At 41.4% G+C, this 128685-nt stretch overlaps 1 protein-coding gene across 1 annotated transcript; it reads right to left on the reverse strand.

Moving 5' to 3' along the window:
- Window positions 1–377: 377 nt before the first annotated feature.
- Window positions 378–61981, reverse strand: CLVS2 (clavesin 2). Its single transcript, XM_086632104.1, has 5 exons — window positions 61593–61981; window positions 48593–48767; window positions 12454–12564; window positions 8393–8613; window positions 378–465 (listed from the first exon to the last, which is right to left on the reverse strand). Exons 1-5 carry the CDS (start codon window positions 61979–61981, stop codon window positions 378–380), a joined length of 984 nt encoding a protein of 327 aa, XP_086488230.1.
- Between the last annotated feature and the right edge of the window lie 66704 nt (window positions 61982–128685).

A 128685-nucleotide genomic window follows, 5' to 3' on the forward strand; every position in this document is an offset into this window, starting at 1 on the left:
CGTTTTCTTCTCTTTTTTATGGTGCACTTCACTGACATATTTAATAGTCACTCATTTCCATAGCATTTGTTTACCATAACTTACAAAGTCAAATTGGAGGATTATATTGTATTTACAAACAAGTTGGCACTTACAGAATAAATTATTGATTCCTCTTTATTTTTTATTTCATTTTATTTTCCTTTTTTCTCTCCTCTTCTTTTTCACTCCAGGGCATCCAGAATTCAGGTAGAATAGTAAAACCTGCTACCTGCTGCCATTATGCTACATTAACACGAGTAAATAGGATTCCAGCCGGTACACTCTTTCCCAGTGGTCTGCTTCTTGCTGAGAGGCAGTGCCTTCCACCTCAGTTCATGTTTGATGCTCAGGAACTGCTAGTCAAGTGAAAGCAAAGGCTGCATGTTTTCTTCCTCGTTCTTATCCATGCGTTTCAGCACCCCAGGATCCACAACTGACTGAGACCTGCAGAGAGACAACAGGTTTATCTGACATTTCAAGATCAAGAAAAATGAGGGTAAAACTCAGCTTTCTTTTGTTTATTTTAATTTCTGCCAGGGCTTAAAAATAATGGTACAGCATTACCACAGCATCTGATAATTCTAAATGGTCAGAAAATACCCTCATGGAGTGATTACATTGCTTTAAAGGGCTCAGTGCTGGTTTGTGGATATATGAGCAAAAGGTGGAATAAAGCAGATCTGCTTTTTTCTGGTGAAACAGTGAAACAGGGTGCACCCTCAGCACACAACAGAAAGCAAACTAATCTGTCTTTTCTACTGACTTCAGTACTGACCCTCTCTACCAGAAGGTTATATGGCACTGGGCTGGTAAAGAAGGTACAGTTCAGTCACCCAGCTGACTAATGGCACACTGCAATTAGTGGCATGTGTTAGCTGGAAACATAAGTTGCTCCTTTTCTGAATAGCACTTAAATGCAACAGTACAAGCTCCTAAGCCAACCCTAGGGAATCCTGCCACGGCCAGCAGGATTTCTGGAGCAGTGGACACATCTGTCAAACTCACTTATCAGGTTAACTAAACAGAGCAGAGAAGGGTGGCAAGGGCAAATTCAATGGTGGTTGTAAAATTTCTCCAGATTCTCTGATTCAGCAAAGAAGCATAACACTGATACTGATATCCTGCAACAACCATGTGTGAGGGAAAAAGAGGAAACCCCAATCTCCAGCAAAATCAAAATGCTCCATTAGAAACGAAGCCCAAAGTGTTAAGATGGGATCTTACATCACCTGTGTCTCAAGAGTGTCAAAAAGCAGACACTTCCGGCACACAGTAAAAGCAACCCTTGTTACATGGTTCCTTTAGTGAGATGAATCTCATGCTAGAAATGCCTATTTCTCTTCCTTTCTGAAAAGATTTGAGATAGCTAGAACATAGAATCATAGAATCATAGAATGGTTAGGGCTGGAAGGGACCTTCAAAGGTCATCTAGTCCAACCCCCCTGCAAGGAACAGGGATATCTCCAACTAGATCAGGTTGCTCAGGGCCTTGTCCAACCTGGCCTTGAACGTCTCCAGGGATGGAGCATCCACCACCTCTCTGGGCAACCTGTTCCAGTGTTCTACAACTCTCATGGTAAAAAATTTTTTCCTAATATCCAACCTGAATCTACCTCCCTCTATTTTAAAACCATTACCCCTTGTCCTATCACAACAGGCCCTCCTGAACAGCCTCTCCCCATCTTTCCTGTAGGCCCCCTTGAGGTACTGGAAGACCGCTATAAGGTCACCCCGGAGCCTCCTCTTCTCCAGGCTGAACAGCCCCAACTCTTTCAGCCTGTCCTCATAGGAAAGGTGCTCCAGCCCTCTTATCATCTTCATGGCCCTCCTCTGGACCCTCTCCAACTGGTCCATGTCCTTCTTATGTTGGGGGCTCCAGAACTGGACGCAGTACTCCAGGTGAGGTCTCACGAGGGCAGAGTAGAGGGGAAGAATCACCTCTCTCGACCTGCTGGCCACGCTCCTCTTGATGCAGCCCAGGATGCGGTTGGCCTTCTGGGCCGCAAGAGCACATTGCCGGCTCATATTGAGCTTCTCGTCCACCAGTACTCCCAAGTCCTTCTCCTCAGGGCTGCTCTCGATCCATTCACCACCCAGTCTGTATTTGTGCCTGGGATTGCCACGACCCAGATGTAGGACCTTGCATTTGGCCTGGTTGATCTTCATGAGGTTGACACGGGCCCACCTCTCCAGCCTGTCGAGGTCCCTCTGGATGGCATCCCTCCCTTCCAGCGTGTCGACAGCACCACACAGCTTGGTGTCATCGGCGAACTTGCTGAGGGTGCACTCCATGCCACTGTCCACGTCACCGACAAGGATGTTGAAGAGGGCCGGGCCCAACACGGACCCCTGAGGGACACCACTCGTGACCGGTCTCCACATGGACATCGAGCCATTGACCACTACTCTCTGAGTGCGGCCATTGAGCCAATTCCTTATCCACTGAGTGGTCCATCCATCAAACCCATGCCTCTCTAGTTTAGAGAGAAGAATGTCGTGCGGGACAGTGTCAAAAGCTTTGCACAAGTCCAGGTAGATGATATCCATTGGTCGACCCTTGTCCACCGATGCTGTCACCCCCATCATAAAAGGCCACCAAGTTGGTCAGGCACGATCTGCCTTTGGTGAAGCCATGTTGGCTGTCACCCACCACCTCCTTGCTCTCCATGTGCCTTAGCATGGTTCCCAGGAGAATCTGCTCCATGACCTTGCCAGGCACAGAGGTGAGGCTGACCGGCCTGTAATTGCCCGGGTCCTCCTTGTTCCCCTTTTTAAATATGGGGGTTATGTTCCCTCTCTTCCAGTCATCGGGGACCTCGCCAGACCGCCACGACTTCTCAAATACAATGGCCAGTGGCTTGGCAACTTCATCCGCCAGTTCCTTCAGGACCCGCGGATGGATCTCATCAGGTCCCATGGACTTGTGCACCTTCAAGTTCCTCAGATGTTCTCGAACCTGCTCTAATGAATCTCATGCTAGAAATGCCTATTTCTCTTCCTTTCTGAAAAGATTTGAGATAGCTAGAACATTTGTACATCCTTACAATGTAGGCACCTATTTTTATCAGTGGAAGCACACTGTGCCTGCAGCATTGCTACAGACTTGCCCATTTGGAGGGCCACTGCACAGAGAAAAACCTTTATGAATTCTGTCCTCTCCTAAGATAAACATACAGAGTCAATCCTCTACTCTTACAAACTGGCATCATCCACTGAAACCAAGGATGGAGGCTGATAGCAGGAGACAATTTGGTCTTTCTCAAACAAATCTAAGGAAAACACAAGAAAAACCACTGAATTAAAGCCTAGGTGAAAACTTTAAACACAAGGCTATTTTCTAGTAATACTTGGCACATTCTCTTACCCATGCTAAAATCAAGAAAATTAGCTTTAAAAATCTGATGGTCTCTCTTGTGACAAATATAATTAAATTTTTTTAATTAAAACTGTACAGTAACCCTCATCTAGAATGCTGGTCAGTTCCTCAGGCAGAAAGCTAAACCATTGAATTAAAAATGTTTTTTTAAAGTCTTCACAGGGTACTGTGCCAGCGCAAAGCTGATTGAAAATTTGCTGGAGGTAAGCTGTACTCCTGGAAAATCCAGTTCATCAAGATAAAAACTGCTGTGGGAGCATACTAATTTCAAAGGATTCCCAGTTGAATGTAAGTACTGAGAGCAGACTGATCCTTTTCCTAGGCTGCCAATATCTGAGCAGTCAAGATTTCCAGTTCTCATTCAGGAAAGTGAAGGGCAGCCGGAAAGGCTGCAAACTTGGCCTCAAATTCCAAGGGAGGCAGTTCTGGCCATAAATTCCCAGGGCCTCCAAAATCCCTGATGCCAAGGCAGATGTGAAAATGAAACTGCACAAATCCTGGTCTATGGGTTGTAAACTCAGGAGCCTAAATGCCTTGAAGAAGAAGGAGAAATAGTTTTCATTCAGTTTTAAATCAACATTTACTGTCATGTTTCATTCCATTCAGCAGCAATTCATGAATGAAGGTATGTAAAAGGAAAAACGTTTGTGTAAGTCTATAGCACCTTCCATTTACATCTCCCAATTTTACAGACATTACTGAATAAATTCTCACAAAACACAGTAAAATAGAGTTGTACTATAAAGTCCCACTACAGAGGTAAGGAACCAAAGCCACACATAGATACTCCACACCAACATCTGCCCTGCAGGGTTAGGTGAGAAGAGGACAAAGGTCTCCAGCTGGGTGCCTCAGCCATGAGAGCCACAGGTGGACACAGCCACAGGCTAAACATGACTGCTGAGACAGCTGCAAAAGAGTCACGTGATGTGAACATGTTCTTCCCAGAAGTCTGTGCTACAGGTGGGATTAATTCCACCCTCCTCACAATCAGCTTTCCTTTCAAGTAGAAATCATCCAATTCACCAAAAGTTCAAGAAGAATTGGAGTAACCTCACTGGTTCATACAGGGACAAAAATGAGTAACAAAGAAATGAATTCTCATCAGGATTTTAGTTGAAGAAGGATAGTATTTCAGAGAAATAAACTCATTTTAAAATGGCAAGCCAAATTAAACAAGATAATTGTTGGAGACCTGCTAGACGCTTGTGAGATTTGTTCTATGAAATTAACCACTTTTCATTGATTTACTGTCTTGTTTTTTTGTATGTTAAAAATCTTCTTCTGCAGTAACGTACCACACTAAATGTGGTTTTAAATGAAGAGAAACAATGCATCAGGCCAAATTCAAGTTAAACTTACTTTTTAATGAAATAGAGTTTATCTGTTTTACCTTAACTTTTCTATTTCTGTTTTAACACAGTCTGTGCACTTAATACAGCAAAGTCCTGTGACTTTCTCTGCATCTTACTAACACTCCCTTCTACTTGGTACTAGCACAGTAAGTCTACTTAGTACTTTTTATATCCAACAGCAGGGAAGGAGGATTCCAGCAGGCACTGCAGACACGTTAACTGGAAAAGAATGTGAAGAAGGTGAGGAAATTTCAGCTCAATATTACGTAGATACAAATTTCAACATGCTTATTTTCTGCATTATGTCTCCTACTGTGTCAGCTAACCCAGACCAAAAGAATGTCAATTTGAAGTCTACACTGAAGTGTAATTCTGCCTTAAGTATTTTTCAAGCACGAGTGAAATGGGAATAAAATAGCTAAGCATGAGAAAGCATTCTTTGAGAAAGAATGAAGAATCTGGTCAATCCACTACTTTTCCATTTAATAACGTGCTTGCCCAGGATGTATGGGTGTACGCTTCGCTGGATCAAAAACTGGCTGGACGGCCGGGCCCAGAGAGTGGTGGTGAATGGAGTTAAATCCAGCTGGCGGCCGGTCACCAGTGGTGTTCCACAGGGCTCAGTGTTGGGGCCTGTTCTCTTTAACATCTTTATCAATGATCTGGATGAGGGGATCGAGTGCACCCTCAGCAAGATTGCAGATGACACTAAATTGGGACGTAGTGTTGATCTGCCTGAGGGTCGGGAGGCTCTCCAGAGGGACCTGGACAGACTGGATCAATGGGCCGAGGCCGACTGTATGAAATTCAACAAGACCAAGTGCCGGGTCCTGCACTTGGGCCACAACGACACCCTGCAGTGTTACAGGCTTGGGGAAGTGTGGCTGGAGAGCTGCACAGCAGAGAAGGACCTGGGGGTGCTGGTCAACAGCCGATTGAACATGAGCCAGCAGTGTGCCCAAGCAGCCAAGAAAGCCAATGGAATCCTGGCATGTATCAGAAACAGTGTGGCCAGCAGGAGCAGGGAAGTGATTGTCCTCCTATACTCAGCACTGGTGAGGCTACACCTTGAGTACTGTGTCCAGTTTTGGGTCCCTCACTTCAAGAAGGACGTTGAGGTGCTGGAGCAGCTTCAGAGAAGAGCAACAAAACTAGTGAAGGGTTTAGAGAACTTGTCCTGTGAGGAGTGGCTGAGGGAGCTGGGACTGTTTAGTCTGGAGGAGGCTCAGGGGGGACCTTATCGCTCTCTACAATTACCTGAAGGGAAGTTGTAGGGAGATGGGGGTCAGTCTCTTCTTCCAAGTTATGAATGACAGGACGAGAGGGAATGGCCTCAAGTTATGCCAGGGGAAATTTAGGTTAGATATGAGGAAAAATTTCTTTACAGAGAGGGTTGCATAGTATTGGAACGAGCTCCCCAGGGAGGTGGTGGAGTCCCCATGCCTAGAGGTGTTTAAAAACCATGTGAATTTGGTGTTGAGGAACACGGTTTAGAGACCCTGACAGTGCAGGGTGAATGGTTGGACTCGATGATCTTGAGGGTCTCTTCTAACTAGATGATTCTATGATTCTATGATAGTCTGAAAAAGTCTGCTCCAAACGGTCTTGTCACAAGCCTTCTCAAGTTTTTTTGTTGCATCCTTGGATGAAGCTATTTACTATCATGACTTCATTTTGCAATAATAAGACTTCTGCATTTCAGCTTCTAAAGCCCACTCTTCTCTCCACAACAGCTTCTCTATTGTGTCATTATTCTTGTATTACAGGCAAATCATATATAAATGTATTGCTCACTTTTCCCCTTAGCTTGGCTCTTTGCTGTCCCATTTTTTCCATTACATGTGTTCATTGCAACTCTGTCATAAGCCTTCAGGACCTTCTTTAACTTCTCCTTATCCTCATTCATTCCCATACAGCCTTTTGCTATTTCCCACTTTCAATGCACTGTAGGTTTTTTCAACATAAAATCCTTAAACTTCACTGCTTTTTTTTTCTTTTTTATTCCTATGGCAATCTTCTATTGTCTCCTTTATATTTCAAAAAAAAAAAATACCTCCCATTCAAACCGCACTGTCCTCCCCAATCTATACAACATTTTCCAGTTAAAATCATCTTCCTGAAAATATTTTATCCTGTTTGATCCGCTTCTAGAGTCTCTCTCCCTTTTGCATCAAACGCCATCTTCTGAAACTGAACTCTCAGCTTAGCATATTCTGACTTAATTTTAGTGATTTAATATATTGTTTTCTGCCCTGTTTGTTCTCTTCTGATTCATTGCCAGGACTATCCCTTATGAGCTGCACTCGGACTTTTGCTGCCTTTCTCAACCTTTTCTATCACCCTGCTGTAACATTTTCCCTTTCTATCCTACTACCCTGGCAAGGTTAGACCAGATTTACCCCTCCCAAGCAAATCACCTCACTGCTTCCATAGTTACTGGAGAGGTAACTAACCTCTCCCTGTACTTTACTTTGAATGGTAAAATGTAGCAAGAAATTATACTTTATCTTCTCAAAGAGAAGAATATCAAAACGTCAGGATGTTTACCAAACTCAAGTATAATGATCGTGTGTTGGTTTTGGCTGAGACAGAGTTATTTTTCTTCGTAGTAGCTACTATGGGGCTGTGTTTTGGATTTGTGCTGAAAACAGTGTTGATAACACAGGGAAGTTTTAGTTACTGCTGAGCAGTGCTTACACAGAGTCAAGGCCTTTTCTGTGTCTCACCCCACCCTACCAGAGAGTAGGCTGGGGGTGCACAAGGACTTGGGAGGAGACACAGCTGGGACAGCTGACCCCAACTGACCAAAGGAATGTTCCATACCGTATGACGTCATGCTCAGCATATAAAGCTGCAGGTAGAAGAAGGAAGCACGGAATGTTTGGAGCAATGGCATTTGTCTTCCCAAGTAACAGTTACGCAAGATGGAGCCCCACTCTCCTGGAGATGGCTGAACATCTGCCCATCAATGGGAAGTACTGAAGGAATTCCTTGTTTTGCTTTGCTTGTGCACGTGGCTTTTGCTTTCTCTATTAAACTTTATCTCAACCCTTGAGTTTTCTCACGTTTGCCCTTGTGATTCTCAAGGTGTGATTCTGAGTGAGCGAGCAGCTCAGTAGGGCTTAGCTGCCATCTAGGGTTAAACCACGAGAGATTGGCACTGATTCTTGTCCTGGTTCTCCTCACTATATTTTCTCATGTTGCGTGCAGTCACTGTGACTGACGGTTCAGATGCTGTAATGTCCTGGCACCTACAGGCACTGGGCTATGCGATGGAGGAAGGTAAGAGTTATCATCATCACCCAGCTGGATAATTGGCCTCAATTTACCCTCTGCACTGAGGCTCACTCCATCTAGCACTGTCTCTCTAATATGTACTGTAGGCTGGGGTTATTCCAAACACAGTACTGTATACACTACCTTTATGGCACCACGGAAATAATTAGCTGCACTGAGCTCCCAAGTCACACGGGTAATAATCAACACTATGGTCTATAATCAACAGTGATCTTCAGAAAGGAAAAAAAAACAGTCCTCGTGTATAATAAACTGAGTGAACTACCTGCAGCTTCATAAAAGAGGAGGAACGCAAATGTTAACCTCATGGCAATACTAGAAGACCATAGTACCTTTAACTCACCTTTTCATGGATTTGGGAGAGAGGTCCTTTTCTATATCCTTTGCAGGAGTGTTGTAGGAGTCCACATTGCATTCACTGTCATCATCGTATTCATGGTCAAGCAGTGTTCTTGCCCAAGTCCCCATGTCGTAGGGGGGCAACATTCCTCCAAATTCTGAAGGCAGGATCTCAGGGTGTATCAGCTGATGCAGGCTGTTGAGGTTATTACCATGCAGGAATATCTGTATGTACACATGTAGGTAAAAATAAAGCAGTATCACAAAAATCGTCAAAGCCCAAATTACATCATTATTATTAGAGGATATTGTACAGTTTCAATATTCTGGCTGTGTTGGGCTAACAGAGATGGGCAGCAAGGTACACATCACCTCTGCCTTAAGCATGGTCAAACTATGTTCATAAATCTGCAAAGTAATTAAAGCATAAATTACGTAAAACCTTTGCAGGACAAGGGGCCTGAGGAGGGTAAGAACTGATGTCTGGTAACTAGATGGACTGAAGATTAGACAGACAGATAGCCTATCTCTTGTTATTTGCTCTCTCTAATTCTGTGAATTAAATTAAGTGAATAAATTAAGAACATAAATAATAAATAAAACTAATATTTACCGTATACATTAAGGCATATATATTGTCTTTCTGCATCCAGCCATGAGTTCTATAAATAAGATAAATAATGCAGTGTAATGAAAACTCCACTGGAAATATTTTCTTCCTTAATATGACGGCACTAGTAACTACCATCCATACTTGGCAATATATGAAGTAAGTAATAACAGTAAAATCATGTCTGTGACAACAATAAGGGAATAGTTGATGGACTATTTGATATTTCCAATGTTTTTGGTAGACTGATTTTCACATGTGCTTTACATTTATATATATGTATATTAATATGACATATCTATGTATATGAATACTTGTATTTATGTTTATGTTTAACCTTATTGCTTCTCCTCAGAGATCTGGAATGTTTGGCCGATGAGCACTAGAAACAGAGTCCTTCTAGATTTGGACAGCCTTCCCCCACAGATGCTAGGGACCTGCAGACCTTCCACGGGGAGGCAACGCCCGCTCTTTGGAATGGCTACACAGCCAGCTCACAGCAGCTGTTTCTAGACCAGCCAGCAAGAAGGGCCAAGGTTCACTCTCTGGGACCAGGAGCAAGTGCCATAGCACAGTTCACACTCATATGGTTAAACTCCTTTCATCTTCAGAAGAAGCTCACCTCATCTGCAGTGCTCACTGGTCCACGCCATCCCTAAATTGCTCCTGGGCAACATCTAAGAAAGCACCTGCTGGCACTGGCCAGTGCCCGTACAATTAAACAGTAGGAATGCCAGTGTCCAACCATTTTTAATTGAAGAGCACAGAGGCAGCCAGGAAGGCAAGGTAGGATGTTGCCTTCAAAGAGCTGTGCGCTGCCTCTTGTAGCCCAGGGGATGGGCAGGGGGTTGTAGACAGACAGACATCGAGCGCTATGAATGCACATTCCCTTCACCTTGCAGGGACCTCTCTGGACAGCTATAACTCTAGCAAGATTTATTGAGAGTTAAAGTCAAAAGGTAGAAAGACAAAAAGACCAAATATATGCTTGTCTTGTATTGCTTATTTCAGCCCATCTTCCCATCAGCTGCAGAGACAGGAAGGTTAATATAACCATGGAAACCCAGTGCCCTGGTTTGGACTGGGACACAGCCAGTTCTTTTTAGCAGCTAGAAGAGCTCTGCGTTTTGGTTTTAGCCTGGGATTTGCTATGAGAAGAATGTTGATAGCGTACTGATGTTTATAGTTGGCACTGAGACCTCAAGGACTTTTCAGCTTCCCATGTTCTTGACAGTGTGCAGGAGCACAACAGGATAGGGGGGAGCATGGCCGGGACAAAGGACCCACAACTCCCCTTATGATTTGAACTTAAACTGAGGATTGAGGGCTAAATTGGCCAACGGAATATTCCATATCATGCAGCACCATGCTCAGTATATAGATGAGGATTGACAGGGAAGAAGGGCCTTTGCTCCTCCGGGGCTTTCTCTCCCCTAGACTCTCAGAGTGCTCGCTCTCTCTTTCATTCTCTTTTCGGGTTTCTCACTCATTCAGGATTGCGGTGTTGGGACTTATCTGTTTCAGGATCGTTTACTGGGATGAGACAGGCTTTGAGGTGAGGAGACAGGTGAGGAATTACACTGTGCATCACTTACTGGTACATATTATTATCAATATATATATTCATATATTGTTATTTTATCATTATTACTTTTAATTTTATATTGTTGTTATTATTATTATAGGGTTAATTGTTCTTATCTCAACCTACAGGTCTCCTTCCCTTTTCCCCTCTGTCCTGGTTTTGGCTTCTACCACCCGGACCTCCCCCCCCACTTCAAACCATGACACCCTCTAATTCTCTTCCCCATTGCCCGGGGATGGGGGAGGATAAGCGAGCAGCTGTGTGGTTAAACCACAACACCCAGTAATGTTCTTCCATCTCAGAAAGGAATTTATCCTTGTGTGAAAGAATAAATATTAACGGCGAAAGTAATTTGTTTTATGGTGCCTTTCCAATTGAATGTTTTCCTTCTTAGCAATTTTTCTTATACATGCCTAGTATTACATTTATCTGACTATAGCTATCAGTTGCAAATCTACCAGACATTAAAAAATACAAAATAATTCAGGATAAACACAACAGATAAATAATGAGCCTGATAAAATTTCTGAACAGAATTCTATTTGGGTTTGGGATTTTTTTCACGATCATTCATTCTGCCTCTTACGGCTTTTTTTAAAGCTGATTTTAAATTTTATGTGCTGGGCACAACTTTTACATTTTGACACTAAATGTTGGACTCTAAATCAGTATCTAACCACCTGACTATTTCCTATAGGTATTCAGTATTGACAAAACCAGTTGTAAAAAGCCATCGTTTCTGAAAATATACACCACTGATTCAGGTATCTAAATAAAATTTAGATGCGAACTGATAAGCACCCATGTGCTTGTCACTTATTTTTGATGTTGCAACATACCCATGAGCCGTACCTTACTCCCTGGTTATGCATACGCAGCATTTGACTTAAAAAGGCCTCAAACATATCTGGCACTATAATGTTCTTTGTTGAAGTTGTAGTCAAGAGAGTGCAACTGAATCCTGCAAAATGGGTTTTCATTTGCATATTTATAACAGATATTACATAAAAGGCTTTGTGATGTATAGTTCAAATTCTGTGAATACCAGAGGCCTCTCAAACGTAATCTGTCAGCAAAAACACAGCTAAACACCAAGGATCATTCTATGATTCTATGATCCTATGATTCTATGATCATTGTGGCCTTGTAGACTGTGTTCAAGAGAAAATACAGAGCTGTTTAGACAGCCGATCTCATTTAAAGGAAAAAAAAAAATCACCACGTTCTTTTCAGCAGCATTGTACATGATGCTAATTGTGTTTTCCTGAATGACAAATTTCCTGTTACAGAAATAATATCATTCTATGCGCTGTCACCACCAAACTCTAATTTAATTGCAGTGATGCAAATGCTGCAAATTCAGTAACATCTCAGAGACTGCTCATGCACAGATGCATGCACACAAATTTCCTTTCATTGGCTTTTATTCAATCAGTATTTGCAAACTACTATATACAAGTAGTGTATTTTAGTTCATGCTAATGTCAAGGAAATCACACTAGGAAAGTACTCTGTACTCACTACCTCTGTTCTTAAAAGAAAGACACAAATATTTTTAACAGAAATCGAATAGAATTGAATAGAATCTTAATAGAAACTGTAATGTTGGCAATATTTTTTATATAACCCAGGATATATGCTGGGTTATATAAAAAATATGCTTACATTTTAAAATACACTTCAGTGCACTGCTTGACTATGTCCTTAAAGGATAACGCTGTATAAATTTCTTAAGTTAGTTTCAGTTAAAGATGCTTTTTACAATGCAGATATATTTAAATACTTTCCACTAACAGCAAGCTGAGTTTTAAAGTATGATACATCTGCTGACTCCAGCTGCCAGGTAATGGACAATTAAACATAAGAATACCCTTTTTCGTGTCTTCTCCTTTAAAAAGGGCCGTATAACTGTGTAGAGGGCATGGATATACCACGGCTGATTGACGAAATGTATTCCTCCAAACCGAGCCGGAAAGCTGTCCTGTATATCACAAAAGAAATACATACAATGTGAGTTGACCCTTTACAGAAGTTGCACACGCATCAAATCATTTTTTTATGCTGAATGCTTTCATTTTAGAAATAAACTTTAAACAAGAAGAAACGTTCTTCAAAACTGTGTCCTCTCAGTTGAGTTCCAACCTTCCACACCAAGCAGCAACAAACCCTGGACAGAGCAGTGAGGAAGCGTGCTCAGACAGCTACGGTATTCAAATAAAAGCACGGCATTTCTGAACTCCAGAAATGCTTTAAGGATTTATGATTTGCCCATAATGCATTTACACAATATATTTTTCTCTTTTCCACTTCTATGGATTTTATTCATTTTTAATAGTGACCATCTCAGCCCCTCCAGTGTCAATGAAGAGCACTAGAAATGTCCCTCTTGCATCCACCTTAAAAGGAAAGCGTAAATCTAAACTACTATTAAAAATGTCTCCAATATTATTCGTATTTCATAAAACTGAGAATGCATTAAACATTATGCATAAGCTATTATGCAATATCATCCATGATAGTAATTCTTGTCACATAGTCAGTGGCCTTCTGGGAGCTTAAATGTAAAGATAGCATATCTGTATTGAAGCAATGACTTTTCTTTTTTCTTGCTGAAAAACACAAGCAGCGGACAACTCACTAGGAAAGATTCTGAGCTGCATTTTCAATTTCTAAGTCAAGAGAATATGCCAGAGGGTTTGGCAGTTTGAAAAAGGGGAACCACTCTGTCCTGCAATGCTGTTGCCAAATTCATTATGTTACTGATACTTAGAATTTTAGTAATTAGAATTTAATCAATAGTTTGTGATTAATATAGGTTGCAATTGATTTTAATAATATAAAGCTATAAGAAATATTTCAATGAAAAGTATGCTCGTACAGTAACCAGATGCTGCTATGAAAGCCTTTGTATAATCCTGTACCAAGACCAAAGGGATAAGTTAGAATCATGTAGAAAGCAGATAACGAGTACAAATTGACCTACCAATTGATTTATGATACTTACATAGAACTAGAAGAATGCATGTAGCTATCAAGGTTTGGGTTAATGAGAATGAAGAAAGCCAGCCTTAACGAGTTATGGGTACTTGCCAAGAAACCATGAGGTAATTACCAGAAACTGTGAACTTAAGCAAAATGTAATTCCGGCAGGGGGAGATCGCGACCACTGACTCATAGACCACCTACCCATATTATACCCCAGACTCATTTCCAGATGATTCTAAATTTTATTGCGCAGAATCGGAAATAGGAGAAGAATATGCTAATGATTTTCGGGAAATAATTTTTTTATGCATGTGTAAGCTCTATATAAGAAGTTTAATTTTGGTGCAAGGTGCGCACGCTAGGAGGAGATATCCCCCGTGCACCCGGCGCCGCAATAAAGAAGTGTCTGCTTATCTACATCCCATTGGTGTTGATAAGTTTCTTATTCCGGATTTTCGGTAACAATTACATGTCCTCATTTTGTCTTTCCCTGGATCATACGCTCCAACGATGTAATGAGCTGCTGCCGTCTCCTGCGTTGCCTAGCGTTGCAGTGCTGAGCAAGCAAGCAAGAGGTGCAAACACGCACATTTTGTTTTCACAGGTTATGTCAGAAAGTTCTCACTGTTTAGGTAGACAGATTTCTTAAATGAATGGCTTCCGTTTGAACCTTATTCAACAGGTGGTCCACTCTAGGCAGCCATGGTAGTCACTCAGATGAAAACCAGATTCCTCACAGCAGCAGCAAGTCCAGTCTCTGGCTTGACAATATAGGTACAAAGAAGGACATGGTTTCCAGCTATGCCTCCTCCTCCTGAGTGGATGCAGTAAAGGCAGCTTCAGGCATGTGTCAGTGGGATCAGAGGCTCACAAGGAGTCAGTCAAATGCTTAGACGAGGCAGTCTGTGCAAACAGACATATTTTGTCCCTTCTGGAGACAAGACAGCAGGCCATACAGAAACATCCAACAGTCAAGATATAAGCCACAAAGCACCATTCAAAGCATACTGATTTAAGGTCATACAGCACACACTAAAAAAATGGCCAAGAAAAAATCATGAGCTATATCAACCAAACAAGAACTGTCAGATAAAGAAGGTAGGAACTGTAGGAAGGAAATCTTTAATGAAATGTTTCCAGATAGAAATATCCTTTGAAAAAGTGCATGTGCCAAGCAATCTCAGTTCCATGAATGTATACACAGCTGTGGGAATAATGAAGCTGGAAGAAGTCACTTAATCCCCGCAAAAGTACCATTCAAATACTGGCAGACACTCCTAACCCAAAGGGTCTTTACATCAAGATGCCACCTGCCTCCAAATTGCAACAACTAGGTGGATTACCAGATGAAATATTTTCCATCAAGGAGGCAACGCCTTAAAAATAATCTACTGGGAGGATGACAACTATAACACACACCACTAACATCTGGCAGGCCACAGCACAACAGTCAATGCAATTAACAGTCTATTTTACAGATTTTCTCCAGAAACATTTGATTAACAACCGCCTTGAAATAAAACAATCCTATTGAAAGTGTGCTACAGAAGTCTCATCTTGCCAAATGCCTAGTTCCTGTCAGCACTGACTAAATGTCAAACAGGATGGTTGATAATTTGACATGTAATTCACCCTGTTCAATATCGTAAATCCTCAAACACCATTTAGAGAACACAATCTCTGATGTACAAAAGGTAGTAAATTACGTCCATCCCTATCACAGCAATGCAACGAATCCATTACAAGAGATAAATCATTGGATGACACCTTAACCTTTAGTTGCAGGAGACACCATTCATCTACAGAAGGTTGTGTTTATTTGCTTTATCGTGGCTGCTGCTCCAGCAAAGAAGTCTGGTGCAGCATGCTGTGTACCACATACAAAAGAGTATACACTAGAGCTGCAGAAGACATCTTTTGCTAGTTTCATTAAGATGTCTTTGAACATATCTTCAGAGTTAACTCTGGAATGGTAACTGTGGTAAGCCTCATGGGAGTCAAACGTTTTTTGGAATGTAGGCACTAGGGAAGACAGCAAAGCAAAACAGCCATTCCTGGCTGCATGCTTTCTTGTATGGTTTTATAAGCTTTTAAATTAATGTAAGTGCCCCAAAACTTACATGCACCTAGTTATGAAATGTTTGTTCTTTATTGCTCAAAAAATATCTCCCACAGAAACTGAGATCAATTTTTGAATGAGAAGATCTCAACAGGCAGAAATCCATGCACACACACAGATTCAGAGCAGAGAGGCAAGGGTATTTGTATTCTACAGCGGGCTCAGAATGGATGACTCGTCAATACTCAATTATTTATAAAGATATTAAATTTCTAGCAGATAAAAGGAGTATCTTTAAAAAGTACCACTTTTTTGACACTTCCACTATCTTTTCCTGCATTTTGGAATCCATCCACATGGAAGGTCATGAATATATGTGGAATGACCCTCAAATAGAAGACGCCACTTGACATTAAAAGCCAATTTGTTCCAGCGTTTCTCAGCAAGTCTAAAGGCATTTTCCAGAACTCACTAAAGAAGTTGGGTATTTAACAATTTCTATGAGTAAGCTGAGGTGCCCAAAGGAAGGAGCACTTCCTGGGATGTAAATAGGAACCCCCAAAATTTGGGCCTGGAAAGAGAAAGGGTGATTTGATCAGGATGATCCTGCATTGTACACAGTGCTGGGACTAGGATTAAAAAGCTACTGAATGCAGATCCAAAACCCAATCTCAGCAGCACCCGGTGAGAAAATAAAAATGTGGAATAAGCAACTACAGCTGCTGGAGAAACAGGTGTCAGAAGGTCGTCTGGCTCTTCTCAGACGTATCTGACTTCCACATGGGGAATTGCCAGACAGATGGCCATCCTACACAAACAGCAGGTAGGAATTTCTTCCAAATCACTGATTCTTGTAGGTTTTTACGTAAATTAAGTCACAAGTGTGGTGGCAGTCACAACTGCCTCTGTGGACATATTGCACTTCAACAGAAAAGCCTGAAACCTATGAATCACATGAATTCTAAGTAAAAAGAATTCCATGCCAGAAAACAGTAAGAAATGGAGATCAGCCACGAAGCGAGCTGTGCATTTGACTGGAAAAGTAATAAAGCTGATGGGGTATTACCAAACCACTAAAAAGAACTAATTACATGTACACAGTGTGTGGATTTTTTTAGCGTTCACGATAACCTGTTTATGCAGCAGAACACAACCTAAGCGTGCCTCTGATGAACACAGTTTGGGACACAGCCACGTCACAGATGCAGGCAAGCAGGTAGCTACTATTAAGGACCATAGTCCTTGTGATACAAGGCTCACAAGTGACAATTAATAGTGGGCTACCAAGGAAGAGGTAGACCCCTACACTACTGTTTGCAGGACAGGGTGACTGCCAGTGTACAGCAGTAGCTGACCTCTCCTCTAACATCTATGAGTCAACGATGAAGAATGACCCCAAGCAACTACCTCACCGGATTTCCATCTCTGATGACATGGTGCTGTTCACTCACAGATCAGCAGTTTTACCTGTCTGCTGCACATAATTTATACAACCTGTCCCCACCAGCTTCCTCTCCAAGGATCCAGTTGCTGTTGCCCACTACCGCCCTTGGCATATGCTAAGAAGCCAGGTTTCTACTTGCTGGGCACCACATCCCACCCTGTGCTGGGCTTGGTCATCACCTGAGCCAGCTCTCAGTGTTTCATAGAGGATCCTGCTCTCCACTGTGGCCAGCAGAAACTCTTACAGCACATGAAATAACAGCAAAACCAGTATATGACATTTTCAACAGTACCTAAGAGAGGAAAGTGCTAAATTCCTACTGAAAATCAGTGTGAGTCTTCTTAGTGGTGTCAGAATTGTTATCATAGAGATAATAAAAATTACCCACCTTTTTAATCGTTACCAAATGCAAAAAATTAAAGCAGCTTCTTAAAGCCCACAGCATTCCCCATTCCTTGTGTATCATGTCTACATTTAAACCTCTGAAGTCTAATTTCAAAGAATTAGCCACCCTGGCTGAAATCAGTAATGGAGTCAAATTTGTTTGCACAACTCTTAGAAGTGGTCTCAGCAGCTGCTGAGACCGCTGTATGCCCAGAGATGTCCTGGCAGCCCAGGACATCGCCTGCAAACAGCCTGTCTGGACACACTTTGCCACATACCCACACTGCAAGAGTGCTTGGGCACATACACTCTGGGGTCATGTTTGAGGGTTTGCTGTCTTTACGGCAAGTGGAAGTGTTTTTGCAGATAGTCTACAGGCATCCTTCAATGGACTGTCTAGACAAATGTAAGGAACACACTCATACACTTTACTCAAGGCTGCATTTCAGTGTTGTGATGAATTCAGGCTGTAGCATCTGCAGGCAATGAGAGGCTATGAAGTCAAAACTGTGAGAACTGTACATTCATAACAAAAATTACAAGTTCAAAGATAGCATACTATATTATGAATATCTTAAATGTCACTTAAGAGTTGTTCATGAAGATATCAAATTCAGATCTCCTCCAGCTATTCCAAAAAGTAAAGCACTTCAGTGAGGAAAAAAAAACAACATCATTATGCTGAACAAAAATAGTATCTTCATAATGGAAACCTCCACTAGAAAGTCAGTGAAACATTCTGGCTGATGCAAGACATAGTACGACTAAACTTCTAAACTAACTAAATTTTTAGCATGTCAAAGAGGAATCTGTGGAAAATCACTGAAAGAATAGGCTCTGATTGGAAGGAATATTTCACTTCCTTAGTACTCCAAGAGTTGAATTACCAGAGGAACCAAGAGCCACTGCCACCCAAATCAAGAAAGGAAACCCAAGCCTTGCTCCCAAACTGTAACTTTCTCTGAGGGTATGAAAGAACAAGGCATCCCTAATATCAAACTTCCTCAGGCATCCATCCATGACAAGGGTAATTGCAATATCTCAAAAGAAAATAACTTGTGTGTCAAGACTGTTCACGTGTGCTCAAGGCATGACCTTAGACTGGGACCGTATCCACTGGTATGGTAATATGATAAAGAGACTGAAGAGTTTATTTGTGGAGTCTAAAAAGAATTTGGATTGGTTTTTTTATGTTTAAATATATATGTACATATCTATGTGTTTAAATATATATGTATATATTATAAATGTATACTGGAAGGCAGATGCTACCTATAAACACACTAGGGAGAATAAAGCAGAGGTGAGGAAAGACCGTTTCAAAACAAAAGACAACACTGACATCCAAACAAATGAGAAAAAGCTCACCATGAACATAGCTAGACTGGAAAGTGGTAGACAGCTTTGAATCATCAAACATCCAACAAGTCTGGGGGTGGAATAAGCAACTGAACTCCTTTTCAGACAAAGATTACTAAATTATGAGGAAGCTAAGCTTCAGGTTGTCCATAACAACAGGAGACTTCACCTCTGTCCCTCCGTGTTAAAGCTCTTTAAAGTTCAGATCCAAAACAAATTCAGGTTTCAATGGTGGTGAAATTTTGCCTGATGCCTGTAATAGCTGTGTTAGTGATTTCCCTCTGAAAGACTACGTTGTTGTCTGCTCCTAGCTCGAGCTTTTTATTAAACAACGTTTAAAAAACTTTTTTTTTATTAAACAACGTTGAATCATTTCTAAGACAAAGAAAAAATGCCCAAATAAATTTTTGTTACTGTGTTCAACCAAAAGAGCACTACCTAAAGGCAAATTAACATCATTCAGTGACATTCCTACAAAATAAGATTTAATTATCTAGAACTGGATGTTGTCATTTCACTAAGAAGCTTCCAGTGAAGCAATTTGACTTTTGGCAGTCCTCCTTTTCATTTCTATTAGTCATTTTATCTTACAACTCATATAGAAAAATGTTAAATTGAATGACATGAGAAGAGAGAGAGATGGTATCCATCCAGTGAGAATACTGCTCTTTTTACTGAAGTATAGCTGTTTTAATTTCAAATAATCTTCCATCTTTCATTTCAATATGCTACTCATAAAAACTATATATTGGTTGAATTATTTAGGTGGATAGGGACTTAAAAGCCATCTGACCACATGCGTCTGCATGCTTTAATATCAATATAATAAAATTAAAATTCTAAACAGGCTTTGTGCTTCCGCTATTTGGATAAAGGGCTCAGATCGCTCTCATTTTTTTAATTAGATGGGCTTGATAAAGAAAATATTTTGTATAAAACCTCTCATTTTCACTTAAATTAGTTTATTTTTGCAAATTAACTTCAAGAGGTTTTGGTCTGGGGTTTTTTTTAGTTTTAATTAGAAATCGTGTGAAATTCTTTTAGTAATTTTTGCTTGTTTTGACAGAGGCTTGGGTTTGGGGTGTTTTTTTTTTTTTGCCTTGGCTCATTTGCTTAGTTTGAACCTGCAAAAATGAAGGCTTTAATTTTAAAGAGGAAATGAAAAATACTGTTTTCCAAGAACAATTTTGTCTTCAACTACCAACACAGTCTCTTTTTTAATTCTAAGTAACACCTCATTTGGAATGTGAGATATTAAAAAGGGGAGGAAAAAATAAAACTTTTTCAGAGCTTGATGCTATTTTCCAAATTGGCAAAGGCAGAAAAACGATAAGAAAGATGGCAGAAGTAGGTTCTTCAATACTGTTTTCTTTTCCTGTGATGAAAATCATTCTTTACAATAGGAAATTATCAGATGGTGATTTCTTCTATGGAAATTCCCATAGGCGGAAAAAAATCCATTTTCCAGGCAGCTTGTGAATGTCTTATTAGATTAAAATTACAGATAAATGGAAAAAAAAAAACCACTATTCTGCGAATTGCTGTGCATAAATATAGAAACAATACTTTCATAATGCTGATGGAATAAAAATAATGCTGGGAATTACTGTTCATAAAAATGCCATACTCACATTCCTGAAGGCAAAAGTCTTTGGCCAAGGACTGTATAAGAGGAGAGAAAATGCCACACCGGCATCTCAGCCTGTACCACCTTTGTCGTGAAGTCATCCTCCTTCAGTCAGGGAGGCTATCCTGATGCCCAAACAGCCTTTGGTCTCTGCCGGAACCACTGACCACAGGATTACTGACATGATGCTTTTCGTCATGCAGAAAGCCTCTCACAGCCCTGAGGCCATTTCAAAGAGGAGCATCAGTAGCTATCAGATAGCCCCCACCTTGTGCCTGACCACTTCCTAACATGAGTAGGCTAAATAGCACCTTATCTAGAATTGCCTTAGGAGACCTACACTTATTTGTTCTGGTTTATTCAACCAAAATGTGATATCTTGTGCTAGCTCACATTCCCTTCATAGCAGAAGGAAGGAAGGGAAACTTTAGGATAACGTTAAGGCAAGGACTGAAAGAAACAATGACAAAGCAGAAACCATAAAAATAAGGTAAAAGTGAGGAGCAAAGGAAAACAGCAGAGATTAAATTAATTCAGGGAGGAACACAGAGAAATTACTACGATGCAGAAGAGAAAAACATATTCAATATGTTCCTTTTCTAGCCCCTCTTCAAAACTTGCACAGAAAAGCAGGGAAAGATAAATTTAAAGTATTTCTATATGGAGGACCCATGTTTTACAGCACGTCAAGACTGATTTTGCAGACCTAAACTAAAATAGAGTAAGTAAATATCAAATCTTATGCCTTCCATATAATTTCTGCATATCATCCCGACTAACAATATGCCAGAAGAACCAAAGCCAGCTTATGCATTTTTAATTCTGCGTTGGCTTCAGCCAAAATTTGCAAGAAGCTACATCAAACCGACTATCCTTCACAGTGTATCAGTACATCTGTACAAGCAACGGGGTGCACAGGTCTGCAGATGGATAGGGAGAACAGAGATACTGCACAGAGGCAAAAATGCCAGTTTCCTTGTTGTGGCAGCTTTCAAACAATGTTGTGTACTTCTGCAGTGCCAACAAGTTGCTGAGTTAAAAGATACCAATTCTCCAACCAGAATATCCACTTTTTTCCTTGGAAACGGAGAACTTCTAAACTGTTGCCTACAACTTTATCGTGCAAAGCTCCTCCAAAAATGCAACTCTCGGTTTCAGACAGGTTGCATTAAAATCGGATTACTACCTTAACAGTTTCAATTTACAATTATACAATAGACTGAAAACTGTAGCGATTCAAGAGTTATTTCATGAGCCATATTTCCTCACACTATGAGGAATCAATCTCCATCACTGCAGTAGGCACTAAGAGCAGTAATCATTTTAGCCATCCAATTTTAATCTGTCACTCTATGCAAATGAGAGTCCCAAGAATTGAAATGAACTGTAAAATTGGAGGGATAGTGATTTAAGAAAAATCAGCTGAGGTCAGTCATTGAGATCTAGAATGCAGCATAATTAAGCTTTAAATTACTGGGCAAATTGAATAACTGACTTGAGATCCATTAATAAGTATCATATTTTATTAAAAGCAAAGGTATCGTGAACTGCACAGCACACAAATTTTCAAGAGGTCAGTTCCCGACAGTACAAAACTATTTCCAGTTCCAAAAAGTGTTCAAATGTCATTGTCATAGTACAGAATGGAGATTTATTTCAGCCTTTCAGCTTCAAGAAAGCCTCAGTCTGAACTGCTCGGCTACACTTTATCTTTACAAAGGCTCTTGAAAAGACACAGTTTCCTACGAGGTAACTCCACCTCAGCTTCCCTCTTCTGCACTCCTGAACGACTGCTGGTGGTACACACACGTAAAAATGCTCCTGGGAGCCCAGGGAATTTCAATACTGTTTGAGGGAGAACTGTCATTCCGGTTATTACTCTGGAGAATCGTAAATCACTGCTGTCGAATTCTAACTTCAAACATCAATCCCCTGTCTTTTTAAAGCCATATAAGCACGGCTGTTCTCTTTGTTCACCGCTACAGAGGAAACCCTGCCAGTAAAAAACAGATTCACAACAACTGGGCAAATAACAATTATTTGTTTATCATACATATCTAAGACAAAGCTAATAATGTTTATTGTGCTATCAGTATGTGCCAGTAATGAAGAAATGTGATGGTAGAGTCTACCCTAAAATCACACTTACAGAACTCTTGAAAATTCATATCCAAGGAGTTGGAAGATAAAAATCAGAAATGCAGACTTCTTAAGATAAAAGTGGAACCCATGTGAATCTCTTGTCAGCAAAAGAAATTATCAGTAGCCTCAGTCCCCATTACATGGATACTCACAGAGAAAAAGAACTGAACTCTGAAACCACCCAGAGCGTCAGGTCCAGTGCTGGGCTCCCCAGTACAAAGCAGACAGGGACATACTGGAACAAGTCCAGCAAAGGACCATAAAGATGACTAAGGGATTGGAGCATCTCTTATATGAGCAGAGGCTGAGAGAGCTGGGACTGTCTGGCACGAAGAAGAGAAAACTCAGGGGGATCTTATCAGTGTAGAAGGGAGGGTATAAGAAGCTGGAGTCAGGCTCTTTTCAGTGGTGCCCAGTGAGAGGACCAGAGGCAATGGACACAAATTGAAACACAGGAGGGTCCTTCTAAACATAAGGAAATCATGCAAGAGTTCACAGTTCTGAACAAGCCAGACACTGATGAAAAATATAAAATCACCGAGGTTACACGAGGCCCTTTTAGCTGATATTTTCCAAAAACATTTCGCTTCCCAAAGCTGTGCTATTTTTGAAGTTCATCATCAGCCAAAGCAACCAATGTATGACAGACCTCTCAAATTAAGTAAAAAACTGGTTTGCAGGTAGATGTTAATAGTTACCCTATGTGATGTACTCAAGCTGCTTGGCTTGCTTGAGATCACTCATCTTTTCTTCTCGAGCAACTGCCAAATACGTGCACGGCTTACTCCACCTAAACAATGGCTTACCTTACTTGAAGACACTGAAGCTCCACGTATCCCACTCTCCGAACCAGGATTTACAAAACGCAGACACTACCAAGCTGTCTGCACAACGCTGAACAGGCTCCGTTTCCAAAGGCTGGGAACGAGACGCTCCCCCAGTTCTGGCTCAACACCCACCTGCGAGCTCAGCTTTTTGGAACAGTCACAGAGGGCGTCGCAGGCAGCTCACAGACCAAAGAGAAGCCTGCAACACTATGATTAACTCTACTCATTAACAAAACCTCTAGGAAGGAAGTTCAATTTCTATTTTGAGACTGACTGTTTACTGCTAAGCTCTTAGCTCTGCCAACCTAATAAATGGCAGTTGCATCTGAAATTATGCTTTTTTCTCCAAATATAGCATTGTTTAACAAAACATATTGCTGTTCTATATGTAACATCTTCAAATGTTTGTAACTATAGTTGGTAAAATGTTTATTGATCTACTGTTAAAATGTTATTCAAATTGTAACATCTTAAATCTAAGGCAGTACACTAAAACAGTGTAAATTTTTCACAGACAGCTTAAGAACGCACAAAAAGATCCTACTTCCCTCTCCTTCCTTTCTGTTTTTCTGACCTGGCACCTTCTGATTTGCAGCCCTCTCCTACAGCACGGCTTAAATTTTCTGCTTTCTTATATTGCTGTTACTTCAATGTTAGTGGCGGATACAAACAGGAGAATTAAATCCCCAGTACAGGGGCAATGACATAAGGTGTGCCTGAACGGATTTAATGGGAGAGAGAGAGAGACACTCCATTGGCTGTTGCTTGCTTCCCACCCATCAGCAGCACATACTGCACCACGCCATGCCATCCAGCACGTGCATGCTGTTAGCCACACAACCATGCAACCATCGTCTGCTTGTCAGTCATGGTACAGCTGCAAATGCCCCTGCTGTGACTGCCATGTGTACCTCAAAAGGAGCCTGAAAATACAGAACTCCCCCCTTCAGTCAGAATATTATTAAATATTAAACCTTAAACAAGCTTATCTCGCCCTGCTTAAGTGAACAGTCAAAAGTCATCCCTCAGCAACTAAGAAAAGTGACATATGACAAGCTGAAGCAAAATCAGTCAATGTTAATGTAAGTAGACATGGTCTTTTCCAACCTGTCCATTCACAAAAGGATGCAGTTGTTGAGGGTATCTGGAGAGCATGTCACAAAGCTCTCACACCTCTCCAAAAAATAGTTTAAGCAAGCAAAATTGTCTGTTATGTATTAACAGGTGTGAGGGCACAGCAAGAGACAAATACAGACCCAAAGTGTACAACATTTGCTAAACATAAGGTATTTTCAACTGCCAATGAACAGAACCACATCGAAATCTAAAAAGAATGTGTCAAATAGAGCATGTGTATGTCTGCGTCTGCATCTAAAAATCATTACGCTTCAAACATCAAATTAATCTCTTAAATTAGTTATTACCATGGATAATTTGTCAGTTTTCAGTAGCCTACTCGCTTTAATTTAAAACAGATTTAAGAGCTCAGACTACCAGCGTAGGACAAAAAAAAAAGAAGGCATTTCCTATCTAGGAACCAGAATCAGTTCTTTGTGTCCTACTGGTAGATCAATTATGTATTAGAGCTGCTGCTGCTTGACTTTTAATCCACATTAGTTCACAGACCTTCAGCAAATTTGATGTTACCATATTAAATAGGGAAAGCACTAGAACAAGCTATACAGAAAAAAAAGAGGAAAACAGATCAAGCAAGGGGCCAATTAATCAGCTGAATGCCAGCAATGCAGAGACAGGCTGCCTACTGCCAGCACACAGGGAAATAAGAAATGCACAGATAATTCATTTAAATTTCCTTAAATGTAATAAATCCCACTTAGAATAACCATAAGATCATTTTTAATATGTTGCATTGTTACTCTTCTTTTTGGCAATTCAGGCAAAGAAATCTGCTGATGTGTATGTACGTGTACATTGTAGTACTATAGATCTATGATACCTGTTCTCATCCTGAATTAACAACATTTCGAGCCACATTCTGGATACCAGACACCAGCTGTATGCTTAGCCATTTAAAGATCCTGGTTGTGCATTTACTGAAATAGACACTTTAAAGCAGTACTCCAGTCAGCTTTGCTCATTTTGGAGCCCAGCTGATAAATCTTCACACATAGTCAAAGCATTAAAAAGTCTTCCATTTTCTGAACCCAGACTCCTGCATCATCATATCCACTACAGCCTTTCAGCACTAAAATTAAAAGCAGCATGAATATTTAAGTGTTCTGTGATAAGAATGCAGCAGCTAAATCTGCCAGTATACAAAAGGCAAAGGCAACCTTAGCATTTGAGTTCACTGAAGTACAGGATGGAGGAGAGGACGGTAGATGTTAAAAAAAGGGGGGAAATTATCTCGCAATTCTTGCTGGCTCTTACTATTGCCCTAGGAGCTGTTTTTTGAGTGCTCTATGCTCCCATTTCCTTACAAAGACAATGTTATGTGATGGAAATATTTTTCCTACAATGCACAGTAGTCTCTCCTGGAGACAGGAACAGATACAGCCTGGAGGTAAATGGGGACGTGAGGTGTCTGAATGCTCCACTCTGTACTGGCAGCCTTCCCAAACTGAAATATTTCATTTTTGACCCATTTGATATTTGTCTACTGAAAGAAAAAATCTCTAGAAGGGAGACACTTTACATAAACATTTTCACTTAGTCTTGATGGAAAACTTGTGACTCTTATTAGAAAGGCTGTACTGCCAAAAGTTATGTTTCTGTTTAAATTTTTAAAAGAACTACAGTGCCCTTGGTTTTATGCATATGAATGCAGCACCTTGGAGCTATACTAAGAGATTCTGCTCAGTTATTTGCCGTGATCATACGAAATGCAAGCTCATGCCAGGATCAGAAATTGAATTTCATGCAGATCTGATATGGAGAGTTACATGATGAAATAAATTACACTATCCCCGTGTCCCAAGACATCCTCAGTGTTCAAACAGATTGCTTTGTTATTTTGAGCTGTTACACTGCTGAAAACTTCATCGCCCAGTTCTGTGACTCTGACAGACCTTACCTGCAAAGTGAGGCCATGCAGGTTAATCTTCAGGTGGAAGCCACAGTGCTGCACGACGGCAGTTGACACTTCAGTAACAGGTTCCTCTGCTTTAAACTAAACTCTGCCCCAAAGCTCCAGCACAATTGAACAGGTTTAGTGCGCTCGCTGGAGCTGCCAGCTTTCAGCAGAAAAAAAAGCAACTGAGGTCTTGACCACTTCTGGTTGTATAAAGTCCCATCGTGCCATTGTAGAAGTAGAAGTATTAACCCCAATGTCTTCATCAAATAACAACTCGAGTAATCTCCTTCTGCCTATCTAAATTCTCTCTATACTTTCAGCAGACTCCAGCATTTTTACTGCAGCATTCAGCTGCCTCAAAGTGTCACCAAGCATTGAAAAACACCAGACATGACAATTTATTCAATGCAAGATGTGATCATGTCATCACTACAAACACTTAACGCTGAGCAGATCCATAAAAGTTAACAAAACCCAAGCAGCATCTATACTGTGCATTTAACAGTATCCAGAAGCATTCATGGAGGAGAAACTCAATTATCTGTTCTGTGAAACTGTTAGAGCAAAGTCCAAGCCACCTAGCACTGTCTAAACAATTTGGAAGGTAAGCAGAAATCAGGCACCGTTTCCAAAATGCTCTTTGGATGTAGCTACCTGTTTAAGTTAACAAAAACATTAATAGCCAGGACATAGCCACACCAGCTGCAGGGAGCAGCTATAGGCATGTCTAGTTTATTGGTACAGACATAGTTACACTCTCTTAGAGACATTCTCCACTGGCAGCTGCCCATTACAAAACAGGAAGAAACTCATGAAAATATGAAGTTAAAATCATTATGTCTCATACAAAGCAAACATGTTCACTTTCAAATGCAAGCTATAGACCTTTAAAATTCTATTGATTACACAGATTAAACCTTTTAAATATCACTAATTAAACAGAGTGGCTACTCAAGCACTATGAGGTCTACTGTGTAAATATGTATTAAGGAGTCCTGGGAGCTGTTTTCATCCACTGTAGTGACCTCTACTGAATAGCTTTTTTTTAAGAAAATTAGTGTCACACAAATGCTTCTGTTAATTTTGTCTGTTGTTTAAACTTCTGTTGTCCACATTCTGTATAGTCTGAAATGGAGACTAAAAAGGGCTGCAAGATATAAACAGTTCTCCAAGCAAAATACTTTAGAATTATTACTCTCTTACCCATCAGGTCTTCACATCACAGTTCCTTTCCTATAGGACTGAGCCATGTACTTGTGTATTTAAGATGTGTTAAGTAAGTTCTGACCATATTCCCATTAACTCAGCAGGTAATTCAAAGGTTTCAACCTCAAAAGACTGGGGTCAATAATGAAATTAGTACTTGGGGAAAGTGAGGGAGCAGACAGAGCCCAGCTCTGAGCATCAGCCACAAGTGAGGGACACCGGTGCTTTCTGACCAGCAGATCTGGTGTGAGCACGCAGGGGCTTTGGAGAACCCCAGCTACAGGAACAACTCCTTCAGAGGTGCTAGACTCTGCATCAGATGAGAATTGAGTCTGATTACACAATTAACAAATCCAAAGTAAACAATAGTCCACATGTAGGGTTGTAAATGTTGACACCAATAGTTATTTCTGATGGTTTTAAAGAGTAGCTACCTGGGCTGTTAAGATCCTCCTTTTTCAAAACAACGTACCTGTCTGGAAACAGTTCTCCACTATTGAGTGTCTACTGAATGCTTTTTCTGTATAAGAGGCTTCATAAGCATAATAATAAAAACAATTTATCCCCTATCATCAGCAGGGTGAACAGCACAGCCCCAATGCAAATAGGAGCTAGGCTAACAGAGAAACTGAATTCATAATAAATAAATAATGTGATCAAGACCTTTTCATGTTTTTGTATCGCACAGAAGAAAAATCAATTTACAGGTATTTTATTTTTTTGGAATAAAGCTCTCTCTCATTGTGTTTTTTGACACATAAGTAAATACAGATGTAGATGCATTCACAAAAAAAATTAAGTTATCTTTTCTAAAGTGCTATTGTTAAGCAAGCGGTGACAGATTAATATAAGCCAGCATCAATGCAAAAAGTTTGCAATGTACATTGCACTAGAGCACCCAGTTTATAAAATAAAACCATTGTGGCACGATTAGCAGGCTATATATAGTTTTATACAGTCCACATAAAACATGATTCTTCCCTCATCCGTATCTATCATATTGGGCTGTGCTTTTCAGTACTACAGAAAGCAGTAAAAATTACAGATGCTATTTACCATCAAAGCATGTGGACAAGTAAGCACATCATCTACCATCGCTGCAGATGAAAAGTATTTCCAGTGAAGATCATACTGCGTTGCCCAAGACGTGGCTTCCAGCCAGGTAGAGAAGATATTTTTTCTTCAGACGTGGGATCTGAAGTAATGCCTGAAGCAAGAATCAAACCAGGAGCCAAAATTTTGAAATTCAAGCAAGTAACTCTCTGTCCGACCTGGCACGCCTCACTTTGTTTAAATCCGCATTAAGGCGACGCTAGCTCTGGTGATCTTGGTGGACAGGCGACCGCCGCCAGCTCTCCGAAACGGCAGGGCTCCAGGAGCGCAGGAGGCTGCGCCGGAGCTCGCAGGAGGCTGCAGATGGGCGCAGGGGAAGAGAGTGCGTAAAGGCACAGCGAGACACCAGCATTAGAGACAAGAAAGTCTGGACCTCCTGCCCTGGAGCATCTTGTCTCGCTTAACAGGACAGAAAAAGGTAGCAGATGTTTGGACCAGTTTTGGTGAAATGCACTCACAGGGCTCGCCGCTGGTAATCTTCGAGCTTTTTCGGCAAGGATGGAGAGCAGCATTCATTACACTAAATGCATTAACTAGAAATGTGATTGTTAAAACTAATTAGAGATGTTTAAAAGCTGAGTTTGACTCACTGTTACGTAATACCAAGGGAAGCGAGATCTATTTAAGGACTCTGAAAATGAGGGCAAAACAAATGGCACACACAAACATGGACCTCCACCCCTGAGTCACACTCCACGGCCTTGGCCTCACCTGCCCTCAACATGCTCACCTATTACATGGGAAACAACGCAGAGATTTGACTTTTCAGCACCAATTCCTCGAATTGTACTTCTAATGACATTTTCTTGCAGCAACATCTCCTATTTTCACCCCTCCTTCTCCTTTTCTTTAGCATATAAACGCACTGCAGTATCTTTCACTGTAAAATAACTCACTGTTCATCCTCTATTTTATTGTTAATGCTCCAGAAATGAGATGCTCTCACTTGCTGCATTACCCTTTTTCTCTGCCTCCTCCCCAGTCTCCCTGCTCTGTGCAAACTGTCCTTCCCAGGTTTCAATGCTGTATGTCACCTTTCACCACCCCAAAAAACTCAGCCCTTATTTCCACTGTTCTTCTCCCACTGAACATCATCCCTGGAGAGCTTCTTTCACTTACGTGTGTTTTGAAAACTGTCATCCCCTGTGTTGAAATGCACACCCCTCCATTTGTTCTGTCTTCCGCAGCCAAGCCTCACTCATCGAACTACTTGGCTGAAAGCTCACTAACAGCACTGAGCTCAAATTCTCTCAGTTTTTATTTCCTGTAGTGTTACAGCGATCTCCACAAAGCACTCAGCTAGTAAACTCACATCCTTGAGAATATCTGTAAAGTCCTGTTGTCTTTAACACCATGGCTCTCACTGCAAGATCAACACTTAGAACGTCTTCCCATGCACAGTGTTACAGAGAACCTGATCCCTTTACCTTTACTAGTCTACTGCCACACTGCCAAAAAATTATTCAATTTAAGGGCTGGGTTTTTTTGATCAATTTGCTTTTGATGAGTCCAGGGCTGTGGACTCAACAACACTCTGTGTTGAAAGGATCAAACCCAAGACAGAAAGCACAAGAACATGTCTTCCACCACTAAATGCAGAGAAGGAAAACGGGCCGACGTTATCCGTGTGACCAGAATCACAGTCTATGTGAATTCTGACTGGATCTGACAATCCTCTTTTAAGTTTTTATTGTGTGTTCAAAAAAAAAAATCAACCTTCTGAACAAGGAGCAGTGAGAAGCAAGCAACATCTAGCCCAATGTGATGCACTAATAGCAAAAACAATCATTTTGAAACCATCTGCTTTGCAGCAAGACATGTCTCGTGCAATACAATACGTGAATCAAAGGAGATATGCCTGGGATTTGCTGCAGAACACAGAACAAAACAAGTTCTCCTAAATCAACCTCCCCATCCGCCCGCTCCTGATGCAAGCTCAGGAGTGCCAAATAAAAAGCCGAACCGCATGCCAGGGCTCCACTCGCTCCATCCAGCCTTACCTCAGGAAGAGAGACAGATGGTGCCAGTGACTCAGAAGAACTCCAAAAGGCTCCCATTTCCCAGCAATAACCTATGTCCCAGCCCTGTGACAGTTTGTCATCCATGCAAATGGTATTTTTCAAGGGCATATGTGTGAACTTGGTGCTGGTAGGAAAACACGACAGAGCGCTCTCATGGACAACTTCTCATTTTGCGACCTGGGCAAAGATAATTCTATTCTGCAGTTTCTTCCATGTGCTCCTACGTGTGAGAAGGCAGGGCCTTGGGAAATAATGCTTGGCAACATAAATTAGAGCATAGTGTAGTACTTTTAACTAAGTTAAAATTGTCAAAAACCTTTCCAGGAAGGAAAAGCCTCAGGGAAAGCATAAAAGCTTTGTGAGCAAGACTTCATGGCTTTAAAGAAAATCAATCCCAACTTTAAAACCTGTTAAAAAAAAACAAAACCCAAACCCTCCAGATTCTGCTTTTCTATTTTCTGTTTGTTTCAATGAATGTATTTGCAAAATAAAAGAAAGCAGTTGTAGCTCTGTTCCCTACTGTCTCTTTAAAAATCCTTTCCATTTCCAAAGCGTAAAATTATGGCTTTCCCATTTCTAGTGTAGGAAAACAAATACGAAATTGCAATTCTACCTCTTCCCAAAAAGTAGCCATGCTATAGAGTGAACAAACACAGGGAAGCACTGGCTCAATATCTGGTCTCAGTCAGGGGCCAGGACTGACTGAGAACGGGAAAACGAGGGACAAGTCTTTGCACTGGTAGACCAAGACCTGCGCAGAAACAAACTGCTGAGAAGACCTGTGCCAATAACAGCTACGGTGATGGTATTCTTAGAGTCATAATGCTGTAATGACCTAAGCATGTTAAGGCTCTTGAGGAAGAATAATTTTCTCTTAGTAGACCAAATACCACGGAATGAGACAGTTACATATTGATCCAAACTGCTATTCTGGGAGGTTGCTCCAAAATGAAAGCTTTAGATGGCACCTTTATGCCCCTCAATAGTGACACAGATACTTCCACCCTTCCAATCTCAGCTCAGCGCACCAAATATTCGGGGGCTTGTCAGTCACAGCCCGGTTTCCATTTGCCCTCCCAAATCTGAGTTGTTTCTCAAAAGACACCTCTAATCCACCCTGCCTCACATGGGCCCCAAAGCACTCTGCGCCCTGCCCCTTTCTCTTCTCCTCCTGTGTCCAGCCTGGACACCCACTCTGGCAAGAGTGAGTTCAAACATCATTTCTGTGCTGGTAGCTCACAGAGAGATCGCTCTACTCCAGCCCCCTTCCACACAATAACTTAAAACACAGCCTGTTCTCTGAAAAGTGTCTACCTTTTAAGTCCAACCTAGCTAGAAGAAGAGCTGCTAAAGTTGGCATTCTCAAACACTGTGCATAACAGAGACGAATCATTCATCATATTCAGACCCTGGTGCCAGATTTGATTTTGACCTCTCTCAAGCCCCACACATCTCACCTCTGTTTACAACTTGCAAATTCTTCTTTCATGATGTTGCTTAGATGATATATATAGCTGAGAGAGTGTGCTCACCAATGCAGGAAATTATCTTTTTCCCAAACACACAGAGGCATGTCTTTCTTTTTTCAGAGAAGACATCAATGCTGCAAATGCATGTTTTTTTCATCTCCGTCCTCATGTCTGCTTTCCTAGCCTGTGGTTTAATGAAAGATTAAAGAGTAGCTTATGAAAGTTCACCACGGCAACTGCTGATGTCATTGGGAACTGGATTCCCAATTGAGGCTTAAAGAAAGATGGAGACCATATTGATAATTGACAGCATTTCTGACATTATTCATCTAGCTAATTAAGCCACAACTCCACACCACTACATATGCTCAAAACTGAATGAACAAAAAATGTAGCACTATTAATATGCTTAGCTATTAGTGCTATGTAAATTTAGCCCACAGAAGTTAACTGTTCATGGAAGGTACAGATTATTTACTCCTCTCCCATTCAGCAGCAGAAAAACAGAATTATTCATGCAGCTACTTCATGATGCCATGCCTTTGATTATCCTACTGAAAAAAAATATGTGCATTCTTCCTCAGAAAATGAACCTAAGCGCTGTATCCCACATACCACAGAATGAAGCATGGTGTTTATCCATTTAAGCATTGAAGGAAAGGAGACACATGTTACTTGCTTGGACAGCTTTGCAAATAAGGCACAAGTAGCGATTCTCCCCCCTCACTGTGTTTGCCATCTTTTTTAGAAGAGGTGAAAGTTTTGTGCATGACAAGAACAAAAAGCACATTTAAAGTCAGCAAAGCATACACGCATTCCCCTTTCGACTCTTTCTGAGGCACATTACTGCTAAAATGCCTTTATGGTAGTTTGTTGCTTGCTCCATCCTCCTATAGCAACCCAAAATCAGTGTACTGAATGGCAATCAGCCCTATGGCATGGAGATACACCCAGTAAAGGAGAATACCTGCCACGAAACCAAAATTCTCGGGGATGGAGCATAGAGGGTTGTTCAGGACTTTAGCAGATATCATGAGGAAAAAGTGCAGTTAGAGGAGGAAACAAAGATCCTTACACAGCTTTAAGAAACACTAGCAACAAGTACAAATAGTTATGCTTTGTGTTTCTACTATGATCACAAGTACTTGGATGACAGGAATGAGAACGGAGGTAGACAGACCACCTTCTCCCTGCATTTAAGTGAAAGCCCTGAGAACCGGGACTGTGCCTGAGTCCTGGACACACAGCCAAGAGGCTGCACAGCTCTGCTGCACAGTGTGGCCGCTGTCCTCAGGGCGGGACATCAGAGCTCATTACGAAAAAGCATAAGGTTGTCAAAGGTGAGCTCTTAAAAGAAGACATTCAGAGTCGCCATATGAAAGTGAAACAATTCATCAAAAAGATTTAATGGGATGGAATATCAACAGGATGAGGAAGAAAATATATAGCAGGGCTCATCTTGCAATTAAGATGCTGCTCAGTGTGATTTCTCTCCTACAACTTAAAGTGAGAACACACATGGTCCAAGCTGTTCCCATGGATCATCAAATGGATACATTCTTAATTGGCTTACCATGCACCTCTCTTTAAAGGCTTGAGTGTTACTTTCATTTGATACCGCATTGATTTTTTCTGAAGTTTCCTCCTATCATGGCTGCCTTGATCAATTAGTGCGCTATAAATAGAGCGGTCAGATTCCTTTCACTGGTCTCATTAAATTGCACCCCTGCTGAATGTATGTGGAGAACAGAATTGGATCATACTGATAGTAATAGTATGAAGATGCCCTCAGGTTTTCCAGTGAAAATCAATGGCTCAATATTCCTAACAAAAAGCTTTGAAAAGCATGACCCAATGAAGCTCAGCTAATACCCAAAACATATGTCAAACCTTGCTTGCAGTTCTGCATCTCTAAAACCCCTAAAGATGAAGGATAGGAAAATCAGTGGTTAAGGGGCTCAGCCAGTTCCTCACTGATATATAATCCCTCATCAATCGTAACTATTTAACTGCGTCCCCTTATAATGGAAATAAGTTGCTGGAGACATACAACTAACCCATAGAATTCTCCTGGAAAGTGGAGTAAGGATCCAAGGAGGAACACAGTTGCAAGGCACTTTGGTCTGTCAAAGTCACCATGCAATAGTGGTGTGCTTACCAGCTAAAACTAGAGGAGACTGATAATATTTGGCAGTATGATATAGGCTGGTGTCCGTCAGCTATGACTTTTAAAATGTTAATCTTTATTTTGTAATGGTATAGCAGCATAGCTTTTAAAAATTCATTTTAGAAATGATATTTTACTCAGTGTGATTGGAGACAGCCATAAAATAGGAAATGGAATCGTCTACTTTCAAACGTTTCAAAATCTAATCTGAAGTGCAGCTTTTAGGTCTCCCTGCCCTGCCCTTTCCTTTCATAACTATCGTGTCTTATCCTAACATACTTTCTGTCTTCTTTTCTCCTCTGCTAAGTACTACCCTTCAAAATCTTTTCCATCTTCCCCTCAAAATGAAGATACATTTTCACCATAGACTCTCCTGCAAGTTGAAAATCCCTACTGCAGAGGCTGGGGTTTTAGTTACTGCACTTGAATTACTGAATATATCCACTGTCTCTATATGTACTCACTGGTCTCTGGAGTATACTGCATGTTTTTTTCTTACAAAGGTCTGAAGGAGTCATTGCAGACCTCAAAGGACTGGCTGTACCTTGCAAAGAATTTGCGAGAAGAATGCTGGAGAACTACCAATACTTGATGATTTATCCTAGATCCTTCATACTTAGCATGGTGGCTTTCAGCCAGAAGAGGCAGTGCTCTAAATGATACCTTCAGTCAAGTAGCTTAGTGCAGGATGAAGGCACCTCCCAACAAACTCAGAAGATTTTGTGGTAATAAGGCACATTCAGTGTGATATCAGGTAAGAATTAATGACAACTGCAGTTTAAACCTACCTTTAGGGAGACCCTCTCCTGAATCACAGCAGAATCACTTTCTCCTTCCAGAAATTGTTTTCAATGGGGGAAGTGTAAAGGGTTGAAATCCAGTTCTTCTCAGACATAAAGCCCTCCCAAAATTATTCTAACAGATATAACAGATTCTTAAGAATCAACTTAAAAGAGCAAGAAATTAACACATACATTTGAAAATACAATCTTTAATCACTGATTAGAGTGCATTTTCCAATGCCCTTGTGTGGTGCTGGAGTCAGTCCCATGAAATAAGAGGCTGAATATATATTTTACAGCCAGAACTCAAGCCTATACTGTGAGGGACAACATAAAATGTAACCCATGAGAACCAGCAAGCACCCCGACAGCCAGAACTGTTCTGGGTGAGATCCTGATGTGACACTTTCTCAGTGTCAGGCGCTGGAGTTATATTCAGTTTTTTTCATTGAATGTACACCCAAATTTCCACACATAGGATGATATGTGCAGCCATCTCAGATTTCAGCCCATGTCCTTGCTCGGGTGTTCATTACATATAAAAAAAATATGAGTACTCTATGCTTTTTATTATAGAAGACACTAAAAAAGCTTACAAGCACTATTTCTCTTCCACATAATAAGAGGTTAGAAATGTTTTTTAAGAATTTATCCTGATCTTTGCAAAATATGCAGGAAATGACTGGAGAAATGTATTTTGCCTGGGGTTTTGGGGTGGGTTTTTTTGAAAAAAAAAATATATTATCCAAGTTGGAGTACGATGTTTTAGAAAGAATTCGCACTTAATTTTTCCTTCAGAAATATAATTTTCTTTATGTGTTACAAATCTAAACTTTCAGGTTTTGATCTACTTTAAATCACTAGAGTAGCACCTACTTAAACAGTTATGCCTATTAAAATATGTGAATTGAATTGTCTTAATTTTTTTATTATTATGAAATATGAGATGAGAGAAACCATCACCAGCCATATAATTTCACATTTTTATGGCACTTCCCCTTAGAGAAGTTTTTCACATTTGTTTTTCAACATTAGTGCAATATCACAGCAGTGTTTTTCCTGCAAGGCAATCACTTACAACCAAAGTCAAAATCTTGCTTATAGCCAAAGTCAAATCAGGTTAATAAAAATTATTGTCATAGGAGCTGAACACTTGTTAAGGAATATAAGCAAAAATCACAAAAAATTACACTCTATTGTTCTAGGGAACAGGCACTGAAGGCTCAGCTGATATCACAGGGACTGTGCAAAGGCAGTATGTACTGAAGACAACAACATAAAGCCTAATAAGATCACAGAAGATTTATGAGCATCCCAGAAAACAAAGGTTAGACTGATTTCAGAAGATCATTCCAAAAATGATCCAGCATATACTTATGAGATAAACCCAAAAGATGTGTATATAAAATGGATTGATAACACAGGCAATTTGGACAATATCAAAAAAAGTAAATTTAAGCTCCCCAAATAAAGAGGATCCCACTGATTTTCACATCGCACCATTTCCAGTGGCAAACGTGACAGGAAGAACATCTCCAGGTTCTGATTCCAGCTTATTGCTGTTGCAGACAGATATTTCATCAAAAATTCCCGTTTTGGTCACTGAAAGTCACACACCAATTCCTGATTTAGACCCAACAGCACATGGTGAAATAGCAAAAGGTTTTACAGGAGGTGATATTTTGAAATAGAAAAATGAGAATTAGTGCCGAGAGGAAATCCAAAGAGCAAGCAGCCATAGAAAGGTTTCCAAAGAATGTGCCAGACCTGCCTTTGAGGCTTTAAATTAAACTGTGTGAAGTACTAGAAAATATAATGCATGAGATAATCTTGCCTCAGCAGGAAGGTGAACTATGATCTTAAAATATGTCTTCTGCCTCTGACGTTACAATTTAGAACAAATTAGTTTTATTTCTGAGTGACCTCAGGAGGAAGGATACTATTCTACTAATACTAAGGCCTTTCATGGCCTTAAGATACTGAAGCAAAGAGAAATATTTAGACCTTCACTGAGAAAAATCACTTTCAAAAACTGTAATATATTTTGAAGCTGAGGAATGGTCATAACCGTATAGTTGTTGAACTGTGGCCCACCAGAGACAACAGGAAGTCAATCACAGTGCCAAGAGTTAAATCCCTACACTAAGTTTGTCCTACAAGCCCTTATTTTCTCATGCTGGTGCCACTCACCGTAGTATAATATTAGTTCTTCAGCTTAATTAGAGCAATTTAGTCACTATCTTTATTTAATACAGATAGTTTCAGTTTCCTGATAAAAAGGAATTTAACAGAAAAGTGGTTAGCAGTTAGCAAAAGCTCATGAAAGAGGCAGTCTGCACGTACATGAAGAATCTCTTCTATTTTCTTTCTCTCTAGCTGCAATAATTTTAATTGGATGATTTTCTCTACTGACAGAAGTGATGGAAAATTCAAGGCCAGTTTGGATGAGGCTTTGGGCAACCTGGTGTAATGGAAGGTTTCCCTGCCCATGGCAAGGGGGTTGGAACTAGATGATCTTTGAGGTCCCTTCCAACTCTAACCATTCTATGATTCTATGATTCTATGAAAAACATCAACTATGAGCATTTGCATTGGCTTCTACACTAGCCATGGCTACTTCGCTGAAGTAGAAGAAAATTTCAGATGCAAAAAGTCTTCTTTTCCCAGATCATGCCATGTCATTCCATTATATCCCCAGAAGCTCCCAACATCTCTAGCCCGGCCCCATGAGCACTGAGTCATACATACCAAGCAGACCAGCTTCAGTCTGAAGAGCTATGAGGACTGTTTCCTTAGCAGCCTGGTGGCTAGAGGACTCACTTGATATGAGAACAGACCAGGACTCATTCTCTAGTGCTGCTTTCCAGAGTGGTACGAAGAGTGATGGGAACGCTGATTTAGAGGAGATTTGAAGGTGGGAGATTTAGAATCATAGAATCATAGAATGGTTAGGGCTGGAAGGGACCTTCAAAGGTCATCTAGTCCAACCCCCCTGCAAGGAACAGGGATATCTCGAACTAGATCAGGTTGCTCAGGGCCTCGTCCAACCTGGCCTTGAATGTCTCCAGGGATGGAGTAAGATTTGAAGCAGATTAAATGCCAGATGTGGCATTTGGCAGGGCAAAGCTCATTGGCAGGGCTTTAAACTAGATTTGAAGGGGGAGGGGGGAATATCAAGAATGATAAAGATATGCTGGAAGTACCTGTAGAACAGAAGAAGGGAATTCCAGCCGCTCCAGCCAAGAAGTCAGATTTATACCGCTGTCAGCATGGCACCAGTGCCAGCACCGAGGGTCCAGAGGCTGAGGAAGGATCGCAGGTATGTTCAAACGAACTTACACTGCCGTCCAAGAGAACCCCTGTCGCTCCAGCCAGCGAGTCGGCTTTGTCGGAGGCCCAGCTGAAGTGTATGTACACCAACGCACGCAGCATGGGAAATAAACAGGATGAGCTAGAGATGCGTGCACATGAGCAGGGCTACGACCTTATTGGCATCACGGAGACGTGGTGGGACGACTCCTATGACTGGAGTGTCAACATGGAGGGGTATAAGCTTTTTAGAAAGGATAGGAAGGGGAGACGAGGAGGGGGTGTCGCTCTCTACGTCAGCAACCGGCTGGAGTGCGTGGAGCTTCGCCTGGGGTCGGAGGAGGAGCTGACAGAGAGCTTATGGGTCAAGATTAGAGGACGGGGACGGATAGGGGATGTTACGGTAGGGGTCTGTTACAGGCCACCTGGCCAGGAAGACAGAGCAGATGAGGCGCTTTATAGCCAGATAGGAGCAGCCTTGCGGTCACAAGCCCTGGTCCTCATGGGGGACTTCAACCACCCTGACATCTGTTGGAGAGACAATACGGCAGGGCACAGGCAGTCCAGGAGGTTCCTGGAATGCGTGGATGACAACTTCCTCCTGCAGGTGATAGAGGAGCCGACAAGGAGGGGTGCCATGCTCGACCTTGTGCTCACCAACAGGGAGGGACTGGTGGGTGATGTGAAACTTAAGGACAGCCTTGGCTGCAGTGACCACGACACGGTGGAGTTCAAGATCCATGGGGCAGCAAGGAAACCATTCAGCAAACTCTGTACCCTAGACTTCAAGAAGGCGGACTTCGGCCTCTTCAAGGACTTGATGGGCAAAGTGCCGTGGGAGGCGGCCCTGGAGGGACGAGGGGCCCAGGAAAGTTGGTCCACATTCAAGGAGCACCTCCTCCAAGCTCAGCAGAGGTGCATCCCAATGAAGAACAAGTCGGGCAAAAAGACCAGGAGGCCGGCGTGGATGAGCAAGGAGCTCCTGGACCAACTGAAAATGAAGAGGTTAGCCTACAGAGGGTGGAAGCGGAGACAGATAGCCTGGGAGGAATACAGAGAAGCTGTACGAGTGACCAGGGATCAAGTGAGGAAGGCTAAAGCCCTGAAGGAATTGAATTTGGCAAGGGATATAAAAAGCAATAAGAAAAGCTTCTATAGGTATGTAGGGACAAAAGGAAGTCCAAGGAGAACGTAGGCCCCCTCCGGAAGGATACTGGTGCTCTGGTCACCCGCGACATAGAGAAGGCTGAGGTACTCAATGAATTTTTTGCCTCAGTCTTCACTGATAAAGCCTCTTGTCTTACCACCCAAGCTGTGGAAAGAACTAGCAGGGACTGTGACCATGAACCACCGCCCACTGTACTTGAAGAGCAGGTTCGGGAACATCTGAGGAACTTGAAGGTGCACAAGTCCATAGGACCTGATGAGATCCATCCGCGGGTCCTGAAGGAACTGGCGGATGAAGTTGCCAAGCCACTGGCCATTGTATTTGAGAAGTCGTGGCGGTCTGGCGAGGTCCCTGATGACTGGAAGAGAGGGAACATAACCCCCATTTTTAAAAAGAGGAACAAGGAGGACCCGGGCAACTACAGGCCGGTCAGCCTCACCTCTGTGCCTGGCAAGGTCATGGAGCAGATTCTCCTGGGAACCATGCTAAGGCACATGGAGAGCAAGGAGGTGGTGGGTGACAGCCAACATGGCTTCACCAAAGGCAGATCGTGCCTGACCAACTTGGTGGCCTTTATGATGGGGTGACAACATCGGTGGACAAGGGTCGACCAATGGATGTCATCTACCTGGACTTGTGCAAAGCTTTTGACACTGTCCCGCACGACATTCTTCTCTCTAAACTAGAGAGGCATGGGTTTGATGGATGGACCACTCGGTGGATAAGGAATTGGCTCAATGGCCGTACTCAGAGAGTAGTGGTCAACGGCTCGATGTCCATGTGGAGACCGGTCATGAGTGGCGTCCCTCAGGGGTCCGTGTTGGGCCCGGCCCTCTTCAACATCTTTGTCGGTGACGTGGACAGTGGCATGGAGTGCACCCTCAGCAAGTTCGCTGATGACACCAAGCTGTGTGGTGCCGTCGACACGCTGGAAGGGAGGGATGCCATCCAGAGGGACCTCGACAGGCTGGAGAGGTGGGCCCGTACCAACCTCATGAAGTTTAACCAGGCCAAGTGCAAGGTCCTACATCTGGGTCATGGCAATCCCAGGCACAAATACAGACTGGGTGGTGAATGGATCGTGAGCAGCCCTGAGGAGAAGGACTTGGGAGTACTGGTGGACAAGAAGCTCAATATGAGCCGGCAATGTGCTCTTGCGGCCCAGAAGGCCAACCGCGTCCTGGGCTGCATCAAGAGGAGCGTGGCCAGCAGGTCGAGGGAGGTGATTCTCCCCCTCTACTCTGCCCTCGTGAGACCTCACTTGGAGTATTGCGTCCAGTTCTGGAGTCCCCAACATAAGAAGGACATGGACCAGTTGGAGAGGGTCCAGACGAGGGCCACGAAGATGATAAGAGGGCTGGAGCACCTTTCCTATGAGGACAGGCTGAAAGAGTTGGGGCTCTTCAGCCTGGAGAAGAGGAGGCTCCGGGGCGACCTTATAGCGGTCTTCCAGTACCTCAAGGGGGCCTACAGGAAAGATGGGGAGAGGCTGTTCAGGAGGGCCAGTTGTGATAGGACAAGGGGTAATGGTTTTAAAATAGAGGGAGGTAGATTCAGGTTGGATATTAGGAAAAAATTTTTTACCATGAGAGTTGTAGAACACTGGAACAGGTTGCCCAGAGAGGTGGTGGATGCTCCATCCCTGGAGACATTCAAGGCCCGGTTGGATGAGGCCCTGAGCAACCTGATCTAGTTGGAGATATCCCTGTTCCTTGCAGGGGGGTTGGACTAGATGACCTTTGAAGGTCCCTTCCAGCCCTAACGATTCTATGATTCTATGATTCTATGATTTGAACAGTGAGATCACAAAAGGCTGAGATCTCCTAAGGAATCTAAAATGAACTTAACACACAATACAATCACTCACGGTGACTGAGGCTTTAGAGCACGACACCAGGACACCGACACAAAAAAAAAAACCAACACATCAGTGAAGACCAGTACAAATAAGGCAATGTCAACAAGAGTGGGAAGAGGAACTGGGGAAGTGGTAGGACTGGGTCAAAGGCTGCTCAGAGGGAAAAGGGCAGGAGGAACCGGCAAAAAAGTCTGTGCCAGTTAGATCAAAGCACCTGAACGAAAGCCAAGATCCCCACAACTAATCACGCCTCGCTTACAGCAAATATCTGCTACGCGCTGGCAAAGTGCCCGCTTTCTTTCTCGTGTGGGTTCACATAGAGGATGACAACCTACCACAGGCAGTTACTCCGCTAGCCCCAGTGGCAGTGTTTAGGTGGTGGATATTTAACTCCTCTAAGCATCCTTGCAGTTTTCAGTAAGATGACACATGGCAGAGTTTCGGGGGGTGAAAGGAGAGTTCAATTTACTGCTTCTTACCATTTGTTTCAAATAGGCAGCAGCCCACACGGCGTTACAAGCATTCAAAGAGCATCTAATAAGGAGCTTTAAATTTAGGCTAGAATTCAGGCTCCTGGCTTGGGAATTCAGGATCAAGACTTTAGAAGTCTTGAATCCTTCTGATCAAAAACAAATTGCAGCTGGACTCCAAACATATAAAAGGTGACTGAAAATCACACCATGGCCTGTCACAGTGGGCAACCCAAATTAGCAGGCACTTCTAATAGTAACTTTTCAGCAGAATAGCTCTTGGTTGGAAAAAAAGAAGAGATAACAGTATCTCCTCATCTTAAAAGTGCGTTTGTGAGAATAAATGAAAATGAATTACTATTTGAAAGCCATTCAATGATGTTTTTATTGATGAGCATCATAAAAGAATCTGGCAAGGAAATTAATCATTCTGTCTTCAGATATGAGGTTAACAGCTGAGACCACACTGAATAATGGCTATGGCTATGTAGACATGCCTGTAAGCAACTGAACTGAGCTCCCGCCATCAAGTCCTTTCTCACCTGGCAGGTTAAGCCCATCCAGACAGTAGCTGAGGAGCTAGAACTAACAATCACTTCCAGTCCACCCATTTCCACAGTAAATTGCTGACAAGCCTTTTTGATGGCCTTTTTATAAGTAGAGAAGATCAAATACATGCAAACTCTTGTAAAATAACAAGCTCTTAGGAAAAATATCCCATTCTTCTTCTGCTGCTACAGAACATGAGTTGAACCGGTACAAAATTGTGCTGTTTACAAACACATTCCTCCACTCTTTGGGCTGGTCCTGGGCTCAGGGGACTCCAGCATTTAAAAACAGCTTAATTCTTTGACAAAAAAAAAAAAAACTGAATGAAAGCAGATACATGTTTTACCAGCCCTCCTGAAAGCAGAAGATACTCCCATTAAAAGCTTGAGCCTGCTACTTTTTAATATCCTCCCAAGCACTATGCGAAGTGTCAGGACTCTATTCTCAAGAACCAGTGGAAAACGAGCACTGAATGAGTGTTTTTTATGTTTTTAAGTTTGAATACACAGACATATAAAGCTCTTTTTTTGTGTTTTGCAGCTCACTGATAATCATTGCTAGTACTGCGCAACTGTTCCTTAAGCTCATTATTAACGATCTTATGCACTGCACAGAGCATGTGACTATGTAATTATACAACATCAAAATACTGGTTTCAGAGGCATCCTTAGTTCTGGAAGTTCCCAACTTAAATTCTTGACACTGCAACCAGCTGGTTGTACAGATGTAGTCTAGAACTAAGTGGTAAAATTTAAGCACTGTCTGTGGATATCTAAATAGAAAGGTGAACCAACCATGATGTTCAGATAAGATTCCCTGTAAGATACTGATGAAATTCATGCTTAAAGAAAATGGAAGAAGGAAGTTCTGTCCCTTTCATCACCAGACTGTATGTGCTCTGGTCTCTGTTACTTCCACCTCACACTGCTGCAGCAAATCCGATCGGGGGAATTGTCCCTACAACTCACAAGAACAGCTGTTTGAAAGATGTTTTGGATAGCAATAGTAGCTGCAAGCATACTGTCTTTGTGTTCTCTCTGGTTTGCTTTCATGTTCACAGTAAGGAGTTTGTTTTAGCTTATGAAGCCTCCCTTTGTTACAAAAAAAAAAAGCCACAGTCAGTTGAAAGACCTGCCTTGTCCCCCACAACACTATCGCTCGCTCTCTGTAAACATCCTCAACCCGAAAGCAAGAGTCTTCTGCCTTCAGCAACAATGCTGACAGTCCACATATGTTCAGCTCCCACTCTAAATGTGCATCATCTCTTTTTCCCCAGCTTTTTACCTAGAGGAAAAGCATTAATATTCAGCCACCAATAACTAAACAGTTTTGCAAAGCATTTGGAGGTACAGCCTGCCTGAGTGACAACATGTAAAACAAATCTGTCATGTGTGCAACTACTATCATGAGCTAAATAGAAATCAAGTATTTAAGAAAGATTTAGTGTTCCAGGTTTTATAATCCTAAATATCAGTTAATCATTTGAAGTGTCTTGTGCATACCCACAACTTTCTATTTTGCAAAGCTCACTTATAATTACTCCAAAGCTGTCTGTTGGAGTTAATAATAAACCCCAACTTTCAATATAATTTTCAAACTGTATTTTCAGTCTTTGACACTGTTTTTACCTGCTTTGTGAAAACAATTCTCTCTTGATACTTAATAAAAGCCCATATAGGTAGTTACAAAAGGACTACTACAAAGAAAAGAATCCTCCCAGACCTCCTCTCTCCTTTTGCCTAAGTGTTCCCAGCATGGTGTTCAGGCAGAAGGGGCCATGGGAACGGCAGGAGTAGTAAAATAAAAGAAAGCTTATTAAAAAGGAGGGAAAGGTGAGTGGAATATAAACTTGACTTTACTATGTCCCTTCCAAAAGTCCATCTAACTTCATATTCTTCCTTAACAGAGGCCAAAATGAGAGCCTAGAGCAGATACATGCAGACAGCATATGTGATATTTCCACTCAGCATTCACCTCATCTCCAACTATGTGCAGACCAAGGAATTCTGAACTTTGATGTAGTTTTTACATATTTAGTAATCCTCAGTTTCTTTCTCTTTCACAAACTTATCTGTTTTCCCTGAACACAACTAAACTTTTGGCAGCCAGAATCTCCCATGGCAAGGAGTTCCACAGATTACCTGGATATTGCACAAAAATCACCATGTCATATAAAGAGTCAGGCCTCTTGCTAGTATCCTCTGATGATGCCCATTTCTTACAATGGAGGTAACAAAGAACATCTGCAGCTTGTCCACTCTTTCCAGCCACCCATGACATTGTTTGTGTCTTGGTCTGACCTCATAAGGCACTCTGCTTTAAGCAGGAGGTTGAACTTGCTGATCTCCTGAGGTGTCTTCCAGCCTGAATTACCCTGTGATCCTATGGTTTTATAGATACCTTTAGTTTCCCTCCACAGTTTTTCTTCTTCCATCCAGAAGGATCCCAGCCAACTTAGTTGTTCCTTATACAGAAACCAGCCCATACCTTCTGGGTTTTTTTGCCCTTCTCCAGTCCTACAACAGTCTTTCTGAGATAAAAAAACAGAAGCATCCAGAACATTCAAGATGAAAGTCACGGCACAGATTTTTGCAGTGGCTTCATCACTTCCTTACAATTCCTAGCATTTAATTTGCTTTTTCAACCAGCATTATATATTGAGATGATACTTGCATAGAGCTGTTTATCAGATCATAAAATCAAGGTATCATTCTTGTGTGGTAAGAGCTCAGAGTTAATCACTGTCCATGGAAAATTATGACTGGTTTTCTTTTGAGCTCTCAAGTGTTGTTCCCCTTTCTATGGGAAAAGCAGCTGAAGCACACAGATTGTAATCTCCTCCTGGTGAAAGAGGCAAAATTTTGTGAAGTTTTTGAAAGGGACTTATTCAAGGCACTCGGGTATTGCAGCACACAATGCTGACAGACCCTTCTCAGAAAATAAAAAGTATTACATGTTGCATTTGCTTATGTTCTTACGCTTCACTATGGAAGGTGTAGGTGCTCTAAGTGCAAATCCTCCTTCTCACTGATGAGGAGCAACACAATTGCTGTAGCTACCAGCATCCACAGGGAAAAGTATTGCTCCTTTTTTCCAAAAGCACAAGGCCAGTGTATGAGCAAGAACTGGAGCATCAAGAGATCCAGCCGAGTGTCCTAATCTCCACAGGAGGTTTTTGATTGGCTAGCAAAACCATTTGATCTAAAAATCAACACTGATCTACACTGCACCCATTGGTTGGTACAGCACTGTTGGGATGGATATGCTAGAAATTCACATTAGTTTATAGACAATCACTGTCCTTTAACACTAAAAGTTCCATAGCGAAAAGGCTCTTTTCCCAAAATTAACTACCTAGGAGGTTTTTCTAATGTATACAAGTCAGTTAGGGGTATGATTCTTTTCATATTCCCATTTAACATATATATATATGCAAAGTGTATAGTAGTAGAAAACTCTATATATTTACTTATCTTACTTTCAAAAGCAATTTCCTAAAAAAAACAAGCAGTTATGAAGAGCCCAGAAATGCCACAGCTTGTAATCAACTCTCTTTGGTACGTACCATATCAAATATTCTGCTCACTATGGAAGCTAAGCAAATATAATGCAAATTTAGTAGATTTCATTCAGAAGGCAAAAGGATTTGGTTAACATCAAATTCAGTGGTCACTAATCCCACTTTCCCTGTCCCTTTCAACCCAAGTAACACAAATATTTAAATTCCCCAAATGGTAAAGTTCAGCATCTTGAGCCCTGTTAAATCTTATAAGCCAAAGTAAATTCCATTTCTCTGATTAAACAGAGAGTATTTACAAAGATCATAAATACACAGTGTGTGTGAGTTGTTCTTGTTCTTTTTCATACCACCTAAGTACTTTACTTCGACATCATTCAGAATTATGTTTCCACTACTCGTTTTTGTCCAAAATAAAAGAGAAGGCAGTCCCTGTTAAGGGTAAGGGAATGTAACATTTCAGGTATGAAATCTTGCAAGAAGGTACAAATAAACCTGTGTCTTGCCCAAGGTCTCTCTGTTCCACCTCTCCACCATGTTTTCCTCTTATTTCCTTCCTGATCACGACTGTTTTTTAAGTGAGGTTCTCCCTCCAAGATGCTCAGTACAGTTGTCTTTAGTTCTTCCCATTGATTCTAACATATCTTTACATAGAAAAATGTCTAAGTAAAATACAAAAATTAAAAAAAGAAATTAAATATAAACAAACCCCCAAGTAGTATAACTACTGGGAGAATATCACTAGAGAGTCAGTCAATTTTGCTAGTATAAGAATTTTAGCCCTCATTCCCTCAGTGGTTCTCCACAGAAAATTAAACGCTGTACTATGAGAGCCCAACTAATTGATTTCTTCAAAAGACTTGCGGTAAAAGGCCTTGTAAAAGTTGCTGCTTGCAGATAACAATACCCGTCACAGATAGGACAGATTCCTTGAGCATTGGGAGAGTTTTATCGCACACTTGTCATTTCAGTGCTTTCTCATTCCCTCTTCTGGAGTATTTCATGCTCAGTTTTACATCTCTGGAGTCAACAGGACTGAAGACAATGGACAAAAAATGATGTCCTGGGTGCTGGCCACCATCAGACTGAGGATATTTGAACATTCAAAGCTGGGGGCATGAGTAAGTTAAACCAATGGACATCACCTCAACTCAGTAATGAACCAACCGATGGCAGGAGAACACAGAGTCTCAGATCCCAGTCATCCATCATATTTTCAGATGATATTATCCACAGCAGGTCTCAAAACAACCATCTTTAGTTAATGTCCAAAAGGAAACACTACCATTTAAAAACAAAGACTACTAAAGTATTTATTCATGTTCTAAACAAGAAAACTATGGCTGACTTTGAAAAACAGCATAAAAAAGAAAACAACTTTCAAAGTAATCAAGGGAAATGCAGTACTATTAGAGTACAGATCTCACTGCTGCCTTCTGATGTAGTTCTCAAGACCATGGAATCACATCGTAGCATAAGGAAACACAACAAAATGAAAACTGAGATCTTTGTCTCATGACTATCACTACCCTTCTGCGTGCAACAGCAGGCTGAATACTGGTTAAGCCATTTCAAGATTTAGATCAAAACTCTATACCACTGCTATACAAGCCTCTTCAAAAACAGCAATATCAAAGTGAAGAAAGTTCAAAGATAAGGCTGTTATTTTGTTTTATGAGTAATAAAAATGTAAAAATGATAAAAACATCCCAGAAAAGGAATATATGTCCTTGTAAAACCAAGGCACACTGCCGAAGGAGTGAATTACTGGTATTTTTAACATAGCAATTCAAGCTTGCACAGCAAACAACTACTTTACAGATTCTAGTTTTTCATTTTAATAAGCATTAAAGATCATAGGAGACAGCCAAGAGTTATGCAGTATGCTTTCCACCAATGCGCCTGTGCCATGCAAAGTGCATTTGCAATGAGCAGAAAGAAATCTAAATCACTGTATACTCGGTCTCAGAATCTGCTGCTCACGTTAATCCTGACCCAGCAAAAGAGCCAAGCACATGCTGAACCGTGAGTAAGTAAATAGTTCCAGCTAACTATCTAATCACAGTGCCCCACACTGTTCAGGAAAAATTATGTAGAGCCTGTCTCCAATGGAAACAACAACAACAACAAAAAAAAAAAAACCACAAGCTGGTGTGGCAGAAGCAACCCATATTTCACTAGCCCTGTGCAAAATGACAAGATAAACTGATTACTTCTAACTTGCTGCTGCAGAAGCTAGTCTGAATTTACAGGAAGCCAGACACTTTGGAATAAAGACAGAAAAGTTACCTCTTATTTTTGGCAAAGAAAGAGCCTACACACCAGGAGTCACTGCCGTTAGCTGACAGAGTCAGGCATTAGCTTATGCCCCTGTAGCTTGCCTCTTCACCCATACCTTAAGACGTTAATAGCCTTGCTATTCAGAAGTTCTTGGATTTTTGTTTTGTTCCAAGTTTTTTTAGATTTGTAATGAACTGCAAAATGGATAATTAGGAAAAGAAAGAAATGAAGAATGTTACCTGAAGGCCCTCTATGGCTAATCTAAGCATGCTTGGTGTGAGCTTGGAGGCCTGCTTGAAGGTGAAGTTGCTCCAGTCTATAATCAAAACAAATCCGTTCACTTGAAGCTCGGGGTCTTCTATCATGGCTTCTAAAGAAAGAAGTATGGCGCGCAAAATATCCACCAGTGTGTACCTGTGAACATTAAGGGGAGATTCAGTTAGGAAAGGAGCAACGACCACGGACATGGAGAAGTTCTGAGTGCTCTTCCTTTGTACTGCTTGTCAAAAGTTTAAATCAAAGGAGTGCAAATGTATCCTCAGAAGTGATGGGTACGTAAAGCTGGGAAAGTCTCAAAAGCTCAGTTAGTTGAACTCGTTCTCTGGAGCAGGATTACATACATCTGGACCATCAGACAGTCAGAACAAACTACAAGAATATAACACACCAAAAGCAAATTTGAACTTTTCTGTAGTCTCCTAATCTGCTCTAATATCTATGCATTTTATTAAACATCTGTATAAACATATCTATGCAAATCGTATTTTTCTAAAATCATAATGATACCAGAACCTGAGTTTAACACCAGAAGCCTAGACCCAAAGTTTCCTCCTATATATTTTCAAGGGATTGAAAAACAGCTTCTACAAAATTATCAGCTAAAAAAAGGATTTCCATATGCTCCCCTTGTCCCTCTCTCTGGGTAATGTTTTCTCTTACATCTACAAAGGGTGTTACAGAAGGCTGATTACTCAAGGATCTTGAAAGCAGAAAGTAACTCACACTAGGCCTCAGAGGTGTTACTGGTTAAGAGCAATAGCAACCTTTTAAGTGTCACTTAACTACCTTCTGAGTACTGAGTACTTAGTATATCCAAATTATGTGTTTTCAGAAGTAAGTTTGTAACATGGTATTCATCAGTCTTCGAATTTTCTGTGTTAAATTCGGGTTCACAAAGATGCCACCTACAATATGTAATTATGTGTTCTACATATATGCACATAATCTTTTCTTAGATAGATGATCTTGTAAAAGAAGACATAATTCCATATTGCCAAGCCCCGTTGAGTATAATCTTTCTTTTTTGAAGCTAAAGCACCTAATACAGCAGCTGAATAGCTTAAATATATACAGCAATGTCATCTTTAGTCTGCCATATAATAGAGTTATTTATCAAGTTGCAGTTTAGCTTATTGGGTTTTTTTTTTTTTAAAAAAGCAAAACACATGAATTATCTGGGGTTTTTTAAAGAGATATGAAAGTAGTAGTTTATTTTTTTTCCAGACTATGTTTTATATCTAAAAATCTTTTTTGAAAGTAAGATAAATAGTTACTGAAATAGATGTAAATTTGCCAGTCTGCATCACAGTATCAAATGGAGCATTAGAAAACTAAACCAGAAAAATATCAGATAAGCAAATATTCCAGGAACAAAAGAAAGAGTTAAATCTTCAGGTTTTGTACAGATATTTTTAAATAAGGCCCTTTAACAGTCTCCTATGATGGCATCAAACATACAAGTTCTCAAAATTATGAGTCCCCAGAGAAATTTTCACCATACTGCATATGTAGCAAAGTGCATGTGTGCCTATTTAGAAATTACATTAAATTACACTGAATTCTACTTGCTTTAATATAGTGAGTGCACTGTTCTATTGTATACATAACTGTATTTTGAAAGTATCTGAAAAAGGAAATATGCAAATGAAATTAATCTGTTCTAGCTGACTCCTCGCATCTTTCCATCTTTTTTTTTTTTAGCCAACTAGACTCAGTGAACTTCTCATCTATTCATTCCTAGCAAAGGGACTAGAAAAGGACTCTCTTAATGTCAGCCTAACAAGTGAACAAGAGAAAGTGTGTTTCCCTCAGAAAACAGTAGGGAAAAAACTGTTTTACATGATTCTTCTCTTCATTTTGAAGACCCTTAGTTTGCTTTAAATTTAGTTTGGTTGACTGGGATAAAAGTTTTCATATTCACTCCTCTCCTTTTCACTTTTCTGAGATTTAACTTTTTTCTAAGGCTTTACTTTTCTAAGACCTAAGGTTTACAGGAAGTTTGGCATGCTCCCTCTTTTTTGTTCAAGTTTTTTCAACTGGGAGAGAAAATAGCACAGGAAAAATTCGTCTCTGTAATTTCCCTATGGAAATCTTAAAAACACCAGAATTCTCTATTCCTTTTTGGCAGAAAAAATAAGAGCACTTCTATAAATAGAATTCGGTCCAGGGTTGAAAAATGACATGCCTTAAAACCTCTTTTGAAGGAAAACATTCAAAACCCAGATCTTTACAATTGTTAGAGCAATATGATCATAGAATCATAGAATGGTTTAGGTTGGAAAGGACCTTAAAGATCATCTGTTCCAACGCCCCTGCCACAGGCAGGGACACCTTCCACTAGACCAGGTTGCTCAAAGCCTTATCCAGCTTGGTCTTGAACACGTCCAGGGATGAGGCATCCACAAGTCCTCTGGGCAGCTTTCCAGTGTTCAACCAAAGAACTGTAGGCACGAGGAAGCAAACCTGGAGCACCTTGCCTGCTCTGAGCAAACCTGCCGGGGGGCACAGGGGCGGCCGCAGCAGCGCCAACGCCTCGCGCATGGCACAGCTGGTGCTCCCCCTCTCCCCAGGCGGAGCCACTGCCCCAAGCCTGGCTGCTGGACGTGTGGGGAAGATGCCACCGTTGCTGCCAAGGCCTCCAAACAAGCAAACAAACAAACACCCCCAGCACTGCAGTGCAAAAAGCAACCTGAGGAAAAACGAAATCATTCATCGGCTCTTTCCCAAACAAGCTTGTGCTTGCAAAGCGGGACATGCAGGGAGCGTCTGGCAGCATGAAGACTATATATGGTTTTACTGGCACTAAAAAGGTCTTGGTTGGCCTAGCATATCTGCAGAACAGTCTATCTATCCAATACAACATGGGTGGACAGGCAGTAGAGGGCATCTAATCAACATGGGAACTAAAAATCCCCTATATGACATGCATTTCGTACAACTGCCAGCAATCAGGATTAAAACACACGCTTAGCCTGAGGGAAGGAAGCTTACAGAGTCATGTTCAGGGTTGGGGCTGGGCTCAGAGCGACTGCCTTCAAACCCCTGGTTACCTCCACAAGGTGGTGGAGGTCTCAGAAATACTACTTTTTTTAATCGCTCCGTGATATTAGATAGAGATACACTCTGTAAGAGGCCTTCCCAGGGGAAACGTTGCACTGGGAAGAAAGTTACATTAGGTGAGACATTGGGAGAGCACCTAACGCCTCAGTCTGAGGAAGATTATTTATCAAAGCTCATACAAGAAACAGGCATTAGAAAACTCCAATCCTAAAATTAGCCTCAACTCCACTTGATATTGATGCTGCCCCATTCAGAGAATCTTACTCTTCAGGAGAAGAGCTCCATGAAGCAGAAGGCTGCAGCAAGCACCCTACATCCAGTCCAAGAAGATGAGTCCCAAGTTCCTGATACAGATCTCTAATGTCCTCCTTAGGGAGTTCAAGACATCACATGCCTTGGATCAACGGCTCCCTAGTGGCACAAGGATGCTAGAAATCTGGTGCATTAGAGATAAAGTTCCTTTGTTTATGAGGCTAATCAAGTCTCTAAGACCAGCCATAAAATGCTTTTATACATATGCCTAAGTAATAAATATATAGATGTATACATGTAAACATAAATACACCTAATTATGTCCTGAATTCATTCAAGTCATAGGAAGGTGCACAAGTCCATGGAACCTGATGAGATACATCCACGGTTCCTGAAGGAACTGGCGGATGAAGTTGCAAGGCCACTAGCCATCATATTTGAGAGGTCCTGGCAGTCTGGTGAGGTTCCTACAGATTGGAAAAGGGCAAACATAATCCCCATCTTTAAAAAAGGGACCAAGGACAACCCGGAAACTACAGACCAGTCAGCCTTACCTCTGTGCCAGGTAAAATCATGGAACAGATTCTCCTGGTAGCTGTACTAAGGCACATAAAAAATAACCAAGTGGCTGGTGACGGCCAACATGGCTTCACTAGGGGCAAGCCGTGCCTGACTAATTTAGTGGCCTTCTACGACAAAGCTACAGTGCTGGTTGACATGGGTAAAGCAACGGATGTCATTTTCCTGGACTTGTGCAAGGCATTTGGCACTGTCTCACATGACATCCTTGTCTCTAAAATGGAGAGACATGGATTTGACAGATGGACCACTCGGTGGATAAAGAACTGGCTGGATGGTCACACTCAAAGAGTTGTGGTCAATGGTGCGATGTCTACATGGAGACCAGTGACAAGCGGTGTCCCTCAGGGATGTGTTCTGTGTCCAGCGCTGTTCAACATCTTTGTCAGCGACATGGATGATGGCACTGAGTGCACCCTCAGTAAGTCTGCCGATGACACCAAGTTGTGTGGTGCCGTGGACTCACTTGAGGGAAGAGATGCCATCCACAGGGACCTTGATAGGCTTGAGAAATGGGCCAATGCTAACCTTGGTCAGACCAATCCTAGGCACAAATACAAACTGGGCACAGAGTGGGTTGAGAGTAGCCCTGAAGAGAAGGATTTGGGGGTGTTTATAGATGAGAAGCTCAACATGAGCTAGCAGTGTGCTCATGCGGCCCAGAAGGCCAACCGCATCCTGGGATGTATCAAGAGAAGCGTGGTCAGCAGGTCAAGAGAGGTGATTCTCCCCCTCTACTCTGCTCTTGTGAGACCCCACCTCGAATACTGCATCCAGTTCTGGTGTCCCCACCATAAGAGAGACATAGATCTGTTGGAGTGTGTTCAGAGGAGGGCCACAAAGATGATCCAGGGGCTGGAGCACCTCTGCTATGAGGACAGGTTGCGGGAGCTGGGATTGTTCAGCCTTGAAAAGAGAAGACTTCGGGGGGACCTAACAGCTGCCTTCCAATACCTGAAGGGAACCTACAGAAAGGCTGGGGAGGGACTTTTTACAAGAATGTCCACTGATAGGACAAGGGTAAATGAGTTTAAGTTGAAGGAGAACAGATTTAGATTAGATCTTAGGAAGAAATCCTTCAGTACAAGGGTGGTAAGACTTTGGAATAAATTGCCCAGAGAAGTTGTGAATGCCCCCTCCCTGGAGGTGTTCAAGGCCAAGCTGGACAGAGCCTTGAGTAGCCTGATCTAGTTGAGAGGCGTCCCTGCCCATGACAGGGAGGTTGGATTAGATGACTTCTGAGGTCCCTTCCAGCCTATGGCATTCTATGATTCTATAATTCTATGAATCATAGAATCATAGAATGGTTAGGGTTGGAAGGGACCTTAAAGATCATCTAGTTCCAACCCCCCTGCCATGGGCAGGGAAACCCTCCACTACACCAGGTTGCCCAAAGCCTCATCCAACCCGGCCTTGAACACCTCCAGGGATGGGGCATCTACAACTTCTCTGGGAAACCTGTTCCAGTACCTCACCACCCTCTGAGTGAAAAATTTCTTCCTTATATCTAATCTAAATCTGCCCTCTTTCAATTTAAAGCCATTGCCCCTTGTCCTATCACTACATGCCCTTGTAAAAAGTCCCTCTCCAGCTTTCCTGTAGGCCCCCTTTAAGTACTGGAAAGCTGCAATAAGATCACCCCGGAGCCTTCTCTTCTCCAGGCTGAACAGCCCCAACTCTCTCAGCCTGTCTTCATAGCAGAAGTGTTCCAGCTCTCGGATCATCTTCGTGGCCCTCCTCTGGACCCACTCCAGCAGTTCCATGTCTTTTTTGTGCTGGGGACTCCAGAGCTGAATGCAGTATTCCAGGTGGGGTCTCATGAGAGCAGAGTAGAGGGGCAGAATCACCTCTCTTGACCTGCTGGCCACACTTCTTTTGATGCAGCCCAGGATACGGTTGGCTTTCTGGGCTGCCAGCACACATTGCCGGCTCATGTTGAGCTTCTCATCCACCAGCACTCCCAAGTCCTTTTCCTCTCTCCGCCCAGCCTGTACTTGTGCTTGGGATTGCCCCAGACCCATGTGCAGGACCTTGCACTTGGCCTTGTTGAACTTCATGAGGTTCTCACAGGCCCACCTCTCAAGCCTGTCGAGGTCTCTCTGGATGGCATCCCTTCCCTCCAGCGTGTCCACAACACCACACAACTTGGTGTCATCTGCAAACTTGCTGAGGGTGCACTCAATCCCTCTGTCCATGTCACCAACAAAGATGTTAAATAGCACTGGCAAACACAAGTTTTCAACTGGGAAACTGTCAGGCATCAATGAGACCAGGATTTCAGCCACCACAGAGAGTAACCAATAGTCGCAGGGCTGGGCCTCCACAAATCTACGGCATATTCATCACGACCGTAACATCTATTGCAGTTTTGCTTAGTGTAAGAAATACAGTCCACAGCAACAATGACAATATTATATGTCTACCCACTGACAAAGACAAGAGGTTGTCCTCTCAGTGAAAATAAGTCCTGAAGAACACAGCTCTAGCTAAAAGCAGGCAAGAACACTTTCTGCCAGAGGAAGGTACCTGAAGTACTTCTTACGTCTGAAAAGCCACATCAAGAGCATACAGGGACATATCACTAACAACCAAGCTTCCCACCTCAAATACCCTGCTATGTAATTAGTCGAAGATAGGAGCTAACCTTCATTCTGTAACGGACCTCCTCTCTCGGTTTGATACCTTACTTAAGTACAGTACAGAAAACCAGACAAGAAAGACAAATCCATTAATGGACATTTAAAGCAGCTTTTACTCTGGAGCCATGCTGAGGCAAGCCAGAAATGCAAACTCAGTGTGATAGGTGAAATCTTAGGTGGTGCAAATGGCAAGCTGAACATTGAAAGTATTAGCTGAACAGTTCAAGCAAATGAAACATGATTAAAGAACTATACTGAAGCTTTCACGCAGCACAGAGTTATTTGCATCCAGATTTGTCTTTAATCCACTCCAGCCCGGTGTTGTCCAACACTTCATCTCACTGCTACTACTGTTCATGTCAGCAGCAGGATGCACAGGCTTTGCCACAAAATACGCTCCATCCTTAGCTGGACTTCAGGGAAATTAAAATCTTACATCAAAAGAAGGTAGGAAAAATTACTCTGGATTGTGCTGCTGAAACTTTTATTCCATGTTTAAATTACTTTCTATATACATACAGAAATATAACCACTAAAAAGTGAGAAAAATGGGATAAGCTAGTGAAACAAATTTGGGCCAAGATGGCTTTGACTGCCTTTCTACTTTAAAGAAAAAAAAAAAAAAGCAACATATTAGCACTTAATTTTAAGAGACTATGGTGTTCAGTCTGAGCGGAAGATGGTGGTGTTCTACTCTTAACTTAATTACTCCGTGTTAAGTAATTGTGTACTTAGGGGACAGCAAGCCGCTCATTTTGCCCCAGCCCCAGTTTTTCAAGGACTGCTCCAGTGCTGTCAGGTATGTAGGGTGTGCCGGGCCTGATTTGCTGCAGTACATGTTCTGTAGTAGCCTGGAGTCAGGCTGTGCAGAAATAAATCCTTATTTATTTATGACTAAATTCAGTTGCAGTCACTTATTTAAACAGACTCTTACCAGACATATTGTAGCTAGCAAGCTATTACTAATTGCTAGGATAATCGAGAACTCACAATTAATTTAAATGTATTTAATGCTCTCTATTTATAGAACCATGCTTAATTCAATGGAGAGCTTAGACAACTTTTTTAGCCCAGTTGTGAATGTGAATAAAAAATGCTGGAAATACGTTATCACATATATAATGCACTCTTAATGTTCCTTTTCTATGTGAGTCCCAGCTTGAGTTCAAATGAGGTGGGGACTGGTGTGCAGATAAACTCTGCTACCTCTTGAAATTTTTTATTCAGGTTGACTTTAAAGAAACAAGCCTGGGAGGGCTTGACAAGTTAACAGCCACCCCGACAGTGAGCGACTCTTTCAAATGCTTCGGGATGGCTACCATTTCTACCACCACAGTGACGGAGCTTTCTAGGGGAACGCCTCACTGAGGTCTTGATTTGTCCAGAACAAAACAGCTCAAACAATTAACTGAGCATCCCACTGTCTTGTAAATTAACAGAGGCATCCATTTCCCCTTTACAGAAAAGAAAAGTTCTTTGAGATTTTTTTATGGGACATGAACAGATTCTAAGTATTTCCAAGGATTTCTGGGAAAAACAGGCTGGCAGACACTGCTATCAACTCTTGGTAGGACTTCACTATGATCTTTCGCCTTTACCCCTTGGTTATGCGGTCTACACATCCTCTTCACTCCCAGAGGCCACTGTGATTTCCATCAGGCCAACAGAAAGAGAAGAGACAAGGAGAACATATGATATAGATATCTCATGTCAAATCCAGCTGTGTCAGCTGTTTTCAATATTTTATGTTCTTGATGATGGGTGGCATCCACCATATCATCTGTTTCACCAGATTCTGGTCCCAGTTGATTCACATTTGCACTGAGTAACAGATAATCTGATTTGGCAGAGTTGCCCTACTATCTCTATTGCTATTTGTCATCTCTCCCCCGATATCAAGAAATTCCAAGTTATTTTGAGAATTAAAACTGAGTGACATGAGTCTGCCTCTCAGGATGCAAACCGTTAACTAGAAGAGATAAACAGTAAATCTTTGCTTGAATTTAACCCACATGTCTCCTGAAGGTCCCAAACATGTAAGGAATGCACAATCTGTATTCTAAGCTCATCACCATTTGGACAAGTAAAGGTGTCTGTCAAATGAGCTCTTGTGCCACTGTGGTTTAGAAAAGAAAGCTGGTCAAGTCTCTCAGCCATCATCCCATTTCTTACCTACTGCTTTGGCTTATTATTTTTAGAATTTCAGTGAAACAAGAACCCTCAAGATACACAAAGGAGTACTTAGAAATAATACCTCTGATCTCCTTGGTCTGTCAGTCCAGGTACAGATTTGAATGCTGAAAAGATGGGGGATCTAAACTTCTCTTATAGCTATTCTGCTTAAATTGTGGCAGCATGTCCTGGGGGCCCTTATTCTAAAAAGAAAAAGCACTGCCACTGTCACAAAAATGCATAGAAAAATAGAAGCTGCTTCAAATATTTCACCAGATTACCTTTTAGATTCAGATTCAATACCATTCATTACTCCTTATGTTAGCCCAGTGTCTAACAGCCACAGCCACAGATGATGATCACGGAAGATTCAGCTGATCTGAATTTTACATTAGCCTTGATCAAAAAGATTCCTAGCCAAAACACTCACAGTCTAAATACAAGTGATAATAGGCAGATACAGATAGCTGGGGGAAAGCCAGGAAACAATAAGACAGCACCAGTCAGCAGGAGAAACTGTAGAAAAAAATGACAGTGTTTGCACTCGTTAATAATTATTATTTGAAAGATATTACTTCCAAACAAAAATTGACTCTATTAACCAGGTATTTTGATATTGTTAATATGTTATTATTGTTAGCATTGCTATTTATTTTGTCACATTGCCTCCATCAGAGCTTGAAAAATACCCTGCCAACTCGCTTGTGTTAATAGTGAACTGAGGAGCAGATCCTGATAGCTACCGAATTTAAATTTTCATTTAATGGGAGGAAAAGAAAAGTTTCTAGCACTTCTGCCCATGAAAGCATAGTTTTGAAAGCAAACCAGTGGACTCCATCTTTGCCCTGCTGTAAATCATCTGATGCAACAGCAGAGCTAATGGTACTGAGTGCAGTGGGTTTCGGTGTTCACTGAGGTTAGCGCGAGCTGACTGGGTCACTGTGACACAGACAGAAACTAGGTATCACTGCGCTCTTCTACTGCGCTTTCCCATTGCACTTCCTGGGAAAAATACTGACAGAATTAATACCAGGAAAGATTTCAAATAAATAGCACTAAAAGGACTGATGTTTCTAGGGAATTTGTGTACAGGTGCCACCAAGCACACAGAAGAACATGCCTGACAACAGACCCCTTGCCACTGAGAGTTGAAGTTAATTGTACCATTAACTGAAAAAAAAAACTTCACCAGCTGGATACATTAAGAAAAAGGGAGTCTTCAAATGCATGTACACACCTACAGCCAAATGTAGTTATGAAACAACAATCTGGAAGCTAATAGGGAAGGCTGATCCCTCCCCAAGTGCTATCCAGCCTCCTGGCAGGAATGCCACCCGTCTTCACTTTCCCCATAGTAGAGACAGGGTGGAGAGTTAGGCAGGGTCCCACTGAAAAGCTGCTAAGCTACTTACTGCATTATCCTTTACCTTTCCCTTTTTTTGTTTGTTTGTTTTAAATACATGTCTGATTTAGTTGTTCAGATGGTAGGACATCTGGTACAGTTTTCAGCCCTGCTTTAATTTAATGATTTAACATCTCGTACACAGGCTTGTTTTACCATAGGAATTTTCCGCCTCCCACGCTTTTCTTTCTAATTGGAACTACGTAAATCACAGGCTGCTGGTGCTATATAAATCATCTATAGTATATCTGCTATTTATGTAAATAACAAAACAGAACTTTTCATTTCTAATTGTTACATGCTGACCATAATAGGTCGTACACACATGACAAATTTGAAGGCTTGCTGTGCTTTATTAAATTAGTTTATGAACCACACGAAGAGGTCGTAGCAAGACCGACTCCAAAAAGTAATCCTCCCAGTGCTGCTGTAAGAGGAGCATCGGTGCACATCCTGCAAGATCTCAAGTCAGTTAAGGCATAAGCTTCACACATACTGCGTAGCAGCTCTAGTATACGTTCCACACACAATGCTCCCCAGGTTCAGTTGCTGAACATCAGATAACGGAAGACACTAAATTAATTGGGAAAAAGAGTGACCTAGCTCCATTCCCAGATCTGTCACTGACTTGTCATGTGCCTTGGAGCAAGCCACTCCCCGCAGCTGGGCTTCAGCTCTCTTCCCTTTGTCTGAGTGGTCTATCTGAAAACAAATCTCTCACTCAGGAGAAGCGGCTTACCGTGGGCAGGCAGTGCTGAAGAGCAATAGGGACCCAACTGCAAACATGGCCATTAGGTACCCCTGTGTACCCCAGTCTCTTCCCTATTATATCATAAACAATAATTTTACCAATAGGACTTCATGAAAAAGATCATAATAAATTCACCGTTGTGTCAGCTGATCTCATGTAGTTTAAATATCAGCACATCCAAAAAGAGAAGAAAGTAAATCTATCCTTTTCATATGGCAATTATTTTTTTAATGGTACTTTATCTCTGAATTCAAATTCTTAGTGTTCTTTTTGTCTAGGAACTAATGATCTGAAAAGTGTCACATAAAGCTTTGCGTTTTTTTCTGGTTAATGAGAAATAGCAGTATAGAGTAGGCCACACTACCTTTAACAAGAGAACTTGTTCATGGTAGACATATGACTTAATAAAAGACCTAAACATCATCTGGAGCTGTTCTCAAAATAAAAAGTTGATTTTTTTATTTATTTTAAAATAAAAAGTTCCTGGTCCTTTTGTGGGAAATGAAGCCCACTCAGAGAGTCCTTAGCCTCATCACCGCTGCTTCCTCACTCAGCTTCTTTAGCTCCACCTGCCAGAAAACCAAGGCAGGGAACGGACACTGGCCCCACCTCTGCGTATGTTCATCCACACTTTCTAGTTGTTAGCCTGGTCGTGGGCAGTTTTGATTTGTGCCGGGCAGCTTGGCTTTCTCCCAGTCCCTAGGCATGATTCACGGGTTAGCGAGGACCAGGAAACTCCCCTCGTAGGCAGTATGGATGTGGCCACCCTGCCTGTAGAAGAGGAAAGCCATGGTGGGTCAATGGCCCTCCAGGCAGAGACTCATCCCTAGCTGTAACACCGACTGCTGCAGGGAGCTGTGGGATCATTCCCTGCAAGGGCTATCGACATAGCCTGCAAGGAGACAGCTTAAAGGGCAGGCTTAAGTATGCCAATCCCCCAAACTTTGTCTTTTCTATCCACACCACTAGCTATTTGTGCCCTCCTCACATTTCCGAATAGCTGAGCTTGGGATATCTGCACTGAGCACTCAGCACTGCCTGTGCCCTGCCCATGCTGACTGCACAAAAGACAGTTTGGGTTCATGAGAAGTCAACTAGCAAGAAGTGCATCAGATGCTAAGCCTGCTCTCAGGTTGGGAGCCCAGGGAAGCCATGCAGTGCTCACAGGAGTAGGCTTTAGAGCTCACTCTTAATGGATTCGTTCATTTACATGTACTGAAAATCAAGCAATTTTTGTGAATGCAATTTTAGACTGCAGGAGAAACAAGACATGACACTCAATGACGTTTTTTAGAATAACCAAATAGTGTCACATAGTATCAAGACTATTGCTAAAAGAAAAGGCCTTGATGGGAGACAGCTCTTGGGTCAGCCTGCTAAGTCATCTTCAGCCTAGAGTAGTTCCAAAAAGGATCAGAAATTGTGGAGACAGCACTAGCCTCCTTCAATTTGCCACCAAAGCTTTGTGTGCTTGGATGTTATTATGCAGGGAATTCACACTTGGAGCAGCAAGAGTGGGGAAATAAGCGGTTACTGTAACTTCCATCCTAGCACTTCCAGGTGGCTCAGGAAGAGCTTTCTTTCGCTGAGGGAAAGGATTGGGAGCCTCTGTTTCCTGCACAGGCAAACTTTTCAGCTCAAAAGCCGTGATGGATAATCCTGTTTTACACACAGCATCTCCCACTTTCTCCTATGGCACCTGAGCAGCTCTGTGCATGCTGAAGCAGAAAGACCAGCACAGAGATCACAGCCAGCCTTTGTCAGGGGGATGAGCACATCATCTACCGTGCCAGCTCACTTCGGCTAAGGGAAAGCAGAAGGGTGTAAACCTCATATCAACCAGCTGAGAAGAGCACTCGAGCAGTTCCTACTTCCCTCACAAAATTCAGAGCTTAAAGGATGAGAAGGCTGAAAAGGCCCTAAGCCACAAAAGACATTTCTTCTTTCTCTCCTCCCTCTGCCTCCCAGGCTGCTGCCCAGCCCCTGTGGGCAGAGCCGGGTGTGTCCCTGCTGCCCACCCACCCTCTCCCTGGTCCGCCACAGCTTTTCCCACGCATCGCCCGGGAAAAGAAGGGGTTAAGGCAGGCGGGTGGCTCTGCATTTACCTGCTCTGGTCCCAGTTGGCAGCAAAAAGGACGAGGATCTTCCTGCCGTAGTGGTCCAGGTTGGCCAGCCCGCCGGGGAAGCCATCCTTCAGCGCCTGCTTGATGCCCGGGTCTGTGGCCTTGAAGCTCTTGAACATGTCCAGGTTCTGCTGGCGATATTCAAAGTACTGGGCCAGGAGGCGAAACGCCTCGAAGTGCTGAAACTTCCTGGCCCGCAGGAACCGCAGGATGAAGGCATCGTCGGTGCGGAGGAAGCCGATGTCCGGCCGGGTGATCACCATGTCCCGCACCTCCTGGATGTCCTGGTGCAAAGTGTCGGGGTTCTCGTTCAGCTCCAGCCGGGCTTTCTCCAGAGTCTCCGGGGAGAGACCTGCCTGCAAATGAGTCATGGCGCTGCCCTCCTCCTCCTCCTCCTCCTCCCCGCCTCTGCTGCCTGCGCTCCTCAGCCTCCCGGGCGCTCGCCCCCCGCAGGCGGGGTGCCCCGGCACAGCGCCCCGCCGCTCCCCGGCCCCGCCGCCGCTGCCAGACCGGCCGCCGAGAAGCGAGCGGCTCCCAGGCAGCCAGGTCCCGGGGGGGCTGGCACCGACACTGCCCCCGGGCTGCTGGCAGAGGCGCGTTATCTCTCTGACACAGCGCCCTCCCCGCCGCGGGGTCCGACGCGCCGCATCATCCCCGCAGCCGGTCCGCGGAGGCGCCGAAACCCGCCGGGGACGGGGCTGCGGGCTACTGGCTGCCGCTCGCCGCCCGCCCCCGCCGGTGCCGTTGTCGGTGTCGGTGCCGATGCGGCTTTCAAGCCGGGCTGCAGCGGCAGCGAGGGGCTCTGCCGCTAGGCAGGGCGAGCGGCGCCCAGGGACGCTCCCCCGGCCCGGGGCTGGCAGGGGGGCTGCCCTCCCCGGAGCAGCACCATTTACATAAGATCAGCGCTCGCCCCGCTTCAGAAGCGTCTCCCAGGATTGGAGGGAGGGTTAAAAAGAAAAAAAAAAAAAGAAAAAAAAGAAAAAAAAACCCTCACAAACAGCAACAAACAAACAACAACCAAAAAAAAATAACAGCGCGGAGGAGGGAAGCCAATCCGCAGGTACTTCGCCGGTACCGCTGCCGAAAAGCCTCCCGCTCGCCGCGCAGAGCCCGGAAAGACAAACGGAGCCTCGGCCTTGAGGATGCTCGTCCCCCTCCTGCGCCCTCCTCCGCTCCACGCCCCGGCTCCCAGATGGCACCAGCCGGCGCGGGGCTGCCTGCTGCGCGGCCCCGCCTTGCGCGCACACGCGCAGACACAGACGCGCGCACGCCCGGGCGCGCAGCGGCACCTGCCCGCCGCCGCGGGGCACCGGGGAGAGGCGGGCGCGGAGGCAGCGCGTACGCGGCCGTGCTCCGCCCTCCCCCGCGCAGCGCAGCGCAGCGCCCGGCCCGCCGCGGGGACGGGGTGGGGATGGGGGGGCGGGAGAGTTGCGGCGGCACCGCGGAGCTCCGCGGCGGCTGGGGGGGGGGGGGGCGGGGGAAGCCGTTGCGCAGAGCCGCGGCGGGGCTGCGCGGAACAAGATGGTGGTTGCCCTGCGGAGGGAGGAGGGGGTTGTCGGCCGGCGCCGGGCGGGGGCTGTGGGGACCCTCTGTTTGCGGGTCAGAGCGAGGGCCTGCGTAAATTTCGGGGTGGTGGCAGCAGCGAGATGTTGTTCGTCGGGCGTTGTCTTTACTCGCAGTCCTCTCTTTTGGGTGGATTTCTTAACGTGAAACATTGCCAGCTTCAAGACCTGGGAATAAAATGAAGCAACCCTCTTTCTTGGCCTCGTGTCAGGGGCAGCGTGTCTTAAGTTGCATTGTGTTGCAAAAGGAAAAATATCCTGCTTCTGTGTGTCGAATATTTCAAGGAGGAAAGATGCCGTTTTTCACGCAGGAAAGTTTGAGGCTGCAGTCTGCTCTCAGGAAAAGTTCTCACTGAAGAACATTTGACCTTTGTCTGAGGGACTGGACCTTTCTGATGCTAATATGCCTGAAAATCAAGCTTACACGAAATATATGGCAAATATAGGAAAGCCCTTAGCATGTACCTCCTGCTTCTACCTATAGGAAGCACAGATCTTTGATACTGTGTTGGGCTTCTTTTCCAAGATGACATAGCCAGAGCACACAGCCTGAATTATTGAAAAGGCACGGAGATCGCAGCTGTATTGAGAGTATATACGGGGAACACACCAGCAGGAAGTATAGTATGTGTTTTCAGGCGAATAAAGATACTCATAAAGACATTTAAATGATAGCCCGCATTCTCTGCAGGCCCTCATGAGATGAAACAGATCATCTCAGCAGCAGAAGGGAGCCCTCAGCAATGAGCATGTTCTGAGTGCGAGTCTATGTGGCGAGCAGTAGTGAGGTGGCAAAACCATTATTATTCTGGAGGCCAAAGGAGTTTTGAGGGTTTTATAGGGTTTTGCAGTTCTTCACCAGATCCCTTCTTTGTGCCAAGTAAGGGTCAAGATTTATCAATTTCTTTATAGGTGCCTGATCTCAAAATACCTGCGGTATGGATGGCTGGAAGGGCAGGCAGAAACACCGGTCCTGACTGAGCTGGGTACCAGACTTCCAGCAGCCTAGCTTAAGGCAGAAGCTGTTGGAAGGATCAGTCTGTTAGTGCCCAGTCGTCGGGGCCCAGCTTTATTCCATCTGAATTTCACTGTGTGCTTTGAGGTGCCTCGCAGGAGAAAAAGATCCGCAGTCTACCTAAAGAGTGAATCACTCTCTAGAAATACTTATTTCCCTTTGTCTGAGAAAATGTCTTTAAATTAGCCCCCTTACATAGATGTGATTCATTTGAGTTGATAACTTTTTCTGAAGAGCAATTATTGCTCGAGAAATAGTTTGCGTGCTTTTTTATTGTTTTCTGTTATTCTTAAATCTTTGTTTTCCTTTACTCTTGCTGTCTTCCTCTATATTACTTCTATATCCCTTAGCAGAGACTCTTTGAGAATAGCTGTTTCCATCACCCCTAAGGAACCAACAACCAGACTTTTCCTGCCATCATTTTCCGTTTCTGATGCCACTGCTCTGCCTTTTCCACTGCAACTAAGCTAATAAAAGAGTAGGTCATGTGACAAGTGCCTTAAATTCACCCGGCGCAAAGCGAGCTGCAGGCGTTCAGTGTCTTGCAAAATCAAGTCCATCATATATCCTGTCTATGACCTCTAGTAACATGTTCCTTAATTTGCTTTATTTTTCTTTTGCAAATGAAAACATACACATGTATTAGATTTTCTCATGTATTCTAGCACGTAGATGCACTGAACAGAGAAAACAAGTGGGCTGGCCAAAATTAAAATATAAACAACTTTGATACTACAGAAAAGGTTAATTCTAAAGATTCTTAATTTAAAATATATATATATAAAGAAAATATATGGAATTTTATCTGAAAACTTCCAGTATTGTTCCATTTTTCTATTCCCCATTTTTGACCATATTTGAGCCATTCTTCTTCTTACCCTTTTTGAAACAAAAAAAGCACAGAAAAACATGAGGAAAACTGTGGAGGAAGAGGATAAAAAAAAATCTGGAAACCAAATATGTTAATTAATTTCATCCAAACCAATCCAATTTCTGTATGCTTCCTTTTCAAACCAAGCTTCAGTCTCCATAAGAATGGATTTAATAATGTAATGATTTCTAACTGGTACTTAGCTGCATTAAAATGAAATTCACCGAATATTAACAGCATTTCAAGAAAATCATTTTGCAATAAATTGAAACATAGACCAAAATGCCCTCATCATGCAGGAGATGGTTTACACAGCTCTTTCCTGAACTGAATAGATTTAGAAGGTGGGCACTACAAAAAGCAGGCGCAGCAAGGCAGCCTGGAGGCAGCGTAGGTCAAAGAACAAGATCTTGGCCATGTTCTACCCCAGCCACAGACACGGCTTGTTATGACAATAACATTTTTTCAATATTTTGAGATCTTGCATGTAAACACATGAAAGATCTGTTTTAAATATAAATAACTTGCTAGGAGCAATAAAAAGTGTTTCTGTCATGTATAAGCAGATTTATCAAACCATTTAAATAGTATAATGAAGAAATATGTGTTTTCCAATATGTCATGCTACCTAAGTCATGAGGGGGAAAATGGAGCCACTAATGCAGTTAGATGCAACACACTGACAGCACAGCATAATTTATTTATTGTGCACATGCACTTTTCCCTCTATAAAACAGTAGGGGTGTCTGACTAAATCCATTATGTAAATCTCAGCATCTTTTGACTTGCACTTACAAACTATTATTTTTCTTTGATGCTTTTACAGTCACTTTTGCCTGAACGTCATACAATTAAAATCCAAGCGCCTTGCGATCCTATAAGCACTACAATTAGGCACCTGATTTGAAGTAAAAATAAAATGCAAATAAGACACAAAGGTGTTTGTGTAGGTGTTTGATACCAAAGATGCTAATTCACATTCAGAATGAAATTGTTTAAAATCAGCAATAGACCGGAGCATTCAGAAACAAAAATGGAATACAGGAATAAAACTAAAGAAAATAAATACTAGAAGGTGGATAAGGAAATAACTGTATTAAGACCAATATTGGTACCTCACTTTCTCTGGAGTGGTTTAAGACTCTAGACAGTTCTTGCTGTTGTCTTTGACTTAGAGTTACATTGTCCTTAGCATCCTGCTCTGGGTATTCCTTCAGGACAGCTGTGCATATAGGATCAAATTTCTGAGAAATTTAGTCTTATTTAGCTGTGATATAGCTAAAGAGATGAGAAATATGTTTGAAAGTACATATAACCAGGAATATATGCTCACATCCGTTCCTCTTCAGCGGTGTTTATGTAGGTGCATACAGTTAAGCATGTCCTTGAAGATTTCGAAAAGGGCTAAATATAACTTTGTTAAAAGCACCTAAATGACATCTAAATCCAAAGCAGCTAAATTCAGAGTCTAGGTCCCATTTTCAGAATTGATTTAGAAGCTTCATTCAAACATTTTAAGAGCTTAAGAACAGCTGTAGGGGGTCAGAACAAGCATCTTGTCAGCTCCAGAGTGTGCCTCCACAGTGGCTTAACATGGAGGCCTAAGGAACAGTATCAGTTAGTGTTGGGCTCCTGGACTCCTGAGATGTTTTCTTCAACTGAATCAATCTTTGAAATTATTCATTGACCACGATGCTGTGACTTAACAAGTTCCCATATTACAGCTGAGGTTTAGCAACTGATCTCATCATGATCTTGTCTCACTGCAAGTGGCTGGTGAAACTTCTTACTTTAAATGTCAGTGGAAGCCACATTAGGTTGACGGTTCACCTCAGATGTCGTTCAGTAACGAGGTGAGTTACGGGAATGCAGTCATGTGTCTGAGCATCATGGTGATCTTTACTTAAGCATTTGTTGAAAATCTCAGGATGCTGGACCTAGAAAGTCCCATTATATCTGAAATGAGTGAACTTCTAGAACTGAGAACTGTTGGAAATCTGGAAATCTGTCTGCAAGTTCAAATGCTGATCAGCTGAAAAATTGGCTTCTGAAAGCAAACTAGTCATCATTTTACTCGTCATCATAGGTCTCTAACAACGTTAGGATAAATAGCCTTACAGTAGACAAGGGATAGCATCAGACTCTAATCAGAGAAATATTTCAATATGACAAGCCTACTCACAGAATCATAAAAAATAAAACTAGAAGGGATTTTAAGAGATTGCCTAGTTTATCTATCCCCCATCCTGACGGATGTTTGTCTGAGTGGTATTTAAAAACCTCCAGCATCAGACACTCCACAGCTTCTCTAGACAGTTGGTCCCAGCGCTTCAGTATCCATGCAGTACGTGTTTCCCAATGTCTGGCCTATCTATCACTTGCTGCAATTTAGCCCATTGTTTTTTATCTTATCTACTATAGACTGACAGAGTAATTTCTTTCTTTATTTGGAGACTGATATAAAGTGTCAGGTAAAGTATCTTTTCTTTTTTTGGCTGCACAACCTCTGTTCTCTCAATCTATGGTGTTTAAAATACTTCAGATGTACAGTATGAAGGGATCATGGGGACAGTATTTTGATAAGCTTTCCTCTTTTATCTACATGAGGTCTTCACATGCCATTATTACTGTTGGAATAGACAGTCTTCCAGAGGTGAAATTCTAAGGTGAAATAATTAACCTGTAATTTAGAAAAGTCAGAATCTCATAAACAGAGGATATATAAAAGTAAAAGTTTCACTCAGCATTAATGCCAACACAAAATATCTTAACAGCTGTATTAATTTGGGGAAAAAAATAAACCCAAACCCAAACTTAGGCAACTGCAGGACTCCATCAAGTGAGTTCAAACATTAACTTCATGTAAGTAAAAAGGTATCTGGAAATGTAATGAAGTTCATTGTTATATTAATACTGCATTAACTGGGAGCAAAGCAGTCAGACATACTTCATTGCTATAAAAATTTGCATATCAGAGATATGTAGGAAATAAAAGATAATGAATGCATAACTGAGCCAATGGTTTCAGTAAGCTTAGTCAAATGATGAGTTAGAACATTAAACATTCCAAAATTTCGGTGCAGATTTAATACAGAATGTTGAAGAATGCTAATTTTGGAATAAATGCTCATTTTATTAAAAATGGATGAATGCAGTCATGGAACAAAATTATTCATTAAATCATTTTTAATGCAAGTATGAGAAAGACATATAAGTCTGAAAAGCTCCCAGTGATGATCTGTGCCTTGCTTTCTTGAAGTCAATATCCAAACTTGCATATCTAAGTAGAAGGTGATCAATTTTGTCCTTGACATGCAGCAGATGGATGAAAGCCACATTCGAATGCAATGCAGAATGACAAATCTCAGCTGTTTTGCAGTACTGGCATTACCTGTGCCGGAATAACTACTAACTTTACAGCACTGGAAACCAGGTAATGTTTGGTTTGGCTGCACAAAGCAAAGGTGCTTGTGACTTCAGTAAGCCTCATTCAGGAAGTTGAGCACCATCCAAGGTAATATCAGCTATTTTCTTCCAATACTGATAGGAGAGATGCTGTAGAATGGGTTCACTGCTGTGAAGGTACTTCCGAAACTCCTTTGCCAAACCTGGGGACGTTTTCATCTTTTTAAGAGTGATTTTTGGGAACGTCAGTATCTCCAGCTTTAAAATGTCTCAATGGATTTGCTTTTAGAATAAGTCACAGCTTTCATCTGACTGGAAAGACTGCAGTGCTTTGTTTCATAAAGAATGGTCTTCTGTTGCTCGAAATCCAGCCTTTGCAAAGTTTTCTGTGGCTTATTACTCTCCCTGACTCATCTTTCTGTCTATCTGTGTGTCTTTCTGACTATTTATCATGTTTAGAGCTCATTTTGTACCAAGCAAGTAAAAATTTCCTATTTGAACTATTATATCCTGTCTTCAAGGTCTCATTTCCTGATATTTCTTTATAATATTTTTAGCTCCTACTTTGTCCACGTGGTCAGGTAACTCTATATTTCTTCACTGGGAGTCTTGTTTCACTCGTTGCATGACTGGTGCACACAGTGTCACATGTTTTATCTCTAGATGTGGCACTTTTTACCACGTCATATTTCTTGATAAGACACATAGGAATTTTTTCTCTTTAACATAGCATGTCCTTTAGGATACTTTTCCCATGATATGTGGTTTCATAAACGGTTTCATAAACAGTTTCATAGGTAGTTTTTAGTACAGAATTATTCTCAGTGTTCTCTGGGCAAGCTTAGTTAAAATCATGGCCACAGCAATAATGATATATGTGACTCTGCCAGCTGCAAGCTGGATGCCATGTCTGACATTAATTCTACAATATCACCACACCGTTTCTGCCAGTGTTTGATCCCCACATCTAGACACCATAACAAATCTTTCATCATTAACTTGGTTACAACCACTGATCAGCAGATTACTTGGTACAACCTACAGGTGAACTCTTCATGAACATTCATGTCACTTTCCATACATGGCAGCCATAAACCCACATGCTCTCTGTAAAAGTTGATTATTTTCATCTATCATAACTATATATTACTTTCCTGAAATTTTCTCAGGAACATCCATTCTGATCTTAAAGGTCATAATTTATATCGTTTAGAATGACCAAGTTCGTGAATTTGGCTTGTTTCTGTCAGTCACTTTGAAATATCAGAAATCGCCTGAAAGCAATGCAATTGAATAAAGCTGAAGTCAGCCTGTTCTCCTAAGGCAGCATTTTTAGCTTGTTCAGCAAAATGTACTTGTAGTCCATCACAGCACAAATACTTATTTGGCAAGATAATGCGCCTAACATGAGCTGTGTTTGGTGATATAATTTCATGAAGATTTTCCAGTTTTCTTCTTTCTTTGAAAACTTGGCACATCATCTGTATATTTTGTGATTTTCTTTTTAGATAGTATCATGAAACATGAAGAAGTTTGCTGCCTCTAAAGGTTGTCTCTAGCCTTTTTTTTTCAGTTAGAATCATAGAATCATAGAATGGTTAGGGCTGGAAGGGACCTTCAAAGGTCATCTAGTCCAACCCCCCTGCAAGGAACAGGGATATCTCCAACTAGATCAGGTTGCTCAGGGCCTCGTCCAACCTGGCCTTGAATGTCTCCAGGGATGGAGCATCCACCACCTCTCTGGGCAACCTGTTCCAGTGTTCTACAACTCTCATGGTAAAAAATTTTTTCCTAATATCCAACCTGAATCTACCTCCCTCTATTTTAAAACCATTACCCCTTGTCCTATCACAACAGGCCCTCCTGAACAGCCTCTCCCCATCTTTCTTGTAGGCCCCCTTGAGGTACTGGAAGACTGCTATCAGGTCACCCCGGAGCCTCCTCTTCTCCAGGCTGAACAGCCCCAACTCTTTCAGCCTGTCCTCATAGGAAAGGTGCTCCAGCCCTCTTATCATCTTCGTGGCCCTCCTCTGGACCCTCTCCAGCTGGTCCATGTCCTTCTTGTGTTGGGGGCTCCAGAACTGGACGCAATACTCCAAGTGAGGTCTCACGAGGGCAGAGTAGAGGGGAAGTTAAAGAATTCAGGCTGTTTGAGAGCTTCAGCTATTTACTAAGTCAAAAACAGATTGCACCCAAAAGCTATCGAGTAGCAAAATTGCCTTATGCTGTAACTTGTTTCAAAATAAATGGAGCCATTGAAAGTCATTAAACCAGAATGGGCAGAAAGGTGGCCTTATTTTCTAAACTTACGCACATGAAGAGCTTGTTGTCACAATGTTTTAGAGACAGTAATGGTAGTAGGCAACAGAAATTCCGTTTTTTTTTGAAAGCAATGATGGAAACAGCTCAATGCTAACAAATGTAGATGCATTTGGTTTTGGAAATGAAGTTAATTCTGCCACTGCTGCAGGTGATTTGATTTTAGCACCTTAAAAATGCTAAGTTTAAACTTCACCCAGTCACTTCGTATTCAATTCAGTTGCCAAAGCACAGGCTTTTGAGATGCCTTCAGCGATCGCACCCGTCTTCAGCGCTACTGTGGAAGGCATTGGTCGCCCCTTGCTCTTGTGTCCCTCCTGCCAGCCCTATGCAGGTGCCATCGGTATCTCAGCGACTCTCACATGATGCTGGACACCTGCATTTTGAAAAATAAATTGAGCCCTATTAAATGGCAACAGTGTAGGATTACATGTTTACTTTCCGTCCAGCTTAAACATTTAGCTGTCTTTCAACTGTTACACTGTTTGTGGAGCTACAATATGGTAGGAGGCGAAAAGGACATCTACACTTGACCTGTTAATTAGAGAGGCAAACAACTGCTTTTGGTTTTGCCTAAGTCTTAGGTCCCTTTAGCACTGAGAAATTCAAAGAAGAAAAAGTGCAAAAGAAGATGGCTATTGAACACTTTTCATAAACTTTCCTGAGATCTTTCCAGGCACTGTTTGAGTCACACAAGATGGTAAACGACCACAGAAGAATCATAGGTTGCATGTCTCACATTCTTCCTCTGCAATGACATTGTACAGAAGACAGGAGCAAAGGAGAAGAGCTGAGGCATACAGAAATGTTTGCAGCAACAAAGAGAGCCCTGCTAATTGAACCTAGCCAGCTCAAGGAGAAACCCCAACATCATCTACGGTTGTTCTTGGTGACTGAGAGCCCACTGGGTGGAAGAGATATGCTTTCAAACAGCTGAGAATATCAGAGGACTGAGCATATTCTGGGCTGAAGGAAGAAATCGTGAGTTCATTTCCCTATCATCAAGTTGAAAGTGTAGGAAAAAATGTGGAATCAAGATGATGAATCAAGCCCTGATGATCAGGGCTACACCCTGATGTAGCCACCGCTCAGAAGGGATTGCTCTCACCAAGCCTTTTTACACTAGCAATAGTGGAGGGGAGGTACTGTGCTCTCTTCTCTCTCTGTCTCACCAGATTTATGAAGAGAACCTAGAAAGGACCTGAATCCCCACCCAGTAGGTCCTGTAATTAAAAATAAAATATAGTCTGTGTTTGACCAGTCTCTTGTATAGCCAAAAAGTGCTCCAAAACCCTTATACACCTCTGTAAGTTCTTTTGAACACAGGCATTCTCTTCTGATATTTACCTCTCTGCACTTGTTTCAGGGAGTTACCTTACTGAGGTGATAGCACCAAACCTGGAATGAATTTCCTTGTTTTTACACATCGGTTCAAGGAAAATGTCATGCTGACATGAAGTCTTGATCCAAAAAGTCAGGGGGAGTTTTCATACTGCCCTTGAGAAGTAAAGGATTTCACTCAGTTCTCAAACTTCTGTAAGTCAGGATACATCTTGCAACACAGAGAGTCAGCTTAGACTAACACAGCAGTCCCCCTGGCCTTAAAAATATATGGATCTATAAAGTATAATGTTCATGAAAAGGTTAACTGCCTCACTGTTAATAGTGGAATAAAAAGAATGAATGATATAACACAGTGCTGGCTAAGAAACCTACTGCCAAGGAATTGGTAAAATTCAGAGAAAGGCAGAACTTGAATCATTAGATGAAATAAATGTATTCCCAAAGTCTGAAAATTTTGTCAGAATTTCCTAGGAAATGCAGATGAATGTATAGTAAATGCTACCAAAGAAGCTGCAGAACCTGCTACCACAGGTTCTCTGCTTTCAAGAGAAATACTCTTAAAAATGAGCACTGTGTCTTATAAAAAGGCACTCTGCTTATTGGACAAAAGGCATTTGATATTCCAGTGCCATGGAAGCATTAAGTAAATCTCTGAACATCTCAAGGCAGAGTGTCATCAGGTTTTAAACCAGCAGAACCACATGAAATGAGTCCAGGGTATGCTGGAGCCTGTTGTAAGAGAATTTTGCAAAATGAGTTCTGAGAGCACGTTTGGCGTTAGCGGTTCCTCTGACTTTCATCACACAGCTTCAGTTTGCGGCATAGAGGTAAATTTTAGTTCAGCAGAAAAGGATTCATCTTCTTAACTGCCATAAATGTTAATGACAATCTTTTGGCTAAACGTCTTCCTGCAAATTTGGAAGTTTACATTCAAAGGTCAGAGGTTCCCGTGGTATTTGAAGACAGTGAAATATATTCTCAGGGCACTATTTGTTCTGCCACAGAAAATCTAGTTGTTGAGATTCAAAAGTCCTCCAAGTTACATTTATTATGATTTATAGAGAACGGAAAACTACACTGGCTGTTAAAATAGCAAGAATCCAGCCAGATTCTCCTGCACTTTACCCTGGAAATAACTACAAAATCAAACTGAGACTCTATCAAAAATGACTGATTCAGAAGTATTGCTAAGCTTCCAAGTTTGGGTGAGATACACGTGTGGTTTTGGACAAGTTTCTACCTGCCAAGTTTGTTTCTACCATGAAGCAGTGGCAAAAACAACACAAAAAGCCAAGAAACCTATGCACACCACAATGCTATTACACACATAGAAGAAAAAAAAAAAAATGTGGACACCACCCAAGTGGGTTTGAGATTTTTGGGTGTGTTTTTATGAAAAACATTGTTTAATCCTCCAAAATAGTCTAAGATACACCATTGTAGAGAGAAGGGTGACACAGAAGCCTCTGTACTCTCAGGAGCTGAATGTCTCCTCTAACTTGAAATTCTAAGGCCATTTATCTGATCTTGAAGGATTTTTGAAAACTGGCTTCAGAAGAATTGTGAAAGGCATGTAATAGTTTACTCTTCAGAGAAACAATTATTTTATGACAGGTAGCTCCCATTTGGTGGTGTTCAATTCACAGCAGCCCTCCTAAGATGAGCTGTCTGGTCCAAAAGAATTGGAACATGAAATGCAATAGCTTATTTTCTATGACTTTTTCACAACATTATCCTACAGAGTTTGTCCAGGCACCGATTTTAATGCTGTTTTCTTCAGATAGCTGCAGCAGCAAATTGGTTCTGTCTTTCACAACTGTTATGAAAAAGAGCTACAAAAATATAATTGTCTTAAAGACACCATACCATCTTCTGTATTGTATGGCCAGATGGCATATTAAAAGTGGAAACATTTCCTGAAGAAGCAAGAAAGAAAAGTAGATAATTGGATTTTCTTCTGCTTGTCAGGAACATACCACTCAACACCAGGCACTGAATGGAAGAGATACCACTGCTTAGTAAGTCATGGTAATTCGACAGCTGACCTAAAAGGCTATTTGACTGTGAACAATAGGTATCTGTTAAGGATTTATCGCTGCTCCTAATTATATTACCAAAGCTTTGCTTAGAAAAAGTCACAAACACTCAGCAGGAGCAAGCACCTCCTTCTGTTATCTGGATTTAGTTCATGTAACTTCACCAACCTTCAAAGAATTAGCCTTGGTTTATAGTAGTAATAGATAAGAATCAAGCCATAAGTGAGATAGTTGCCCCATCTATTTCATGGGGCTATTTCAAACTGAATGTAAGAAAACCCTGTATGTTCCATTTGGGCATAATACAGATTAAAGACAATCCAGCACATGCCCTTGTTGAAAACTGAAGCAAGGGAAGATGAGGTGTGTTAACTGAAGGTCTAAGATAACAAATGACTGACAGTGCTTAAAATTACTCCTTCATTAGTCAGACAAAGCACGAGTGGAAGAACTCTTGTTTTATCCACTAGCATTCTTGTTCCAAAGGAATAGTTCCTTTTGTTAAATTTTGCATATCTAAACAAATTTCTTGGTCAAAAAGCATTGCGCATTCTCCAATAAACATGTACTAAAGATGGAAATGAGGAACTTGAAAAATAAATATTTTTTCCATTATTTGCATTCTGCCGATTGAAAAATAGACAAATTTTGTATTTCTTTGTAATAGTCTTTTTTTGTGCTTTTTCTTAAAGAGGGTTGATTTTGAAATGTGCTGCTTTCTTGTTTCATATTTCCTCTTATTCTTTCTCATATCTTTATCCTATACTTCCTTCTCTCCTCTGTCTCTGTCTCTCACTCAGGTCATCCTTCCTCCTTTTTTTTTCACCAGTTAGAATGGCAGCTGACACAGGAAAAGAAGGAATGAAAGTGAAGGAAAATTAAAAGAATGAGAAAAGGAAAATGGAAAAGAAAGAAAAAGCTAATGCATGAGACAACATTATAGTGCTAGTTAAGTTAGGAAAAAAAAAAGATCTTTTTTACTAAAATGCCTATTACTCTGAAAGATTGGCCAGCTGTATTTTCTAGGTCATTTAACTGGTTTCTTTGCTCTGTACGTCACTATAATAAGTATGATAACTATGAACTGCAGAGGGTGGTAGATTAGGAAAACACGGAGGACCTGGCAGCTGGCTAAGCTGTGGCCCCTGTTCCCTTCTTGGCACCACATCCCACACCAAGCCCACTACACCATGCAAGAGGGCTGTCAGCTTATGACAGTTGTCTTGACTGTGATAACTGTACTGAAGTCAGCAGCCACAAGAAAGTCTCCTGTCTCCCAGAGTCCCGGAGTGTCAGCCTGAGTGGGTCGTGCTATTCTGTGCATTCAGTCTGCACAAAAGCCAAGCGCCCCAAACCGCTCCTTTCCGAAGTGACCAGTCACTCCTTTAGAGCCAGTGCCAGGATTTTTGCAGGGACTCTGAGTTGCACCACTGCACTCTCTTCTCCTGCTCTGGTTTTGACTGGGACAGAGTTAGTTTTTCTTTTCAGCAGCTAGAAGAGCTCTGTGTTTTGGATTTAGCCTGGGATTTGCTATGAGAAGAATGTTGATAGCACACTGATGATTGCAGTTGATGCTGAGACCTCAAGAACATTTCAGCTTCCCATGTTTTCAACAGTGTGCAGGAGCACAACAGGCTGGGGGGGAGCATGACTGGGACAGAGGGCGCACACACAACTCCTTTTATGATTTGAATTTAGATTTAGGACTGAGGGCCAAATTGGCCAATGGAATATTCCGTATCATGCAGCATCATGCCAAGTATATAGATCAGGGTTGACCGGGAAGAAGTTCTCTTGCTCTTCTGAGGGCTCTTTCTCTCTGAGGGCTCTCTCAGACTCTTGGTTTCTCAAGAGTACTCATTCTCTCTCTTTTCTGGCCTTTCGCTCATTTGGATTACAGTGCCGGGACTTATCTGTTTCAGGATCACTTCCTGGGATGGGACAGGCATTGGTCACCAGCTGGTGAGCAATTACACTGTGCGTCACTTGTTTGTATGTATTATTATTGTGTTTTATATATAGTCATATATTATTATCATTTTAATTATATTATTGTTATTGTTGATGTTGTTGATGATGATGATGATAATTAATAATAATAATAATAATAATAAATTGTTCTTATCTCAACCCACGAGTCTCCTTCTCTTCTTCCCTTTAATTCTCTTCCCCATTCCCTGGGGGTGGGGGAAGATGAGCAAGTGGCATTTAGTTGCCGGCTGAGTTAAACTACAACATCTTTGTGCAGTTCCCTGCAAAACCATAAACTATTAAATATTATATAAATATTAAATATTGAACTATTGACTAAAATTAGGCATATGACATTATTCCCACTGAAAATGTGTGCTATTGGTTACTTTAAAAAGCTCCCATTTAGGAATGCTGTGGCCACTCCAACCAACTGCTTCTGACTGCCAGGGTACGTTAGCTCTTTTTACCCAGTAGGGACTATGTTTTCCCCAATTTTACTCTGAATTCATATATTCAGTACTGCAAGTTATTTATATGACAAGTTTGTTCAAGTGAATTTTATTTGCCATTGAAGTGTTGAAAATAAACCTATAGATGTTTGGAAAATTAAACTTGACCTTTCAAGCCTGTGGAACATCGTACGTCGTACTACAACTCTTTCCCATGCAAGCTCCAGCTACTGATGACATGTAAGCAGAAATGATATCAACTAATTTAACATAATGTTCACATTAAAAAGTGTATATTTATCATCAGCTTGTTTATTAGTATCTCCCATTATTTTACTTATTTTGTCTCTATGACATATCTGCATAAACAGCTGACATATTCACATCAGCATTTGTGGCAAATGGCAGTGAAGGCAAGTGTCCATGATAGGAACATCAAACTGAGTGGTTATAGATGCAGAACATCAGGTTCCCATTTCTGAAATGCAGAGTCTCCATTGTAAAACAGGAACTGCTCAGAATGGCAAAAATTCAAAGGGATGTATTAACTAAATGCTGTAGCTTGATTCAGTTTTTATCAAAGTCAGTGGTTTATCTTTGCATAGTTACCCTTTTTTCACAGTGTGCTTATCTATTTTTCCTTTGAACGTTACTGCTTGGACTTAATTGGCAATAGAACTGAATGATCAGGGTTAGTGATGCCAGTGAACATTTTCTTCAGGAGAACTATATAAAGCAGTATTGTATTAGTAACAGTAGACGTGACATCACAGCAGTAACTGTAAAAAGCTCCTTTTATTGTTATATAACAACACATATATGTGTTGCTTCTAACCAGCTTTACTGAAATTGTGTTTCTAATACAAAAGACTTCAGAATGTCCCTTGTTGCCTCATTTTTACATGCTAGCGGAACAAGATTTTTTATATTGATCCTTTACAAACCCACATCAGTAGGTTGGTTTTGTACAGAACTCTCACAATGGAAACCAGGGTCAACCTTCAGCCCACTGAAGTGGGTATAAAGAGTCTAATTGATTTCAGTGGACACAATCATATCGTAAACGCAGATATCTCTCCAGTGTAGCTACAAGAACACTTGGAAACCAATTAAACCTATCAAGACTGGAGGACCTAACAGGACACTTTCCCACGATTTCTATTTTTGGTTTATACAGTAGTGGGAGGTCATGGGATAGACTTGACACTTGGCATTTTCCTTTCCTTCTCCTTGTCTTTGCAGAATTATGCCTGACACCCTTGGGCTGTTGCTGAGGTGTGTGCAGAGGGGCAGAGCAGAAGAAATGCACAAGGGAAAGATGAAAGGTGATTCCAGCAGACGACAGACTCCTGTTAGGCTGTCAAAAGAATTTCTGCTTTAGGTATTTTTGCCACCATTCTTGTCAGCTTCAGGTTGGCATCTTGGGAGTTTACAGAAGTCCTTGTCAGAATAATACAAGCAGAATTATAGAAAGAGAAATGAAGGAGACAACGCAAAAAGAGAGACTTAAGTTTAATTGCGAAACTGCGCTTTTCCATTTAGATGTTTTTTCTCCTAGCCGGTCTCAAGCTGACACTTGACTCTTGTAGGTGTCCTTTAGCACAGCTAGATTACAGAAGTAGATGGAAAACTGAGGGAGGAGAATTTCAAAGTCACAAGGAGTAGTTAGGCTCTTCCTCTGTGCGGAAATATTACCTTTTCTTGGAAAATCTTCCCCTGAAGGATACAGGCTAGTTAGGACTTTATTTTTTCAGTTCTCTGAGTAAGTCTGGGAAAGGTCCTTCCCCCATCACCAAGCATGTTATTTTATTCATACTTTCATAAAAATTACAGACATACGTTGATCAGAGATGATCATCATCTGAAGGAACCTGAAAGGTGTAAGTACCCATGAAGAGGAAGGCATGAAAATGCCCTAAAAAGAGCTGCAAAGATCTTTAGGAAAGGAAAGAAAAAGTAGGCTGAGAGCCCAAGAAATGCTTCCTGACACACAGTGAAATGGCAAGTTCCCTGAAAATCTATGGTCTTGAATAAGATGAAAAAAAGCAGCAAAAGTAGATTTTTTAATGATACCAGTTTCTAGGATGCATTTTAAAGGTGAGGTGGTTTGGGTTTTTTATGGTGCTTATCTAGAAGTATTTGTCAGTCATTAATTCCTACACTCTCACATGCGAAAACGTGTCCTCCTCTCTTCTCTGTACTTACATAGCATCCACATACTAATTACAACAATGGTCTGTATGGAAAAATATTACTACAAAATTCATAACTATAGATTTCATCTATTCTGTCACGAAGTAGATCACTCAGAAAAAAGGAGACTTGCTAACCAGATAGCTCTCTGCAGACTATCAGCAATTATTCCATTAATCATCAATAGTCCTTGGATTGTCTTTTGAAGATCACTTTTTGAAGGTCTATGCTTCATTTGCCTTTTGTTTCTGTTGTTTTCAAGTAAAAAAGTACCTATTTCCCTCTTAGAGTGATATGAGTAGAAAGATCAATAACGAGAGCAATTGCGCCTCACAACTTGTGATTTTAAAGAATATGTATTCATACCTGTTGACAAAATATTCAGTTAACAGCAAACTTAAGCCTCAGTCACTTTTGCAAGTCTTACAAACAACAATCGATATTAACCACATAAAATTTCAGCTTGTCTGTTAAATAGGAAGAAGAAACTTTAAATGATATGAAGAAGAGAATTTTTTTCAAGTTTCCACTTCTTCAAGAAGAAAAGAAAGTGCTTGCAAATTGGGCTTTTAGAGTGTTAATTTGGCTCATGTTGTCCTGTAAGATGCATGAAATCTTTCTTTTTTTATTAATGCAGGTAACTGCTGTACAAGTCCCAGTAGGCAAACTGTGTAGGTTATCCCAAGCTCCAGAACAGTTGGCAGGGAGCAACTGTAACATCCTCCATTTGCATAGGATCCTTGGGATTTTCTCAGCACGCGCTATTTTAAGGGCAGTACACGTTGCAAGGGCAAGGGGCTAACACTGTCCATAATCAAGATTCTTAACTCTGTACTTAAGGTAAATGGGAGCCAGTAAACTCTCATGCTACCAGAGGAGGATGAATACACAGTATAAAAGTGACTGTAGCAACACTTCCCCACATTCTTACAAAATTTTTGTCTCAAACTAGCCAACGGAGCTTTAAATTAGGTTTACTTCAGTCTTTTGTAGGCAATATTGGCAACACACATTCTATGATTTTGATGAATCTAGGACATGTTTATCCATTTGTGGTTGTAATATCTGAGGATATGTATCCTTAATATATAACATTTTATATTCTCAGAATGACTCAAGGATACCACACGAGACTGCGTCGCAGTGCAAGAACACAGAGAAAATAAGCCGTATGCAAGGAGGTATGGTTATGTTTTTATCAGGGCATTTTAGTAGCATTTGATCTGGAATCAAATCCTTACTTGGGGTCCCCTCTCACTTACTTGTGGTCAATATGGGTCAGTTTGTCAAGATCAGGATATTGACATCTCTGAAATACCACTGCAGGTCAGGAAGAAGCAAATTACTGAACTTCTAGTTGCTGGAAATGAAACAGTAAACAATGTCTCTGTCTACATTCCCATTTCAAATGCCTGTGACTTCTCAGGAGGGAGGTGTACGCAGGCCATTAGCTGTCTTTTCCTCCAGAAAGGGCAGGAAAGGCGTATTACACTGCTAGTAGCTTTACATTAGAAGACTTGTCATTTCTAGGAAAGAAGAATTTCCGTCTGGTTGAGTTTCACTGTATCTGCCAGAACAGGGGTCTGACAGACATCAGAGGGCTGCTACCAAGATGCCTTGTGATTTGTAAAAAGAAATGGGGCAGTTCTTTTCATCTATGCAATATGGAAATAAATGGTAATATAGTCAGGAAGGATAAAGTGCAATCGGCAAGTGTATAAAACAGAGCTGACAAAGATGATGTTAAAAGCTCTGCAAGAGGGGTTGAGGACTTCTCTTTTTGCAGGCAATAGTATAGCACAGTGATGTAGTCAACAGTGGTACTCGATGAGACAAAGAATAATTCAGCAAAATCTCTTCATTAACATGAGTAAACACACTTCTATGACTAGTGGCAACTAATCCAGAAACGTTTGTAGAATGGTTCAGGAAGAGAAACTGACTGCATGGCATCAAACTCGTGTTTAGTTCAAGTTTATCCATTCTGCTCAGATGACTATGAAACCAGATGCCTCATCATCGTCATTTAAGTAGCTGCATCTAACTGGGACCATAACCTTGACTTTTTCCTCAAACTGAGCTTATTTGATACAGCTTTTTTGGCCATTTCCTTTATCAAAATGTTAGACAGGTACCGTAGTAGTAATATATCTTATTAACCCACTTTTGAATTTTGTGGGGAAGATGCTAAAGCTATTTTTCCCGTTCACAAGTGACCAAAGTATAATTTCAGTATGTTTCAGTTTTTCCAGCTATCTAGTCTACATGGGTGAACACAAAGATGCATGTAATCTTCAACTCATGCCAGTGTACAGGCTGAAAAACTGGGTTAGAATGGGCAATATGCCCACTATTGCAATAGGAGTTATTAAGGTGCAAGAAAAACAAATATCTAATACAGCTGAACAATGCTAGAAACAGCTGTCTTCCTCAGCTTAAAGGATGAGCAAAATCAGCCAGATCTGTCTGTGGCTAGCCATGTAGACATATCTCAAGGAATATCAAGGTCATTAGGGAAGAATCTGTCATATCTTTTCTGGGAAATCAGCAGAACTGGATGCCTCTCTGAAGTGCCTGTACACTAACACACATAGCGTGGGGAAGAGGAAGAACTGGAAGTCTATGTGCAGTTGCAGAGCCACAATCTTCTCAGGATCACAAAGACCTGGTGGGATGACTGGACCACAGCCATGGTCCTCTGTGGACCATGGACCTCTGTGGACTCTGTTGGACCTCATATCTACAAAAAGGAAGAACTGGCTGGGGATGTGAAAGTCAGGGGCAGCCTTGGCTGCAGTGACCATGAAATCATGGAGTTCAGGATCTTGAGAGCAGGAAAGATAGGAAAAATCAGGATCACAACCCTGGAGTTCAGGAGAGCAGACTCTGCCCTGCTCAGTTACCTGCTTGGAAGAATCCCATGGCATATGACTCTGCAGAGAACAGGGATCCAGGAGAACTGCTTGATTTTCAAGGTTGCTTTTTCCAAGCTGGTTCATCCTGTCCAGCAGAAAAATCAAGCAAACACAGCAGGACATATGCATCAATGAGCAAGCAGCTCTTGACAAAATACAAACATAAAAGGGAAGTATAGAAGAGGTGAAAGCAATATCAGACACTTTCTGTGCATGCAGGGATGGGGTAGTAAAGCCAAAGTCCATATGAAATTGAGTCTGCTGAGGGATGTGAAGGGCAAAAAGAAGCGCTTCTACAGGTATACCACCAGCAAAAGTAAGGCTAACAAAAATATGGGCCCAGTGCTGAATGGAGCAGGGGAGAGGAGGACAGAGGACATGGAAAAGATTGAGGTTCCCAAGACCTTCTTTGCCTTGATCTTTACAAGGAAGACCAGCCTTCAGGAATCCCAGGTTCATGAGACCAGTGAGAAAGTCTGGAGCAAGGCAGAATTGCTCTTGATGGTAGAGGATCGGTTTAGGGAACCTTTAAACAAACTGAACATGCATGCATCCATGAAACTGGTGCTTCCATGAGTGCTAAGGGACCTGGAAGATGTCACCAAAAGGCCACTCTCTTTGAAAGTCATAGAAATTTGGAGAGGCTTCCTGAGAACTGGAAGAAAGGAAATGTTACTTCTATCTTCAAGTAGAGCAAGAAGGAAGATTATGGGAACTAAACACTTGTCAGCTTTGCCTCAACCACTGGGAGTGTGATGGAGCAACTAATCCTAGAAACCATTTCCAAATATATCAAGGACAAGAAGGTGACTTGGCATAGTCAGCATGGATTTATGAAGGGGAAATTGCGCTTGATCAACCTGATTGCCTTCTACATGAGACGCAGTCAAAGAGAGAGCAGTGGATGTTTTTTGTCTCAACTTTAGTAATGCTTTCAACACTGTCTCTCACAACAACCTCATAGATTGACTGATGAACTACAGACTAGATAAATGGACGGTGACGTGAACGGAATTGTGGTTGAACTGCCAGACTCAAAGGATTGTGATCAGTGGCATGAAGCCCAGATGGTGACAGAGCAGTGGGGTACCCTGGGGTCAATACTGGATCCTGTAGTGTTTAACATCTTCATTAATTACTTGGATGACGGGACAGAGTGCACCCTCAGTCAGAGGGTGACAAGGGGAAACAGGCACACATTGAAATAGAGGAAATTCCATTTAAACATAAGATAAAGCTTTTTTACCCTGAGGGTAGTCAAACACAGGAAAAGGTTGTTCAGAGAAGTTGTGAAGTCTCTATTCTTGGAGGTAATCCAAATCCAGCTAGCTGGACATGGCCCTGAGCAAAAAGATCTACCCAGCCCTGCTCTGAGCTGAGAGGCTGGGGTAGATGGTGTTCAGAGGTGCCTTCCAACACCAATTATTCAGTGATTTTGTGATCTTTGGCCTTAGGATAATATTACTTTCCACAAGTTCTCTTCCCTAAAGGGAAATGCAACATTCACTGTTGCAGTCTTGTCTTGAAAATTGAATGGATAATTCTCATGAGTTATTTCACCTGGGTAAAATTTAGTTTAATCTTTCAATGAAAGTGTATCTCATAGCTCCGTCAGACAAGATGTAGTCAAATACATTGTTTTAACAACTTCGATACAGAACCTCCACAAAATCAAATATGAACAGAGAATAAAATCAGACAGTAATCAACAATTCTACAGGATTCAAGGAAATAAAGATGTCCTCTAAGCCAATCCAAAATCTCATTGTGTCAGGAAATCTCAGAAGATACTCAAATGTCATTAAGAGTGAGACAGCTTGCTGAAATCTACAGATCATGTTCTCTCAGACCTGTTTTTTTTTTTCTTGTTCATGTGATTCAAGGAGGGAAGTGTAATTTCTATCTATGATTATTCTCACATTGCCCAGAGACACTATTTTAGTGAGCACAATATTGGAGACATTCTTTACATACTACCGAGAGAGCAAACTTTCATTAGTTCAATCTTATTTCCCTCTAGGTTGCCCTTGGTCTGCATCCATCTCTCCATCCAGTGAGATTTAATATTCCAGCTTTTGCAACAATGTCTGGAATTACACGATGATGATCCCACACTCTTACAGTAACCTGATTCATTCTTTTCTATCTTCTCCTGCTCCTCTGAATTGATATTTGTCTCTAGAGGAAATGAAACTTGAACATTAACTTTCCTGAAGGCAAGTGCTTTTTTATACATTTTTTAACTGATCACAAGGGTTGTTTTATTACTTATACATTCCCAGAATGTAATCACTATCCCCCTCTGAGAGTCATAGCTACCGTTTCAAAGAGAAAATCAAATACTTGCAGAAACACCAGTGATGCCCGTTCTTTCCCCAGTCTCCCTGCTGTCAAGGAAAAGATAGAGGCAGGTACTCCAGGTACGTTAAAGTCAATGGAACTTGGGTTCTTGGATCAGTTAGATGCTTATAAGATCATGTCTGAGAGCTGAGCATAAGACTGGAGACAATTGTTTGCTGTGATCATGGTCCTCAACCTAGAAGTTCTGAAGTCCAGGACTCCATAGTTTTCTATAGAGCATAGATGCTCTCAGTTCAGCTGTAGCTTCTACCTCGCCACTTCCCTCTCCAAATCTGTAACATGCCTATGGCACTACTGAAGTCTTCAGAGACACTCTGTGAAGTACCAGTTACTGAACTAAGCTCTTGAGTTATAAAATACCTCATAAATTGTATGATGCGATATGATATGGTTGAGCACCAACTCTAGGACACTTACCACATTGCTGTCAAGACATCCACATATGTAGCTGGCCCAGGCTTGCACACCTTCGTACAGACCAACCTGTGCTCTTGCCTTTGGGCCATCAGGACAGACACTTCCCCCACAGCCTTCTGAAACCTGGATGCCCCAGACAAACTGTCGGTACTAGCTCGTCGGACTCCAACCACAGCTTGTTCACTCCCCAGATATCCTCTCCATGGAGACTGCCTGCTTATAGCTTGACTCTTTAGAAGGCATAAAAACCACAGAAATTTAAGCAGACCTTGCACAATCTCCACTGACCTTTGGCTTTTGATTGTTTCTTTGCTTGTTTGCCTTACCAGTTGCTCATGATCATTTCCAACCATGACTCCACCCATCAACCAGCTTTATAGTATTATTTCTTCTCTTCCACTACCTAATCCAGGTATGCATCACTTGCCTCTTTACCTTACTTGGTGTGCCAGCACATGACAAGGGAAAGTAAATTTTATTTCATCGGGCTGGGTCCCACATTGGGCTACCTGCAACAAGATCCCTTTCTACATACAGATTGCCTCTGCTGATTATCTAGATTGTCCCATAAATTATCCCATTGTAGTTAATGGCAAAACCCACCCTGATTACAACACAGTCAGCCTAAGGGAGGATCACATCTATTTAAAAAAGAAACAGATGTGCTTTGTTGAGAAAAGACAAAAAAAAAAAAACAGGAATACTATCGCTATGATGCTTTGTAGCCTTTCTATTGCTTGCAAAATGCCTGAAGATTTTCAGAGTCTTTGCAGTTATTGGAGAAGATGACAGGAAATAAAAATGTGTTGCTTAGAAAGAGTAATGTTTTCTTTACCTTCATAGATAAACCTTCTGTATCTTTTGACACCTGCAAGCATAATTTGCTTGGTTCCACACATCACAATATTTCATGCTTCCTGTTAAGCTTTGATCTGTATGAAAATACACTAGTTAAGCAAGCTAAGAAGATAAATATAGTTAACAATCAATATTATTGTTTTATTCTCTATCATTTTAATTTGAAGAATTGACAAAGTGTAAGAATGGGTTTTAAATATTGTATAAACAATAATATAACCAAAATGCATGGTACAAGAAGTTATTATGCATGCATAGCTAGGAAACACAACAAAATATGTTCTGCTGTTTAGACAGATAGCACGGGGTTCAATTTGCTTAACTTTAGCCAGTTAAAAGTTAAACATCTTGCCTAGAATAGCGATCTAATCACTGGGAAAAAAAAGAGAAGCACCTCCGGGGCAATTCACCCCCTCTGTCCTGAGATGGATGTCTAAGTTACATAGGATAGATCACCTTTTGGAGAATGTTCTCTCTCTTGCTGCCTTTCCTGCTGATAAAAAGGAGCCCAGAGCTTAGGTCATATACTGACCTTTTATATTAGCTAGTATTAGGTAAAATTAATCCCCTCTCCACAAGGTCTCCCCTTTCCCAGGGTTTTCACATTGCTCCATGTGACAGTCATTGTGCATGTAAGTACAGTATGAAGGCCAAATGGAAACATCTTTTTACATGGGATTCTTCCCAGAGATTGACTTGGATTTCCATCAGTCATTGGAAAGAGGCCACTGGCTCTGAAATCATGCTGACTATAGTCCTATTCATTGCTTAGCTCCCCTAAGAGCAGCAGCCTCAGGCTCTGAACTTTACCACTGTACATCCATGCAGGTTCACTTTGTGTACTTTGTCTTCCATGACTATCAAAATAGCTGCCAGGATCTTTCACTCCAAGATATGAATATGGCACACTGCCTCAATAGCAGCCAGATAAAAATATTCTAAAATCCAAATCCTTATTGATTCTTTTAGATATTGTGAACAGTAATGAATTTTCTTCCTAGCAAGTGCTTTTCACTTCAGAAAAAAAAATACGATGCACATAAGTATGGACAAATAAGTTCCCTTTACCTGAGAAAAACTGCTTCTCTGTATCTCAGAAAAGGGGAGCTGATTGAGCTGCTTTTATGGCAGCAAAACTATTTACTGTTCTCTGACACTGCAGTCAAAATAGCACACATTAAGTCAAAGTTGATCTGCCCAGCTTTGCTTGGGGTAAAGCTGGACCCTGGAAAGAGTGCTCAGTCTTTAAGTGCTAGTATTCGAGCACAAGAAGGTCCTGGAAAAAAATAAATGCCTTTTATTAGAGACACATGCTTTTTGTCACAGCTAGTGCTTGTTAGTCCTGCACGTTATTAAACGAGACCCTCCAAGCTCGAGGGTGATTTGGCTTGGCCAGCCTGCAGGTCAATATGCCAGCAGCATGTTCCGTTTTGAATTCCCCAGATTTCACTGAAAACATCACATCCAACAGCCTGGCTTTGAAAGCAAAGTTCCATGGTACCTCCTCTTGGCTCTTTCAGTATGATCCAACACATTCACCAACGTTTGCTCTTACTACAATTTTGGGTTTCACTTGTATACAAAGAGAATCTCTTTGCTCTGATACTGATTCTTGTTTGTCATGGTCAGCCAGGCTGAAGTTCTGAGCTTCTCAAAGAGGTTCAACATTTCAATGGAAGGGTCAATGGCAAAAGCAGAGCCCTCAGACTGGCAGCAGCTTAACCATTTTTGTAAGCTTTGGTAGTCACCACTTGCAAAGGAGAGCCTGAAGAAGAACAACGAAGATGCTCTGCAAACAGATCTGGAAAAATAATTAAAAAAAAAAATCCCACTACATTCTAAATGCCCAAAAATTGTATCAGCTCAAGAAAAAGGGCAGTACAAGATACTTGTAGGTAAATTTAAAAAACAAGTTATGGATGCTGTAACTGTGGGGTTCACAGAAGCAGATTTTTATATTGTTAATTCGAATGACAGATGACAAATAGGTTACATTTTCAAAGGATTGGCTGTAAAGATGAGTAGTGTAAATGTGATGTATAAGTGAAGTACTACAGCACACAACTTTGTCTAGAGCAAAAATTAAACACAAAATATTGCAGTGTTAAGGTGGGGAATTGATTCCTTCTACATCATTTATTGGCTGATATGCCATCATACGGAAAAGAATAAGCAAAAACTTAAAAAATAACAGGCAAATTAAAAAGTTAAGCCATTCATGGATATGGCATACACAAATGTATCCCAATATCAGTTGTATTTCATAATTTCTTGTAGTTTCAGTAACATGAAGTAATTAGAAGGCTTCTTCACTGTACTTCCTTCTGAAGCATTGTATAAAACTTATTTTAAAATGGAATTTACAAATTAATATTTAGCCTTTTTATTTTATCATGAAGTCCACGAATTCTGAAAATGAGGAATGCCTAAAATAATATACTACAAAAGGAAAGCATTTGCTTGCAGTATTTGAGCTGTCTTTTTTCACAATGCTGTATAGGAACCAGAAAAGCTTGGAATTGCTTCCATAGAGCAAAACAGCAAAATATCTAATGAATCATTTCTTTAATCTAGAAAAAGTTTCATGTTCATCAGTGTCTTAATTCAGTGTTCCAAATCAAATTCATAATCCTAAAGACATCCAGCCCTGTAGAGATAAATTTCCTTCTAAAACAAGTGATAAATATGGAAATGATAGAATTGATGCTACACTTGTCTTTTTCTCCGCTAGGCCAGATAGTGGAAGAAAGCACAGAATTGCAGAGCATATTAAATTAGAGTGGATCTCTTTGTCTGAATCCAATGACACATTATGAAAAAAACATGGCCTCCTTTTGTAATTTGATTACAGGAAAACAGACACTTAGAGAAAATGGTTTGTTAAAAGTGGTAACCGATACTCTGCAACTAAATGCTTGGCAGGTTGATGATAGGTTTTTAGGTTACACTGGCTTTTTTTTCTCATTAAAAAATGGAAGCCAAAATATTTAGACAAAATCCATATTTATAATGTATTTCTTGAATGTTAAGATTCATTTCTATTAGGAAAAGTAGTTTTTACAAAACTACCCTGAGTAGCTTATCAGTAATTTTGAAAATGTTACACAGTGTCCACTGTAATGCTATCAATGTAAATGCATTATTTTGTCTGTGTGAGTGCTTATATATAGGTCATGATTTTGTTGAAAATCATAATTTATATTTAGGTTTTCATGTGAAATGTGCTTCTCCTGAACAATTTTACATATTATTACACTAAGCAGTTTTGGTTTTTTTTTTTTTACTTAGGGAAACACAGCTATGTTTACTTATTCTCACACAGCTATGGTTTTACAGCTCACAAAGATAACAGTGGGAGATCTTCTTTTACATATATAAGGATCATAATACAGGTATTTGATTTTTTTTCTGGAAAGCTTCTGGAATATTATAAAGTGAAATGAGCACTGTGACATGTTAAAGTTGCATCCTCCTTTTGTATTTCCTAAAGAACAGTGAGCACTTGACATTTTCTTATCTTTATTGTATCTCAGCCGTAAAGCTTCAGTTAAATTATAGTTTGAGATGTTAGCATTAATACATTAATTGTTTGAACATCAGTTTTTAAATATACTATGACAGCTACTGAATAGCACAAACTATGTGTGTATACTAATGCACTTTTTCTCAGATTCCTGTATTCTTCTAATCTTGCCAATATCTTTGAAGAAAAAAAAAAAAAAGCTTATTTTTAGAAAGAACATGTTCTTCTACAGGTTCTGCTTGTTTAGGAAAGTATTGGCATAAATGCAACTTGAAGTCCTTTCAGTTTCAAAGAGGCTTTATCATAGAGATTTTAGAAATCATATTTGTGACTCCGTAGGTTAAAGATATATTCATTACAAAAGAAAGGTCTGTGCACTTATTGACAAAGCTCTTAGCAAACTCAGGAAACATGTACATGGAGTTAATTGAACTTTGCTTTTATATCTGTACTGAACATCTTCTAACCCTGTCAAAGCTGTGTCTGTACTACATGGTCTAAAATAACCTGTGGGTATTTTACCAAAAGCATTGCTGCACTGAACTGCCTTGTCTGTCCCCATTGTCATCTTCCTCTGTGTAAATCTACTGCTTCCCTCCCTCTCTGCTACCCATATAAATCCTCTACTCTTTCTCACATTACAACTGCTCCTGAATGCATCAAGCTGTTTCGCAAGAGAAGGAATATAGAAAATAAGAATTCTTGCCTGTCCAGCTATCCCATGGCTTTGGCTCTTAGACAAAGGCAAGAGTTACCCTTTTGAAACCCACCATGTCCATGTAACCTTAACTTCAGAAGAGGAAAGAAAAACTTTTTTCTTTTATTTGGTGAGAGAGAAGTAAAAGAGCTATCTCTCCCTGCCGCACATGTACAGATATTAGACTGGGACAGAGGATGATCTATTTTCAACATCCAGTGCTCAAAGAAACCTGGGACAAAACAACCACACCGATACAAACACAGTATGATTTACCATCACTACATAGGAAAGAGATGCTGGGTCAGAGTATGAACATGTCATCTCGGCTCACTAGTAGTCAAAAAATCCACAAACAAAAGGATCACAATTCCTGACAGCCTCACATCTTGAGTACTGAGCGTGCCCTGGCTAAAATCTCTTAAAAATGTATAGTGGACTTGAAAAAGGGGACAAAGAAAGGCAGCGAAGATAACAAGAAGTGTGGAATGGCTGTTTAGGGGAAGAGTCTAAGAGAAGAGACCGCATAGACCAGGACTATTCAGCTTGGAAAAGAGGCAAGTGAAATAAAGACTAAATTCAAGGTGTGTACAACTGGAAAGACAACAGCCTACACAACAGCCTACACAACAGCCAAGAACACACAATCTACTGATTAGACAATAGTTGCACTCCACACATAACTAAATTGGGAAAATCACTCCCAATGTCAAAATTACTAATGGGCTTAAAAGCAGATGAATAATGCAGGGCTAATTTAATTTGTAGTTGTTAAACATAGTGGTCTTAATAATGCCTCAAGAAAATCCTGTGCCACAAAATGCTGGGAACTGGGAGAAGACCTAGGAAACTAACACTGTACATTTGCTCAGCTCCACAGCTTTTGCTTCATGGTGTTGCAGAAGGCAAGATTTGCAGCTGGATAGAGCTTTGATCTAAAGGAGCAGGACAAATATTGCACTCTTATGATAACCCATAACTGACAAAGTGCTTCTGCTGAGACTTGTTTAAATTCAAAACAGTATGTAAAGCAGCCACCTGCTTCCCTTTTCACCATAATGGTTCTGGTGACTATTGGAAGACTCAAAATGAGGTAGATTATGTTTTATGCCTTTCCCCAGAGGCCCTTCCTTCTCAGTGCAATAGTACTCTGCAGCCTATTATGGTTTTCCCATCTGTCTTAGTCATCGTGCAGCCTAGCTATTTGTATTTAGCTCCTTAACCTTTCCTCATGAATCAGTTTCTTTAAGTCGGTAATCAAGACTGTCTGACAGGGAGGAAAAGTAAATCTTGCATTTGGAAATAGGGCTTCAGACAGTAACTCCTGCAACAAGAGATGCAGAAATTCTCTAGGTCCTTTGTACTAACTTTGTTTGGATAAACTTATATTTAAGTGTTCAAGGCCAGGTTGGATGAGGCTTTGGGCAACCTGGTGTAGTGGAGGATTTGTCTGCCCATGGCAGGGGGTTGGAACTAGATGATCTTTAAGGTCCCTTCCAACCCTAACCATTCTATGATTCTATGATTCTATATACTTTTAGAGGAGAACAATGCAGCAAAAAAGATTGACCATGTTTGGAAAAGAGTGGGCACTGGATAGGAAAGACAATTAAAAAGTTTAAGAGCAAAAGACAGGATTAAGATATGTTTTTCTCTTGCCTGGTGGATTATGAAAAAGCATCCATCCATCCATCCATTCATCCTGCTGTTCCTCCTTCCTTCCTTCCTTCCCTCCCTCCCTCACCCCTCTTTGTGCTACAACTAGTCCATGGCTTTGAGACCTTGCAGGAGCGCTTTAACCTCTAGAGATTCATGCCCTAATAGGCAAATGTGTTAAGACAGAGACAGTGAAAACCTTTGATTATTCAAAAGAAACTACCTATACTCCAGAATGTTTATTTCAAGACAGTCTTTTACAACTTTCTTGAATATTCCCTTGAAGTTGTATTTTAGTACCAATTTCTCAAAGAAATCAGTAAAAAAATATATATTAGCTGGAAGAAACATAAACCAACCTGTGCCCTATCTTTGGAAAAGTTCTTCTTTGTGGTCAGTGAAATGGATTTTTCAGTTGCTCATTCAAACTAGACTTTCACAGCTGCTGAGACAGAAAATTTCCATTGAGCATAGCCCACATAAACTGCATTTTGTGATGAACAAGAATCTCTATACACTGCCTTATCAGCATTTGAAGTTCATTTACAGACGTCTTTGATAGCATTCATTTTCAAGTTCTGTAGATTACTGATGGTTTCATGATAATGAATTAGGAACTGTATCAATAGTTTTGTTCAAGATATGGAGGTGCTGATTCTTATATCATACACTTTTTTAGAAACGTACGCATATTGTATACCTGGCATTGTATTTTGCCAGTTAATTTTGTCTTTTTAATTCCTTGGTTAAACATGACTTACGTTATCCAAGGAAGTTCGCTGTTGCAGAACACCACAAATCCTGATCTGAACCTATTTCCCATATATTTTAGCAGACTAAATTGAAACAAAAACTTTTTAATTAGGAAGAACATGCTGTTACTAACTTTAATATTGACTTTGATGTAACCAAAAGTATCCTTGGGATATTAAAATTCGTGTTCACTCAGTGAATGTGTGCAGTCTAGTCAGTTATAAAGGTTATCCTGTACAGGCTATTGTTTAGCACCGTGCTGCCTAAAAATGTGAGTGGCGGCTTTCAAGAAAATTTTGGAATCAAGTTTAAAGCCACAGACTTCTCATGCAAATGAACTAACAAGTATCTGTCATTGCCCAGTAGTGATAGTAGTCATTAATGAAGCATTAATGAAGCTAAATAGCTGTTATAGTTGCTTCTAACTTTGCCGAGTTTTAACCCTCTACATTCATTTGCCTAGTACTTATCTGCTTGAGGGTTGGTTTTACAAAACTTAAGCAAAAAAAAACCCACCCTATTGAGTTCCAAAAATAAAAATTAAGGAAAATATATACAATTGCTCTGAAGTAGTTCCTTGGGTTTGAAGCAAGACGTCCTCAAGGTCACCTCTCCATGGCCTGTTTGCCTGGATTATGTTCATGATTGTCTCAACAGCTTTGTTTCAAAACAGTTATAGATGCCTCAGAGAACAGGGTAACTGAGCCCTTGTAGCCCAAACAGCTAGCGCCAAAGTGGGAGATAAACGTTAACAAGGCTCAGGGTGAGACCTTACGGAAGGAGAAGTGACATTCTCTCACAGGTTGTGCTTGCTCATCTTCTGAAACCAACACACTCACAGGCAGCAAGACACGTGTCCAAGCTGTCTCTCCAGGACTTCTGGTATGCAGCCCAGAGGACAAAGGACAACAGCTATTGAGTCCTCACTATGTCTTCGGGGTTCCTCTTACTCAGCAGTGACAGGCTGGTGTTTATGCAGTCCTTTTAAGGCTCCCTTTAGGAGCCAAGCAATCTTTCACTTCAGAGCATCGCTTACCTCATCCTCCATAAATCTTAGGCAAGGTTGCCAGGCAGTGCCTTTGGTTGCTTCTTCTTAGTACCGTTGTGACTACCATCTGCTTTTCGGTTTGGAAGAGGAGAGCACGTGCAATGTGACCTACAGCCTGCGGGAAAAACTTGTTCACTAAACCAGTTCAGCTGAAAATCATTATGCAAACATCTCAGCAGAATGAAGGCTAAACAGCATAAGCTTGTGTGAGGTCTTCTCAACTTCTATAAATTGATCATTGCGTTACTAGGACTAAGGGACTCTAAAGAAAAACTTAAAAGGTATACTGCAAAGTTCAAAACAGAACGGATATGTAAGAGACTTCATGCCTTGTTTTACCGTCTCTCAGAAGCTTTCACTGAGAAAGACACTATGAACTGATGACAATAAAGACAAACTAAGAAAAGCTTATCCCAACAGGAATCCATCTTTATTTATGGACTCTCTCACCTCCCTTAAAACAGAAATAATTCACAAATTTGAAGGATTTGATCCTACCTCATGTAGTTTTCTCATCTTTTTTGAATAAGCAAAATTCCCAGCCAAATTCTGATATGAATCTTCTATTCTTAAACCTTCTATTGTCCAAAGAAATCAAAGGTGTGTCTTGAACAAGCAAGACATAAAACCTTTTTCAATGGTGGAATTGGTTGGGTTTTGGCCTGTGAAAGCTGGCTTTTCTCTGCAACATGAGAAAAGAGAAGATATGCTTCTTATAGAAGAACTTAAAAGAAAACAGATTTCTCTTATGCTGAAGAGAAAGTTGGTATTTGCACACAAATCAATGCTGCTGCCGCTGCTGGTCTGTAGTGCCTCCCTCTCTTCTAATAGCATGATCACTGCCATAATCTTGGGAACTTTACCTGGATGTTTCTGGCATAATAATTTCTTATTTAATGCACAGAATGAATTTCTAAATGAGTAGCTATTAGTAGGAAGCATACTGTGGACAGAGTTGATTTTGTTTTGTGCAGCCTTCCTGAACTATATTTTCTCTCCATAATAAACTGCTCAATAGCTGCAAATCTCTTTATTTTAATATGAGGAAATTTTCCCATTAATAATGAGTAAGTCTGATGAGAAGAAAATACGGTTATACGAAGGTCAGAGGTGAAATGGAGTAATATTTTCTTGATGATAAAACCAAAATTTAAATAGTAATAAAATTTGATGACATTTTTTTTATAACAAAGGAGGGGAAAAATGTGTATCATAGCCCAATACACAAGGGGGTGAGGGGGATTATAATAAATATGGTTTTATATAATAGCATTTTAGTAATTCAACTTGTGACAAATTACAGCTTTAAAAATCTCTTAATATTCTACCACACTTGCATTATTTAAACTTTACCTTTGCCACTGAGCAAACAATATTGTACTAATGGACACATAAATCTTTTTTCGGAATTATTTCAAGACACAGGATTGGAAAAATCATTAAATATTTGATGACAGTTGCAATATCTTTCTGATTTAGAAGCAGATCTATTCTCAGGAAAATACAGAGAGAACGATAAAAAGGAGATCAATAAAACTCTGCTTATATGTATCATATGAAGGAAATAAAATGAAGATACAGTAGATGCAACGGATTCATAAATGAAACTGCAGATAGAATACAATTTGTTTGTTTCCCTCATATTTTTGTTCCATTGAAAGAACAAAACCAAAACAAAATCATTAAAAACATTCTAAGGTAAAATTTTTACCCCACTGAAACCAAAGGGCATTTAATCACTACCTTCAGCTGGGATGGATCATCAGTTATGCTTAGCTCTTGCTATAACTGGATCTTTATCTTTGTGGATGTAAAAAAAGTGTTGACACAATATAATTCATCTACTGATCTCTCAACACAGTTTTCAATCAGTTAGCCCATGTTCAGAATAGAAAGTGCTGTAGCATATTTCACCTCCTTTGCAGTGGCATAGCTGCAGTCAATTAGAGTTGTATTATAGGAAGGATGAACGCGTAGCTGTTGTCGTTTCATCTCATTCTACTGATGTAGCTAGGTGAGATTAAAATGATTTTAGTCAGAGATGCATGTACTTCAAATCTGTTAATGTTAAACCTTACACATTATTTGTTCCAGTTGTACCGATAGTAAAACCTGAGGTAGGAAAGCAGAGCCACGGAGCAAATTAGAGCTGGGAAAGACTCAGAAGTTGCTTTATGCTTCGATGGTAAACCCTAACTACCCACCTCTTTCATACCTCAGGGTCCCAAGATACCATTTTCAAGCGGTGCTGGTTTGTTGGGGCAGGGAGTGTGGGTTGGCATAAGGAAACATGCTTGTAGTACATGGCTTGAAATGCTACACAATAATTGGCCTACAAAAAGTTTCAGTTGTGTATTTTCTTCCTTTCTGCTTCCATTTCTCTTTATCTAACTGACCTTTCTTCACCATACTATTTGAACATCTTCTTATGAATAACCAGAACCACAAAATAAATTTGTTTCCTACCTCTTAAAAATAGCGAGACTCTCTTCTTCCTTAAGTATACAAGCAATTTAATTTCAAGTTCAGAGCAATTTCATTTGGCTGCTTTGGTTCTCAGATAATTCATAATTGACTTGGAAAAAAATCAAACTCAGCTTGGATCTAATCCATATCATAAGAACCAAAATCACAGCTGACACTCTTGTTAGCACAGTCAGCAGAGAAACCCAGAGCCTGTTCCTATAAACATTACTCAAGCACAACTTCTATCCTGAGGAATTTATTGTTAAGAATTTAGCTAGCATGAGGACACTAGAGATTGAGACATCCTTGTCTCGAATGGGACCCTGTCTGTTCCCAAAATTGCACCAATTTAACCAAAAGAATGCCTTTTTAACATTTTTTTTTTTCAGTGCTTATGTAGGAGGTTTTTTTTGGTTGAAATGTGACTCCTTTTACTTAAACAGAAATTAGGTATTTGAAATAACCTGCTTTCCATCTGAATAAGAATATTCACAGTGGTTCTTGTCTTGATTTTAATTCAGTTGCAACTAAAAACAACCCACTTAAGCTAAGGCAGGAATGCTTAGGTAGGAAGGTTAATTCTGCCAGGAAAAGGATGGTGCTTGGCCAAGTATCTAATCAAGGCACTGATAGCTCTCATTAGTTTTACTTAACCTGTAGGACAGAGTGGAAAGCCAAAGTTTGTGGTGTGCCCAGCTGATAAATTGATTGCTTTCCTTTTCCTCTCTGATACCTGGGTCTACTGTGCAGCTACATCAGCTCAGCTACATCAGATGTCACAGGAGTCTATGCGCAGCACCAGTTGGTGCTAATGCAACGGGCTTAAGCTCCTTATCTCCCTTTGATCCCTAACCTTAAATCCATGCTGGATTTTTAATCATTCATGTTCAGCCCTTTTAAAAAATAGAACAAAAAGCTTTCTTTTTCAGTAATATTTCTTCTTTCCTCCCTTCCTCTTTTGTTTTAGTACAGTGTCCCTTAATTGCTGTCTTTCATTGAAGGCTTCCAGACTTCATCATGTCAGTAAATAAATTATTTTCATTTATTACTCTAAATAGTCTCTTCATAGCTGTCAATAACTAATGTATTCATCTGAATCCTGAAAGGGCCCCAGACTGCAAAACCTAATTAATATTTACTAAGCAGCAGAAAATTGTGTGGAAGAAAGCATTTCTCTCTAGCATGTATAATGCATGCTCATTCATTCTGCCTTTCCTTTTTCTCTGTTCTTTATCCTTATTTGAGCGGATTTGTCATGACTCCCTTTTCTTTAGGCATGGCACATGCAGACTCCCTATTTCCTTGCAAACGTCACTGAGCCGGCATCTTCCTGAGAGCCATGAGTATACTGGTGGCATGGGAAGGCTTCCCATGGGTCTGAAAGTTCAGCGTGAGTAGACATGGAGGGCCATGGTCCAAGCTACATTCCTGTATTGCTCCTGCTGGTCCCACAGTCATTTGTGTGAGAGGCTCATTTAGTAGCCCAAATTTAGTAGTTCTAATTAAGATCTCATTTAGCAGAAGAGGAAACCTTTCTCTGGTGGTTCAGACCATTGGAAACTGTTAATTCCATTCTGGGGGGCACCCCTCTGACTCACTGCAATAGGTATTTTTTTTCTTCCCTGGCAGTGGACAGTAAACAACATAACATCCTATCCTAAACATTGCAGATATAGGTTAAGTGGACTGCATCCCATGGCATTAATGCATCCATCACAGATCAACATGCCCCTACTATTCAGCTGTGACCTATCCCATCTGCACAGTTTCCTCTGCTTGGGCCCTGGCAGCTGGAAACTTGCACTCTCCCCACTCCCACCCTGCTAAATCTAATCCTAATAGGACAAATTCTCTTAGCATTCAATATGGGAACAATGCATAGAGGCCTTCAATTATTTGGCACTAATTTAATACCATCTCTCTTTGTTGGATGCGCCTGGAATTTCTGTTGTGATAAAAGCTTTCTCAGATTGAACTTTGTTCTCCTGCCAGGTTTTTTGTTTGATTTTGCTTTTTGAGACTGGCTTAGCCAGAAGAATAGATATGTACACACACCTACTCTGCTATTTCACAGACAGAATTTACTCACATGAGTGTGAGAAAATTCAGTGATCTCTATTTGGTTTTCAGCATCAGTACTACCTTGTCTGAAAGTTGTGGAGGCACAGCCTCCAGGAGAACCTGTTCGCTGTCATCAGTTCAAAAAAAGTCAAAACAAAACATTTTAAAAATGAAAGAGAGGCTTCCTTTTTGCAGCATGGTTTAGTCAAATGGTTTTGCAGACACATAATCCTCCAAGTGCAAAATGTAAGTACCTGCCTTCCTGGATCCTGGATCCAGGCCCTGGAGACCTCTTTCTTGATACTTACAGAGATTCATTTGGGGCACTGTGATGGAAGGGCAGATAATAAGATAGTAAGTTGAGGTAGGGAACCTACAAATACTTTATGAAGAAATTAAGCCCTTTCTGTGAGTTTCAAAGCTGAATTTGGTATGCTGAAGAGGAAGCAAACATTTTTACTGAAGTAAGTTAATGCCTTTGTCCATTGAAATAAGATAATTACAATATATTTTTAATTCTGGAAAAAGAACCTATATTAACAAAGAAATTTATCAATTATTTCAGCATTTAAAGATTTCATCATCTTATCTTGCTTAAGCTGGAAATTCACAACCCATTAGACAGCAAAACACCACTGAAAGGTCCTTCCATGCTTTTCAGTGAGACTGATCATTGAGTTGTCATAAATCTGTGAAGTGTGACTCTACTTTCTTTATGAACCTTGGACAAATGTTTCTATGGAAAAATTATGATATAGGTTTTTAGTTGCATGTAGAAAAATTGAAAAAAAATGCTTGCAGCTGAATATTGTCCTTCAAAGTTTGAATCCCAGAGTGATTCTCTTTTAAAATGTTTAGAAATTAATTGCTTGGCTATTTTTAAGATGCAAGATTAAAGAAAGAAACTACTATTTTTATCAACTTGAAATATTTTTTCAGATGTTTTGTTCTAAAATAATATAAAACTAAATGTTACAGGCCAATTTTTGATTACCAATTTTACTACTGTAATATAGTGCAAGAGTTCTCTTCAGACAGATGACACAAAAAAAAAAAAAAAACCAAACCAAAACAAACCCCAAACATGCTGCATCTAAATAACTCATAGCCACCTCAGGCCTGAACCATCAGTCTGCATACCACAGGGCTGGCCACCAGGCACACCCTGTTCTTGTGGGGCTGTTGTAACAGATGTAATTTATATTTGTGTTGTAAATCGCTGTTTTAATTCATAAGCTTGAACACCCTTGCCTTAATAATCTCTATGTATAACAACATAAGCAGAAAGCCATTCTCTCTGAGAAACGTGGCAATATCCTAGAAACAAAAGTTCAGTGTATGAAATATCGAGAAGACAATAAAAATGTATTTTAAAATTAATTTAATTTTTCAGTGGATGTTTATAATAACAATTTACACATTTTCTTGAAGACCTAAATTTTCATAGCATGCTTAAGTAGAGAAAATAGTATCAAACAGATTCCAGGGAGGAGGATAAGGTACAGAGAAAGAAGCCGCTGAAGCAGAAGGGAATACAGTACTTGGGAAAACTCTGAGCAAACTGTTTAAAACTGGGATTCATTTTACCTACTTCATAAGACACTAGCCAAACTAGTTGTCTAGACTCCCTGTGTATGGAAAGAATACCCAGAGGGCAATAGATCTCAATTAAGTCAGATACCTATCTTAGGATGGGATGAAACAAATGTGCCCTGAAGGTATTCTTTCTGTCCACCAACTACAGGGGAACCTAAGCACCTGGTTTAGACTAGACATCTAGCTCTTAGACAGCAAAGTTAGGTGAGATGCAGGGCATGCAAAGTGAAAACGGGAGCAACATAGCATCAACAGCTGAGAAATAAAAGGGAGGTGAACTGCAAAGGGCCTTCGGGGTAACAGGAAGGAATATGGAAGAAGGGAAATAACATAACCAGGCAATCAAGTGAGGCCACACAAAAGGATTTGAAGAGCAGGACAGATGATTTTGCAGCAACCAGGTAAATCTGACCAGGCTGTCATATAGTACAGAAGAAAATAGAAAAGGTGGCTAGGGGAAAGATTTGCAATAATCAGTGCAAAAGTCGCTTGATGCATGAATACCAAAGTCTCCTGTAGGGATACAAAAGAATTGCCAATCTTTGGGATATTGTGAAAATACAAAGAGTATTCAACCACATTATCTTGAAAAGATGAGAAAGGCACTGAAGTTGAAAATAGGTTGTATTTTTACTGTAGTGGAGATAAAAGATACGATATGCAAAATGTAGTGAGAAAAGATATTCTTTCTCTTTGAACTGGATCTAGACCTCACAATGAGAAACAGTCTATTGCATGTTGGTATGAATTTTTTCTAGTTGCCTATTGTGGCAGAATTGCTGACTGAGATACCAGAAACATTTAAGCCAGAAATCTTTAATAGTACACTACCAAAGGGAATCTATTTTATTGAAGGAATAAATAAAATTGACATGATCAAATAAAGAAATATGCCCCCAATTGTGCATTATATCACCTAGTCTTAACAGTCTGACTACACGTGTAATACTATCAATCTGTAATATAACAATAAATATTACATAATCAGGACTAAGAAAGAGCAGAAGATTTGATTCAACCAAATCTTAATTATGAACTGATAAATATCGAGTGACTGCGATGGCTTCCAAACCCGGCTTATTTGGATGTTTTGGGAAATTGTGCTGAAGTACGATAAAAGCCTGTGGTGATCATCAATACCCTGTGTTATTTGAAACCAATCACAGTGTAATTGAAGGCACTATTAAAGTAAATTACTGGTTTGTGGCTCTTACATAACTAAAACATTTTTATATTTTTCTTGTCCATCCTCCCAGCTCAAAATCTGAGCTGTACTTCTTGTGTTTCTCAAGGAATTCATTTAGGATTCCTATTTTTCTCTGTGATGTTTTGACTGTATTTTAAGCATAAATATTATGAATCCTTTCCTGTCAACTTTTGATTTACCAAGCATTTGGCCAAGTCAATGAACAGATTAAGCTCACTACATAGTACCAGATGGCTTTATGGTTTCGTGTCCTCTCCTGGGCAAGTCCTGCTGTCATCTCTGAGCATCTGCACAGAGCCATGAGGGACGTGTGCACTTTTCATTCATTCAGCTGGGTCACTCATCATTAATATTCGGAGGAGGAAAGGAGGTGTCAGACAAGAGAATTGGTTCTGGCTTCTTTTAGCACATTGACGTGTCAATCATTCAGCCCAGAGGCTGCCAGGCCCAATTTAGAACAAAAGTAACTGCTGGGCTGAGCACATCACAAAAGGAGATGAGATTTCTTTGTGTTAACCAGTCCCTTCACGGGATGGAAACGTAATTAGACTCTTCCTCGCAACCAATAACACATGAAACCCGGTGATTAGCAGGACCTACTTTGCGATAAAACCACCGACCTCAATCACTTTATGAATGATTTTGCTGCAATCGTAGGGTGTTGTTCTCCAAATGCAACTGTATTTAAAACACGTCTCTTAGGAAAGCGGTCCGATCCAGCACAGCAAGAGCTTAAATATTTTAAGTTCCCTGGAATTTCTGGCGTGACAGCTTTGATCATTCATAAAAGGTACTGTTGTTTTCCAAATTAATATAGTCACCTTTGAAAGAGAAAACAGCAGAAACAAATTAATCCTCAAGCCGTTTATCTCAGTGCAATTTCCTAGCAGCCGCACGTGGAATAGCCTCTTAGTGCACCCTGCTGGAGTCCCTAAAGAATGCCTCCCGCTTCCATGGAGCAGCTTTAATGGGAAAAGAGTGGGTGCTGTGGCAACGTCCACATGGGCTGAGCTGCTCAGACTAGAAAGCAGGAATTCCTGCTCCATAAACCCTTCAACCTTTTCTTGCACCATTTTGATCCCTTTTGGCACCTTGAGTTAACCAAAAGTGAGCATCGGCAATAAGAGCATTTGCTATCGCGGTTCATACCCGTTTAGCATCAAGGGATAAAAGTTTCATTTTGCTCTGGTAGGCAGCTTCTCTTTCAGCTAACGTAGGACAGCTTTCAAGTGTCTACCATTATATTAGCAGACTCAAACCTCTCAGACACCAGGATCTGAACGTTAAAGCTAGCTGCTTCTCTGGCATAAATTGAACCAACATCCAGGCTGCAAATATTCTGAGGAAGATTAAATATTTATTCTATTGATCAGCTCCATTTCTGTGTGTAAAATCTCCAACTACCCAGTGATAATCAAAGAAATATTTTCTCAGGATGAGCCACAGGTAAACCGGTAAATCTCTATCAGAATCAATAGATAGACACCTTTCTATACCAGCTGAAGAACTGGTCTATTTAGTTTTAATATAAGGTTGTTAAATACATGTTTTCTTCCATTTTGCTTGCAGTTATCTGCTGCATACTACATGTGACACAAGCAATCCACTCTGAACTTCTGTTTTGGTCAGAAGGTTAAAAAACTTTCACCTCCAGCATTTCTCCTAACAGTTAGCAACTGTTTCATATACTTAATTTATTTCCTCAATAAAAGAAAATAAGTATTTCAATGTCCTTAATTTATTTACCTCCTTTAGCCCCCCTGTCTATATCTGACTGCATCATGAAAGATGTATTCTTACCGTGGCCTGGTTTTGTAATAAAGTTTCACTGCCAGTTAAATTTAACCCGAAGTATGAAACCTACATCTCTATTTCAGATTCTGCCGAACAAACACATAACACCATCAGCCAGAGGATGATGTGAGAAACAATAACAGTGGGAAACAACAAACCACTTCTCTTTTAGCTCTCATGGTTATATATTACTAATGCTGTTTAGTGATAAATTTATTTGAACAGCTGCAACTCATGGGCAGGTGAGAGGAAAGCTAGATCTCCCTGGTCATGTAGCCATCCTGGGTAAGAGGAGCAAATTACCATAAATTATTTGGCTTTGGCTGTTATTTATACCGTTACTTTATTCAAACAGTTATTTTAGTATTCCAGTACCTAAAGGCTGATTGTATTGCTGACTACATCAATTATTCTGCATCTCAAAAATCTGGAACCATGCCCACAAAAAAGTAGACCAGAAACCAGTTTGATGAACTGTTAAGAGTACATTTTGATCACTAGCATAAGACCATTTATCTTTCATATTCTAAGAGAATAAATAGACAACACAGTGGCATTTTTACATCCCTTAATGAATGTTACTATTATGTAAATTATATTATTCCTATTAATGATATCACCTTCAAATAAGATGTTCTTGCCTATTTTACATAGGGCTGTAAGTTTACTGAAAGGATACAGCACACAAACTCTGGCCTAAATATTTGGCAACATCAGTGGAGCATATGCCCTGGCTAAAGAAAGAGATGCAGAGGAGCTTTTGTGCTCTCTCACAGAAGTCGCTGTGCATCAGTCCCGCATCCTCTCCAAAGCTGTCTCCTCTAAATTATGTGAGGGAGCTAATGTTCACCCTTTTTTAAAGGTACTTCCTCAGCAAAATGCTGATCCTTCAATCTTTTAGACAAAAATACTGTGCAAAGAATCGATGTACAGCTTAAGTCAATCTTACGCCCAGTTTCCCCCCCGCCTGCCACAACATGGAGAAATGGTGGCTAAGTACAGTGCAATTCTGGATAAGCGCCATCACTAATAATGTAATCCATTTGCATGGTAAGTACCTCCAAGGGCAGTTATGTCAATATATGTCAAAACTATGCTACAAATGCACGCGTACATAGAAGGAGAGGTATCTCCTCCACGTATCAGAGAGGAAGAGCAGATCGGTGGTAACCTGTCAGAAAAGACAGGCTCAATTGTTTGCTCAAAAGAGATTTTGTATGTTCCCATTTGTTCTCTTCAGTCCCTCGTCTCTAAAATTGCAATGACTGTATTTTTTTACACATCACAGAGACATGTGAGGTTCTTGGAAACGATATTAATAGTATTGGTATAAATATCTTTGAAAGATTGATTGGGGGGGTTGTTAATTGAAATCATTTTTCCACAAGGAATGCTTTTGTTTCAGTATAAAGATGTTCCAATTTTCAACATGCAGATGGTATTTTGATTAGTAGGATTGCATTTTCTTGCCCTTGTTCCCATCAGCATTATTTTTACAAGACACAACTGGTACCTCTGTAAATCGTCTCCATACATTGCATTTCCAGAAATAATTTTACTAATTCAGAGACAAATAGTTTGAGAAGGCCGTCTGCTTTCATTTGCATTATTCTCCATGTGCTCTGCTCTGAGGGATGTTATGTTTAGCAGCTGCTTAAATACTAATTCCAAGACTGAATTCTGGTTGTTACTTTAAACTCTTTTTATTACGAAACATACTATCTGTTGCAATACAGGAGAGCGGCAGATATAAACAAGATGTGGGGATGAGCTTGCATTATTGTCCACTCAAAGGTTTAGGCAGTTATTTTCACATTTAAAGAAATTGCAAGTGCAAAGTAACTTTTTCAGAGTACTGAAACAATCAAGATTTCTGAGTCAAATTTTAAAGAATAGAGTATTACCTAGCAAAACTCAGACCAAAGCTTCAAAGAGAGTATGCAGTATTTATTTAATGTTGAAGACAGATTTATGAAAATGTCCAATGGAGACTTCTCAGCCATCAAACAGAACTTATGTTGAAAAAGCAAGGAAATAAAGCTAATAAATTAAAGAAAATTTATACAATATATTGATTGTCAGAGGACAACAAACTGACTAAATCCCCTACGTCACAACAATATTGAAAAACAAAAAGCATTTGCTGTTGCTAAAATCAGTTAAAAATCATCTGTGGGACTGACAAAAATACAGCTTCTTTCAGTGGGAGCTTAAGAGAAAACTGTCTCTGAGAAGGCTAAGCCTCTTGAATTTTGATTCAAGACATAGTCACAGCAATCCACATCTTCATAACATCCAGGGTGGATTAATACTCCTGATTGTACTGCCTAAGGCACATGCTGAGATTAAAAAGATCTTCAGCTGATGTAAATCCCAGCAACTCTTTTAATGGTTCTAGCCACCAAGAACATGACCCCCTAGCACTCTGTACCATAGCACGGCTCCAAAGCAAGCAAAGAAACCAGCTGGCCTTCTGTGGCACAGGGCTGAGCTCCCTGGGCAGCTTTCTCAGCAGATGGTCCAAGAGCTCCTTGTTGGGAGAGGTGTTCACCACACTGGAAGAACAAAGGGATTTAAGATCGGGAATTCCTCTTCAGGTCCTTAAGTCATTGGACTTAAGCACCACCAGCTTTCATATCTGTGACTAACTCTAGGTCCAAGCTCACGAATCTCCCTGGCAGATTCTCCAGTGACACTGTGGAGAGACTCCTCAGGGTGTTTGCTGTAAAACGAACCTCACCTCAAGCAGTATCTCTAAAAGAAACGCACCGTATTAAGACTGTCCTTAGCCCCAACTATGCTTACTATAAGATGGTCCTTACTCTCCAAAATAACTTATTTTCCTCAGCCCCACTCCTTCCTTTCTGACAAGGAAGAGGGGAGGGGTGGCAGCACCAGTGAAGTCCTGCAGACCTCATGGCAGTGGGTGTGTGACACACACACACGGAGCCATACGGCCCCCAGCCCGACCGCCCCATCCCTGCAGGGGCACATCCCACGGCTCTGCCAGCCAGATCGGGCAGCACTGGCCACCCCACAGGATGGGGAACCCTGAGGGCGGAGCGGGCAGCTCCACCATGCCACCGCTGGCAGGGCCACAGTGCTCCTCCACGATGGGGATCCTCCCGCCCACTCAGCGAAGGGTCAGCCCTGGGCCAGGCTCTTGCAGTCCTCCCCGTGGAGGTTCCATCTGCAGCCCCCGGGGTCTGCGATGAGGGGAGAAGGCACGATAAGAAACTCAGATCCTAAACAGAGGAAGAACGGTGGCAGATGCTGGCAGAAAGCCCCAAGGTGGACGAAGGGAAGGCCAAACCCAGGCTGGACCTGGAGCAGCTCCTGGAGGCCAGGCCAAAAGAATCATAGAATGGTTAGGGCTGGAAGGGACCTTCAAAGGTCATCTAGTCCAACCCCCCTGCAAGGAACAGGGATATCTCCAACTAGATCAGGTTGCTCAGGGCCTCGTCCAACCTGGCCTTGAACGTCTCCAGGGATGGAGCATCCACCACCTCTCTGGGCAACCTGTTCCAGTGTTCTACAACTCTCATGGTAAAAAATTTTTTCCTAATATCCAATCTGAATCTATCTCCCTCTATTTTAAAACCATTACCCCTTGTCCTATCACAACAGGCCCTCCTGAACAGCCTCTCCCCATCTTTCCTGTAGGCCCCCTTGAGGTACTGGAAGACCGCTATAAGGTCACCCCGGAGCCTCCTCTTCTCCAGGCTGAACAGTCCCAACTCTTTCAGCCTGTCCTCATAGGAAAGGTGCTCCAGCCCTCTTATCATCTTCGTGGCCCTCCTCTGGACCCTCTCCAACTGGTCCATGTCCTTCTTATGTTGGGGGCTCCAGAACTGGACACAGTATGATGCGTCATATGAAATGGTGTTGTGAAGAAAGAGACTGGCACAGGAGGAAGAAACCAAGTGCAGGGCAAAACTTGAGAGATCAAAACACTCTAAGGTGAGCATGGAAAATGTTTTCATGAAAAACAGCTGAGAAATCAGCAGATCATGGAGGATACTTGTCATGGTTTTTGGACTGAGGGTCGAGACAAGAACCGAGAGGGAGCACCCACCAACCATGGTCCCAGGCAAAAACAAGACTCAGGCTTTCTTCTTAAAACAATTTATTAACAGTTACTTAACAAGAGAGACAAGGGAACGAAACCGGTTACTTGAGAGGAGAAAAGAGAAAACAAGGCCAGATCTTAAAACAACACCTCCCCACCCCCTATTTCCTTTCGTTCCTGGCTCTACCTCCCCCCTGGTGGCACAGAGGGACAGGGAATGGGGGAGTGCAGGCCAGTTCATCCATGTTGTTACTGCCGCTCCTTTCTTAAAGGAGGAGGAGTCCTTACACCATTTTTCCCTTGATTCAGTGGATCCCCTACTCACGAGGAAAAAAAGTCCCCAAACTTTTCCAACGTGAGTCCTGCCCGCAGGATTGCAATTCTTCCCCATGGATTGCACCAGTTCGGGCTTTACCAGTCTCGGCCTCTTAGGGAGCTGCTGCCACTCGCGTCGGCGTGGGTCATCCCACGGACTCCAGATGCCTCCACGACCTCGTCGTGCATTCCATGCCCATTATTAACAGTACCTCGTCGTGCAGCCCCTGCTCCACGACCTCTCCTGGGCTCAGGCATCTCTTCCCCGACATGGGTTTCCCCACGGGCTGCAAGTGGGTCTCTGCTCCGCCAAGTACATCCTGGCTGCAGGGGGGCCGCCTGCCATCTTCACGAGATCTTAATCCTCTCTGGGGGAGCTCGGCGGGGCGGGCACCCCGGGAGCGAGGCGCTTCCTAAGCCCCCCATGCGGCTCCCCCGGCGCCATCTTGAGCACGTGGCACCGGCCCGGGCCCGAGCGGCCGCCCGGCCGGGAGCCGGGAGCGAGGGCAGCGCCCTCCGCCCTTCTCCTCGCTCCTGGGCAAAAGACCTTTTCCCCTCCCTTTGTCTCAACTTAAATAGGGCAATTCGCAGAGGCGCCAATTTGGCGCAACCCCCCGGGGGAGATGGGACTCAGATCTGGTGGCACAGGGAGCAAATCCCCTCCCCTGCCACCAGAACACCCCCCCCACATCAAACTATCACAATACTACAGACGTGAACCCTAATCTGCTCAGAGGCAAGGTTGCACGGGCTTTTGAGAAAAGATGTTTGAAAGAAATTGAAGGGAAGTAGAAGAAGAGACAAGAGTTGATCCAGTACAAAAAGACAAGACACAGACACCTGAAATGAGTTAATCACCAGATCAATTTTGATGAGCTTTAGCAAGAGACTTGTTGTGGAAAAAGCTTCAAAGATCTCAAGAAATCCTTGGTCAGCTGATGGAAGAAGGGATTAGGGAATCAAAAGAAAAAGCTCTAAAGGAAGAACAACAACATTTTATGGCCAAATTTAGAGCAAAAGAGAAAGAGGATGAGAAAAGAAGACATAAAAGTATGTTGCTAAATATAGCTGAGAGGAAAATTCAGCAAGCTCCAGAAATGCTGGCCAAAACTATCCAACAGAAAGTAAAACGCATCAAGGAAATTAACCGTTTGAAAGAAAGAAACCACTGCTCTCAAAGACAAAACTTGATGATGATGAAAAATGTCAACTGCAGGAAACAGAAGGAGCAACCAGAAGAGATCAGAGAATTTGGTGTTAAGAGATAAGGAATCTGTTGGAGAAAAAGTTAGAAAAAAATAGTCAGAGTGTCTTACAGCCTGAGACAAAAAGAGAGGGAACTGATTAATAGCCAAGCAAATTACTAGGTGGCTTCAGATGCCTCTTACAGTGCAGATATTCTTAAGACTTAAAGAAAGATTACAGCCATTTTTATGCCTAAAAGATAGCTTGAAATTTATTCTTTTTGTGATTTGGCAAGAGCTCTGGGTTTCATTGCACTAAAATGATTTCATTTTAACCTTGCTGCATCCAATGAATATGCCAATTACCTTCAATTCTAACGGCCTGCCCTACCTGCTTCTTGTTCTGATGTTCTTCGGTGGCAAAATACCTGGGCATGTGAGCACTCAGATGACATACCTTTACAGCAGTGTTGTCTCCCCAGGCAGCAATGCCTTGCCGCGATGCAACAGCACAGGTGAGTTTACTTCTGCACCCCCAGCTCGTCTGTTTCCGTTGCTGCAAGCCACCTCCACAGGGCATTTGCCACCATGCAAGAGTCAGTATAGAGATAGAGTACTGGCCACTTTTCTCATCCAGCAGTCCCTAAAGCCAGATGGATGGCTTTCACTTCTGCAGACTGACTTTATTCACCTTTTCCTTCAGTGGCTCCTGCGACCCGTTTTGGGAGACCACGCAGCAGCTTGTTTCCACTTCTGATAGTTTCCCACAACATGACAGGACCCATCAGTAAACACAGCATATTGCTTCTCGTGTAATGAGGCCTCTTGGCACAAGTTATACCCTTGGGAAGTGCTCTGAAATCTCTGCTTTCTGGCCAGTCCATGATCTCTTCCAGGATTCCGGAGAAGTTGAGGCTCCCCATTTGGGCCTGCTGCATGATCAGCACTACCCACTCACTCCTCATAGCTTCAGTTGTGTGGTGTGTAGAGGGGATCGTCCCTTTGAACATCCAGTGCAGCTCAGGCAATCGCAATGGCAAGAAGAACTGTGCTTTTGCACCATCTACTTCCAAAGCAGCTCAGACAGCCTCATGTGGTGCTAATATCTCCTTTTTAGACAGGTGTACTTTGTATTACATTCTTATGAAATATAATTTAATTTCTAAATAATTTATAATTAAATATATGTTACATATATGTAATGAAAATGCATTTCAAATATATTTCGTGAAATCATCCTAGATAACCTATTTACATATGTCATAAATAGATATCTTTCCTCAAGTAATTTTTACCCCTCATTAACTTTTGCAGGTTTGAGGAGAATGAATCGCTTATATCTGTCAAGTAGGTGGGCTGGTTTTGTCTCAGTAATGCAACATTACTACTAATGCAGCATTAACACAATACAGAATTATGTTCAGGTTCTTTCTCAAGCTAGAAGAATTAGTGGTCTTAAAACAAAAATCCAATTATATGTAATCTAACATGCAGCTAGCTAATACATGATCTGAAGCGAAATTTAGTTTTATAAACTGTTGGGCCAGTGAATTAGATGATTCACTGTAATAGTATTTTCTTACTATATCATTTATATTGAGTTTCAGTAAATTACTTTTTGCAGTATGTTTAATTTTCATGTTGAAATGTTGAATTACTGTATCATTCACAGCATGCCCGATATAAAATAAAGCTTTTAGGTTTTGAGAAAAAATCAATCCCTGTGGTATGTGAGTTTAAATAAGTAAGAATAAATACTTTTGAGAGGAGGAATTCAGTGCATTTCACTGAATAAGAAATACTCTGATTCAAAGGCTCCAACGTAGACCCATGTGCTTGAACTCTTTTTTTAATCTCTATTTATGTTGTTGAGTATACCACTAGTCAATAAGCTAGGACAAGTAGCAGTGCCATCTAAAAAAGTAAAGAGCTTTCTTTCCTAGGAAAGGAAGACTGAAACAAAGTTAGCAGCATTAGGCTCTATACCTTTGTGAGGAAGTGCAGCTGAGCATCCCAAAGAGCTGACAGTTTCAGCTAACGTCAGCTACACAAATGAGGAACGGGAAATGGACCAAATTTGAGGGCAAGCATGGATCTGAATGTCATCAGAGATCTTTGGGGGCTTCTGCCTCATGAACCCAAGGACGTGATTCAAAAATAATGTCTTTTTACTAGGAAAGCAAAAATCTGAGCAAAGCAGAGAAATTTAGCAATTGATACAGCCTTACCCTTTCACAGTCACTGCCAGAACATCGTTAAATTAGATTTGTTTGAGAGCTTGTGTGAAATTTCCTAGCTTCAGGCTGCAATCCAACAAGTCAAAAGCACTTCTTGACAGAAAGGAAAGTAAACCTGTATTTTGCCAATATAAATCAACCACAATTTGAAAACCTGTTCCTGCTAAAAATTCAAAGAGATTGTAGGAGTGAGATAACCTGTCTAAGAACCCTACAGTTGGAAATACGCCTGCTCCCAGCAGAACTGAGAAATCTAACTTGTAAATTGTAACAGCAAGATATTTGCACACTTAGAATTCTACAGTATTTTCTACACTGCTTTAGAATACACTGTAGTAATCTGTTGGGAGATTTTGGTTAATCTTTCCCACCTTCAGCTGGAATCAGAAAGGATAATGGTGGTGATCCTGATTTCTGTGTGCTGAGTCCCTAGTGAGGCACAGGCAACAGGCTCGTTTGCCGCTTGCCACCCACTCAGCATGCGGTACAGGAACTCACTCCAGCTCGGTAAGGAACACTCTAGTACTCTGCAGTTCATAGTATTTCGTGATGAATGCAGCATTATAACTCATCTCTCTCTTCCAAAGAAAAGATGATGTTACCTCTTTTTGACCTGACCAGGTAATCAAGAGTCTGGGGTCTTGTGCGTTATTTCAAAAGGAGGTAAACTAGCAGAGGTCAGCATATCTTACACACCAATTAGTTTATTACAGAAGTGTTCACGTTTCCTGAATGCAAGAGAAATTAAATGGCAAGGGCAGGTTTCTCCGCACAAAAAATGCTCTCTCTGTTTTCACCCATGTCTGTTTGTAATTGCCGCTTGTAGACTTTTCTCTCAGCTATTTCAGCCATTCTGCATCCCACAGATCTGAAAACTATCATACAGCAAAACCCATTCACGCCGAGTCTTTGTTTTAGGTGGAAGCTGCTTTCATTTCAGCTCTCTGAATACCTACAGAAGCATAATCATTTTTTACCTTCATCCCTCACAATGACCTGTTGTTAAACCCAGCAGCTTTTAATGACATTGAGCCAACTATAACAACATCCTGGTTTTGAACACTTAGCAACGAACAGCTACAAAATTTCTCATTGCTGCAAACAGCAGCCATATATGGCCCTGTGTCCCAAGATTTATCTTCAGCAAAAGGCAGATAAAGACAAATTATCCTGGTCCTTGGAGATAAAGAAACGGCAGCATAATACTTCACCTACGTTTTAGTGCTTCAGCTTCACAGTGGTGGGGTGATAAAAAAGGAATTGACTCAGGGTGGCCACGGGCAGACAGCAGGACCAGACAACACAGGTGCTGGAGAAAGGCGAGCTCACTAGTAGTGCTGTCTTTGGAAAACCTGTCAATGGCTGAATGTTATAAAATATGCAACAAATAATATCAATTCATGCTCAGCAAAACCTCAAACATGATATTATTACTTGTCTTTCATGGTGTGTCGCTGGACTACTGTTTTCTTTGATCTGTAATTAAAACAAAAACAAAATCAAAAACAAAAACAAAAACAAACCAGCCTTTTCCTCATTAGCCTCATCTGAGAAAGGAATCCACTGTTCCTTCTAGTTTTGAACTACTATGGGCAGACGTCCATCCAGATGTCTTGTAAGTATGTCTTCAGTGCGTGTGAATATTTTGGAGCCTTGATCTTGAAGCGAACTCTGCACAGATTCACCTGCAGAGATGGCCATGATATAGTCAAGACCAAATACAAACTAGCTCCTGGTGGTTTTGGATGTTCTGACAAACGCTGCAAACCTTCAGTTCAGGCTTGGCACAGTCAGTCCAAATTCTTGGAAATATAACATTTCCAAATCACCATTTGAAAACAGTCACTTCCAGTAGCCAACAAACAAGCTATGTATTTTTGGTTTTTTGCTTTGTTGCTTTGGGTTTTTTTACCCAAGATATGTAATATTTACAAAAATATTTTGAAATATAAAATAAAATCCATGAGGGATTTTAAAGCAATGTTTATAATTGATTTGGATAAGCTCAGCTTTTAGGATTACTTTCTGCTTCTTTTTAAAATAACTGGATTATCTAAAGGATGAAGAAATCTTTGACCTATATATTCTAGTTCCTGTCTGTCTTTCTTCCATTTACTTCTTTAAAGCATATTAAGACAGCTAACCCATATAAATGTCTTGTGGGATATAAGATCCAATTTTAGTCATGCAAAAGGTACCTGTGTACCAAAGGAAGACAGATGGACAGATTCTTATTTTAGCACACATTGCATGGCAGAAGGAAACCAGTGGAACGCAGGACTTAGATTCCTCTCTACCCTTAAAAATTACAATCACAGAATTATTACAGAAAATTATAATGAAATAAGAAAGAGATTAAAAAAAAATAAAAAAGAAACACCCAAACCAAAAACCTTCATACTGATCTCTCATATCGGCTTTTGTTACAATGCACATCAAAGCTATGAACATATTATCCAGGAGAAAGGAATGACCAGGGTTTGGCAGCTCAATTTATCAGTGAATTCCACTTCCTGTAGGGAAGATGAGACAGGCAGATGAGAGAGGCACATGGGGAAATCGTTTTTTACTAGGAAGGAAAAGAGACGGATGCTGTGTAAGTAAATCTTATTGAAGCACTTGTCCAAGGATTCATAGATTCATAGATTTCTAGGTTGGAAAAGACCTTAGAGATCATCGAGTCCAACTGTCCCTAATCCCCATTAAACCATATCCCTAAGTAGATCATCCACCCTATTCTTAAACACATCCAGGGATGGGGACTCAACCACCTCCCTGGGCAGCCTAAGGATGCGAAGTAGTAATCCTTTTGTGACCAAGGACCAGAGCTAGTTCGGATAACCACTCCCAAAAGTCTAAGGAAATCTGAATCTCTTGTCTGTGCATCAGACCTTCTTGCCCTGCGTGGGGCTGGCATGCAGCAGCAGACTTCGGGGCTGCAGGGATACATTCCCGGAGCAGACAGGCAATGGAGATGGTGCCCTGGATGTTCGCAGTGCCAACAAAGCCATCTTAAAGTATAGATGAGGTGAGTCTCCTGCATCTGCAAACACAACGGATCCTTTTCTTCGTTCTCCTGAATCTTACCTCCACTACCCTTACGTTTCTTCCTTTGATTAATGCACTTAGATGGCACAGTTAGCACGCCCATCCTCTCTCTCATCCATGTGAAATGCAAAGCATGTTCAATGCGAAATGACTCAGATGGAAGAGCTTCTGACTGGCTTAGAGAGTGGTGAGCTTAACCATTAACTTGAACTTTTTTTCCACTTGCCATTCTCTGACATATTTAAATGAGAATTCACTATCATTATGAGCACTGGAAAAAAAAATGTGCAAAATAGAAAGATGTCACACGCGTACTCCTTCAGTGCTCTTTGATTTCCCTTCCTCCAAGTGAATTAAATGCCCCATTCCCCACTTCTGACACAGATATATTGAATTTGGAGAGAAATCAGCCAACGGTAATATTTCATTTTAGGAATAAAGTCACCATTTTATTTTCTTAACCACAGATTAATGGTTTCCCTACCAGATGTAGGCATTTCCAAACTGGGACAGGGGAGGGCACTAAAGAGTTACACACGGATCTAAAAGCTGAAGAAACGCTTTGTCCAACATGTAAATTGGCTCTACAATCATTTCAGGCTCATCCTGTATACTTCTTGAATTAAAAAGGAGCTTCGGTACAGCCTATTGTAGTTGACGGAACCACTTCCTTAATCTTTGGGAAAAGCTGCTGAAGCCAAGCCTTGCTTTTGTGTTTTATCATCTTTCAGCCAAGTAAGGAAAAATACATCCTTGTCAATATTCTCAGAGCATGTTGGTGTCTGAGAGAAGTAGAGACATGGCGTGAACCAGGCTGTAGGATGTTAAAAGCTATTACTTTTATTTGTCTCTAGTTCAGTCAAATTAAGTTTTAGTATAAAAAAATGTTTCTAAGGTGCTGGGTCTAACTGGGCTAATACCACCAAAGAACTGACACGTTTAGATAATGCATTGCCACCCTCTTTGCACTTCCAAGAACTCTCCTGCAAGGCTATTTGCAAATTTACTACACTTCCTCAGGACTTAGCTCCTTATGGGAAGCAACAATTCATCTTCATGTGCAAAGAGAGTGTGTTTCGTCAACAGAAATGAACAACACGCATCTATTTACATAATTAATTACCGTCAGGCTCACAGTAGCATAAGAAGCTGCGACAATTCTTCCCATTTTCTGCCTGTCAGAGTGTACTATCACAACTGAGAATGTGCACTGAGGCCCTTCTTTGTAAAAGCACATCTGAATGAAGACTCTGTTTTAATTATAGCAACTCTCTTTTCAAGCAGTGGATAATTCTGTAACCAGTGGTAACATTTGTAATGATGCAGGCTATAATCAGATCTCACGCATTAGTGAGAAATTTATCACTGCAGAGATCAGGAAGGCCTTATGAATAGATATTCCATGGATGTACAAAGTTGTGTATTTCTCTGAAGACCTTTTACGCTACCTTTCATATCACACAACGTGTAATAAAGACAGAGTAAACCTGGGTGTGTCAGTCAATGACAGGACAGTTATGAGGCAATGCTACACAGTGCCTGTTGGTTTTAGGACACATGAGGAAAAACAATTCTAACAGAGACAGAGAGGTCTGACTTCTGCTTTACAGGTCACTGATACAGTTCTGGTCCACCATCCTGGTCAGCGCTGAGTAAGAAGATGAGATAAAAGCGGAGCAGATCCAAGGAAGGCTATCAAGGAGACATGAAACGCTTGTGCTACTGAATGTCTTGCATGCAATGAATACACATATACTGCATCCTTGGGCCTGATCTTGATGTGCATCCAACTCTCCTCCATATTGTAGTTTTCTCTAAACTACATATGCACTAGACAAGAACCACATTTAATGGTCCTTCAGGAAGAGGTTGGCTTTTTGGATGTCTCCAGGAGAAGTCTGGGAAGGAATGATTGCCTCCTACAAATACAATCGAGGCTCAATACTGGAAAAAAGAAAGACTAATTTTACTTCTGCGACAATATTGTCACAAAAACATACGGTAAAATACTGATGATAAAGAAAATGTGGCTGGAAATTAGAAGACAGTTTCTGATAATTCTCAGAGGTGTGCAGCATAAGATCTCAATTCCCAAATAAATGTTTACATGGTCACTGCCACTGTCACTAGCACGACTGCATGACAGCAAAATCAGATGCCCTAGGGTAGATGGAGCTCCTCCTAACCACAGAGTTGACATCCTCCTTATTGACATTTTAGAAAGGATATCACATGCAGCAGAAACAGAGCTAGGGAACAAAGCAAGGCACGGAGGAGCGTGCCTGCCTGGAGAGTCCTAGAAGACTCCAGCCCATACAAAGGTGTGGTGGAACACAGTCCAGCAGCACAAGTCTTCCAAGAGCCCACTGCCCCACGGCCAAGCTCCGCTCTGGTTTCCAGAGGAGTACAAGGTCGCTGCCTGCCTTCATGGTACAGACAGACAAGTCCCCTGATGGCTCATGAAACTTGTTTCTCTCCATGATCTCTCTCTGCAGTTTCCCATGACAACCGTGTTTCTCCATAGAGATGCTATGTCTGCCAGGAGATGGATGTTTGCGAGTGCAGAAATTTCACAGGAGCTGGGCCTGCCCCCAGACGATGGGAATGGTTCGGGTGCTCATGGTGTCCAAAGTATACACAAAGCCTTCACTTTCCCCAGTCCATTTCTCCACTTTTGAAAGAAGCAACAACCAAGACTCATAGCAAACAGAAAAATTAAACTGCTTTTGAATTTCAAAACAGAACAAGCTATCAGAAAAATTAAACTGCTTTTGAATTTCAAAACAGAACAAGCTATCACTTTCTCTTAAGATAACATCAGGAGCCTGCAAAAACAAGGATGAGCTGCACGTCTGTACCCATCTTGACTTTGTGGGTGGAACAGAAAACTGGAATCACAAACGCACACCATGCGTTACAATAATTTTTTTGAAAGAGATCCGACTGCTGTGCCACCGTATCGACACAGACTCCCTGAATCAAATGTAAGGGCATCGCCATGAAAAACAGGAACGAGGCTGCTTGGCCTCCCCAGGAGCCGCAGCAGGCACCGCGGGGGGACTGCGGGTTCTTTCCTCACTGCGCTGCCCTGCCCTCACCCACTCCTTCCGATTCTACGCCCCGCTTTTGTGCGTCCCTGCTGGCGGGGGGGCAGAGCGCCGTGCGCGCTCAGTGGTTTTGTTCCCTTCATTACCATGCAGACAATATTCGGCTGTTCTCAAGGAAGGTCTGGGATCCCTGCTCTTTTCCCAGGCTTTCTTCTTGTCCATGAAAAGAGGAAAAACAACGAGGAGCCTGTTCGGCTCCGTCTGGCCAAGCCGTGGGCTGACGGTGATGTGATGCCGAGCCCGGCGGTGACTGGCTGCCGCCAAACTGGTCATGCTCCGTCCAGGCATGGCGCGGCCATCGCCCGGCAGCCGCCTCACACCTCTGCCCCCGCCGCCGCACAAAGGCTCCGAGGGGGGAGCATTCCGTGGCGAACAAAGCGCCAGCCAAGCATGAAGCTGAAGGGGATCTCCCCCCCAGCACAGAGGTGGCTCCCAGCCCTCACCCGAATGGCTCATGCAGGGGCACTCGCCTGGGGCTGCGGAGGTGGTGGCAGCGATTATTATCCACTGGTGGAACGGGATTTTGTGAAATTGGGGCTGGCAGGGAAAGTAAGCAAGCGCAGAAGGAAGAAAACCAAATTTGTTTTTGTTTGCCAGGATACGAGGCCAGACCTCAGCTGATGTAGGTCAGCACAGCCTCGTTGCCTTCAGTGGCAGATCTATTCAACAGCAGCACAAAAGGTGGTCCATGATGTCCGATAACTGAAGGCAGTTTACCTCTACAACCGTTGCACAGTTCCTTGTTGGACAATTAGTAAGCTAAATGTCTACTAACATCTATTTAAACAGAAACATTTAAGCAGTGGGTTTAAAACTAGTTTTCAGGTTTTTGTCATCTTATGACATTTTATTTTCCCTAGAAAGTATTAATTATTCTCAAATAAAAAATAAAAAAAAAAATCCTTAGTCAATCCTTTGGTGATTGCTTGTGATCAACTTTTCAGCTTTAATTTTGAAAATCAGTTACATTCTTATAACTAGAGACAGGCTACCACAGAAAAACACTTGATAATTCTCACGCTTGTTGTGTGATCTTGCCAGATGCCTGACACAGAAAGGTCCTATTAAATATTTGAGGTTCCTTCACAGTAGAAGGTAGTAAATATAGATTTAAGTGTAACTATCTTGTAATTAGCTTTACTTTTTCAGCCTTCATTCTGCCTTCACTCAGCCATCAAAGACTGACTCCTGTGGTGACACATCCAAACATTTTGTTGCTCACAATAGTTACAGCCTCTTGACAGATCCAGGGGGAATGAAAAGCAATGGAAGCTTGCAGCTTGTTTTCAGAGGGGCAAGACACTGAAAGCGTATAACCAGATTTTTCTAAGAAAATATTAGACCTTAAGTGAAAGGGGAGGAGGATGAGTGGAAAGGATTAAGCACTCCATGTTATCTGAAACATCTCTCACCTTAAAACTGGATCAGCTTCCGAAGAAGTGATAGTCAATTTACTTTTCAACTTCCCACTACATGGTATCATTTAAACTTGTGTAATAGGTGTCTGACAGCACACAGTTTCATCCTTTTAAATGCCTTCCAGAGTCTTGAGTTTGAAACATGCTATATTTAAATTTAGTCTAATTAAAGGTTGGAAATGAATTCACTAATTGTTAATTACAATGGAAATAAGTGCCCAGATACTTGATCTGCATGCCTTTATACTCATTAAAACACAGAGTCAAAGTACAAATAACCAGTAAAGCCCTACTAAGTAAACCCATGCTTATCACCCAGCAACACAAATATTCATTAAAAAAAGTCCTCCCTTCAAGTTTTTCATCAGCCTTTTAAGTGCTTCCAAATACATTTGTAAGCCTCTTCCTATTACAGGCCATTTCTCAAGAGTATGCAGGTGCCACCTATTTCTGCAGCTCAATGACATAAAGTGTATGCACATAAAGTGTAACGAACACTTTCAGTCAGGAGATCAGAAGTTGCCTTCCAGGCAGTTTGGTCTCTCATTTCCAGGTGTTGGCATCTGGAGATTGACACATAAAAAATGATGAAGCCAGAACTGAGATATTACAGCAACCCCATGCATCCACTAGTACATTCAGGGTCTGTCTCTCTTTACCTTGGTGTATCTCATGCATGTACACACACACACACACACACACGTTTATGATGGCAGGAAACGTATGCAGCAGAGGAGCTACAATTGCACTAGTAAAACCAGAAGTTTGAAGTGCTTGAAAAATGGAAAAGATTTCTCTATTAAAAAGTAAAACTAAAAATAAAATAGCTGGAGAATTCCCTGAGCCTGCCACTGTATGTGTTTACACAAAATTGATACTGATAGTGACTGAAGAGCAGTAGAACAAACAGAAGATTTTAAGAATAGATTGCGTTCAAACAAACCACAGAAGTCTTAAATAAGACACTGAGCCACCTGTGAATCCTGTTGTGCTGTAGTAAACTTTGCAAATTATGTTAAAAAAAAAAAAAAAGAGAAAAAAGTAAAACCTTCATAGGCCTCCAGATAAAAAGAAGGCATCTATTTGTACTTATATGAATATATGTTTGGTTGTTTTTGACAGCAGTGTGCTGTATTGCCAGGGTATAAACATTTCCAGTTCCAGAGAGGAAACATCCACTCTTCAGAAAGGCAGAAGGAAGAAGGGGCTTTTCATTCTGCTGCGAGATGCTGGGTTTTGTACTTGTTTTGTGTGGGGGGACCCAAGCTTTTATGTTGATGGGGAAGTAAAATAGTTCCTTACGGAGTATTTTATAAAGGACTATCAATCATTGCAGTATGAGTCTGAAGCAGAAGGGGAGTAAAGGAAAGGTCCTGAACAAAAAATGTTGTGTTTCAAGCCACGCAACGAATGGAGGTTCAACTGTGGGAAAGGAGATTCACATTCATGCAGACCCTGAACTTGGCCTTACAGAGCAGAGAAGTGCTTGCTTGTGCCCGCAGCGTCCTCTTACTGAGGTCTACCACCTATAAAACAAATCCTGTAATGAAAGCAGATCACCTCATAATGCAGTCCTGGAAGGGGCTGATTCATCCAATATCTCTTGCTTACAAATGTACTGCGGGGTTACCATAGTTCAGGCAGCCTCATTAAAAGCAGTGCAAAACACGCAGAGCCTGAATGGAGATGAAAAAAAAGCCCTATAGATGCCTGTTACACATAATCCATTTGTTACTACGCTTCAGGCAAACAAAGGAGCACTTTGTTTATAGAACTGCTTTCTGCCAGCAGCAGGACAAATTCTTATATGATTCTAGCGAATATTCTACAACATTCAACAGAAAGAAGAGTGTGCCTTCTCATAACACTAGTAATTCGTAACTGGGAGAGGGATGAAGGCAGAACAGAGAGTGTGAGAGTAAAAAAGTATGATCAGGTAATTAGTAACATCTGTACAGGGAAACTGAAATTCTTACTGATTCTGAGCACCCGGAAACGTGCAAAGGAAAAGAGAAGGATTTTTTTTCATTATTTTACATGCATTGCATATAGTATATATAAGGTTTAGGATGTATTCCCTAACCACCAAATTCAAGTGGTTTATAATTTTGCATACCAGTGGGTGACAAAGTCTCACTAAGTTTGGATAGACAAAAATAAGAGAATATTCTTGAAATAAAAGTTGGCCAGACACTGAAAACCACAACAGCAGGCACTGAATGAAGCAATGAATTTAACAAGTATAGGACCTGTCTAGTTACACAATGAAAAGGTTAAAATAAAACTGCCATTTCTAGTTCTACGTTTGGCATATATGTGAAGGATTTTTTTTACCCTAACGAATGAATGGAAAACATAGTTCGCAGTCTATGTATTAGACTAGCAATCAGCACCAGCCGACTAGCAACAGTTAATTCATATTTTTCACCACACCTTGCTTTCTTTTCCAGGAACTGCGTCTTCAAGAGTACGCTCTCATCGCTTATAAGTGCGAACAAAACAAAATTCCTGAAGTCAGATTTCTAAAAAAAACACTAAACACTCCTTAGGCTGGCACAGAGAGGTAGTTTTTATGCCTAAACAAAGGAAATGCATGGAGATTATCTCTCAAGCTGAACATGCCATGTTATACAGAGCTAAACGCTTTGCAATTTAAGGACAGGACACTGGTCTGTCACCCCGCCTACAATCACACGAGGTGTTAGAAAAATGTATCACTTGAAAACAAACTTCAGAAGACGGGGTTCAGAGACACAGTCCAAAAAAACCCTATTATGGGGTTTTGTTTAGCAGCAGTACAATCACAGTCCTCTAACTCCAGCTGAAACGAGGTTTTCACGTCCCCTGGTCGTGATATGACTTACCCCGGCTTAGAGGCGAAGGGGCAGGGTCTCTCCCAGATAGATAGCCTTAGCTCTCCTTCGGGAAGGAAAGTAAAGCAAAGCAAAGAGACCCTGAATGCCATTAGGGGCCTCAAAGGGGAATCAACGCATCTGCAAAGGAAGCAGCACAGTGTGAGGCCCTGACTGTTAATGCTATCTTTGTCCCACGAAGAGAAGTGGCGGAGAAACGCTGCCTGGTGTAAAGACGGGAAGACAGCACGAGGGCAGACATGCAAATTCCTGTGGGAAAACATCTCCTCAGAGGCATTGAGAAGCACTGACATGTTTTCGCATAAATCATTAGGTAAGATGGGATCCTATTTTCCATCTAAACGGCACTCCAGAAGACGGGGGGAGCTGAGGGCCAGCCCTCTGCCTTGCACAAACAACCACTTTTGCCTCTGCCCAGCTGATCACACAGCAATGGCTTCTCTATGTAATTACATGAAAGAAGCAAATATGAGTAGAGTATAGAAACACTTTCTGTTCTAAGGCGTTTATTGTTTGTGTACCTGGGGTAAATACTGACAATTGGGACACAGGAAGAGCCACGTTCAGATTTCCTAATTATTAATTTTTCTGGACTCTTAAGTTCCCAAAATTATTTGAGGCGCTGTTTGTGTCGTAGGTGGCTAATATATTCAAGAACATAAACTCCAGTGTGCTGGATTTCTGCTGCAGCTGGGAGGTCTTATGGACTAAGCGAGTAAGTAAATGCTGTAAGCAAGTGGGAACTCTTTGACAGTTTTGGTGGGTCAAAGCTTAATTTCTGGCACGTTCTGAACAATGGACTCCACTGAAAACTTGATTTGAACTAATACCACGCAAAAAACAACAAGTAATAGCTGACATTTAGCAATTAAATAAAAGAGGAAACATGAGGGGCATAGAGGAGCAACTTAGAAACCCTGAGAAGAGAGATGGGCTGAGGAGAGGGGTGGTGGCCACCCAGCTAGCTGCTGAGAGCGGAGAGCTCGTTACTGCAATGAGCAGAGGCACCCACTGAGCAACCAGCAGATCTCCAGCACCCGCATCCGATGGTGGAAACCCACCTGGACGCACGCCCTAATGAGCCCACAAAACATGTTCCACTGCTTCGCCAGCCTGCCTCCCACCTGCTCCCCAGGCAGACTCCCTGCTCCTGCTCCTCCTTTCCCTGACAAGACTGAAGAGAAAACCCTCATCTCCTGGTAATCGGAATCCCTCCATCCATCCCTAGAGCCTCCCAAGGCCACGCACGCTACAAATAACACACTCCGCTTCCCCCGTGGGTTGCTTTGAAGGGAGTGCTTCACCCATACAAATATTTAGCTACATTTTTCAGCAGAAAATTCCCAGAATCACATTGGATGGGACTGTGGGCTGGGGGCAATATAAGTGATTAATGGGCCCTCTGCAGAACAAAACCTCCTCAGCTTTGTCACAAGATAGTTGCTATGGTTTTTTGACACCGCTTAGCAGAAATTTGCTTTGGCTGGGGGGATTGGAGGAGGGGAGAAACACAAAAAAAATACTATAGAAAAGTCCTCCATTGTACACTGGTAATTATTCTGAGCAAAATCCTGTGCCTGTCTAGAATTTCAAGCTCTGTATAAATACTTTCAATTAGATTTTTTAAAAAGACACACAAATGAGGAGACTTTGTTAAGAACAGACAGCTTGAAACACGTCTTGTTAGTTATCAACAAAGTCTGTTAGAAATGTTGGAAGGTTTCAGCTAGGTTGATGTAAAAACAACATCAAATATCCCCTCCTGTGAGACTAAGTTAAATGTTTTTTGCAGTGACTCAATTAAGGCTAGGCAAAAAGCACGCTTCATTGCAATCAGCTGCAACAACATCAGAATCTTTCAGTGGGATATTTTAACCAAAGTCTCAAGTTTCAACTGGTTTAAAAATCCTTTGTGACAGATGGCAGTTTTCATAGGTATAAAATATTCTAATATATGAGACAAGTTCTGCCTGAAACGTCCAACAAAATAGGAATGAGTAGTTGGCCAGGGAAGGCTTTTCAAAGTGTTTAAAAATGGATGCCTATCATTTTTTAAGGCATAAAAAAGCCAGAGCAGAATGCAAGAGTTTTAAGGTATCCTACCCATCTGGAAGGAGAGTATTTCTGCATGTGCTTTGAGTGACACAACTACAGGCTTTTATCACCACCCCCACTTGAAGGAAGATCCTGCTAGACTGAACACTGGAGATTTTGGGTTCAGTGCTTACACAAGAGCCTAGACAAACTGCCATCCTTTAGCAGCGTCAGGTATTTCTAAATTGTCTTGTAAACTCCAAAATCTGCAGGACGCAGAGCGCCCCACCTCCCTAGAAACACTGTAAGGGTTGTGCATCTATAATCAACAAACGTCAAACCAGAAGACCTGGGAGCCCAGTTCATTGGGGTTTGTACGCTGAGGTCTGTTGGTATGTATTTACATGCCATAAATCAACGCTATACAGGCAAACACCCAGGGTAGCCTGGAAGGGGAAGCAAGATAGCTGTGTTATCATGTTGTTCTAGACTACAGGGGGAATTATTCCAGAAAAAGCAGTACATTGATACAGCCACTCTACTACTGCTACCTAAGTCTGCTTGTTAGTTCCAGATGGGACTGCATTATGTTACACAGAAATATTTTTTAGCTATTTTTGAAAACCTATTCCTGAATCTCAAGTAGAATTATTCATTACTTTATTAATTAACTCATCGCTTCACTAATTTCAGTGCTCCCAAGTCAGTTTTTACCATCTGATCACCTGGCCCACAAGAACTATCAAAAATCATAGACTATACAGGCCAAAAAAAGCTGCTGCAGTATATGCATTGGCATGTACTGTGTTGGACAGGCAAGGTGTCAAGCTTTATAGCATGTGGGAGAGGTTCTTGAGAATTGCTTAAGTTTTCAGTGGAAAATGCTGCATCAATATCAGAATTTTTTATCTATATCTAACAGTTGCAATGAAAATCTTAATTTAGAAAGTTGTTCAGTTTCAGGGTAGGAGAAAGCACAGTCAACACCACGACAGATGCACAGCAAGTGCTTGAGGGGGAAGGTGTCAGGCTCAGGTGCAAATCCCCACTTTGCGTATCTCCCTGCCTAAAACCTCAACAAGGTCTTGGTTTTATTCCAGTGGGAAATATTGAAATCTCAGTATGCTTTTCAGGATGAAAAATCTTTTTTTTTGCCCAGCTCCACATTTGAAACTTCTTCAGCTTAATTATTTCTGATGTCTGAGTGGTTGCTTTGAAATCCAACCAAGAGTTTATAGGACACGGGAACAGAGCATCCAATTTTCTAACCCAATGCAAACTGGAAAATATGATGGAGGAGTATTTCAATAATTAGCTGCAACACATTTGACAGGCAGATTCAGATCACAACTCGATAGAAATGCAGATAATAGAAGGAATTTTCCAGAGAGTCTTTCAATATAGCTCTACCACTTGAAGGCAAAGTAAGTTACACTTGAAAAGTTGTAACTTGGCTGCATCTGTAAGTGCATCAGTCCTCCTCCCACCACTTCACTAAGTGCTTGGGGCTGGCGTTTGCCACATTTCCAGTGGGTGTGCTTTTAACATTTTTTGGTTTAAGTGATTCCCTTGTTATGATTTCAGTCAATCCACCTACTACTGCATGTTCCACCCTACTTGTGACCACCCTCCCACACCTTGAGTACTGTGTCCAGTTTTGGGCCTCTCACTTCAAGAAGGACGTTGAGGGGCTGGAGCAGGTTCAGAGAAGAGCAACGAAACTAGTGAAGGGTTTAGAGAACTTGTCCTATGAGGAGCGGCTGAGGGAGCTGGGACTGTTTAGTCTGGAGAAGAGGAAGCTCGGAGGGGACCTTATCGCTCTCTACAATTCATAGAATCATAGAATGGTTAGGGTTGGAAGGGACCTCAAAGATCATATAGTTCCAACCCCCCTGCCATGGGGAGGGAAACCCTCCACTACACCAGGTTGCCCAAAGCCTCAACCAACCTGGCCTTGAACACTTCCAGGGATGGGGCATCTACAACTTCTCTGGGAAACCTGTTCCACTGCCTCACCACCCTCAATGGAAAAAACTTCTTCCTTATATCTAATCTAAATCTGCCCTCCTTCAGTTTAAATCCATTGCCCCTTGTCCTATCACTACACGCCCTTGTAAAAAGTCCCTCTCCAGCTTTTCTGTAGGCCCCCTTTAGGTACTGGAAAGCTGCTATAAGATCACCCCAGAGCGTTCTCTTCTCCAGGCTGAACAGCCCCAACTCTCTCAGCCTATCTTCATAGCAGAGGTGCTCCAGCCCTTGAATCATCTTCATGGCCCTCAATTACCTGAAGGGAAGTTGTAGGCAGATGGGGGTTGATCTCTTCTCCCACATTATGAATGACAGGATGAGAGGGAATGGCCTCAAGTTACGCCAGGGGAAATTTAGGTTAGATATCAGGAAAAATTTCTTTACAGAGAGGGTTGTGAAGTATTGGAACAGGCTGCCCAGGGAGGTGGTGGAGTCCCCATCCCTGGAGGTGTTTAAAAACCGTGTGGATTTGGTGTTGAGGAACATGGTTTAGAGACCCTGACAGTGCAGGGTGAATGGTTGGACTTGATGATCTTGAGGGTCTCTTCCAATCAGATGATTCTATGATTCCCAATATCTACTTTCGCAGGAACTGATGGACGGTGTTCAGTACCACATTGGCAATGTTCATTCAGTACTGTGCCTTTGCCATTCCCACAACCACCAGAAACTAATTAAGCATACATACAATGGCTAACATTTTTGGTTATTTTTTCTCGATATGTTTTCTTTGAATTTTTACAGTTGTGATATTTCACACACAATATGAAAACAGCATTCATTTTACACTAGGTTTCTTTGCAGACCAGCAAATAACAAAACTGGTAGAATGTTCCTCCAGCAAAACAAGACAGCTGGGGATGACATGACAAGTGAACTATCTGAAGCAATATTCGCTTGCTGAAAGCTATAGTGGTAAGCAGATAAAAGATAGTCTTCAGCTTTTGGAAAGTGAGGAAGGAAAGCAACTAATCTTGTTTAGACAGTTACAGTCCCTTTCTTCATTGACATTGTCATAGCTTCTCTTGACTGGGTATGAGAGGGACTTCCAAGAGGTTTTACTCTTAGAGCAATGTGGCAGCTCACCTTCTTGAGATTGCTCTTTTCACAGAGGGAACTTACATGACAGTGTTAAACCAGATACTTACCCTTGAAGATGCTACATGCTCATCTTTTGTCCACACAGGAAATGGACCACAAGGGACTACTTAGTTAGCTATTTCTGTCTTTAGACAACTTAAGTTCATCACTTCAGTTTTACTAACAATATGTTCACTCACCGCCCATCTCCTCCAGTCATTTAAATTTCTTCAGGTTGGCAAGTGAAAAACAACAGAAATGATGAGATCACATCCAGACGCTACCAAGTGCCCCAATCAAACGCAATTAACATTGGCTTCTGGATGCACCTTCACTTTAGTTTGGATCAGAAGCACACCTTTGAACAGTTTACTGATCATCTCCGCTTACTGTGCTTTTATTCATGTTGCAGAGTGCTCTTGGAGAGTGCTCCTTCAGATGCAGCGGCAGCTGCACTTCAGGGGTACATCTAACTTCCTCCAACTGCTAATGAAAAGCACAGCAGTCACATCAGCTCCTCGGCACCAACTCCCCTGTTAAAACGGGCACTCCTATTAGGCTGCAGTACCTCTTAATGTAGACATAAGCTTAGACAGTTAACTCCAGGAGAGAATTAAAGCACAGAAAGTAATTGGAAGGAGACACCAGCCTGCTTAGGGATAGACCTTTGGTTTCCCTCACATCCCTCTTCTGCTGGCTAGCTGAGCTGGACTCTGAGGATCCTTTCCACAGGCTCCAGTTCTTCCCTGCATGTGGGCTGAGATCTGCACCTACTGCAGGGTTCAGGATCCATCAAGTGACAGGGCCTTTAGGAGCCAACAACCACTGAAAGTGGTTGCAACCAAAGAAAGTGTGCTGCATGGTAGCACTGCTACAAAGTAGTAGCCGTACTTCCTTCAAAAACTACTTACCTTAAGAACTGGAAGTTAAATTCTAGAATATTTGAGAAATGACTCTCCTTGCTTATACGCCCTAAGCTTAATTGTAGATACATGAAAAGTTTTTGCCTCCACTAGGTGGTGTAATTTGTCTTTTTGTCCAGTGTGGCCTTGCAAACATTCCCACTAACCCTTCATTCAAGATGAAGCCACAGAATACCATATAAAAAGTGAAATGGGAATCTGGTCTACAGCAGTCAATAACTTTATTAGGTCATGACTCTTTGATGTTTCCTACAATTCCTTAAAAAAGCTTCTGTCAGGAAAGGATAACTTACCTTTAGAACATTCCTAGGTCCATGAAGGGATAAAGTAGGGACCTGAAACAAAAATATCATGGTCACTCTCTATTTCCCCTTACACCCGGGTGACATCTAAGCTGTTCACGTGATTTATCTCATGTTTTTTACAGTGTAACATTCCTAGAAGCCCTCTCCTTCGGTGATTTCCAGTTACAAGATCATGCAGTCAAACACTTCTGGATCTTTCTTGGCCAGTAATACTTGCACTTGCATGGGAATAGTTACATATAGAAGAAGCAGACAATGCTAGCCTGCATCACAGAGTGTGTCCCGGAGGATATATCCCAGATAAATGTAACAGGTGGATATATCTCTCTGGCTAAAACAGAAACAATCTCCTTGGTTGATGCCATCCAACTCTTGGCTTCAGTTGAAGTTCAGATTAAAAAAAGTACACCTGGATCATAGTTTGCCATTTAGACATTTTAGGCATTTATTTGTTCATGCTCATTAAATAACATCTACTGAACACACACACACAAAAAAGACAAGACATCTAGGAAGCAAGGTGCACAACAATCCATCAGCAGAGTACCACTCTTCCTAGAGTTCTGTAGCTACTCATCTGCGACGTGGTTCAGCTCTCCCTGAAGTTCATCAACAAAGAAGTCCTTAATGGAAGAATACAACTAGGTAATTTTTATACTGTTTCCAAGATGTCTTGTAGGTATTAAGCTTAAACAGAAGTCGCAGAACTCACAGAAACAACCCAGTATGAGAAACGAGACAGTAGTTCAAAGCACAAGACTGAACTGAACAAAACCCATCAGGCAAATTGGAGGAAGCTCAGCTATCCTATCAGCTGCAACTGTCCTTAAGCTATCCACCCACGACTTTGCTTGCTTGCCCTTGGAGAACAGATACTGGTAACATCGGCCTTTTTTTTTTTTTAATGAACAAACCCATGAGAAATGCAACCAAGAAACATATCTAACACACAGGGAATCATGAGCCATCGTAACTTTCTGGTACTTCCTCACAGTCACAGTCTGTACAGAACCCACGTTAATTCAGGTTATTTACACAGCCAGATACATTCGAGACCAGCCAGAGCAGATAGCTCTAAAGAGTTTACATGGCCACCATACCCTCTCCAAGCACAGAATTTAAAATACAGGACTGCCTACTGTGCATTATTAATGGCACTTCTAAACATCAGTGCCACTGCAGGACTTATTTCTGAATGCAAATTTAACAAACCAATCATTTCCTCTGGGAATGATTGATGCATGACAAATCTGAGGTATCTGCGTCTCCAGTTGTGAATATGACAGACTTAGAAAATTTGTCCAGAAATATTCTGCTACATATTTCAAGCTTGGATGGAAACAAAACCAGAAAGTTCCTCAACAGCTACAGTAAAGGCTTACATCTCATGAAAATAAACAGTTAGCAATTAGATTTGTCTCATAACCACTTCCACAGCTCCTGTTACTCAGGAATGCTATTATCTAGACTAAAGCCTGTATGGTATTACATTGACCAAAGGTTCCAAAAGCACGTGTCAGGTCTTTCTTGGTTATACACACTAGATAAACAGCCCTCTTAATATTATCATCCGGTGCACGCATTTGATCACAAGAAGAGGAAGAAGATGTCTGCGCAATCGTAAATGCATACGTTTGATAATCTTCACATTAAGTACTAGACTACTCTAGGAAAAAAGAAACCTGAGAAACACCATGACGAATGTATGATTACCTGTGCTGCACAGAGAATATATATGCTATGTCTAATTAGTGATATTGATCAATTTAAACCTGATTTATCATTTGCTGCAAAAACTCACACCAGGAGACTGCCTGATAGCAGTACCAATGTACATAGCTCCATCGTAAGAAAAAAGTACTTTGTGCTGGGCAAACACGCACATTCTGAAAAAATGCATCAAGTATTTACAGGATGGAGGTTTGTGTTCCATT

This window comes from Tauraco erythrolophus, chromosome 2, assembly GCF_009769465.1.
Source record: "Tauraco erythrolophus isolate bTauEry1 chromosome 2, bTauEry1.pri, whole genome shotgun sequence".
NCBI classification, from domain to species: domain Eukaryota; kingdom Metazoa; phylum Chordata; class Aves; order Musophagiformes; family Musophagidae; genus Tauraco; species Tauraco erythrolophus.

What these genes read in the sequence shown, in the direction of transcription:
- CLVS2 (XM_086632104.1), bottom strand. Translation starts at nt 61,981, where the DNA reads ATGACTCATTTGCAGGCAGGTCTCTCCCCGGAGACTCTGGAGAAAGCC. An exon ending in GCCAACTGGGACCAGAGCAG is followed by an intron (nt 48,768 to 61,592) that starts GTAAATGCAGAG and finishes TAATGTTCACAG; the next exon opens with GTACACACTGGTGGATATTT. An exon ending in TAGCCATAGAGGGCCTTCAG is followed by an intron (nt 12,565 to 48,592) that starts GTAACATTCTTC and finishes TGTGATATACAG; the next exon opens with GACAGCTTTCCGGCTCGGTT.